Source organism: Pteropus medius, unplaced genomic scaffold (assembly GCF_902729225.1).
Source record: "Pteropus medius unplaced genomic scaffold, Ma_sr-lr_union100, whole genome shotgun sequence".
In the NCBI taxonomy this organism is placed as follows: Eukaryota; Metazoa; Chordata; class Mammalia; order Chiroptera; family Pteropodidae; genus Pteropus; species Pteropus medius.
The window spans coordinates 731,402-860,474 of NW_024349519.1; the positions used below are offsets into that span (position 1 = coordinate 731,402).

The window sequence follows — 129,073 nt, forward strand, 5'->3', positions numbered from 1 at the left end:
TGAGAACTTCGCAACTCCACCTGCACACCCAGTCTAAGTGTTGTCACTGACACACTCTTGGGCTGACAGTCCCTAAGCTGAGGGTCACATTTACTCTTCTCATCTTGGCTTGGCTCCTGACATGTCATGTAATTTTGGGTAAGTTACTTTTTGCTTTTATGGCTGTATAATGAAAAACACCACCTCTGTCCACACCTTCAGCCCCGTCCTCTCCCTAGCACTCAGCCCAAACAGAGCTGGCTGGCAACCAGAGCAGAACGTGGAGTGAGATGGGCCGCCATGGTGTAGGCCTGGAAGGAAAGGAGAGGAAATGGCTTGGATCTACAACCTCCCCATGTGGTCTTTGAATCTCTCCACTCTCACAGCAGCCTAGCAGAGGTTTTGAAGGGAAGTTCTGGAGGGAGAAAAGAACTTCCTTCTGTCTCTCCCATTCCCAGGTGCTGCCTCTCCTTGTTCTTCTCTCCTTGGCTTTACGTTCAGGGATGTCCTCACTTACTCAAGGTTCAGCCACTGTTCATATAGAATGACCATGGAGTGGCAAACCCCCAAATCCAGCCCAGTCCCTGGCAGCCACACTGCTCAACTCCATGAAGCCAGGGTTGAGTTGCAGGGTGGGAAGGGGCGAGGGAATCTCCTAAAACACAGTGCATGGTGCCCCGGGGCTGTGTAAGACCCTGGCAGAACCTCTCTCGGATACCAGGAGCCTCTAGCTGATCGCCTACAGGACATCTCCACCAAGATGCACAGGCACCGCAAACTCAACCTGACCCTGCCTAAAAACAAGTCAGCTCCTTCCTCTCTTTTAATAATGGCATCATTCTCCCAGGGACTTAGCCTCCAAGCCTCTATTCCTTCAGACTCCCCTTCTCCCTTTGTCCCAATTCCGGCCTCTTCCCAAGTCCTGTCAATTCTGCCCCAAGCTGTCTGCCTCTCTCCATATTTTCTGCCCCTGGATCATTCGTCTTATTTTTAAACTATCAGACATATGTGGAACACTTGTTATATGCTTGGCTCCATTCTAAGAGCTTTACCAATACAAGCTCACAGCCTTCATTTTACAGATGAGGAAACTGAGGCACAGAGAAGCGAAACATCTCACTAAGCGCCAGGATTTGAGCCCAGGCAGCCTGCTGCAGAGTCTGGATTGTGAGCCTCTGTCACAAGAACTATCACAAAATCTCTGCACTCATCCATGCATCTTCAATCCCTCCCACACATTTCTCTCAGGCTGGTCCTTCTTCCCTTATTGCTTAAGAAAACACTTTAATGACAAAAATTACTACAGCAGTTTGGTCTTTCCTAAGCAGGACTTTGAACATATTATTCCCTGCTCAAAAAACCTTGAAATTCCCCCCACCGCCCCATCTAGTACAAACAGAATAAAGCCCACCCTCCAATCCCTCACTCCCACTAGGAATTTACAAGTGTGAAGCCAATAAGCTCCCCTGGGGAACCCCTCACTTCCCCTCAGGCATTTCCCCTCTAGCTGTCCTGCCGCTCCTGCTCCCACCCCAGCATAGCACACAGTGAGCTCTGAATAATCCTTTCCTACTCGAAGAAAGGCTACACGTCTGATTCCTCTTTGAACCAGTAAAGTGTCTACCACAATGTGTCACACAAAAGGCAGGACACACATGATGAATGAATTGCAGTGCAATTGAGTTGCTTATGAGGGTGGAAATGAATTATTTCACTAAACATTTGTAGAACCGTTACAGCTAATACGGACAGCTAATACTGGGTGCTATCTTTACATATATTATCATTTAATATGCTCTGCAGTCTTACAAAATTGGTATTATCACTATTCCTCACTAGGAAACTGAGGCTCTGAGAGGGGAACTAACTTGTCCGGAGTTATAGAGCTTTTAAATAGAGAGGCTGAGATCAGAACCAAAGCTGCCTGACTCTGAAGTCTGTGCTCTGGACCACCACACCTTACTGCCTCCAGTGGCCAGAACAGTGTTAGACAAACCTTCCAATGTCCAAAGACCACATGATTGGGACATATCAGTGATGTCAAGGTAACAGAGTCCAACATCTGAGAAACATCACAGCATTGACATGTCAAAATGTCTGAGGAATATAAGGATCTTGTATAATGTACTTCAGTCATCCAAACATTTATCAAGCGCCTATTACATTGGTGCTAGACGCTATTTTAACCCATAGGTATAAAGCAATAACAACCTTGCCCTTCTCCCCCGCCAAAAAAACTCCACCTCCTGTCATGTAGCTGATATTCTAGTGGTGATGGGAGAGAGAGAGAAAGGGGGGAGGTGATGGCGGAACTAAACCAATAATATATGTCAAGGATAACAACTGCCATTAAAAAAAAATAAGGTGGATTAGGAAAAAGGTACTGTCCAATAAGTTGGTGGGGGATGGGGGGAGTATGGTGGTGGCCTTGCTACTTGTATGGGATCAGGAAGCCCTCTCCAATGATGTCCGAGCAGAGGCATGAAGTTAAGTGAGGGAATGAGCCTTGCAGCAATCTGTAGATATTCCAGGCAGAGGACACAGCAAGTGCAAAGGACCTGAGCTAAGAGCATGTTCGGTTCAGTCAAGGAACAGCCAAGAGACCTGTGCAGCTAAGGCAAAATGAATGGGGAGAGGAGCAGGTGAGATACACAAACACATGAAAATACTGAGGCTGACATAGAGTCAGGCTCTGTGTAACACCACATGTCTGGGTAGTAGTAATAGCTGGGATACATGGAGTGTTTCACATGCCTGCTACTCAGTGCTGCTGACCCAAAACCTGCTACAGACAGGCTCCCTTAGAGTCTAATGGGGAGACAAACAAAGAAATCCCACAGTGCTATGCGACAGGTGCTATGTCAGGATGCCATGAAACTACAGAAGAGAAGCATCTAATCTTGACTAGGAGCCAAGGAGGCTTCCTGGAGGAGGTGGCACTTGAGCTGTCAAACAGGAGAAGGAAAACATTCTAAAACACAGATATGGAGAGGGAGGGTCAGGCCAGAACCTGAAATGGCCAAGCAAAGCTCAAGGGGCAGTACTCAGGGGTGGGGGAGGGGGGCTGGAGAGTGCGGGAGCAGCTTGTGGGAAGAGGTTCCTCTCTGTCCCCTCTCTCCTTCTCCCAATCAGGAGAGGGGGGACAGAGAGGAATTCAGGTTGGTAAGGGCTGAGAAACACTCTGGAGAGGGAGGCCCAGGCTTAGGTGTGTGTGTGTGGAGAGAAGTTGGTGGTTATGGAGCGGGGCCAAAGGGCAAGTAGAGGCAGAATAAAGCCTTCAATACTTTACCTGTCTACCCAGGGCCCTTTCTCCCGCATCATTAGGTGGGTCTAGCTGGTTGTTGACAGGGAAGCAGATGGTAAGGGGCCACCCCCACCTGCACCAAGACTTGGCTTCTCATCCCACCCTATAAGGTTCAGATCCTTCTTTTAGGCAGCTCCCTGAGTCCTCACCATGGGGCAGCCCAGGACACTCTGGTAGGAGGTTCCTCAGGTAATAACAACTTGCATACTCAGAGTGTTTCATGGTCTTCACTGGGCATCCACTGCCATAACCTGTGTGTCTTACAGTCCGTCTGGGATGGAGAGAGCTCCGCTGTCATCCTCCTTTTCATAGGAGATGCTGCAGCTCAGAGAAGTTAAGGCTGTGCCAAAGTCCATGGGCCAGTGGGTGACTAAATTGGGACTCGAGCCCAGCTCTTGAGATTGCAAGCCCCACAGTAACACTGCAGCAACTGCGGAAAAATGGGCCTGGTGATGGCTGAGTCCCAAGGACAAGCCTGGGAAAAGAGATGGGGCAGGCTCTGGGATGGGGGGTCGGGGGAGATGGAGTCAGGGTGATGGAAGCTGAGAGTGGAGGCAGAAAGGGAGCAAAAAGAGGTGTTGGAGAAGACAAAAAAACCCTGGCAAAATGTCTCAGCAGGGTTATAAAAATCAGAAGCTGCATCTTCCTACACCCCCTTTCTATGACAAGGCAGTGAGGGGCCTCTTGCTCCCATTTCACAGGTGAGAAAATGGAGGCAAGGAGACGTGCCCACCTGGCTTGCCCAAAGGCCCATAGGAATTTAAGGCCCTGTTAGAAGCCGGGTAGGGTAGACAAGACATTGTCAGTGTTTGATGAAATGGAGATGATGAGAGGGAAAGGAGAGATGGAGACCAAAATCAGAGTCCCGTCCAAAGAGGGAGCGGAAAGGAGGCGGAGGCACAAATGAAGTCTGTCAGAGGCAGAGATGGTGGAGAGATGAGGCCCCGACACTCAGCTCCAGTTACAGGCAGGCAGCATCAGCTGGCCGGAGTGTCACGGAGTCCCCGCGCCTCCCGCCTGCGCGGACCCATCCACTTGGGCCGCTCTGCAGCGCGCCCTCCCTGTCCCGGGGGTGAGAGTGCGAGGGAAGAGGGGCGGGAGGAGGGGGACAGCGTACTGCCTCCTCCTCTCAGCTTGCGAATCCGCAGAGGCCTCCGGCTGCAGCCTCCGGGCCCGCCCCCGGTCCCCTCTCCCCCCCTCCCCGCCGGGATGGTACGTTCCGATCCGTCTGGCCCGGCTGCAGTGGATGTTGCTAGAATCCACGCGGAGGAAGAAAGAGACGCAGGCAGCCTGCGGTGACCCAAGCTGCCGCCCCTGCCTCAGGGACCCCTTCCCCGTGAGACGGCACCATGACCCAGGGAAAGGTACCGGCATCTCCCCCGCCTGCATCATCCTTCATCCTCCGGCTTCCTGGCTCCCTGTCATCCTAAGCAAGCCCTCTGGACCACTATAACCATCCTCCCCTGGCTCTTTGCAAAGGTCCTCTATGGTCCTTGCTGAAGTTAGAGGACCAAAAGGCCCATTTCAAAAAAGGGGCCAGGGCCTCCTCTTGCCCATCAGGCTCACCTCTCTTCCCCTGGCTCCCTTCCACCCTTGCTTTGACATCACAGGACCCTACACAGACAGCCAGCCCCGCTCAGGTATCCGTGTGTGTGTGTGTGTGTGTGTGTGTGTGTGTGTGTGTGTGTGTTCACCAGGGTGAGCCCTGAGGGGCAGTTCCTATTTAGCATCCCCCTCTAATCCAATCCCAACCCCAACCACATTAGCTCATCATTTGCACCCTCCACAGGAATACCCCCCACCAAACTCCCTGTCGTTATTCTACATCTAGATACATCCCCTGTGGTTGGGGGTTACTATGGCAACCCTGCATCAGGATGCTCTAATTTTTGTTTTGGTTTTGGCAGGGCATGGGACTGGCTGGGGCCAGATAAAACATCCTCTCTTTTTTTTCCAGTTCTAGGCCAGAAATGTAGGGGAGGGGCTGGGGCAGAGACTTGGCTGGCCTAGTAGGGTTATATAACAGCAACAGCCTGTAGAATTATACAACCACCAGGGCCTGGGGCAAAGGGGGAGGGTCTTCTGGCCTTCTGTTTGGGGGTGTTAAGGATTGGGCTGAGAAAACAGAAGAGGAACCTCCCCTACACTCCCCCTCTTTTCTCTGAGATGAGCATCAGAGCCAATGGCAGCCTTCCTTGGGCTCTCAGACCCTCCTCTCCCTGTTTTTAAGCTCATCAGGCCTCAAAATGATGTCATTGGGTGATACCACTACCTGCTATTAGACAGACCTCACTTGGGAATGCCGGGGGTGTGTATATGGGGGGAAAGACCCAGGAGTCTCTGGGGGATTGAGTGGCAGGGTGGGGGTGAGGAGGACTAGCTTTGAACAGGGCTGAAGTCAGAGGTAAGCATCCTTTTCCCAGGCACAAGCCCTGGGTCTGGGCTCAGAGGACCTTAGTTTTGCGGGGCTGAAATGGATGTTCCTGGGCATGACCCTTCTGGTCCGAGTGATGATGGAGGTTGGGGAGTGGGGAAGCAGATGATCCAGGGCCACATTCCTACAGGCTTGCGCTCCGAGCCCTTCCCCAAAGAGGCCTTGGGGGGTTAAAATGAGAGCTCCCCCCTCTCCTGATCCTCTCCCTCCACTCCCCACCTCCACCTCCACCATAAGTTCCCCGACAGCAGCTTTCTGTCTTGAGATGAATATATTGCCCCTGCCTCTTCTGCTCCCCATCCCTGTCACCAGTTTATTCACAGGCTTTCTTGTGATGGAAAAGATCCCCAGTTCAGTGGTCTTCAGGGCTGAATGAGAGCAGAGATCTGGTACTTGCCCAACTCTGGGGGCCTCAGCTAGATGCACCCTCAAAAGAAGGGACTATGAGGCCTTCCTCAGTTTAACACATTCTTTTTGGAACCAGACCTAACTCTCATTTTCTGAGGTCCGATCCTTTTGTTTCTCAGTTTTGATATCATCCCTCTACCTCAATCTTTCCCTCTCTGGCACCATAGTTCAGGCCCTCAAAGCTCATAGCCTCTCACCAAAGCTAAATGTGAACCTCGTAGGGGCAAGGGGCACATCTGGTGTAAATGAACTGGAGTTTTCAACCTGCCACAGGCAGCTTTCCCTCTGGGCCTCAGTTTCCTCATCTATAAAATGAAAGAAAAGACTGAATTAGATGCCTTCTGAGATCCCTTTCAAAACTGACATTCTGTGCTTCTGTTCTGATTTGGGGGAAAGACTGAGATTCCAATAAGACAAGGCCAAAGCAGGACCCTCAGCCCGGGCTTCTTGCCCTTCCTTTAGTCTTCAGTTCCTATTCCTCTTCCTTCCCCCCATCACCCATCTCCTCCCCACTTTCTGTTTCCCTGCTCTCTCATCCCCACTCTCCTTGTGTCACCTCTAGCCCAGCAGAAGGTGGCCAGTCCCGGTGAATGGTGCCTGGGCTCCGCAGCCCAATGGGCCACATGTAGCTCTGTGACCTTGGATAAGCCATTCTTCCTCTCTGATCCTCAGTTCTCGCCTTTTAAAACAGAGATCAAAATATACCTAGCAAGAAAGCAGGGAGAGTAAATGAGAGAACTTTTCATTCAATAATACTTTTGAGGGCCTACTATGTGCCAGGCCTTTCCTTGAACCCCAGGGAAGCAGTGGAATCATACAGACTCAGTTCCTGCCTCAGGAACAGTGACCACCGATGGGGGATCTCCTAAGAATTTTCTTCTTCCTCAGTTATCCCAGCTCGTATGTGCCCTTGGCCAGCCTTGACCCTCCTGGAGCTCAGTTCTCCCATCTATAAAATAGGGAGATTTCTCTCCCTCTGGGCACCCCCCAGCTTTACTGAGGTATAAGTGACAAATAGAAATTGTATAGATTTAAGATATAAAACTTGATGTTTTGATATACATATGCATTGTGAAATGATCATCACAATCAAGCTAGTTAGCATATCCATCACTTCACATAGTTCCCTCTTTTTTTGTGGCAAGAACACTTAAGACCTAATCCCCTCAGCAGATTTTAAGTACACAGTACACTATTGTTAACTATAGTCACCATGTTGTACGTTAGATCTCCAGAACTTTGTCATCTCGCATAACCGAAATTTTGTACCTTTTGAGCAACATCTTCTCATTTCCCCCGACCTCCCAAGCCCTGGCAACCACCATTCTACACTGTTTCTATGAGTTGACTATTTTAGATTCCACATATAAGCGAGATCATGCAGTTTTGGTCTTTTTGTGTCTGGCTTATTTCACTTAGCATAATGTCTTCCAGGTTCATCCATGTTGTCACAAATGGAAGGATTTCCTTCTTTTTAAAGGCTGAATAGTATTTCATTGTATACATATACCACAAAATAGGGAGATTCTTGTCTACATCCCTCACTCTCCAGGTGAGACAGTACCCATGGAACTTCCAAACTGGAAGGGCTGGTGAGGAGGGTTTGGAAGACGTTCTTTCCCTTGTGACCAACTCTCCCTGCCTCTACTTCACAGCTCTCCGTGGCTAACAAGGCCCCCGGGACCGAGGGGCAGCAGCAGGCAAATGGTGAGAAGAAGGAGGCACCAGCAGTGCCCTCGGCCCCACCCTCCTATGAGGAGGCCACCTCCGGAGAGGGGCTGAAGGCAGGGGCCTTCCCCCCAGCCCCTTCAGCTGTGCCTCTCCACCCCAGCTGGGCCTATGTGGACCCTAGTAAGTCTCTCAGCTCCCACAGACTGGAGCATCATGGGGAGTGGTAGAATCACATGGAAAACACGGGTAGGAAGTTCCCTAGAAATAGACGCATTGTGCAGTTGTTGTATGAGGCTCTGTTGTCAAAGGCTTGAGATTTGGAGGATTGTTCTGAGGGTAGGTCGAGGAGGACTCCGTGAAAAGGGAAACATGCAATGTCTGCAGTCAGAGTGCTTTTGAATGGGGATGAGGGGGTTTTTTCAAGTCACCAAGCTAGGACAAACAGAGGGAACAGACGCAGGGAGAAAAACTAGGGTCTAGTCTAGAAAGTCTCTTCTAAATGAAAGAAATGCAGAGAAGGGATGGGGAGAGGACAGAGTGGATGCAGGAAGGGGCAGTATAATACTGCAGCTGGCTACGAGCGGGGCTAGCTCCCTGTGCGTGGGGGTGTAGCATGTTTACATGTGAGCTGATATGAAACCTTAGTAGGGACACATCCCCTCGGAGGCCCCGGGGGTGTTGGGGGCCAGAAGCCTGAGAATCCACTTCACCCACCACTCTCCTCTCTTTCCTTCCCCAGACCATTGTGGGGGGCATGATGTGGGATGGTGTGTGGATGCCAGTATTCCTCACAATCAGGAATAATTCATAGACAGACTCACCCAGGCTGATGCCAGCTCCTTGCAGATCAAGGCTTGTAACTGGTGGGAACCCCGGTGAGGTTGAGCAGTCTATGAGAGCTTTGCCTCAGGGCTGAGAACATACAACTGTCCACAAGCTGTAAGGAAGGATCCCCTCTCAAATCTCCCTCAGCCTCTTCAGGCTCCTCAACAGCCTCTCAATCCCCCTCCCCCACCTTATCAACCCCACCCCCAGCAGAATTCTAGAAGTGGTCCTAGGGACAATGCTTCAGACAGAGCCTCTACTCACAAGGAGTAGCCACCATGGTCCGCACCACCCACTATAAAACCCTTCATTCCAGACCCAAGCAGACCTACTGGAAGGCCAATCAAGGTCTGGTGTTCATAGGAGCCCTTCTCTCTGCCCCAGACATCCACAGGGCTGCTTCCTCTCTCCTTTTCTCCCCTTTGGTGGGTTATGAGTTATCTTGGTAAAGAGACAGGGATGTGAGTGTTCAAGGCTGAAAGAATGATGTGTGCAGAGGCCCAGTGGCAAGAGGGCACATGGCTGAAAAAAATATAGTCAGGTTGGAGAAAAATAGGAGAGAGTAATGTGCAGTGGATCTAGAGGGCTCATGGGAGGCTGCAGAGGCTTTGTTAAAGAACTTGAACTTGAGTAAAAGGCAGTAAGGAGCTATTGAAGAGCTGGAAGCGGACCAGTGCCGTGGTCAGCTTTGAAAGCCCAAGATTGAGGAGCTGTTGCTGGAGTGGGGGGAGAGAGGGAAGATCATGTAGAACTGATGGGGACAATGGAAGAGAACAGAGTGGACGTGTGTGAGGCCTCAGGAATGCTCTGGATAAGGGGTGTAAGAGAGAGGGTGGTATAGTTTTCATCAGGCACACAGAACCATAGGCTTTCACTTTTATCTCATTTTGTCCCTATAAGGTGGGTATCACTGACCCATACCGGAGAGGAGACTCAGAGAAGACTGGTAATTTGCTCAAGGTTACACAGCTAGTCAGTATTAGAGGAAGAGCCACATATGGATCTGTTTGACTGTGGAGCTTATGCTCTTCTGAAAGTCTGAGTTCTGGGATCAACTCCCAAAACTTCAGCCCCACCCACACCCCATTTTTTGCCCTGTCCTAACTTGATTTCCCGGCTGGAGCACTCACAGGACCACCCATCCAAATGGTACCCAGTTCCCACCCAAAGGGTGTCAGAGCAAGGTAGGGTCAAGACCTTTGACCCTGGGATATGTTAGGTAGCCCTGGGAGCTTGTCTGTCCCTCTCTGATTCTCAGCCATAGGGAGTGTCCAGGAAGAGGGGTGGAGGACACAAGAAGAAAGGGTCACATTTGTATGGCAGAGCTTGGCCCCCAAGGAGCCTCAGCCAGGGTGAAGGGAAGGAGAAGGGAGATGACAGTTTATTCTCAGGACTCAGAACAGGGAAGGTGAGAAGCAAAGGGAGAGAGATTTGGGGATCTGGTGGGAGGTATGAGAATGTGGCTGGAGAGGAAGTCTTCAGCTGGTCCGGGAGGCCAGTTTGACAAAAGGCAGCTCTGAGTAGGTGGCCATTGGAGGCAGTATTTAAATATATGGGAGCCCTCATGACCCTCCCCTTGTCCACCCAGGCAGCAGCTCCAACTATGACAACGGTTTCCCTGGAGACCATGAGCTCTTCACCACCTTCAGTTGGGATGACCAGAAAGTTCGTCGAGTCTTCATCAGAAAGGTAACTGCCTCTCCCCAGTTCTCCAGGACTGGAGGCCTGGGTCAGGGGAACCTTTCAAAAAACTCTTGGCCCAACCCTCTGCCTGCAGAGGCCACCGTCTCCTCTTCTCTTGTGATGCCGGATGACAGTAGCTGTGGGGAAGTGCTTCCTTAGGTTTCACCCACTGCCCCTGCTACTCCTAATCACATAGTCTCTTCCCTCCCGATACTGTGGGGAACCTTTCCTACGGGCGTGGGCTCCGGAACATCTTTGCTCCCCTTTTACCTTGTCCTGGATTTGTTCTAATGACCCTCAAGGATAATGAGGGCACAGGATGCAGGTCTGGAGAGTAGATGGGGTCACTGGGAAGCTGAAGAGCTGAGCCTCCTTGGCCTCAAACAGGGCTCCCCAAGCTGAGTGAAACCCCCTCTCACCCCCAGGTTTATACCATCCTGCTGATCCAGCTGCTGGTGACCTTGGGTGTCGTGGCTCTCTTTACCTTCTGGTGAGTTGGCATTGTGGACCAGCACCTTGCAGGGTGGCTGTGGCCAGGCTGGGGTGGGAGGACCCAGAACCAGATGTCTCTTGAATGTTCCCCTGAAGAGATTTGTGTGGAGCAGTGGACCTCCTTGTGCCAGGAGAGAATCTTAGAACCTTTTATATGTACATGGAAGAGCCCTCCATCCAGAGCAGGGAGGACACGGTGCCCTCCGTGCCTGTAGGGGTCTGTGAGGCAGTCATTGCTCTCCAATCCTCCAGCCCCACACCCAGGCATCTTCGAGTCCCAGGCTGGGACAATGGCTGGGGCTCCCTAAGCCACCAGGAGGAGTACATGCCTCCTTTCTTCCTCTCAAGCCCTGTAAACTGTGGAGGGCAGTTGCAGATGTTGAACCAGAAATAGAGACAAAGGGTAAATTCTTATTCTTTCTCCCTCCTTTCTCTGCAGTGACCCTGTTAAAGACTATGTCCAGGCCAACCCAGGCTGGTACTGGGCATCCTAGTGAGTATACCCCAGGCTCCCAGGCCCCTTCCAGGGGGACATGGTGGGAAATATCTGCTGACAGAATGCAAACCCATGGCATCTCCACACCCCATAGGAACTGTTCTCACAAGAGCATGGCCAGAAGGGCTTTTCTGTGGTGTTTAGATCCTAGGGGGAAGGGAGGAGATGGGTGTGGGTTCTGGTGCCTGCCCAGGGAGGGAAGGGTGAGGTTGGGACCATGGCTGGAGAGACTCACACCTTGGCCCGAAAGGGAAGGAGGAGTGGGACACCTTGGTCCACACTAATAATAATGTTGCTACTCTTATTAATATCGTTGTTATTCATGCTTACTAATTGAATTATTAATTATAATAGCTACCACTTATAGAGTGCCTAATAAGGGCTGGGCATTGTTCTGTGTGCTTGATATATGGTATTGCATTTGTTCCTCAAGTCTACTGGGTGTGATTTCCACAGAAACTTGAGGCTCAGACAAGTTGACTAATGTGCCCAGGGTCACACAGTGGTGAAGCTGAGATTCAAACCCAGGATTCAGGTGGAAATTTATGCTCTCAATCCCTCTGCTTGGCAGACTCACTTCTTCCTGAGCCACTCCCCTCCTGGTTGAAACATGGCAGGTAACTTAAAAGAGGTTTGACAGTGTAGGTGATTCTAACTCTCCTACCTTGGCAATTAAGGAGTCATTCTGGATAATTCCAAGCCAGAAACATGCTGGACTCAGGGCAGAACTGCTCTCACCAAAGTCCCCTTTATCACCCGCTGCGAGGCTGTACTAGGGCTGCTGGGGAGGAGGATAGGTAGTGGGCAGCACAAGACAGCATATGAAAGAGTGGGGTTCAGAGGAGAGGAGAAGGGAAGATGTGAGCCTGGTAGACCGAGCCCTCAGTCTACACTGGGAGTGTGCTTCAAAGGATGGAGAGTGGAGTAACTTAAGCAAAAGCATGGCAGTGGGACTGCACATGGTACATTTGGTAACTTAGGGACTAGATTGTCAGAGGGCTGGAAGACTCACATAGGGCCATCCGGAACATCTCAGAGAACAGTGGGGCCTTATGGGGTAGAGGCTCAGAATGCTGGCCAATGGGCTTGCACCACTAGGGCACTCCCGGGCCTGTTACTGGAAAGGGATCTGGTGGGGGTATGGGCTTCAGCCCAAAGCCTGCAGGACCACCCTGAGCCCAGAACAGTCCCAGAGTAGGTATAGAGTTTATACAAGCCAGCCAGAGGCTCATGGGAAGAAGGCTTCTCCTGGCCTCTTGGGCTCCTCATAGGAGCAAAGGAGTGGAAGGGAGGTTCAGTTAAGTTGGAAGTCCCAGGGGAGGAGACACTCACACCCAGAGCCTTTCATAAGGCACAGGGCAGAGGGCCTGTCTGCAGAACAGACAGTAGGCATGAGTTTTGGAGAACTGAGAGACACTGTGTGGTAAAGCTAATGAGGCCCCAGGGACAGCTCACACAGCAGGTTGACATGGCTCCCAGCACGTCAGCACCACCTGGTAGCCTCGGGCGCCCTGAGAACTCTGGAATGGAGTCCCCAGGCCCCTCACCAGGCCTTCTGTGGGAAGGTCTGCAGGACGGCAAGCCCTGAGCAGATGGTGGCAGGAAGACAGCCCAGAAATGAGCAGGCTTGGAAGTGAGGCAGAGCCCACCCTGCTGAGGGCAGGCATGAGAATCTGGCCTCTAAATGGTGAACTTTATCAGCGTCCCTCCTAGACCTCTCCAGGTAGAAAACAGAGATGCTCTCCCTGGCTCAGGGGTGGGAGGCGGTAGAGAGAAATGGGAAGTGAGCATGGACCATGTGCTTTTTATGGGGTGTCACAAAGCCTTCAAGATGCTTGGGAATTCTGCCATCAAGAAGCTTTCCTTTTCTCCAGAAGAGCAGCCCTTGACTCTGCCCTGCCCCTTCTCTACCCCTCAACTCTGTCCACCCTGCCCCCTGAATCTGCCTCTGGGTCTGAGACCTGGTAGTCTCACCTCCTCCAACATATCAAGCCCCTAATAGTAATAAGAATAAAACAGCTTAAAAAAAAAAAAACAACAAAACTTTTTTTGTGTGAGGTGCTGTGCTAAGTGCTTTACAGATGTTTTTCATTTAATCCTTACAACAACCCTACCAGGCAGATACTATTATTATCCACATTTTACAGATGAGGCAGTTAAGGCTCAGTGAGAAGTTATTGCTTCTGAAACAGCATAGCCAGGATCTAAGCCCCCAGTCTTTCTGATTGCAAAGCTTGTGCGCCCCCTCCCCCACCCCATGGCCCAGGACTGGTCCTAGAGCAAGACATACGAATGGAGGACACTGAGTTTAGACGCTGGCCTCCACCTGAGCCACACTTCTCTGTCCTGACACTCTGTAAACAGCCCATGGCTCCAGTCCAGGCCCTGGGGCCCAGGCTCTGACTCAAAAGTCAATCTTTCTCTCACTACTGCTATGACTCATTCTCTGCCCCCTGGGATGGCAGCCTTCCAGCACCCCCAGCCCTCCCTCGGCTTTCTCGAGGCCCCAGTCTTCTCCCTCAATGGTCTCTTGCCTTATTGTCTGATTGCTCCCTCTGAGCCATGGCAATGGGAACTGTGGGCCTCCCTACAGTGGATTGGAGTAAGGGCTGTGGGGTGGAGGTAGGGGAACCAGGCAGAGGAGGAAAAGTGTGAGACCAGAGCTGGGGTGAGGAAAGTCAGAACCTCTCCAGGAAGCTGTCAGTCCTATTATAATAATAACAACTCCCATCCTCAAGTATTTATCCCCTGCCAGGCCCAGTGCTAAATGCTTGATGTGCATTCTTTCATTCAATTCTCACCACAGCCCAGTGAGTTGACACCAATATTCCTGTTTTCCAAAGCAGGGAACTGGGGCTCTGCAATTAAGTAACTTGTTCAAGGTCACATGATAGTAGTGGCAGAGCCGGGATGTGAATGCAAGTGTCAAGTTCCAGAGCTGCAGCATAACCCCCAGGTCATCAGTCCCTCTGCCCTTCCCCCAGATTGCTTGTCTTGAGGGTTGAGGAGCTATGGACCAGAGAGAAAAGGAGACTGGGCCTTTGCCGCAAGGAGGCTTCCAGTCTGCCTGGGGGGACAGGACCCACACTCAGGACACACATAGACAAGGTATTATCATTGTCGTTGTTGAAGTAACTGACTAACGACTCAAATGAGACCGAAAGAGAGCAGATGCTGGAGTGTTTCCTAACTGGGACAAGAGATTCTGCTGTTCCTCATGGAGCAGGACATTCAGCAGCCACGGCCCCAGTGTTAAGAATCCCTCAGTCACTGCGACAACAGTTCCACATCGTTCAAGAACCACTGAAGAATAGGAACGGGTAGAGATGGAGGGCTACTCCTCACCAAATCCAACAGGCTTGTCTCAACCCTACATTTCCTGTCCTTTTGCATTTCATCCAGAAATATTTAAAGATTACCTAAACAGTGCCAGGCCCTGGGTTAGAAGGTAGGAATACAAATGAGTAGGTCATAGACTGGCCCTCCCAGATGTTACACCTAGGGGTCAGATGAGCAGGCCCATGAGGGGTGGGAGTGCAGCTTCCATTGAGGTATGTTCATGGTACACGGAGGAAGTCCCTCTAACCCAGGCCTCGGGCGTCCTTTGCCAGTTAGCCCTTTCTAGCAGGAGCAGAGTGTGAGGGTACAGTTGGACAAAGGGTGATGAGAGGGGAGAAGGGAGAGTAGAGAGGTGAAGTGTGGTGAGGGATGGGCGGAAGAGGTAGGCGGGGGTGGATCATGCAAGGTATTGCCAGGTTTTTGAGAATTTTAAACAGGAGTCTCATGATCGGATCAGTCTGCAGCTTGGAGGGTGGAAGGCAGGACTGGAAGCAGGAGGACCAGAGAGAGAGAAGTGGCCCTATCTAAAGGGACGATAGTGGGAATGCAGAGAAGGAGACAGATCTGAGAGCTGCCTAGGTAGGAGGATCAACAGGTCCAGGTGATTAATTGGGCATGGCAGGGTGAAAGTCAAGGGTGATGCTGAGGCCTCTGGTTGGGTAACTTGGAGGGTACATGATGTCTTCTGCAATAAGGATGCAGGACCAGAGCAAGGAAGAAGGCGAGTTCGGGTCTAACCAGTTGAATCTGGCGTGTTTCTAAATTGTTTGATATTCAAGTCTTTGGTTGAGAAGGAAAATCAAATGAGAAATATGGGTGTGAGTCGTGAGTGTTTGCCTGATAAAGGGAGTCCTGTGGATGAGTGAGCCTACCAGAGAGAGCATGAAGGGAGATTCGCCCCACATGATCCTAAGCATAGAAGGAAGGAAGCATATTTAAAGATACTCTGAAGAAGATTGAAGAGTGGCCAGGGAGGTAGGAGGGGACCCAAGAGCATATCATCGTGGAACCAGGGAAACAATGAAGAGATCAGATATTGTTGAAAAGTCAGTTAAGATATGGAATGACAAGTGTCAGTTAGACTCAACAAGTCATATTGATGTGGCATCATATTGTATGTGAGTTTTTTCTTGGAAGTAATGAGATAAGGTCCAGGGAATCCACTTTAGATTGGGTGGTCAGCTGTCCTATGGCACCCAAATATTTCTAGAAGCAGGCTCATCCTGTTTCCCTTCCTCTCTTTTAGAATTGGATCACCACCCTGCCCATGGCTAAATTCTAGGATGACCGTAGCCTTACCCCAGCCCCAATCATCCTGCCTGGTTCCCTGTGGGAGTAGAGAGTGTGATGGGCAGGAGACTGGATGGAGAGGCCTCAGGGGGGACTAGCTGACTCACCATCCATGTGTCTTTCACAGTGCTGTATTCTTTGCGACCTACCTGACCCTGGCCTGCTGTTCTGGACCTAGGTATGATGATGGCTTGAGGAGCAACTTGTGGGAACATGAGCAAGATCTCGGGCATTCTGGTCCCAGTCCTGCCTACCACCAGTGTGCTGCGCACCCTTAAGAGGGCCCCACCCCTCTCTGGACTCCATCATGCAGGCCTGCCCCCTCCCTCCTTTACTTGACACTTCCGAGGTGGGAGGAGGGTGGACGTACAGATTGGGACACATGGAAATGTGGCTGAAGAAAGAGCCTCCAAGAAGCAGGGGTGGGGCTGGGCAGACCCACTCCCTGCAGCAATGACCCAGCCTGTAGCTGCTGGCACCCCACATACTCCTCTGAACCCTGTGGCTTCCCTTGCAGGAGGCATTTCCCCTGGAACCTGATTCTCCTGACCATCTTTGTAAGTGATCTGAGGTGGTTGGGGAGAGATGCCAAGTGGGGATTGAAGGAGGAGGGAAGGAGGATGAGCTTGCAGTGCCAGGAAGTCTAGGCTGGGGATGTCTAATGTGAAGTCACTGGTATAGACAGGGGTATTTTAATCCCACTTCTTCCACAAAGATGGCCACCTTCTCCAATGGGCTTAGTCTTCCCTCTCCCATTCCATCCACAGTAACTTTCCACTGTGATTTTGTTTTTAAGAGCTTTGTATGCAGCATCCTAGAGCTATGAATAATGAAAAGTGGCTAGGGGTGGGTGGTCTTAGAAAAAGGAGCAGAGCAGGGCTGCAAAAGGAAGAAAGGTGTAGCCTGCACAAAGCCTGTCGAGACGCTTCTTCGCCAGGCCCAAGTCCTGGAAATAAGTTTGTGTGTGTGAGCAAAACAGACGTAAAGTTGAAGGGTATATGCAAGGGGTGGAGACCTAGGCTGGTCTCTGAAGGTATCTGGGCTCTAAAGTCAGTTCTGGAGCATTCCTGTTTTACCTTTCAGACCCTGTCCATGGCCTACCTCACTGGGATGTTGTCCAGGTAAAGAGAACAGGTGGTAAAGGAAGGGGCCATAGGTCAGGCTTGGTGCCAGGGACTAGCCACACCCTGAGAAGAGCTGCCCCTAAAAATCATCACTCCTGGGAGCATTTGAATGGGGGAGGGGATTCAGGGAGGCAGGAAACATTGGCCTAGAGCCCTCTCCCCATACACTGTGCTGGACAGTGTCTTTAGGACCTGGCCTAGTCGGTGGGGTAGGGTGGGAGATGGAAGAGACCAAAGTGACTCCTGTCCGGCTGTAGCTTAAAATACCCCAGACTTGTGATCATGAAGTTCCCACCTCGGGCACCAGCACAAACCCCTCCCAACCCCACTCCCACTTCTCTAAGATCCTTCTAACAGGATTTCAAGGCTAACATGGTGGAAAGGGCAGGGCCCAAGAGAAAGGCCAGGGAAGCAGGGAGAGGAAGGGCCCTGGGAAAGGGTAGAGGGTTCCAGCAGAGAGAGTGGGCCTAGAAGGAAGACCAGGGGAGACCAGAAGTCCCGTTGGAAGCTGAGCCCTGGCCTGTGGTCCTGCAGTTACTACAACACCACATCTGTGCTGCTGTGCCTGGGCATCACCGCCCTCGTCTGCCTCTCTGTCACTGTCTTCAGCTTCCAGACCAAGGTCAGCTCTGGGACCTGTGGGCAGGGAGATGGGGTTAGGGGATCTAAGCTTAGAGCCCTGGCTGGTGAGAGGTAAAGGGGGTGAGTTGAGTGTGGGAAGGCCACTTGGGGGATTGGAGGGGAAAAGAACACTGGGTTCCAGGGCTGAGCACTAAATGTGGCTGCGGTAAAGGCCTCAGCCTGGTAGCTGACATCTGTCCCATCCTTGTAGTTTGACTTCACTTCCTGCCAGGGTGTGCTCTTTGTGCTGCTCATGACTCTCTTCTTCAGTGGACTTATCCTGGCCATCCTCCTGCCCTTCCAATATGTGAGTCTTGAGGGCTTCCAGGGGGCCCCATGGGGAGGGAGGGGGGCCTGCTGCCCCGAGGGTGCTGTTTCCTCCCACGCCCTCCAGGGAAGGCCCAGAGCCAAAGGCCCGCAGCCTGCCATCCTGTCCGGCCCCTCCTGGCACCTGCCCTGGTCTTGTTGGCAGTGTAAGCAAACCAACAAGGAGGCCTTTCTTGGCAGGCCCGGGCAGCTGCCTGCTTCACAAGCCACATCCGGCTTCACTTTTCTCGTCTTCTCCTCTCAAGGAGGAGGTGAGGCTGGGGGGTGGGGTATGCCACGGAGCATTTAAACGCCTGGCAAGGGAGGGAGCTGTGGAGCTCTGGAGCAATGTGGGGCCACCAGGCCCAGAGCGAGGGCCCTGAGGAAGGGCTTCCTGGAGCCCTTGGGGGATAAGCCAAGTTCAGAAGGCAGACTCTGGCCAGCCAAGCAGGTGAGGGTTGGGGCAGTGGTCCCTGAGCCTACCCCCACTCCACTGGAGCATCCATGGGGCCAGCCAAATCTCAGCTCTTTTACAAATGTCCAGCCTGCCCTGGGAAACCCACCCAGGACTGGTCAGGGCTCAGTGATCCATTCCAGGTGCTCAGGCCGCTGCAGATGGGGAAGGGGGCAGATTGAGGGCATCACAGGAGGGGCCTGAAGTTTAAATCCTGAGAACCCAAGAGATGAAGCTATTGGACCTCTGCTGGGGTCTCAGTGCTTATACCCACCCCGTGCTCCTTTTGGTGCATGGTTCCCACGGCCCCTTTTCTGCCAGGTTGGGAGCAGCAGTCCTTACCCCTCTTTCCCCCACCTGATCCTGCTGAGCCCTAGCCCCCAGGGCATTGGCTCCCAGTCCAGGACAGCAGGATTGATTCTGGCATTTCCTTGGCTCTTCCCTGGATCCTGTTGACGAAGGGAGGGGCCGGAGCTGGCCTGGGGCCCTCTGTGTATCTAGGATGGGGGTACAGGAAGGGGCCCCAGAGCTTCAAAGAACCCTTTATTGACCCAGCTCAGGCTGCTGGATGCCTATATTTCCAGGAATCCTCTGGGGGAAGGCCCTATAGAGGGCACAACTGGTGTGGTACCTCTTATAGGGTTTCCACACACAGCTGGGTGACCTTGAGACCTGGGGGAACCTGAGATTGGGCAGAGATGCTGTTCCAGCCTCTGCAGGCGATCTCATTATGCATAGCTAGCAAGGATTCTAGATAGCTCCCACCACACCCCTGAGTTCAAGTCCTTGTCTCCTTCACCTCAGCCCCTTACCTGCACAGGCAGAGCCTATGAATTCCCCACAGAGGAACAGACAGACCCAGTACAGGCCAGGCAGGAGAGAGCAGCCTCAGGCCAGACCCAGGTTGGGAGGATGACAGAGCCCAACAGGATGAGTTACTCTTGTGCTACCTGAGCCTGGGGCTGCATGTGGAGGAAACAAACACCAGGCATTTGGAGCACACCCCTGTCAGGCCCTCCATGCTCACTGTTCTTCTGGAGTTCCCCTACCCACGCTGAGCACACAGATAATCAAGAGTTGGGGGCAGTGTGGGGTGGCTGGAAGCAGATGCCCAGGGGACAGAGGGTGACCCAGGGGACAGAAGGTTCCACAACCTCCAGTCTGTGGACTGAGCCCTCCTCCTTGCCTTGCCACCCCATCTTGCCATCTCTAAGCCCATTTTGTGTCTGCCCCACAGGTGCCCTGGCTCCACGCAGTGTACGCCGTGCTAGGAGCAGGCGTGTTTACATTGGTGAGTGTAGCTCCCTGGGGGCCTTGCCTTCTCAGCCTCTGATCATCTCCCCAGGCCCCTCCACCATCTCTGCCTCCCTCATAGTCCTCCTCCCTGAGGGCCAGGTGGGGCTGGTGCTAGGGTCAGGGAATTCTCTCTGGTCTCCAAGACAGACCAGCCCATCTGGCAGAGGGGGAAGGAAGGTTGTAACATCAGAACTGAAGCTTAAGAAGCTGGGAAGACATACCCCTAGCTCCTGGCGAGAGCCAGTGCTGCTTGTGGGGGTGGGAGAATGAGGTGTCCTGACCACGTGGACTAAGTTAGTTGTGGCTCTACTAGGGGTAATCTGGGAAGGCTTCTTGGAGCAAGGATTCCATGTACCCTGTGAGGGAGAGGCACCTAGATGGAGCTTGTTCTTGGATGTTCCCACAAAACTGAGAGTGTTGATGACAATGATTGTGATTCTGATAATAATAGCTAATATTTATTGAGCACTTGCTCTCCCTCCCTGGCAAGCTCTCCATGTGCACTTCATCCTCACCATAACTCTACAAAATAGGTTCTATTGTTATCAAATGAAGATGAGGAACCTGAATTTCAGAAATGTTAAATAACTTGCCCAAGATTATCTAGCATCTTAGGAAGTGGTACGGCTCAATTAGGAACTGGACCGTCTGGCTTCAGAGCCCCATTCAGGGTCTGGGGCTAGGTGAGGAGGGGATTGGGGTGGCTGGAAGCAGATGCCCAGGGGACAGAAGGTAACCAAGGGCAGACATGTGCCTGGAGCAGCCCGACACAGACCCTTTGCTCAGATGGGCTCCAAACATGAATGTGATGGTGCTCCGGGATCCATCTAGGGATAAGCTCATGTTGGTGACATCTCTTTGGGGTGAAGGGATGGGGAGAATCCAAGGTAAAACTTACACTGCCAGCAGGAGCAGTGACCAGACTGTCCTCTCCCTCATTAGAATGTTCAGCTTAACTCAGTCTGGCCAGAGTTCTGGGCTTAGTCACAGGTTCCAGAGGCTTGTGGGTGACAAACTGGGGGAGCAGAGAAGGGAGAAATAGGGGATTAGACCTATGAGCAGAGGTTTGGAGGTTTTGGATGGAGATCAAGCCAGGAATGGAGGTGTGGTAGGTTCATTCGTTCATTCCCACCGGTCTTTATTGAGCACCGACTATGTGTGATGGGCTTTGCTGTGTCCCCAGGAAGCCATGGTCAATAAGAACACAGTGCATGGCACATAATGGCACCCAGTAAATATTTGCGGAATGAGTAAATGACCTCTAGGCTCAGAACTTGAGGGCTGGAAGAGACTAAAAAGGGTTCTAGTGAAACTCCAAGCCCCTCCTTTTACAGATGAGGAAACTGAACCCTAAACAAGTTAAGTGATTTGTCCCACATTTCCTGGCAATATAATGGCCTAGTAACTAAGTGTGGCCTTGGTCAAGACGAGGGTGACCAACTTATCTCAGTTTACCCAGAACTTTCCCAATTTTAGCACTGAAAGTCCCACTTCTTGGGGGACCCCTTAAATCTTTGGCAAACCGGGATGGTTGGTCACCCTTTGACACTAACTTCTCTCAGCTCCCGGACCAGCGCGCTTTCTTACAGGCAGTATGTGCTAAAGGCAAGTTTAGACTAGAAGGGTGGCATGGGAAATGTGCGAGGAGGAAAGAAAAAAGGAAGGTCACACTGGAGAAAGTGGGTCTGCAGGGGCCTCAGAAGGTAGCCAGAGTTTGCCAGGGACACATAGAAGAGGAGGGGTCAATGCAGGGCAGAGTGGGAGGAGGGCGAGCATGATGGATGGAGGGACCCAGAGTTCACACAGCTTCATGCAGATCAGGTCACAACAAGTGTATCAGCAACATGGGGAGGCTGTCTGTACATGTAAGGTTGGATGAATAGTAATCTGTTAAATTTGTTTAATAATCCCTTGTGTTATTAGGATAATAAAAATAATCCCAACCACCTGTTCCACTCTTTACATTTTACAAAGCAGTTTCACACCTATTACTTCATTGAATTTCCACCATAACCCAGGGAGGGAGGCAGCACTGATGTTATAAGACCTTCTTTCTACATATGAAGCCCTAGGTGTTAAGGGGCTGGCACAGAGTCCCACTGCCAGTCAGGGGCAGATCTAGGACAAGGCCCAGGTATTCTGGGTTCAGTCTGGTACCACTTCTAGCGCCCCTGCTTCCCCCTCAAAGAGGATAACTCCTACTGGCTTGAAGTTCGGGGAGGCAGAGATCTCTCCAGTAATTGAGCCCCCTCGTCTCTTGCATCATCAGTGTTGCCCTCTCTACTGAATTAGTCCCATCAGCGTAGAAACAGGCTATAACACGCACACGCGCGTGCACGCACACGCGCACACGCACACACATGCACGTGTGCATGCACACGCACGCACGCACATACACACATGCATACACGCACGCACGCGCACACACATGCACACACACACACGTCACTCACTCCCTACTCCTCACTCTGCTTTCTCTCCATAGCATTTCTTATCCTCTAACATACCAGATGTTTTTGTGATTTTTTTGTTTGTTTGTCTCCCTTTAGCAAAAGTTTAAGTTCCTCAAGAGCAGGAATGTTTTTGTCTGGCTGTTTATCGCTTCATCCCCAGTGCCTAGAACAGTGCTTGGCACACAGTGTGTGGAGTGAATGGATGCCTGAGAGGCACATCTGAGGTGCTGTCAGAGCGGGCAAAGAAGGCAGCTGCACAGTTGACTTAAGGGCTGCTGCCTCACAGGTCTTCTGTGAGTCACAGGGGAGGAGGAACCAGTGCCTAATTACCCATTAAGGTCTCATTAAGAGATCAACATACCTAAAGGCCCTGTTGGGCTCATCCTGCAGGTTATGTAAACAATGGTCAGGAGCATGTGTTGTGAATCTTCCAGTTCCATGCGTTTTCTTGAGTCAAAGGAGGGAGGACATTCCGCATGTCCCCTGGGTCCTATGGGGTAGGGGAGAGTTGAGGAGGGGGTCGCTGGACTCATTCCCCTCCCTCCCCTCAGTTTCAGGTGGACAGAGGCCCTCAGAGGCCCAGCCCCACACGAATTCACTCAGAAGGTCCTTGATCTCAATCTGACCCTGCTTCCAGCATCAGTTCTGTCCTGTGGAATCTGTGGTCACCTAGCTCCAATTCATTTCCAGAACCAGCATCCAGCACCGCTGGTCTCTCCATCTGCCCATCCTGGCATCTCCCACCCAGCCTTTGGGGACTTCTCAGCTCCCTGAGGGGCCCTCCCAGCACTGCAGCTAGAAGGATTACAAGATAGCACGCAGCACATCCCTGCCCTGCTCCCTGCTTCAAGGAGGATGTGTGAGAAAGAGGTAAAGAGAAGTGTCAGAGAAGATCCAGACCCCCAGTGAGAACCACACCCTAACTCTCACAAGCCTGGGCCTTGGAAGGGCTGTGAGAATCAAATGATTTTCTCTCTAGTAGATTGCAGCCTCTCCCCTGAAAGACTGTCTTCTCTGAGGGCAGGGCCACCCACTTGGATTAAGCTGAGATTGTGGGGTGGGGAACTCAGGCTTCTTAGGGCTGTGGTCCAGCCTTGAAGAACAGGCCCCTCCTAGGCCTCACCTCGTCTAGCCTTGGTACATTCTCAAGAGGCCTTAGGTTTTCTGCCTCACCCTACCCCATACCCACTGGACGCCAGACCCAAATGCCAGTGGAAGTGGGTGAGTCAGCCAAAAGGTACTAGCCCCATCCTCCTCTCCCCTCTAGTGTTCTCTCCTTAGGTGCTTTTTTGTAGACACTCATGGAAAGTCAGGCAGGGGAGCAGGAGGGCTGGGCTGCGCTGGGGTGATGGGGCAAGGTGGAGAGGCTGGGACAGAGCAAGAGGGCTGGAGCGAGAAGACAGAGAATGGGTGGGGCTGAGGGCTTGACCAGCAGGTTTCCCAGCTGTGGCTGAGCCTCCGTGCCCACATGACTTTGGGCAGGTTGCTCTACCTCAGAGTTAGTTCTTCTTGGGGGACACTCAAAAGCTATTGAGAGTTCCCCATTCACCTAAATCAGGAAGCCAAGCCCAGAGGCCTAGGGAAGGACTAGGCATAGCACTTTAGAAGTTAGTCGATAGGCCCAATGGGCACAGAGGCTGGGAGACCCGTTAGGAGGCCACAGCAGTGTCCTAAAGCCAGGGTAGGGTGGCAGGGAGAATGTGTGCGGTCAGTACTAATGCTTCAGGGCCTGATGGTGTTTGGACGAGTGAAGCTTCGATAGGAAATTGTTTTGTTTGTAGAGATGCTGGGCCTCCAACCACTGGACACACACAGGCACCTGGCCTCAGTCCCTGGAAGAAAAGGAAGGCCAAGACTGTGAGCTCTAAAAGCTGGCAGAAATCTCCCTACATTGAGGCCCAGAGAGAGCACACCCAGACACATACACGCATTACACACATGCCGGACATACGTACCACACACACACGCAAACACACACACGCACGCTCACGCAACGTTAGCCGCCAAGCTGGATGCAAGCCCCATTTCCCTAACTCTCAGCCCAGCATTCTTTTCACTCTATCTCACTGTCCATTTGACAGATGGGATAATAGGGACCCAGAGAGGCTATCCAGATTGACAAACCCCACAGCAAGAGGACCCAGAGAGACCTTCGCAACCTCTGTCACCCTGAGGCTAGGCTTTTAGCAGTTACTTCCATCCAGCACCAACAGGGACTCTGTGTCCCCCAGATATGACAGCATCGGAGAGATTCAGGAAGAAGACTTCATTCTGCCCCCTTACCGTCTCTCACCCTGCTTTTCTGGTGGGGGCCATGATATATGCCCTACCTTCTTCACAATCAGAGAAGCATTTTGAAAAGCAAAAATGGCTATACAAACCCAAGCCGGGGTATAATTTTATTTTAGATTTACCTATTTCTTTCAGAGTCTAGAGGCCCTGTTGCCTCAGCGGTTTATATGAGCCTGAAAGATCCTGTGAGAACCTTCTGTTCTGTCACCATCCTCTGCCACTAACACCTCACCTGAGGCGTCACCTGAACCCTCTGGAAGTGGAGTGAATTCCTTCAGGGCGGGAGGGAGGAAGAGTGGATTGACCGGTAATTGCTCCTGTAGGGGAAAGTACACTCAAAGGTGTCCCTCTCCCAGTCCTCACCGGGGCCTCACCTCAGTCTCACTTCCTGAGGTGCTAATCCCCAGGAACCAACGCCCTGCTCAAACCAAGCCCTAACAACACCCAGGCCCCGAGAAGGCGAAAGAAGCCTCCCCATCTCCAGCCCTGAAGGTAGGGGACTGAGGGACATGGTGATTCAGATGACCTTTAGGACACAAGGCAGAGGAGTATCTACACTGGCAGAGGCAGGGCAGGGAGGGGAGGAGCCCCTGCTCTCGTATGCAGGGTGGGGGTTCTCTAGAGCAGAGCCAGGAGGAGAGGCTGTCAGAAGACCAGGGGAGTGGATAGCTCTCCAGGTGACCACATACTCTCCACCCAAATGGCATTCAAAGCCTAGCTCATCTTTTTACTACTGTGACCTTGGGCAAGTTATTTGACCTCTCTGTGCTTCAGTTGCCTCATCTTTAAAACAGAGCTGATATTAACTCTCACAAGACTGTGGTAATGATTACATAAAATAATATACAAAAGGGAAAAAGAGGACAGCCGAGCACCCGAACGTGGTAGTTTCTCAACTCCTCATGCCCTTACTATAAATGTGAACCTTGTGATTCAGACAACAAAATTTTGGAGCAGGGTATCTGGGTTCAGATCTATCCTCTGCCGCATTTTAGCTGTGTGAACTGATCCAATCAGGTAACCTCTGTGTGCTTCTATTTTTTTTTTATCTGTAAAATGCAGATAATAATAGTACACACCTCATAGATCATTGTGACTTTAAATGAATTAATACATATAAAGCACTTAGGAAGTGCCTGGCACATCATCAGTGATCAGTAAGTATTACCTGTTAGTAATAATCAGTTGCCTAAAGTCAGAGGCAAGATTGGAACCCAGGTCTGTGTGACTCCCCAGTCCATGTTCTTGAGGACTATATTACACTCGTGCTCTGCCTTGTAGGACCACCCACAGGCTTCCTCACATACTTTTGCACACTGCTCCCCTTTTGTCTTGGACCAACCTTTTTGGCTCACATGCCTGCAAGACCCTATTCCTATAGTGGCCCCTCTGGTGGTGCACACCAGCACACAGAGCTATGTGCAGTTGTCTGTGACATTTAAATTTTTGACACCCAGATCAGTGAAGACAAGAGAAATATGTGACATTGGCTCCAGGCAACTAATAAACTCCACACCTCTCTACGCAACACCTCTCCTTCACCCCATCCTGCATCCCTACCTAGGGCACAAGGCTTAAGGCTGGTTGTCTTTTTCTAAAGAATCTCCAAAGCTCAGCCTCAGCCCTAGAAAGTGATGGCAGGACCAGGTGATTCCAGCACTCCCTGAATCCCCCAGGAAGCCTGTGGTGCTCTTGGCCATGAGCTCTATTCGGGCTTCTCTTCCTACCTCTTCCATCTGCCTGCACACACACACACACACACACACACACACACACACACACACACACTGGCCTAAAGTAATGTCACATGGTGGAAAGAGCAGGATCTGGGGTCGGAAGACTTGAGCTGTCCTCTTGGCTATGTGAAGTGGGCAGGTCACTTACACTCTCTGTGCTTCGATCTCCTCAGCTGTATGAAGGGGATGATAATGCAACACCTGTCACAGAGGTTTATGGCAAGAGTTCACACATTCTTCTTTTGTATAACTTTAACCCTTTTAAAATTTTCGAATTACATAATGTGTGAATACATTCGTTCATATATTTCGTTTTTTAAAATTTTACATACTATAGGTTGTCAAACATCGTTTTGACCATGTCCCTTACTACCTTCCCCAGTGGTAGCTGCTGTCATCAATCTCCTTCCAGACCTTTCGATATGCATTTTATAGATACTTGCTGTATAGGCTCCTATGAAATAGTTTTGTGAGGTTAACACAAAGAGGATCATCTGAAACAGATTTTTCTGCAACTTGCTTTTTTCTCATCATAGTATGTATCAGAGATGTTTCTGCCTCAGTACTGCTGCCCGCGGTTCATTTCAATATCCCCTAACTGAGAATGTGGGGTTGTTTTCAGTGTTTCACTGTTAGAACCAACGCTGCCATGGGTGGCCTTGGGTGTGCTGCTCTGTGCACTCGTGCTGGCATTTCTGTAGGACGCACACCGTCCACGTGTTATTTTTTTATGCTGATTCAACACATTGCAACCCTAGCTTTTTGTATTCAGTGCCTGTTTGTTAGTGACTCTGAGCTGGCCTTTCCATGGCATGGCTCCCCTAGAGCCTTGCAGCCTCACCTCTGGGAGGACAACAGACATAAGCCTAGGTCCTGGGCACAGCAGGGTCAAGCTGAGTGTGTATCCAGGGGGCCCTGGCCAGGTCCAACACTGGCCAAGAGGATGAACCAGGAAAGTTTGCTTTGGCTCCTCGGCCCTCTGTGAGTGCCCGCTCCTTCCCTGAAAGCCCTCTCTACCCCCCATCTCTATCAGAATGAGACAGGTGATCTGGTTCCAGCACTGGATAAATAATCATCAGCAAATCACTCACCTGCTCTGAGACTCCTTTCCTCATGTAAAATAGTAATAATAACGTCCACCGCCTAGGGCTGGTGAGATGAGATAAAGGATTAGTGTGTGAAAGGACTGTTCAGACATCAGTTAATAGCATACTAGTCCTACTCCTTCCCCTTATCCTATCTCATGTGCTCCTCCTGCAGGGTCTTATATTCAGCTGGCTACTAACTCCAGTGCCTGCCGTCCTTTTAGATGTTAGTGGCTAACCCAGTCTTTAGCTGTCAACTGAGATCTTAACTGCCAATTAGGATGTTAACTGTAACCAAGATATCTGCTCTCAACCAAGACATTAGTTAACAATGCTTACCATCACCCAGGGAGATTATCAGTAGGTAACTTTATCCTATAATGAATGCTTGCTCATAATCTAATCTCTGATAATGTCTTTTGCTCACATTAGACAGCCAGTTCTCTGAAAGCAAGTTCCTTAGAACATAGTAGATGCTCAATAAATATTTTTGGGTATACATTAATGAAAAGCTTTCAGTTGACTCACAGGCATGAGGTTGCAGCGATGGGCAGTACCAGGCAGTAGGATTGAATTTGGGGCAAGCTATCTCAGAGAACACCACACAGATAAGCATCCATGGCCATACGCCAAAGGCAGGGGCAGAAATCATTTCATTCCTCTTTTCTCCAAGAGAAGAGCCAGCTGGCTCCTCTAGGAGGCCTCCTGGGTGAATGCTTCTTGGGAGGGGCCATCCCCAAACCTAGTCAGGTCCAAAGCTTCCAGGTTGAGAGATTCATTTTCATTAGCTCACCCAGGAGTGACCAGGCTCTGGGAAACCAACCAGGCAAGCTACTGATTGATAAGCCAGATCAGCAATTTATTAACTTCTGCTGGCAGTTGACTGCAAAGTAGCTTGTAGCATTGGAGTTGGCCCCTCTCCTTGCTTGTTCTCTCTACAGAAGGAAAATTTATTTGAGAAACCAAATCAAAATCAAGAGCATATAATAGATTGAAATAATACTAAAGAATAATAGTTGATGCCTCATGTATGATGTCATATATTTACCCTCAAAATCACACCATGGTATGGCCATTACTACTGTCACATTTTGTAGATGAGGATATTGAGTTCAAGTGGGTGATGGCTACTGAGGAATGAAACCAGCACTCAAACCCAGGTGGTCCAGCTCTAGTCTGGTGTTCTCAGATGCCTGTCCCTCAGAGGCTGGCATACTCTGCACAGGGCCCCCTCAACCCTGGCTATGGCTCCCCATTTTTTGTCTGTTAAGGCCACACAGCTTCCCCAGTAACATTTCTGCCTCCTTGATTAACCGCAGGAGACACCAGAGGCTCAGCATCAGCATACACAGGTTCTCAAGAGGGCACCTCTTCTTCTGCAGATAATAACAATAAAACCACATTAATAGCTACCATTCATTAAGTGCTTACCATGTGTCAGGCGCCATGCCAGGCGCTTTGCACACATTATCTCCCTGTCACAACAACCTCAGGAGAAAAAAAACTCATCTCCCTTTTATAGATATGGACTTACAGGCTCAGAGAGACTAAATATCTTGCCCAGAGTCCCACCACTAGTGAGCAGCAGAGGTGAGCCTGGAATCCAGTCAGTCTGACTTTCAAGCCCACACTCATTATCACCCCCAAATCCCCACCTCTGAGGGTAATGTGCCTATATGTCCTACTTGCTGGAGTTGCTCCCTGTTGGAACCTCTGCCCCTCTGCCCCCTGTCACCAAAGGCAGGGATCCTCACAGGCTTCCACCGGGCCGTACCTAAAGCAACCCCAAGGAGCCTGGTAACTGGAGTCAGGGAGTCTGGTGTTTGGGGTGAAGAACAGAGAGCTGGGCCCCAGCCCCCAGCATACAGTGCAAGCTTCGAGGGCAGGCTCCAGCCCCCTCCTTCTGTCCTCTTCCCCACCTCTGCTCCTGCCACACTGAATTCCTCACTCATCACACCATGCCCCTCACCTCCAGGGTTCCCCTCAGCCTTGTCAGTCTAGCAAACTCCTACTCATCCTTCAGAGCCCAAGTGAAGTGTCACCTCTCTTGGGACACCTTCCTTCTGCCCAATCAGCCCTAATAATTATAGCATTTACTGGGTTTTATTGTAACCATCTCAGTGTCCCCCACTAAGTAGTAAGCCCCCAAAGCCGGCATTTGTGTTTCCTATTGTCTCTGAAGCCCTTAGCAAGTCACTGGTATCGGCTCTTGCCCCATACATATTTATCATATAATAAATGTTTCAGAGGAACCAAGGAACACAGGTCCACACACAGGTGACAAAAGAGCCAGGCACAGCCTAGTTAACAAGAATGTGAATTGATTTAAAGAATTCCAATCCCACGTGGATCAGTGGTTCATAACTGTGAGACACTAGTGGAACTTTTTGGCTTCTTTATCCCAGAAAAGTACACAATGCCTGTAAAATTTCATATGCTACTTCTGATGGGGTTCTGCTCCACACCCTGGACCCCAGAGAAAAGCCATGTGGGAGGAGTAGGAGTAGCTGGGAACGGTGGGAAGGCCTGGTAGGGGGCAGCAAGGTGGCAGAGGGGAGCCATCCCTAAGAGACTAACTGTTCATAGTCCAGCAGGCAGGGAAAGCACCCTGGGGAGAGCCTGTTCCTGGGCAGGAGGGACATAAACCCCAGGTGCTGCCTGTAAGTGGCATAGCAGAGTGGTTAAACATTGGGGGCTCTGGAGCAAGCCTGCTCGGGTTCAAATCCTGGTTTTGCCATTTCCTAGCTATGTAACCATGGGCAAGTACTAATATCTCGGGGCTGTGGTTTCCTGGGATAATAGTATCCATATTCCGTAGGGATAGCATTAGCACTAAGTGGACTAGTGTGTGTAAAGCACCTAATAAGTGCCTGTTCTTTGCTCACTAAGCATTCATTTATGTTCTAAATAAGAGAAGGGCCGTGATGGAATGGCAAGAAGACTAGGCCTCAGCTTGAAGGTCCTATGAGGTCCCCTTCTCCAGGAAGCCTTCCCTAACTCTCTGCTACTCTCATGTAAGTCAGGTCCCTTGTGATCAGCACCACAGGCTTTGGTTACACTCATCATACTAATGATTATTTCCCACTATTCTCGAAGCTCAATGAGGTAAGGGATCTTGTCTGTTTTGTTTCTTGCTGTATTCCTGTGCATGGCACATAATAGGTGCTCAGTTAATAGGTGTTAAATTCAAGGTAGAAGGTTTTGGGAAAGTTGCAGGTTCCAGGCTATCACAAGAGGGTCAACGAGCAGGCAGACAGCAGGTGTTGGTAACAAAATCTGGGGTGGGCCTTGGTGGGGACATTGGGCCCTCTTGGTCAGTGTCACAGTGACTGAACCTTCTGACTTCTCTTCTCTCTTCACCTTCCCTCAGTTCCTGGCATTTGACACCCAGTTGCTGATGGGTAACCGACGCCACTCACTGAGCCCCGAGGAGTATATTTTTGGAGCCCTCAACATTTACCTAGACATCATCTACATCTTCACCTTCTTCCTGCAGCTTTTTGGCACCAACCGGGAATGAGAAGCCCTTCCCATCCCACCCCCTTCCTTCAGAGAATGCTCCCTTGCTGGTCCTCTGACCCTCCCTGTGCTCCTGCAAGCCCAGATATAAACTAGCTGCCAGCCCAGCCTGTGGCCAGCCTGCTCACTCCCTCAGCCTAACCCTCATCCTTACCCTCTGCAGCTTGTATCTGTGCCATCGGGGCCCTGTGGAACCGAAGTCACATCACCCTTTGTGCTGCCCCTTTCGTCCAATTACAACTCCCAAAGTGGATCAGTCAAGGCTGGAAGTTCCCCTCTGTGTTTGAGGGTCCAAGGTCCCAGAGTCCCACCACTAGTGAGCAGCAGAGGTGAGCCTGGAATCCAGTCGGTCTGACTTGTCCAAAGGACAAGTGAGAGAAGATCAGCAGGATTTCAGATGTAGGAAAGAGACCCCAGGAAGCCTGGCTGAGGCCTGCTCCCCTACCAATATTCCTCCTAAGGCTGCCACAGCTGTGTGACCTTGGACACACTGTCCTGTGTCCAGTGTCCAGTCCTCCTCTCTCCTTCCAGGTCAGGCATTGACACTTTGTAAGGAAGTGGGTGGGGGATGCCTGGGAGATGAGGTGAGGGTGCTCTGCAGGAGTGGGGATAGGGGTGAACAGAATGGCTGTCCCAGGCTGCCCATCCTCTCTCAGCTCTGGGACCAGTGTCTTATTCTAGGGACTTGAGCTCTGAGACCAAGAACAACCAGAGAGGGGTAGGAAGCCAATGTCACCTGTAATTGCCTAGGTCATGACAGAGCACTGTTGGGGCAGGAGGCAGGAGGCCCTGCTCCTAAGTGGAGGCCTGTCCTGGTGCTCCTGGGAAGGTGGAAATAGCACAGCCAAGTGGGAGAACTGAGCTCTGTAGCACTGCCAGTTCATCCCAATCTGCATCCAACTGGGAGGCATGTGGGGTTGGCAGGACTGAGACCTACTCCTCTCACCCTCTCCTCTCGGCGCCCCCAGGATGCTCCCACAGGCCTGAGGCCGAGTGCTTGGACCCTAGAGTACTTGTGTTCTGAGGGAAGGAGGGTTAGTCTAACTGAGCCAGCCCCCTCTGAGGGAATCCTACCCTGCCCCCAGCCCTTCCCCAAGACCTTTCTGCACATCTTATTTCTTAAACCCTCCCCTACCTGATGCCATTTGCTGGCTTTTCCACAGCCAAGCCTCTAGAGGCCTCAGTTGGCAGTGCCTATGTCCTTTCCCCTAGCTTCTCTGGCCGCTCAGCACAGAATCACCAAGCCCCTTCCACTCCTTATCTCCTCATCTCTCTAATTTTGAAGCTATCCAGCCAGGGCCAGTCCCTCCAGCTGATCCCATGTGATGAGGCCAGGTCTCCTTATCAGCCTCTAGGCAGCTGAGATCTCAGGCAAGGAGTGCGTCAGCCACCCAGCCTCCTGCAGGCCTTGCTAGGGAGGGGACCAGGGGCCACACCTGGGCAGGCGTGCAGCCAGTGCAGCCAGCTTGTGATAGCAGCCAACTCCAGGCCAGTGGAAAGTTACTGGGTGGGGTCAGGGAGGTTCAGAGTGGATTCCTCTTCCTCCAGGGCCACTTCTCTTACCCTTGTGCTGAGGGACCTGTTTGCCCCTGGGGAGAGTGCCTAGGTATACTGTCAGTGTTCCCCACCCCTCCCTCCCTACCTTTCCTATTTGCAACTTTCAAGAAATATTGCAGAAGCATTTGAAGTTTTGTTCTGTCTTGGATATTTGAGGAGAAAAGGAACCAAGAAGTGATGGCAGGTGTTTGTGTGGGACATAAAAATGTGTGCTGTCCTAAATTAATCCATTTCACAATCCTACAAAGGTGATACTCTGTACATCCCCATGGCAGAGGGAGAAGCCAAGGTGATTAAGGGGCTTGGTAATGAGCCCAAGGTCATACAGCTAACAGACGTGGCGGGTCTGGAATGAGGCTGCATGGTGGTCAGGCCTTGGCACCTCTAGAGACTTGTCCTCAGTGCCACCTCCCCTCCCACTACCACCACCAGTTTTGCACTCTGTGGTTTCCACCTCCTGGGCACAAACTGGGAGACAGGATTCATGGTGTTAGGCAAGTGTTTCTTGCTGTCTGTGATTCACGTTTGCTGTCAGCAAGAAGGAAGACCATGGCCAGGGTGGCACAAGAGAGGCACCAGAACACTATTTCCGCTGACTTCTTTATCCAGTTTCTTTCTTAATCTCTGGCCCCAGTTCTGAGGGGTCAGAACTGCCCACATTCCTGCCATTCTCGGCCTGGGCCCTGGTCTTGCTTCTCAGAATCCACAATCCAAGTCTTTTTCTTCCTAGGACAGTGTATGCAGAAGCTGGGAATGAGAAGCTTCACAAAGGCTAAGCTCCAAAAGCTGGGGGGAAGAAGCAAGCTCTCAGCAACAACAACATGACGGGCAACCCAGGGCCATCACAAAGCAGAGTACAATGCAGAGTTTCCTACTCTGGGTCCTGACAGGAGTCCGGGGCACACTGAGCTGACAGTAGAGCCAGGGCCGAGGCCCCAGCATTCCACCTGCAGCCAGGTCCTGAGGAACACCTGGATAGATCTTAGAAGGAGGAAGGGGGGGGGGCAGGAATGTGGGATTACGAGAAACCTGAGAAACCTAAAATGGGCTGGTGTCACAAGCTGCAGAAGAGGAGGGGAGCCCGCTGGCCCCTCACATTTTTGGCAGAGGTGGGACTGGGCCCAGGAATGATTAGATTGGATTTCATAAAGCTTGAGACAGCCAGGAATCTGACCAAGTGTGATATAAGGTCAGAGATCTCTTGCTGAGGGGAAGAAAGACCAAGAAATCCTCTCCTGGGGATTGCAGATTGCGGATCAGGGAGCCAGGGAGAGACATGCAAATCCCCAGACTCCCACACCAGTTCCCAGGCACATGCTTGCCTCCTTCTGTATTGCCTGGGGAAGCCCCAAGAATCTTGGTTCTTCCATCCTCTGCTCTTCCTCCCACAGGAGTCAGGATCAGTCACCTTACTCCAAAAGGCTCCACCTCTTCCTTCCTGGCCCACCTGGAGACAAGTCCCAGGGCCAGTCAGCTCTCCTTCTGTACTGAGATTTCACACCAGCACTTTGCTGCCCCCTGGTGGCTGTATGAGGAAAAGCATGTCCTCCTTTGCGGCAGAGAAGCAGAGGGCCCTATGGCCAGGGTTGTGAGCAGGATCTGGCCACTGGCTTCAATTCCTGGCTCTTTTCAGACCTCCTCAGACCTCTTATCAACCTTGGGATTTCCCTTTAGTCCAACCGTTGTCACATCTTTTGGACACTGTTTCCCCATCTGCAGGAAAGCACCCATGCACCACCCACCCTGGAGCTTCCTCCCAGTGTCTGAAGACAGAGACACATCCTCAGACACAATGCTGTCCTTCCTGGGCCTCACCTTCCCTGCCCATGATGAGATAAGAATAAAAGTAATTATGACACCTGAGTTGCTTCCTTTGCGGGCCCTTTGTCACCTCAGATGGCTCAGGGAGTCTATGTGTAAAGTTTAACAGATTCAGGGGGAAAGATTCATACCAGAGCTGCTTCTCCCAGTGTAGCTAAGTGTGAATTAACTCTCCCAGTTTATGCAGAAAAAGGGATACTGATCCTCCTGTTGATATATACCCTTTGCAGAGGCTCTTGGGATCCCAGAGTTGGAAGGGATCCTAAAGAATTGGCACTTGTCACAGCCCTACTAGAGGCTCCTCCCAGAAGAGGCCCTTTCTACAGGAGCCTGTTCCTTTATGCACAGTTCCATTAGAAGCTTCTTCTTTATTTTGACCCCGAATCTGTTTCCCTAAAAGGAAAGCCTGTATCGTATCTGGAAGGATGCCCATGAGAAGCAGCTTGAAGTCACCTCTCCTTTGCAGCTTTTCTCAGTCTTTCCCCTAGGTGCCCTGGCCACTCCCACCTTGGAGCTTCCCTGCCCTGTACCACTCTAGCTGCACTTTAACCACTTCTGTCTCCTATAAAACTTCAGCTCCTTGAGGGCACGAACTATGCCTTATTCACCCTTGAAGTCACAGGACTTATGGCACATAGTCTCAATAAACAACTTTTGAATGAATTGAGGAGTGAATGAATGAATCTACTCCAACTCTTATTGTACCTAAGAGAGAACTAAGGAGGGGAAGGTGTGTGACTTGTCCAAGTTTATATGCAAGTTAGTAACTGGGAGTGGGATTAGAAGGTATGTGGGGTGATGATTTATATTACCAATTCCTTTGGGGAATGTGGGTCCAAGGGAGACACTTCGCCCTGGAGCAGTGGGAGACATTATCTTCACTTTTGACAAGGTTTTGGTATAAATTCAGCTGGAATAGGGAAAAGAGCAAAGCAATAGTTAGGGGACTCCAAAGAGAGAATAAGTAACATTTATTAAGCATCCATTATGTACAAAGAACTTCCGTAGACAGAGAGACAGGAGAGGGAGAAAACACCGACCGTATTGCAGGAAAGAAAACATACACAGCAACTCGAGACCACTTCCCTGAGAGTCCAGGGGGGCAGAGGGGGGAGCCAGTACCAAGGAGATGTGGCACAGTAAAAAAGAGGAAGCCTCTGGATCAAGGCCTGAGGTGTATGAAAGGCCGAGGAGCGTGAAGTGGCACAAATACTAGCAGTGAGATGGGCAGGGTTGGCCACACTCGCTCTCTCACCTCCCCCTGTTCCAACCAGCCCTTCAGCCTCGCTCTATCTGTCTTCCACCCATTCTGTCTTTATTAGTTTCCTAGGGCTGCCATAACAAACTACCACAAACTAGGTGGACCAAACCAACAGAAACAATTTATTCTCCCACAGTTGTGCAGGCAAGAAGCCTTAAATCAAGGCATCAGTATGGTTGGTTCCTTCTGGAGGCCCTGAAGGAGAATCTGTTCTATGCCTCTGTCTTATTTCCTAGTAGCTTCCAGCAATCCTCAGTGTTCCTTGGCTTGCAGCTGCCCTCCAATCTCTGCCTCCGTCTTCACATGGCCTTCTCCTCTGTGTCTGTCTGTCTTGAATGGCCCTTTCCTTTCTCTTATAAGGATACCTGTCACTGGACTTAGGGCCCATCGTAAATCCAGGATTGAGATCTTTCATTACATCTGCAAAGACCTTATTTCTCAAAAAGGTAACATTCACAGATACCAGGGATTAGGACTTGGACATCTCTTTTTGGGTCCACTGTTCAACCCACTACACCACCACTCCCTCTGGTGGCTATTTTGAGTAATGACCTCTGCACATATTTCCCCCACACACCCCTGTGGGTAGTCTTCACACCGAGGCTCTTCATTCCCATTCCAGAGCTCCCAAGTGTGACTGGAGAAATTCCAGAGTGGAGATGGCCTGACTCAACTCACATATGCCATCCTTTTTATGGCTGAATACTTACTATTCCAGTGTATGAATAAAGCACATTTTATTGATCCACTCATCAACTGATGGACATTTGCATTGTTTTCACTTTGGGCTATATGGATGATACTGCTGTAAAGATTTGTACACAAGGTTTTGTGTGGACATATGATTTCATTTATCTTGAGTATATACCAAGAAGTAGAATTGCTGGGTCATAGGTACCCATGTTTAACCTTTTGAGGTTACTGCCAAGTTGTTTTCCGAAGGAGGTGCACCATTTTACATTTCTACAAGCAATGTACGAGGCTTCCAATTTCTCTACATCCTCACCAATACTTGTTATTATCTGTCTTTTGTATTTTAGCCATCTTTGAGGGTGTTAAGTAGTATCTCATTGTGATTGTGATTTGCATTTCCCTCATATGGCTTCTTGCATGTCTGGAAATATCTTCATTCTGTCTACACTTAATCATTTGGCTGTGTAAAGAATGAAAAATTGGAAATCTTTCTTTTAGAATTTTCAAGGCATTGTTTCACTGCCTTCTAACTGCCAGTGTGGCTGTTGAGAAATACAGTGCCATTATGATTCTTGATCCTGTGTGTGAAATCTTTTGTTTTGAATATTTCTGGAAACATGTAGGATTTCCTCTTTGTCCTCAATGTTCTGAAATTTTACCATGTTGAGTCTTGTTATGAAATTAATTTTTAGCCATTATACCTGACATTTAATAAGCCCTTCAGTTCTGGGAATTTTTCTGGAATTATTTCTTAGAAAGTTCTTTGATTTCTTTGATAGTTATTTGATAAATACTTCGATAGTTCCTTCTGCTTTCTCTTTTTGTAAGTCCTATTTGACTATCAGACCTCCTAGGCTGGACTTTATTTTTTGTTTTTTATTTTCCATCTCTGCCATTTTTGCTTTTTCTGTTTGTCAACCAGAGTCAGTTTCCGTTACTTGCAACCAAGAACCCCGACTGATATAATAAAAATGATTTAATTCAGAAGGGAAAAGGAAGGTGGTTCTGAAAGTAAATTTAGGGATAGGCTGTTAATCATCTGCAGGTCCTATGGGATTTCAAAGGGGACAAGAAAATGGTTTGGGTTGTGGAGTGTAGGCTAGAAAGTCTTCCAAAAGATCTTCATATACATCACTCTCTCATCAGTAATTAGTGAAGATAGATTGTTGGCTTTATTAGTCCCTTGGGGTCTAAAATGTGTTTTGGGAATGAGAGGGAGGATGAGAAATATTTTTGTTTCCACTTTACTTTCCATTTGGGACTGAGAAAAAAAACAGTATGGGAACATGGAGAATCTGAAGACTATACCAGATTTAACAAATTGATGTACAGAAATCCACCTGCAGTCTTCAGGTCAATATTCCACAAATATTCACTCTCCTCCTTCCTGGACAGACACTTTGTTCTCTTCCAAATCCATCGCTTTTTCTTCCTGGATACATTACTAGGCTATATTCCCCACCCCTCTTGCATCCAGGTGGGCCATGGGACTGAGATCCGGACAATGAAATGTGTGTGGAAGTAGGGAATGCCTCTTCTAGACGTGGTCTTCAAATCACCCCTTGAAATTCTCCAAGTTCATGCCTCCCTCATCTGTAGCCAGATATAGAGGACTCACTGGAAGACTCCAGGGCACCAGGAAAAGGCAGAACTTCTAGATGAGTCCATGAATCTCTGAGAAGCAGAGGGCCCTTCTTCCTCCCCCACTGATCCATATGGGACTGTGACATGAGGAAGAAATAAACCTTTATTGTGGTAAGCCACTGAGATTTGGAGGTGGTCGTTCCAGCACTTAGCCTACCATGACTAATTTGACTCCATCTTTGGAGAAACTGCCTTTATCTCCTGAGTCTCAGTTTTCTCATCTGAAAATGAGAGGTTTAGAATTGGTGCTCTCTTGGTTGCCTTTTGGCTGTAACACTCCATTTATAAATGGTATGATTATTATTTCCAAGTGGTTTCAAACTCTGCAAGGACTAATTGCAGAATTTCTCTATTACAATAAAGAGTAAATTCTCTGTTTATAGATGGGTTGTGTTCCAAAAGTCCAGGTACAAGTCCCTGGTTGGAACATTGTTTTTGTGAGAAAACAGCTCCAACATTTTAAAATATACACAGATTCCTACTTAATGCTCAGTTCAGAGACCCCCTGAACCCCAACTAGAGGCGCTGAGTGAGGTGGATGATCAGAGACTGGGCAGAGGCTCTGGGACATGATTAGAGAGGGACAGGATGAGAGGGTAGGATGACTGAACCATGAGCCAGGATGTCAGCTGCACGAGGTTCTTTGGGAGGCCATAGAAGACATTATGTATATGAATTATTCCTACCTTGGATATTTCCAATTCTACATATATTTCTTCATTAAACAGTGCTTGTGTACATGTTCTGTGCAGGGGTGGATTTACCATGGAGCTAATGAAGGTCAAGCTTCAGGGTCCTCACACACACAGGACCCTTCCAAGGCCATAGAAATGTGTTCACAGGTATTTGTTTTGTAAAATTTGTAAAAGCAAGATATTTTAACTGCAGTTGGTTAAGACCGCTGCCTATTTACACTTCAACTTCTCCTTCTTCACATTTTCCCTTGTGTTTGATTGCCATAGACATCTAACTGGAATGGCTACAAACATTTTTAATCTAGGTAAAGGGAAGTTTAGGTAGGGGATACACTCTATCTGTGATCTAGTCACATGGTTAACAGTCATTACATGCAAATTGAGCTATGATCCACCACCCAGATAAAGGGATAGGTCCAGGAGTCTCTGCCTACCTTGCTGACTCACCTGGAATTATGATATGTAGGTGCAAAGCCAGAGTTCAAATCAAGATCTAAACTTTTCATGCTTTTTTCTCCAGACAGCTGCTGAAGATGGCAGAGGGACAGGTCCTGGTGTTCGATGGTTGAGGCCATCTCCTGGGCCACCTGGTGGCCATCGTGGCCAAGCAGGTACTACTGGGCCAGGAGACGGTGGCCGTGTGTCGTGAGGGCATCAATATTTCTGGCAATTTCTAGAGAAACAAGTTGAAGTACCTGGTCTTCCTCCTCAACCAGCTGAACGCCAACCCATCCTGGAGCACCTACCTCTTCTGAGCGCCCAGCCTCATCTTTTGGCGGACCACGCAAGGCATGCCGCCCCAAACCAGAACAAGCAGGGCCAGGCTGCCGTGGACTACCTGCCTCAAGGTGTTTGACGGAATCCTGCCATCCTATGACAAGAAAAAGTGAATGGTGGTTCTTGTTGCCCTCAATATTGTGCATTTGAAGCATACATGGAAGTTTTTCTACCTAGGGCGCCTAGCTTATGAGGTTGGCTGAAAGTACAGGCAGTTACAGCCACTCTGGAGAAGAGGAAGGCCAAGAACCCATTATCAGAAGTAAAAATAGCTCACAAGGCTACGGAAACAGGCTGAAAAGAATGTGGAAAAGGAAACTGATAGAAAGGTACACAGAGATCCTCAAGATCCATGGACTCCTGTTCTGAGCCTAATAAAACTGACAGTCAATTCCTAAAAAAAAAAAAAAAAAAAAAAAAAAAAAAAAAAACTAAACACTTCATCCAGCATTTGGTACCAGAAGTACGTGAGAGCGAGGAGAATTAAGTTTTAAAAATGTATGAAGCCAGAAACTAGTCTGAAGAAAATTTTTCCAGTTGTCAGCTGTGCAAAAATATAAGCTAAGAATTCTGTCCTTACATCAGTCAAAAGTTTTGTCCTGTTGGCAATATACTCGCTAACGGTATATATCATTATAAATGTACCATGCATTCCTTTCTCTTTTGATGGGAACTTTTCAAATTACAAGTTATCAGAATTCCAATCTTTTTACAATGTTTGATGATTGGACACAAATTGCTGATATCAACACAGATAATAAAAAAACTCATAATACACCATCTATAATGAGATTTTCAAAGACAAATCAGCTAGCAAATGTTGTCGATTTGAATAGTACATCTAAGATTGGTCCCTGCACAGGAAAATTTGAAATGCTCTGAATTCTTATAGCTCATAAATGAAATTTGATCAAGGTTTTCCCCCAATTTGATAACAAACCTAAGCATTTGCATGACATTGCCAATAACAAATTGTGAACCTGAACCTTTCCTAAATGATTAAATAACAAAAGACAGTTTTGATCTGCCATGCTAAGAAAAAACTGAATCATTTTTGTAGTTCTCTCTATAAAGTAGTATTATTAAATCATTGCCCTATGAAGAAGTACATGTGCAAAAATGTAAAGAAAAACTAATATTCAAGTGTGCCTGGAATTTATTTCATCAAACTATTATGGGGATTTCTTTGTGATATTTGTGGTATTATCAGCTTTAAAAATTTTATGATTTGTTGTGATTTATATTCTCATCATAAATAAATATTCACTTTCACATCTATCTTTACATTTCTAATTTTTTTCTTTAAAACATCCCCACTCCCACAATTGAATAAGCATCAGGCTCCACTAAACCTGGCCAACTGCAGTGCAGAGCATGCTCGTAGGTACTGCTACAACTATTTGAGGTGTTGGGGCTGGTTACTCAGATACCATGCCCAGGAGCTGAGTATTGTTAGGTTATTTGAATTGATCAGGCTATGGAAAACGGGCACAGGTTCAAAAAGTCAGAGTGGGTCAAACTAAAATGTTTTTTCATGGGCTCACCTCTGAGGCATTTTAGGTCCCCAGAAACATTACCAGGCCCACTGCTGTCTTTGCTTCTTGGGGATCCCAGGATCAGGAGGAGCCCTGCCTTTCACCATCTAGGTCTGATGTTTTGTTTGTTTTGTTTTTTCCACTGAACAGTGTTTCAAGTACTCAAAAACATTCTAATGTCCTTAATGAAATTAAACTCTTTACTGGCCAAAAAACAAACAAACAAACAAACAAACAAACAAACAAACAAAAAACATGCTGTTTAAACAAACAAAAAAAGTGTTTAGTAAAGCAAAATGATTCTAGCTCCTTGAAAATTAAGCGTTGTCAGATGTTTGTGCTAGCATCAACTAGTAACACAAATGGGTAAACTCAGTTCACCATAATCTGTCAAATCCTGAAAAGAGAAATGGTACCAGTGCTGCCTTTTTTCCCTTTTCTGGAAGGTGTGCAAAGTATTGTGGTTTACTCAACTCCACTGTGACTTTGGTCATTAACTTATGTCCCCAAATAGATCAGGCAGAGATGAAAGTATGAAGTTAAAACTGGGAGGAAAAGAGACAGGGCCTATTTTTCACCCTGATAGCACTGTCTACAGGGGTCATGCTTCAGTCTCTTAGAAGAAGTTAAGCAAATCTCTGGCCTCATGAAACAGGAGGCCCCTTTAAGATGACTGGCCAAGTAGGGAGAGGTCAGCACAGCACAACTCTGCTGACCCCTGGCTGAACCTGCTGGATATTCTGGCCCATCCTGGCTTCTGATTTGAACCTGCCACCTAGGCTGACCTCTCAGTTTCTATCCTTACCAGCTGTTTTTCCTATTGCTGGCTCAGCCCACATTCTGCCTAACTTCATTCCACCATGTCTGTTTCAGATTGGTTCCTTTCTCCCTTCCATTTTAGTTTTTGCAAAACTAAAGTAATAACTTGCAACCTCTATTGAGTTTGTGTGTGTGTGTGTGTGTTAAAAATACTTAACATGAGATCTGCCCACTTTACAGATTTTTAAATGTGCAATACAGCATTGTTAATACAGGCACAATGCTGTACAGATCTCTAAAATTTATTCATCTCGCATAACTGAAATTTATATCAATCGATTAGCAACTTCCTCTTTCTCTCTCCCCTAGCTCCTGGCAATTATCATTTTATTCTTTGATTCTATAAGTTTGACTATTTTAGGTAACCTATTTAAGTGGAATCATGCAGTATTTGTCCTTCCATGACTGGATTATTTCACTTAGCATAATATCCTCAAGGTTCATCCATGTTATCGCAAAAAAGAAGGATTTAAAAAAGGATTTCCTTCTTTTTTAAGATAACGTTTCATTGTATGTATATACCACATTTTAAAAAATCTATTCATTTGTCAATGGACATTTGTTTCCACACATATTGACAATTGTGAATAATGTTGCAGTGAATACAGGAGTACAGATATCTCTTCAAGATTCTGGTTTCAATTCTTTTGGATTAATACCCAGATAGGATTATGGGATCATATGGCAGTTCTATTTTTATTTTTTTGAGGAATCTCTATACTGTTTTCCACAGAGGCTGCATTTTACATTCACACCAATAATGTACAAGGGTTCCAATTCCTCCACATCCTTGCCAGCACTTGTTGTCCTGTTGTTTTTTTTAATAAGACCCATCCTATCAGGTGTCAGGAGTTATTTCATTGTGATTTTGATTTGCGTTTCCCTGACGATTAGTGACATTGATCATCTTTTTATATACCTATTGCCATTTGTATGTTTTCCTTTGGAGAAATGTCTATTCAAGTCTTTTGACCATTTTAAAATCAGGTTATTAGTTTTTTTACTGTTGAGTTATAAAAGTTCCTTATATATTTGGAAATTAATCCCTTATCAGAAATACGGTTTGCAAATATGTTCTCCCATTCTATAAATTGCCTTTTTACTCTCTCAATGATTCTCTTTGCTGTGCCCCACTTATTTTCGCTATTGTCGTCTGTTTTTGTTTTCGTATCAATGAAATCATTGCCAAGATCAAAGTCATGAAGTCTTTTGTTTTGTCTTTTTTTTCATGAAGTCTTGTTTTTTTTAAGAGTCATACAGTTTCGGTCTTATGTTTAATGTTTAAGTCTTTAATCCATTTTGAGCGTAATATAAGGGTCGACTTTCACATTTTGCATATGAATAGCCAGTTTTCCCAATAGCCATTGTTGATAGTGAGTTTTCATTCACCAAATATTTATTGAGCATCTTTGGCCCAGGCATTATGATGAGCATAGGGGATTCAAGGTCCAGAATAACATAATGGTTGCAAGCACACCCTCTGGGCCCAAACTGCATGGGTTCAAATCCTGGTACTATTATTTCTAACTGTGTAACCTTGGGCAAGTTTCTAACTTCGTTGTGCCCCAATATCCTTATCTACACAAAAGGGATAATTATAGTCCTTTCTCCACAAGTTTAGTGTGAGGATTAAACGAGTTAACACATGTAAAGGGCTTAGAAAAGTGTCTAGCACCTGGTAAGCATTCTTAAGTGCTGGCTAAGTTAAAGCATAGTCCTTGCCTTTCAAGAAGCTAACAGTCTACAGTTGCCCCATCCACCTGTCTCATCTGGCAGGGTAGGGCCATCTGGGTCTTTTGGTACCTCAAGTGATGAAAGACTCCTGACCACCCGTTTCTGAAATCATAGATGAGCCAGGTGCAAATTCCTGTGTCACAGTTTTACTGTGTGACCTGGGACAAGTAATTCTACCCTGGGTCTCCCTTTATACATTTGTTTAAAAAAAAAAAAGATCAAAATTGATTCTAAGATCCCAACAAACTCCATGTTCTGGGTAGTCTAAGTTGAAACTTGGGTAAGTCTCTTAACCTCTTGGTACTTGTTTCCTCATCTGTAAAATGGGATAATATTACTAACCACTTCCTAGGTTGTGATGAAGATTCTACAACTTAAGGAAAACGCCAGGTGTCAGCGCGGGTTCCGCGCGTCAGGCTTTTATACTCACTCGCCTCTGCCACTCAGCGCAGGCGCGCTGGCCCGGAGCCTCAGGTTCCTGACTTCCGGTTCCGCGGGGACCCAGAGGCCACACTGAGGCTAATGGCGGCGTCCGCAAAAGAGAATTTCGGGGTTGAGGAGGCCGCGTCGGAAGGGGAGCCGCGAGTTCTGGAACCCGGGGCCGCCCCGTTCGGAAATTTCCCTCATTATTCCCGCTTCCACCCTCCAGAGCAACGGCTCCGTCTCCTGCCCCCGGAGCTGCTTCGCCGGCTCTTCCCTCAGGGTCCCCAGACGAAGCCGATTCTGGGGCTCGACGTGGGGTGTAACTCCGGGGTGAGTGATGGGAGAGGGATCAGCGATCAGGCAGCCAAGCAGTTGGCTGCCTCCATGTGCACTGGGGTTCTGGCCTGGGCGTGGCATCACAGCTTTCCCAAAATGAGCTTAAAGGCATAGTATTCGCCAACCTCATGCTCCTGCTAACTGTCCTCCAGGGTCCTACCACCATCTCTCTTAGGAATCTTGGGGCGAAATCTTTCTTAACTGCATTCCGAATTCCCGCGTTCCCGCCTCCGCGTTCGCCGCCTCAGGGCCACACCCCGCGTGGGGAGGGCTGCCGTTTCTGGGTTTCTGGCGCTTGCCTCCTGTCCAACGTGGCTGGCGAGCTGACTGGGGAGAGGGGGCTTCCGGAGACCTACGTTTGGGAGTGTGGGGTTTGGGATTGGTTTACAGGAAGAGATGAGCCAGAGGTGACAGAAGCGTGCCTGGAATTAAGATTCGTGTGCCATGCAGTGCTGGACGGACCCTGTAGTCAAGTGGATATTTATTTAAAAAGCAATGAGTTGACGGAATACAGTGTGGAGGATCGAGAAGGAAAATACAGCATCCTGCTGAAGGAAGGCATTGCCACGTTTTCTTACTGCAAAGTATTCTTAGACGTATAATGGTTATCGTCAGACCACATGCAAAATAGCTAAATGTCTGACACCAAATTCTTCAAAAGTTAATACTCTTACTCCACCTCTGGAAGCGGGAGTGGGTGGGAAGAATTTTATAGTATTGCTGGTCTTGTGCCGAAGAGACTTCCGGTGGAGGGTTGAAGGCTATAGGGACACAGCTAATAAAGGGAGGAGGACATTTGGGTACAGAATCAAAGCCAGAATGAGCAGATAGGTGGGTGTCTGGGTGTCCCCTGCAAACATTTTCTCCATTTTGATGATATAGGAAATCAGGGGGAAAGCAATAGAAAAGTGAGATTGGGCTTAAGGTTTGGGATTTCATGGAAGGCACTAGGAAACCAAAGATTCTAAAGTTGACAGTAGTATATATACATATTAGAGGCAAGGGCATCGTTGCAGTTAACTAGGGCAGTGGTTCTCAAACCTGCTTGTATATTTAGGGAGCAAGTCTCTACTCCTGATCCTAAATCCTCCTTTTCCCCTATATAGTGGCAACTGCTTTTTATAATTTCTTGGGTATGCATGTGTATCCTATGTGTATACAAGCATTTATATATATGTAAATATCTCCCCTCTTTTAGTTCTATAAATAGTAGCACACTATTTTGTGCCTTTTCATTTAATAATTTCGAGATCACTCATGCTACATTCTTTTTCAGCAGCTTTGAAATATTTTATCGTATAGATATGCCATAATTTATGGGGTGCTTTGTTTAAATTTTAAAACTCCTAGACCCCCGCTCTAGACCTACTGAATCGGGATCTTGGGAGATTCAGCCTTTGAGTCTATATTTTCTTTTTTATGTTTCCAGGGACTCTAGGATTGGGGAATTCGTGATGAATAGGATGAAGAGATGTAGTAGAGGAGCGACTGATGTGACAAAATTACTGGTCAAACATAGGACATACTCAAGATTAGTTAGGAGGAGGGAGACAGCAAACAAGTAAATAGAGAGTTGGTAAAATTAAGCAGCTTAGTAGAGGACCTTCCTACTCCAAAAGTGTGGTCCTTAAACTACAGCATCGGCATGACTTGGAAGCTTATTAGAACTACAGACTTTCAGCCCTTGCCATAGATCTGCTAAATCAGCCTTTATTTTAACAAGATCCCTAGGTGATGTGTATGCCCATTAAAGAGTAAGAATCTAATGTAGAAGAGAACGTAATGTAGCCTAACTCTTGCTGTGATATTGGACAAGTAAGTCACTAGCCTCTGAACCATAATTTTTAAAATACAGTTTTGTTCTTGGTAAACTATGCCACACATAAAGAAAAGTACATAAAACATAAATCTATACTTTATGAATTATAAAGCAGACACCTTTATGACTACTGTTCAGATTAAGAATAAAACATTGTCAGCACTCCAGAAGTCCCCCATATGCTTTTTCCTGTTCGTAAACCCCCGTCTCTACCCAGAGGTAACAACTAGCTTGACTTTTATTATTACTGTTTCTTTGCTTTTCTTTATAGCTTACTATTTTTGTATCCCTAAACAATGAAGTTTAATTTTATCCATTTTGGAACTTCACATAAATGGAAGCTTGCTATGTATTTTCTTTTATGTCTTGCTCTTTTACTCAGCATTGTATATTTGTGAGAACCATCTATGTTGCTGCACTGAGCTGAATTCCTTCATTTTTAACTTAGTATTCCATCTTAATAAAAATATCACGTTATTCATGCTACTATTATGGGACATCTGGGTTGTTTCCAGCCACACCTCACCTGCACAAAAGGCATAAATATATTCTTCACAGGACTGTTGCATAGAGCAAATGAGGTAGTGAAAAGGAAAATGCCTTGAAAAAAAACTGTATAGAACAACACGAATGTGAGTTATTTATATGGTTATAGAAATCAAAGTTAGAAAAAGGAGATGGCAACTTTTGTAAGAGTCAAAAAAATGCTAAGATGGTGAAAATCACAAATCATCAAAGGAGGTCAGTAGTGACTTTTAGAAGTGATGAATGCAGAAGCAGAGTAAGTCTCAGAAGAGGGCAGTGAGCATAAGACAGATAGTAAAACTGAGGCTATAGAGTGAATGCTGGATGAGGACTTTTGAGAATCCACTTTCCCAACCAGAGGTCTGAGTAGCAGGTTTTTATAAGATGGTTCTTGCTCTATTCCTCACCTTATTGGTAAGAAACACTGGTTATACTCCTGGAACCCTTTGCTTTTCCCTGGAGTCCAAGATACCCAAAAAAGAAAAAGATAGCAAGTTTACCAGCATATTACTTAAGCTGAAAAATATTGCTCTAGGTTTCTTTCTTGCATCTCTTGGGCTATAACTTAAAACCATACAACCCAATTAGCCATCATAGTCTGAAAGTATAGAGATGATGCATTACAGCTTGTCACCCCTGGAGGGTGCTGACAGCCTGCTCTGGAAAACTTTCCAGGCAACCTCCCTAGGCTATACAGTTTTGGAGCCTCTTATCCTCTAAAGACAGGAATCAGTGGCAGTCTCAGTAAAAGATCAGAGGATAGGAGATAGGTTTCTCTTCCATTCACTGGTTGAAGGCTGCAATGACAAAGCTCTTTTGGATTCCTCTAGGATCTGAGTGTGGCTCTGTACAAACACTTCCTTTCCCTACGTGATGAGGAGACCTGTTCAGATGCCTCAAGAGAACTCCGTCTCCTCTGCTGCGACATAGATCCAGTCCTGGTGGAGCGAGCTGAAAAAGAATGCCCTTTTCCTGATGCCTTGACTTTTATAACCCTGGACTTCATGAATCAAAGGAGACGGAAGGCTCTCCTGGGCTCTTTCTTAAGTCAGTTTGGATGCTCAGTTTTTGACATTGGTTTCTGCATGTCAATAACCATGTGGATTCATCTGAACCATGGGGACCATGGCCTGTGGGAGTTCCTGGCTCACCTTTCCTCCCTCTGTCGCTACCTCCTTGTGGAGCCACAGCCCTGGAAGTGTTACCGGGCAGCTGCAAGGCGTCTCCGAAAGCTGGGTCTCCATGATTTTGACCACTTCCACTCCCTTGCCATCAGAGGTGATATGGCCAGTCAGATTGTGAAGATCTTGACCCAGGACCATGGCATGGAATTAGTGTGTTGCTTTGGCAACACCAGCTGGGACCGGAGCCTTCTGCTCTTCAGAGCAAGACAAACCACAGAGAGTCATCTGATCCCTGAATCACTGGTAGAAGAAGGGAAAGAAAGGAACAGGTTAAGATTCTGGAGATAGTGAGATGAGAGGACTAGAAGACTAGGAAAGAGATATTGAGAGGGTTTTACACTGAGAATTAAGTTCACTCTCCGTAACTCCTTAACAGTTAGGCTGGTTTAAAACCTTGCAGAAGCTTTTGGCAAAATGTCCAAGACATGCAACTGAAAGATCAGTATCTGTTCCCCATCGTTTGGAATGCTCCCAGAAGAAAATGCATCAGTGGAGTAATGAAGTGGGCTATCTGGATTGAGATGGCCCAGAGAAAGTTATCCTGTTTCTGGGATATGGAAGGGCCTCTTTTGCTGGTTATTTGTAAAGGCCAGGCTAGCCTTAGAATGTTTCAGTTCCCTAGGCCCCTTGAATCTGATCTGACTTTTTCAGGCTTCTGGACTTACTCTTGCTGCTTCTGTGCAAAACCTCACAATATAATCTGGAAAAAGAGTCACTGGCCTGGCTAAAGGAAAGGATTAGTAGGAAGAATAACTTTCCAGCCTGACCAGGCTCAGCACATCAGTTACAGATACTAGTCAAGATGCACGGGCTGGCATTTTAAAAATGTTTAAAATATTTAAATTATGAACCCAAAATCCAACTGGCACAAATGAAATGAATGAAGTGGGATTGTATATGATATATATAATTATATATAATAAACGTGACAAGTATGGTTGAGAATGCCCTGTGAATCTGGGGATGATAAGAAACCTCTGCTTTTACCCATTCTAACCAGGGAGGTTTCAGCTCAAGAAAAAACCTCACCCAAGCTCAGAACAGAAAACAAGCCAGCAAATAAAATTAATTTAGGACTTTTTTGTCAATCTCCTCTGCCAAAGCACACCATTATGGAGGTGGAGGGCACACACTAGTATGGGGGTAAGAATATGTACAGTGAGACATGCATAAAATGCAGTCTACAATTAGATGACTGCAGCATAAATGCTGTGGGATAAGCATTGAATTCTGTTGGGTTTTGATCTTTAAAACACCCGTGAGTTGATGGAAAGTTGAAAATGAAGAAAGATTTGTGTGGTGAAGAGAAGGTGGGAAAACAAAACATACTAGCTAAGAAGAGAGATTAGATTGATGAGCTTCAAAATCCCTATTTTCGAATTGAAGTTATAGAGGGAGCAAGGAACAAGAATCTGGAATACCAATTAGACGTTGGGCCTATTGTTAGAGAAGTTAGGTAAAAGCTCCTGCAAAGGAATTTGAACTTTATGCAAGAGAGAGCAGAGGCCACTACTGTCTGTAAATAATAGGATATTGGAACCCAAACCTTCATTTAGAAAAACCAGTTTTTCTGTTCTGTGCAGGCTAATTGTGTTAGTTGATGCCATTTCCAGTCTCAATTAGACTCCAGTACTACTTCTCAATCTTGCTGAATTGCTGCTCCTGATCGCTGTTATCCCAGTGACTCTTCCAGACTTTTACCCTTCTACTGGCTCTTGACTCTATCACTACTCCATTAATCTAAGCAGATGACCTAACCACCAACTTGTGCCATTCTTGTTTGCTGTGTCAGGAAGTCTTTTCTTGTCCTGAGTCTTGAACCTCTTCATCTTCCATCCTTTCACTTCTAAACTTACCCAGTGAGTTTTTACCCAAATAACCTCTCCCTAAGTTCTTAATCCCAACCCTTACTCCCTCTCCCAAATTATGCTTTATGGAGGATCTCTTTTGTGTCTCCTTGGCCTCATAGACTCCCTCCCATCCACCTATCAACATGCTCAATTCTCTTTCATCTTCAAAACCACCAACTTTTCCCGTGTCCTGTCTTCTCCTCAAGCTTATGCAATCTTTCCTCTTCACCACTAAACGTGAGCAATTCCTGTGAAAGACTAGACCCTACAGTGTCTGCTCCTTCACCTCTCATTCATCAGTAACCAGCTGAATGCCAAATCTATGGCTCTTTTCAGACTTCCTCCTGGGCGATGATGGCACCAGTCAACACTACTGACCCCTTCTTCCTTCTTGAACTCCTCCATCTCCCTTAGTTTCTCCACCATAGCACCTTCCCTTCATTCTCTTCCTATCTCTTAGTTTCTTACTACCCCTTAAGCAGTTGGTACAACTTTGCATAACAGCTACCTGGTGAGTCCTGGATTCATCTCCAGAAACAGTGATTCAGGTCAGGAATGAGGCATAGGAATCTGTTTAGTTTCATTTGTTTTTTTGTTTCTTGGGTATTTGTTTATTGTTGTTTTTTGTTCTTTGTTTTTTGCATTATTTATTGTCAAATATACATAACAAAATTTACCATTTTAACCATTTTTAAGTGCACAAGTCTATGGCATTAAATACATTCACAGTGAGGAAAGCATCCCACATGATTCTGATGCAAGCAGACACAGACCACAATTAGGGTTCCTTAGATTTCCATTCAGTACTCTTCTAAATATTTTTTCTGAATGAGTTCTTCCACTCCCATGCTTTTAACAACTACCTATATACCAGTAATCACCAAATATATTGGTAGCCCCACATCCACAGTTACAGATTAATATTTTCCCTGTTTTGCAGTTATATCCCCCTGGATATTTCTTAGACATGCAAATTCAACATATCCCCAAAGCAAACTCATTACCCTCATTCTAAATCTAATCCTGTCTCAGTGATGGCATCCTCCCATTGCTCCAGCTACAAATTTCAGTTGACTCTCCTCACTTATAACCCCACGTTGAAATAGTCACACAATCCAAATTCTACTAATAATATGTACTGCTAATAACATGATTCCAACCATGTGGCTGGCGCTTACCACGGATTTCTCTCATCTACTCTCCAACCTATTCTCTGCCCTTATGCCATTGTTCTTTTTCTCTTAAAAACCTTCAGTAGCCTAGAGTCTTGTGCTTTATCTAATGCCTATGTCGTTCAATATAGTAGGCACTTTATTTAAGTTTAAATAGAAGTAAATTTTAAAATTCAGCTCCTCATTCGTACTAGCCCCATTTTAAGTGTTCAGTAGCCATATGTGACTGACTAATGGTTACCTTACTGGACAGCACAAATATAGAACATTTCCATCATTGCCAAAAGTTTGTTGGACAGTGCCAGTCTTCAAGGCCTTGATCGTTGATGGTTGGGCAGCAGGTCAAGACTGAATATAAAAATCTGGAAGTCATATAGAGTGAGATTTAATGAGTAGTAAATTCCAAAAATAAATGCATATGATAGGAGGGGAGCAGGTTCTAGGTCTGAGGGCTGTTCATAGTTTTCGAAAGAGGGAAAAGAAAGAACTAAAAGAGGCCTGGTTAGAAATAGAAAAAAAAAAAGAAAAAATAATATAGTACCAGGCACTAGACAACATAACTTTTAATCCTTGAAACAGCCCTATGGGATAAATACTGTTATTATCCCCATTTTGTAAATATGGGACCTGAAACGCACAGGTTAAGTGATTTGCCCAAGGTCACACCTAGTAAGTGACAGAGCTGGGCTTTGAACCTAGGCAATATGGTTGTAGGATCTAGACTTTGACTCTTATGCCTTGAGAGGGCACAGAAATCAGGAGACTGAAGAGCCAGTGTAAAAGCGTGGGCTTTGGAGTTACTGTGCACCCTCTGGGAATAAGAGCTTCAGCCAGGCCATTCTTAGTTATCCCTGATGTTCTTAGAATTCCCCTCATGGAAGTCATACCGAATTCTAGGTCAAGGACCTAAGTAGTACCCCTGCTGCTGCTTATCAGTTAAACAGGCTTGGTCCTCATGCATATTTTGGAAAAGTAGTTGGCAGCCACATATAGCAGACATAGACCCTCTTAAGTCTCCCTCAGTCCTAACTACTCTCTCACTGTACTCTTGACTTGCCAGCAACCCTACCCTTCCCCTGAATTCCTGAAATTCCCATCTATCTACCTCTAGCTTTGACCCCTGAGTAGAACCTCTTAAAAGTAGGTTTCAATCTGTTTCATGTTCAGGAGACAGGGATTCCAAGGCCAATAGTCAGCTCCTTCTCAGCCCCCTGGGATTGAGTCTGATCTGGGAACAGTGCAGTGGGAAGAACATCAGGTATGAATCAATCTGCCAGGTATGAATCAATCATACTCATCGTATGGCCACCCTGTTCAAGCCATTTAACCTCTTTGAGCCTCAGTTGACTCATCTACACAACTAATATAACCAGCCCCTTTCCTATGCCCAACTGAGCTGAAGGATGTGAAGGTATTTTGCAGAATACAGAGTATTAAACAAAATCTGTAAACATGCCGCAGACAACTAGGCTTGTTAAAGACTTATGAGAAAAAGACCTCATCTCTGTAGAAAACATGCATCTTTAAATATTTGGGTTTTAGGATAAGGAAGTAATAAGGAGTTCAGCTTCAGCACTACAGAGTATTTTAAAAGAAGCAATGCTGGGAGGGAGTGATCGTTGCTATTGGAAATGAGGGCAGTTTATAATCATCTCAGAATGATCACAGGAGTTATAGATCTGAATTCACCTATTTCTCTGTAGATCTTAATTTAAGAACCCTTTGAAACCTTGTGACCCTGCTAGGGGTCTCTCCTACCACCATCCACCTAGACAGTGGGAAGAAAAGTATATGGGGCTGTGGCAGGCTGAGTAATGATTCACCAAGATGTCCACATCCCTAATCTCTGGGACTTGTGAATGCTACCTTATAGCAAAAGAGACTTTGTAGATGTGTACAAATGTGTAGATTAAGGATCTTGACTAAAGATCCTTAAAGATTTTGAGACAGGACTAACCTGGATTATCAGCCTTAATTGTAACCACAAGTGTCCTTATAAAGAGGGAGGCAAAGGGAGATTCGACCACAGTAGATGTAATGATAAGCAAGAGGTTGGAGTGATGTAAGGAAGGCCTTGAGCCAAGAAATGCAGGTGGCTTTTAGAAGTTAGAAAAGGCAGGGAAATGGACTCTCCCCTGAAGGAATGCAGCCCTGCCAACACCTTGATTTTAGACTTCTGACCTGCAGAACTGTTAAGAGAATAAATTTGTGCTGTTTTAAATCACTATGTTTGTGACGATGTGTTACACCAGAGACAGGAAACTAATACAGGGGCTACGACTACAATGAGATTAGGCTACAAGCCCATGGCACCTGTCCCTGATAACTCCTTGATGGCAAGAAATGGTCCTGTGCGGTAGGCAGGGGCTCCATCTAGTTAACCATTAAAAGCTTTGGGCAATGCTTCAGCATCTGAACCTGACCTATTCCTTACTAATAGTTCTATTGGCTGAGCAGTTATCTGACTTGTTTGGAAGGAACTGTTGCATTTCAAGTCTGCAGCAATTAGTTTCAAAGATGTATAAAGAGTGCTTATAAAGGTGAGACCCTGATACCAAGAAGGTAATGATTGCAATAATGACCAGTGAGAGCCCTTGGAGACAATATCTTTGGTTCCAAAAAAGGATCATCTTATTTATCCTCAAATCAACCTAATTTAGGAGCCAACACCAATTATGACTTCTTAAAGGACTCGAATAGGAAATTGCCCTGGATATACTTGTAACATTTTAAAAAAATATATAATACAATATGTACAAAAATTATTTCAACAGTCAGTATAAAAATTATTCATGAGATATATTACATTTTTTAAATATTGTCTTAAAAATGTGTGTATTTCACATTTATAGCTCTTCTCACTTCAAATGCTCATTAGCCACAAGGGGCTAATGCCTAAACTTTTATCACAAATCAAAAAGTATTTATCAAATTCCTTCCATATATCTAGCATGCTTTTAACTGCTGTGGAGGTAGGGAAAAGTAAATTAAACCACCCTGGACTTCCAAAGGTTAGATTTTATTCATTCAGTAAATATGTTAAAGTTGAAGAGAAAAGGAGAGGCTCTTCCAAGGTAGCATGCAATCCTGTGAGCTTCAGAAAAGGAAAACTTAGTGGGCTACAATAGGCATGGAAGACTTTCTGGAGAATATGAGATTTGAGCTGTCCCTGACAGGAAAAGAGCTTATGTAATGATGGACAAGAGGAAAAGGAGCATGTCCTATGAACCTGGATAAAAGAACCTGTTAGCAAAGGTACTCAGGAATGGGTGTTTTGTACTTTGACAACCGAACAGGACTGACTGTCTGGAATGGAAATGTCATTCTGAGCAGACATGAGAAATACCAATGGTCTTTGCCATTTAAGTAGCTCTTGGATGGACTATTTAAAAGTAAAAAGAAAACCATAAACATAGTAGAGGATAAAGGCAATTTTAAAATTTAGATACTTTCAAAGCATAAGAAAAAACCCAAAAACCATATCAGAAAAGAGCAATAAATTTGACTACAGAAAGCAAAGCAAAAAAAAATCCAGTAAAGTCACATGACAAACTATCAAGGAGGAAAACTATTTGCAATACATGTGACAAAGGGAAAATTTTATTATAATATAAACAACTTATCCAACTATTCAAAAAAGACATTCACAAAAAAATGATAATAGCAAATACCTGAAAACTTGTTTAATCTTAATCCTTATTAATTACATGCAAATAAAAATAACATTTCATCATTTAAAACAATATTGACAAATTTTTAAGACAGTGATGATGAGAATATGGGAAATAGGTATTCTTATTATCCTGTTAGTAGGAATGTAAATTAGCATGACCATTTTGAAAGGTAATTTGTCAATATTTTTCAAAATGTATACTGCATACACCCAGGAATCCCATTGCTAGGAATTTATCCCGTGGATATACTCACATAAGTATGCAAGGTTGTATGTACAGTGTTATCCATTACAGCTAGTTGATAAAAGTGAAAAGCCGGAAACCTAAATTCCCATCAGTAGGAAAAAATATAGTAAGCCATAAATGGATTACTATGCAATTGTTTTAAAGAACAAGATAGATCTACATATGTTAATATAGAACAGTTGCTAAGATATTTTAAGTGCAAGAAGGAAGGTGCAGCAGCACAATGGGAATGGTAAGATCCCATTTTTGTGCCATTTAAAAAGAATGTACAGAGACTAATAAAACGTCTAAAGGCAAAAAAAGAATAGCAGATAAGCATATTTACTCATATCAAAGAATCATCCAAAAGGTTGAAATGGCTCATTGCTGGGGGTGGGAAATGCAGCAAATAATTGCTTCTGTATTATTTGATTATTTAAGAATATGTACCTGTGCTTTTTAAAAATAATATTTTAAATATTTTTAAGTTAAATTAAGCAGAGTCTTTCTAAAATAACTCATCCACCATTGCCCCACCCATCTATCTAACTTTTCCCTCACAGCATAGCTGAAATTCTTGAAAGAATTTTAAACACTTCTTGTGTCCATCCCTTACCTTACACATCTTTCTCAACCCTTCAAAATCTGGTTTTGCTAGTCACCAATGACATGTGGCTAAGTCAGCAGGTATGTCTCAGCCTGATCCAACTTGTAATCAGCAATATCAGAACTATTTGGTCTTTATTTGGAAACCTCTTGGGCTCTGGTGACAGCACTAAGCCCGTTTTGTTTCTTCTCTGCAGACCCCTCTGTAATGTTGCTGTTCCTTGGGGTTCTGTTTCAGTCCCTCTTCTCTCCTTGCACAATCTCCCCCACTCTCTGGCTTTAGTTACCACCTATGTTCTGATGAGTCACAAATCTCAATCTCTAGTCCAGATCTTTTTCCTGAGCTTCAGAATTATTTATCCAACAGCATTATACATCAGTACTTCTCAACCATTTCCACATCATGGCACACATAGAAAATGATGGTGTTTTCATGGCAACCCAGCATAACCAAGATTGCTGTCTGTCAGAGGGAGCCTCTGCTGCCCTGAGAGTTGAGAAGGTCAGTATGCAGCACATTTGTAACTTCTTCCTGAGGCACAACAACAGTGGGATGTTCTTACCTCTGGGATAGACATTCCCACTTAGACATCTTCCAGGCATTTCAATGTCAACATGTTTCAAAGTGAGCATACCATTCCCCAAACCTGCTCTTCCTCCAGTGTTTTTTATTTCAGAGGTGGTCCTACTATTTGCAAGATAACTCAGTCCAGAGGTCTTGGCTTAGCTCTCTGTTTCCCTCCACTTCCAATCCTAAGACCTGCTGACTCTACTACTATTTTTGAAGTCATCTTCTCTCCATCACCATTATCACTTTCCTAGTTCAGAGCACATTTCTCATTTTTTCCCACAATTACTACAAAAACTTTGCATCTGGTGTCCTTGGCTTCTGTTCTCTCTATTTTCCACACTGCAAACACAGTGATCTTTCTAAAATGGAATTATGATTATGCCACCCCCCTGCTTAAAACCATTCAAAGGTTCTTTATTGCTCTTAGGATAAAGTATGATCTTCTACTGCTTACTTTTTCAATCTCATTGCTTATCATACCCCTAAAAGAATTCCATGTTAGTTCTCTAATACACAGTGCCTAGCATATAGTAAAGACTCAATAAGAATTTTCAATTGATGAAAATGAGGGAAAAGAACTTGGGCAGATCCATCATATCTGTGCCAGATAAGTTTCAAAGCATGCACTGGCAATGCCATCCTGACTCAAAGAATATAATTGCCCCATGTAGAATTAAGCAGCAATAGCAAAGCTATGTTCCTGTTAAGAAAATAGAATAAGCATTAGCCTTTCCTCAGCTCCTATCTTCCTCTTATTGAGCAGGAAAGACATCAAGAATACACTCAAGAGTCAATACAACCTGGAGAATAGACAGATTATTAAATGTTTTGAAAGGCCAGTTACCTGACCAATCTGATGTCGGGAATTCTAAACTGGGGTCAATTTATTAACTAATGTAACACAGTGGCCAAAGAGGTATCCTGCTAGACTGAGGAAAGAAGATGCTCCAACACTGAATGAATGACCGCATAGTATTGAAGCAGAGGACCCCAAAGTACTGATGTGAGCAGTGAGGGGTTGGTTCTCGGAGATGCCATCTACCAGTCACTCATTGGCACTGTATGCACACCACCAAACTGGTTTGTTTCCCACAGCTTGCAACAACCAGAGACCTAAGAAGCCTAGCTTGTTTTGTAACACAGGCAACTCAAGTAAAGAACAATACATGATCAGCGGTGTGTTATAGGTGAAAAACCAACTTTGGAACTTCTGTATAATTTTTAATAATTTAAGTGAATAATACCACTGAGGAATGAAAGTGTTTTAAGCTTCATCAAAGACAGAAAGTGATTGTGGAGCAACATTAACTATCCTTTTACCTCCTGTCAGTGAAGATGGTTTGTGAAGCATAAAGAATCTGCGAAACCTGAAAGCCTAAACTTTCAAGTGTGCAAGAGCCTTTAAGTAGGGCAGGTACAAGCGCAGATGCTCTGGCTGTGTAAAAGGAAAACATCTGAATGAAAAGTAAAAAATCATCCACATCTGTTTGCTTCCAAAAACTTAGTTATTTGGAAACATCCAAAAACAGTTAAAAATATCTGGCAGACTCTTAAGGTTTATTCACCCCACAGCTTTGGAATGCAACAGATACATGGAGTTTTATGGACTTAACAAGCCTTTTGAGGAAAGGATCATACCAATTTTTGTTGTAAAACCAAGAACTCATCCACCGATCCCTATTCAATAGATGTTGGGTGACTGAATAAGAATTAATTAATGCTGTGGGATTCCAAAGATGCCACTATCATCAAGAAATAAGGTGAGAGGAATTAAAACGTTCACAAAAATATTTGAACAAGAATGTTTATAGCAGCCTTATTCATAATAGCCCCAAACTAAAACTATCCAAATATCAATCGACTAGAGAGTAGATAAATAAATTGTGATGTAAATCATACAATGGAATATTACTCAGCAATAAAAAAGAATAGACTACACGTGGCTGGATCTCAAAAACATTACAAAGCTAGAGAATATAGATGCAAAAGAGCACATACTTTATGACTCCACTTATACAAATCCAAGAATAGACAAAACTACAGTGATAGAATTCAGGAAGTTGCAGGGAGAGGGTGGTGTTAGGTGCAGGGTAATCAACTATAAATGGGCGTGACAGAATTTTCTGGGGTGATGGTTCAGTATCTTGTTTTGGGGATTACATAGGTGTATATTATTGTTGAAATTCACCAAACAGAACACCTAAGATCTGCATATTTTACTGTAAGGATAAATTTAAAAAAGTATTTTTAAGCAAAAGCAAGAGAGCCATTGGGACTAATCATCATGACATCTTTTAGGCTCCAATAATAACATCCTTAGGCATTTGAAAAAGTCAAGCTACCCCTATGCTCAAGAACCCAAAATGACTTCTTTATCACCTGCCCTGTCAAATCCATATCCTGGTTCTGATTGCCATACTAAACCTCCCTCCATTAACTTCTCCCACTTCCCACCCTACTAATATGATTAGCTCACTGTCCCACACAGATAATTTGCTCTCCTCAGTCTCTTCATGTCCTTAATGCTGCCTGGATCCTACTCAAATTCTCTCTGCCCTCCAAATCTCATTTTAAATTAAGGATCCTCCTTCAGAGAGGAACTCTTAATTAATCCTAACCAGTCTGAGCACCCTATATTCTCTCATCTTTTATGTTCCTTTATTGGACTAATATGATGCTTTAATACATACTGCAACAGAAGCAATTTTAATAAAATGGATAGAGACTGTGGCTAGGGATCCCTTTGTATTTCCTTGCAGAACCCAGTCCAGAACCTGCATTTCCAGGCCAGTTAGTAAAATGCAAATTACGCAGATTATGCAGATTATACGGTATCCAGAGAAGGGCAAATCACCCAAGGTACAATGAGAATGGGATTCAAGGGATCTCTGAGGCTCTGTAGGGGCCTAGGTGGGCTGTTTGCTTTTCCTCTTTAAGCATGTGTTAGTTCAATAGGGAAGGAACTTGTCCCCAGTGAGATAGCAAGGGGCTGAGAACAAGGTCGTGTCTTTTCTGCCCAGCCTTCACTCTCCTAAACCAGTAAGGAAGCAGACCAGCACTGCTCTAAGAGGAGTGGAACCTGTTACCAGCTCCCAGTTTTGCATATTACTGGGAGGTCCCCATCCCAAAGGAAGAAAAGAGAGGCTTGAGCTTTTAAGGCCAAGGAGGCACTCAAGCCTCTTCCTATGTATTTACTCCTAACACGTATGCAGGAAGGCAAATTGCAAACACAACCACATATCCACGTGCACGCACAGCGCCACAGAAGCAGACGCTCATGCCTGTAGGTCCGCGTGCAACTAGTTTTCTGTACTATAAATGCCCCCCATTCTACCTCGGCTCGGCCCAGGCTGGCGTCTTGTACCCTGGCACTGGGTAGGTTTACCAGGCCCGACCCCGCCTAGGCTGGGAAGAGTGTTTCTCTATAAGGGGGAGGGGCGGTCCTTCCCTCCGGGGCGGAAGCGGCGCGCGCCGGCGGGACAGACTCTAGCTTTCGTCCTGGGAACATCTGGAGGAGCTGGGAGGAGCGCGCATCCAGGGTGAACGTGGATTGGCTGCGCGGAAGGCGGGGGGCGGGACCTGTGTGAGGGGCGGGGCTCCCTGGCCCCTTTAAAGCCTTGACATCAAGAGGCGGCCTCGACACCCCCCTTCTCTGCCCCTCGCTCCCGACCTGCCGCCATGGACCTGGCGCATCCGGCCTGCCCTGGCCCAGCTCAACACCTGATTTCGGTGAGTTCCGGGCCTACTTGAGATTTAAAGGGCGACGAGTGGGGGTGTTCTGTAAGCCTTGGGCTGGGGGTGAGGGGTGTGAAGGGTAAGGCTCTCGTGGCAGCCTTGGGTCGCACGGGGCGGCACGGCTTCCTGCGCGGATCTCGTTGCCTGCCCTTTCCTCCGCACTCTCCCGGGGTGGGGGGCCGGCTGCGACTCTGTCCCCTCCTGCCCCCCCGCGCCATCCTCGCGCACACTCCGTGGCCCCGGAAGGGAAACTTTCGGGAGAGGGGGGATGTTCCGGGGGCCGGTCTTCCTCCTTCTTTGAAAGCACTGACCTTGCCCCAGCTGCGCACCCCACCCGCATCCCACAGTCCGGGTGCCGCTTAGCGGTGCGGGGTTGTTGAGGTGGGGGAGTCTCTTCCCAAAGCGCAGGCGCGGAGACGAGCCCGGGGCTTCTCTTAGCACTCCTTGCAGTTCCCGTGGCCTGGGGCGTTAGGGCGTGGAGGATGTGGGGAGATTCGGAGAGAACAGGGTCTCCGAGAAAGACCCTTCGGTGGTTTTGAGGAGCTGCAGAAAGGAAGAGGGGAGCCCGGCGGGCTGAACACTAAAGAGAGGCTGAGTAAGGGAGAAGGGCCGGGGCAGCCCCTGCAGAAAAGACTGGATCCTGGCTGTGGTGCCAGAAGAATGCAGAGAATTTATCTGTGCCCGACACTCCTCAGGCCTAGCCCGACTAAGAAAGCGGCTGTCCGAACCCCAGCCATGCTTCTTACCCTGGGCCCAGGATAAAGATACAACCCTAGCACTACCCCAAGGGCCTGCAGGGCCCTCACCTCCCACAGGCCTGGTTTTCCACGTGTCTCAGCACTAGCCACTTAGCCTGTCCAGATGCTACTTCTTAAATGCTCGCTGAGGGTCTTAGTCTGACAGGTTCTTTGGCTGTTAAGGCAATTCCTCCTATTCCCTCCCTGCTCCTGCTCCCTCTCCCACACAGGTACTCCTGTCTAAGCACACTTGTCTGCCAGAGGTCGTGGTTGGAGGAGATGCCTAGAACAGGGATGGTCCTGAGGGACAGTAAAGAAGGGGTCAGTGTCTAACCATTCTATGGTCAATACTTTTGGGGAAAATGGACCTAGCCCAGTTTCCTTGTTGCAGACCTTCTCTTGCAAAACATTATGCCAACTTACTCTAAGACCCCTTGTCTGGCAAGAAAGGAGACACAAAATTCACTTTTCATATTGGTTCCCTGTCTCTCTAAGAACAACCGGGGTTATTACACTTCCTACCTCAGAAAAACACATGTATTTCTGTTTGGGGAAATAGTTAAGTTTGTTTCTAAAGTCTGTGGTCTGTACATGACATGGCTTGGGCTCTCCAACATCATTTTTCAGCCCAAGCCTTTGGGAGAGTGAGAACCTGGAGAGGCAGGTTGCCTGAGCTGCAGGGAAGAAGGCTCTTCCAAAGTAGGAAGGTGGAACCAGTGTGTATGAGGACCAAGCTATTGTAACTGTGGACTGAGTCAGAAGCTCTAGTTCCTGTGCTTCCTAGCTTGCTGTGTGACCTTGGCCAACACAGCTTGCCTCTCTAAGGCTGTTTCCCCCTGTCAACACAGCTTGCCTCTCTAAGGCTGTTTCCCCCTATCCGTAAAATTTAGGAGTTGGACTAGAAAGCACTAACATTGCTGAGGGCAGAAAGGCCCTTGGTACAGTGGCTCAGTTTGGAGAGGTAGGTTTTGGGTCATGTAGTTAGAAATCGCAATTATTTGGGAGTAGAACGTTGTGCGGAAGGGAGTAGATTCCCTTATCCTGCCTAAGAGTAACCATTGTCCTGCCCACCCCTGGTGCCTTGAGGTGTGAACTCCTGCCAGGATTTGGCCCACCTAGTGAGGTCTTTAGGCCCTGGTGAGACATCCTGGCGGGCCAGTCTTTGAGTTGGGCTTCTGGGGAGGGGTTGAGAGAGGAGGAGTCAGCCAGAGGCCAGCAGGGTAAGCAGATTCCCTGGAGACAGTTTGCAACTCAGCTGTTGGGACTTGTTTTAGGATCCGAGCCAGGGAGCACTGCACACTCATCCACACTCTTATAGGAAGAGGACAAGGAGGGCCCACTTCTGTTGCCCATCCCACCTCCTGGTCCTACTCACCTCACCTCTGCACTTACACCTCCATCTCCCAGACAAGGAGCTAAGGAGCCTCCCAGAACCCTGCCACACCAGCCCAGCGGCTGCAAGGAGAGGCAGCAGCCCCTTTACCACCTTTCCCAGCCTCCTTCTTGCGGTAGGTGGGTGGGTGGGGGCGTTAGGGCTTTCTCAGGAGTTAGGCTCTCCAGGTTGGGACTTGCTCTCCAGCCCAAGAGCCAAAGGCCTCACGTTATCCTTGTTTGTTTTTATCCTTGGTCTCCCAGGTGCTGAGGGAATTGTTGAAGGAGACAGGGTTAGGCTGTGGGATTGGTTGGATTGGTGGGGCATGTTCTCCCATATTGCTCTTCCCTCTGCTAGCACCCCCTTCTCCGAGCCCTGCTGCCCATGGGAGTGAATCTGCAGCAGGAGGTACTTACATTAGACCCAAGAAAACCTTTCTTATTGCTAGGAGCCCCTAGAAGGGAGAATGGAAGCTCCCAGGGAAGTCAGGTTTCCAGAAAATGGTTAATGGTGGAGTCCTTGTCAGAGTGAAGGATGCAGCTGTTGCTAGGCAGAGGCTGCTGTTCTCTCTTGGGGTGTGGCTCTGAGGCTGGCCAGCCAGAGGCCTCAGAAGCAGGAGGAGAAAGGACCCTTGTTTGGTAGCTGAAGTGGGGTCCCTGGGCCCCATCCTCCCTGGGTCACTAGAACTACATCTCTCAGAACAAATGCTGCTTCCCACTCCTGCTTCCCCTGCCTCCTCCCCCAAGTCACCACCACCGCCACCTTCTACTTTGACATCCTCACCCAAACCTGGCAGGCTCCTCCAGCCCCAGTCTAGCTGCACTAATGAACTGATTGGATTTTCTAAACTCAGAGTTTGGGGGTTTCTGATTGAACATGCAAATTTATGTAAATCAATCTGGGATTCACCACCACATCAAAACAACATAGAGTCATAGGCTGGAAGGAATCCTAGAGACAGGCTAGTCCAAATCCCTCGTGTTAAAAATGGGGAAACTGAAGTCCAGAAAGGAGAGTGATTCATACAATGATGAGTGTCAGGCAGTGCTCCTGACTGTGGTCAAGTGTTTTATGTGATGCTGTTCTGCTTTAATTTCTTATGAACAAGGAGGCCTGACTTAATTTAAAGCAAAGAGGGCAGTTCTTGAACCTGAGATTTTGAAGAGCCGGGCCCTCCAAGGGGCACAGTATTACCTCAGGGATACCCCACCCACCACCACCACCACCAAGGGCTCTGTTTAGCCTTCTAACATGGAGAAGTAAAATAATTTTAGATCCCTTAGAACAACACCTTTAATACTTTGTCCCCAGGTCCCACTGTGGAAGGTTGGAGGACACGGTCATTGGTTGCTGCCTGGCGTGGCCCTTATGGTTTCCCCAGAGCTGAGATTGTATACGTTCTAGCATCTCTCACAGTACCAGGCATATATAGGCTGTGGATAGATCTGCATAGGCAATGCCTTTACCTTTCCATCCTCATTTGAGTCTCTGCTGCTTCCCTCCATGGCCACTATGGGAACAGATCTTTGGTCTTCTATGTCTTATTGCCCACCCTCCCCTGCCTCTTGTGGGGAACAGGCCAGCTGGGTCTCTGCAGGTTTTTGCAGCATGACCAATCCAAAAAGGATTTGCTGTAGGAAGGATCTCATTATTTTAAGATCAGTGCCAAAGATGGAAGGGGGCTGTAAAGATGGACTCAGGTCCCCAGAAAGCAGTCTCCCCACTTGACGGGTTCTTGATCTGATCCACTTAACCCAGCTGCAAGATGTCCCCCACTCCCAATTCATGGACTATGCCTGTGGCATGGGGCTGTTTGGAGGGCTGAGCCCTCACTTACCCTGTGGTGTCTGCACGCATTGCAGAGATGGCGGAAATGCTCAAAGCAGCAGTCCGTCTGCTTTGGGAGAGTGGGTGTATGGGCTCAAGATCAAAGCTCAAAGCCCCTAGCTCCCCCAGCCAGGGCTACCACCAGGCCCTGCTGCAGCCTGAGGAGGGGTCTCGGGACTCACATCTGGGATCTTTCCTCACCTTCTCCCCAAACCCAGATCTGGCTGACTCTGGAAGGAGTGCCCTTGTCTTCAGTATCCTCCCCAAACACAGCAGATGTGGAGCCGGCTCCTTTTTTTCCTCACTCCCAGTGGCCCTGGCACCTGCATCCTTAGCTCTGTGTGAGGAGAATCCTTCTCTCTGGGCCTCAGTTTCCCAGTCTGTGCTGATAGATTAATAACACATCATCATTGGGGTGTGGCACCTGCTTGATAATTACCGTTTTACCAGCTCTGGGATTTACGTAGATGAAAGAGGCCTGAGGAGGCCAGGCTGTTATTAAGGTGAATTATCATTGCTAAAAATCCAGCAGCCTCCGAGAAGAGCCTGGTCAGGAAGAGCTCTGGGAGTTCTTCAATACTCAATAAGCTTTTTTTTTTTTCTTTAATGTATAGCTATTTTTAAAGGAAAGGCTAAAGAGGTCTGGCTGTCCATGCTGTGCCTGCACAGCTTGGGTATTGGGTGCTGCTTGGGACATTGGTCTACAGTTCTCACTCTTGTGGGGTTTGACATTGTCCCTCCCTGAAGACTCTCTGGGCAGGGGCTTTTCCTAGACAGGACTGTGAGGGGCCCTGGAATCCCTGGGGTTCTCAGCAGCTCTAGTACCCAGGGGCTGATTCAGTTCACCTCTAGCTAGCTTGATGTGAGGGCTCTTCTGTGAGAGGCTCTGTTGAGACACCCCCAGAACCTACCTGCAGCAGCTCCAGGTACATTGAGAGTTGCTTATCCCACCCTACCCCCACCTGCCCCAAACTCTCACCTTGCCCAACCTCCCACTTGTGCTTTTGCCCTTGGCCAGACCTTACCCCGCTTCCCAAGGATCTAGAATGAACCCAGCTCTTACCCAGGCAGAAATGGCCCTGAACAGCTTGTAAATAGTTTGATGTCACCATGCCATACCACAGTCAGGTTGGAAGGGCCTCTGTCCTAGCCCAGGGAGAAATTTCTGGAAGAAAGAGAGTGGAGACACTGGCATCCCTTGGCCAGAGTCCCCCACTTATCTGGCCAGACTTCCTCACCCCTCCCTTGTTCCAGGGGCCTGGTCCCTACTTACTAACGGGAAGAGAGTAGATGGCCCCATCTGGGAGGGGCTTTAGAAATCACCTGGTCACATGATTATTCCTTCTAACATTTTTTAAAGTTTTGTATTTTATTTATTCACTAGTTTTTATTACCTAGTCCAAAAGATGATACAAAGAGGCACACATTGAGAAATTTCACTCCCCTTCCACTCCCTTCTCCCTCCTTAGGTAATCACTTATTAGTTTCTTATATAATGCTCAAGAGTTTCTTTACACAAAAGTAAATACAAATATGTATTCATTTTTTTGCCTTTCCCAAAAGAAAGCATATAATGTATACTGTCTCCATCTGCCACCTTACTTAGTGGCAATATCTCAGTATGCATAGATTTCTTCTGGCAGCTCTATTGGTTTCTGATGTTTACCACCCACCGCAAGGTTCTCCGTCCACCCCAGGCCTTGAGCAGTATTCATTCATCTTCGTACATTGAATTTTATTCAGATGCCAGGGTTAGGCCGAAACCAGCTTCTGAGGAATTCTCAAGCTATAGTCAGCACATTCATCCATCCAGCACCAACTATGTGCTAGATGCTGTGCTAGACTCTAGGGGTAAAATGGTGATCCAAAAAGCCTACATTAAATAAAGAGTTATAGAATTACAACTATGATGAAGGCTGCAAAGAAAGGACATGTACTGTAAGAGCAAGTAATCAGAAGATCTGGTCCACCTGGGGTGGGGGGTGTGTGAAACAAGGTAGGAGTCTGGTGCTGGGACTGCAGGTATGGTACCATGTGACCCGGAAAGCTTGGCTTCTCAACTGTAGCAGCTTCTCTTCTCCCCACCTCGTCCAGTCTGTGCCCCTTGAGTTTTTTGTGTCCAAGACAAGACACCCGCTTCTCCACCGGATGGTGTTGATAATGCCCTGCCTCAGCTTTCTCTTTTCCCAGCTCTGGGCCTGCAGGCTTCTAAAGTTGGAGCCTTCCTTTCCACTGTAGACTGAGAGGAAGTTGGGGGGTGTTTGCTTCTTACTTCCTCTGTAGACAGCACAGAGGAAGTAAGAAGGCTACTTCCTGTCCTCACTTCCTGTCCCTGAGACTAGAAGAAGGCTAAAGCTCTTGGCTTTACATTCCCTTCCTCTCCCCAACCCCCACCACTTTCCTGGGAAGCCTTTGGGCCCGTAGGAGTAAAGCGACATCAAAGCCAATGGCTTCTCCCCAAAGGCCCTGCTGAGCTCCTCACCCTACCCCATGCAAGGAGACCTGCCTTTTCAACAGCAATTCCTTTCCAGTCATGATCTCATCCTTTTCTGCTATGCCCTGCAGGGAGAGAGGTATCAGAGAGCGCTCATCCTATTTTACAGATAGGAAAACTGAGTCTTAGAAGGTTTCTAGGTTTCACCTAGGGTCATGCAGTATGGCGGAGCCAGATCCAGAATCCAGGAAGTCTGCTCCCATTTGTGGGCATGAAGAAGAGCAGAGCCCAGTGGAAGACTGTGGGCGAACCAGAGCTACTTTCTCCTCCCAGAGCAGAGCTGGCAACTTAGGAGGTCACCTCTGGGCTCTGTCCAAATGGTGTCTGGATGCAGAAGATACTTGGCTGGCCAGAGCCTGTTCCTTTTGAAGAAAGATGCCAGGATATGAAGCTTGAGGAAGTGAGTACTGGGGGCTGAGCATGGGGGACTGGGGGACATATCCCCAGCACTCCTGGTCCTGCAGGTACAGCCTGAGAGCCAATAGGCTGTGCAGCCTTCCAGGCCCTTTTTCTCTTGGATCTGAGAGCAGATAATTGACATTCCAGTAGTCAGCTCTGCTGTTGCCTCTAAGAGCCTCTCTGTTTTGGGTCCTCCTATGGGACCCAGCTTCTGTCTCTGGTAATGCTCAGAGTGTAGAGAAAATGCTGGTTCTCTTACTCATTCAGGAGATGGGAGAGGAGTTGTAACTGGCATGGGCCAGAGCACCACAAAACACTCACCTTCAAATGCCCTTCAATCTAATTGCACTGAGTCATTCTGCTTCCATATACACCCAGAGATTTCTGCCTCCTTACCTTTCTATTTATGCCCTTCCTTCTGCCTGGAATGACCCCCTTCCCATTCCTTGTATCTAAACCCTCATTTCACTTGATGCCTCAAATTCTGAAAAACTCTTCCAGCTCCAACTTAAAGTTCTCCAAGACTATTCATGTGGAACTTCCTTCCCAGTACAGCTGTTTACCTGCATGGCTTACGCTCCCTACTGACTGAAAGCTCTAGAAAGTCTGAGCTGACTCGTCTCTGAACTGCCCCCTAGTACCCAGCATATGCCTCATACCAAGGCATCTATCCAGAAATACCTATAGAATGAATAAATTAGTCCCATTTGCCAGAGGGAGTCATTGAGGCTTAGGAATGGGTTGAGAGCTTGGGGAAGGTCATAGCAATGTCAGTGACAAATCTGAAATGTCCCTTGTTCACCCCTCAGTATGGTTTGTCATATGGACCCTTAGAGCCATTTAGGTGACGAGTATTTGGGGAATCTGATAAGCCCATTGTACATTTCCACCTATCCCTTCTTTCTGGTTCTTTTCTCTCTGGAATGAAAGAGATCACCAGGTTCGGGGCCTCATCGACAGGACAGTACACTGGCAGAGTACCGAAGAAGTACAGAAATGCAGGCAAAGCCCCTCCTCTGGGAGCCCTGCTTCTAACAGCATGGCAAATCAAATCCCCTCTTCTGCACAGTGGAGTACTAGAAAACAAGACACATTACAGTTTGAAATCACTGATCCTGCAGGAAGCACTTCAAGGAGAGAGATCAATGTGGGCTCTATCAGTTTCAGAATAATTGCTCTGGAGCCAGACCAGGGCAGGGCTTCCAGGGTCATGTTGAGGGCTGTGGTCTGTCCCCACTGCAGTAGGAGGTCATGGGAAGATTTGAAGCAGGAGGGACACAATCAGATTTACAGTTTTAGAAAGAAGATTGCTCTGGTAGAGCTCCTTGGAAAAGTGATTGTGGTAGGAAAAATACAAGGTAAGCCTGAAACATCTTATGGTGCCCAAAAGTAAGCAAATGTTAAAAAAAATAAATAAATGTTTTTAAACAGAGGCATGTTGAAAAGACATAGGAGCCAACCTGAAAGAATTCCCAATGGCCAAAGCTGGAATTTAAGCAATAAAATAAGTGATGATAATATTGGTTTATAATCCAAAGAATAAAATAAATATCCATGAGTCCATACTAATATAAATATATAATTAAGTAAATAAATGGGAGTGAAGGGACAGTTCTTCCTTACAGACAACTTCCAGTTAATAAATTGTACATGGAATGAGGGAATTTGAAAATTATCATTTGAACACGATAGTAATTGTTGCAAACAAGATCTATTGATGAATCCTAAAATTGAGGAAATTTTAAGCAGAGACAGGATATTTGCATGTTCACAAAGCATTGCCCCCCCAAAAAAAAATTTATTAATCACAAAAGGAAAAATACTAACTTTATGGTGGAGAAACCACCTAACCAAGTGATCAAGGATAACTTTGGTAATAATAAGCCATCTCAACATCACACATACCCCTGGACATAATGCACCAAGAAGGGCATATCACCTCTGGTATTTTTTCTAAAAATCCATAACTTCAATCTAATTGGAGAAAACATCAAAGAAATCCAGATTAGGGGACAGTCTCCAAAATACTGACCAGTTCCTTTCCAAAGTGTCAAGGTCATAAAAGACAAAGACTGGGAACTGTCACGAATTATAGGAGACTAAGGAGACATGGTGATTAAGTACCGTATGGGATCCTGGATTGGATCTTGGGATAGAACATCAGTGGAAAGGACACCAGTGGGCAAGAAAACTGGTAAGGTCCAAATAAAGTCTGTGGTTTTGTGTTTTAAAAATTGTTCTGCTAAAGATGTAGAACAGTGAGAACATGCTGATATGTCTATTTAAAATGTAAAATACACGTGTAGAAGTAGAGGTGGAAGACGTCAGGGGTAGAGGAGGAGCATAGTAGACAAGGGAAAAGTCGTCCAGGAGGAAGTGGTCACTATATAAAAAGTAAAAGGTAACCCACAAAATGGAAGAAAATATTTGCAAACCATCTGATAAGGGACTTGTGTTCAGAATATAGGAAGAATTCTCACAATTCAATAATAAAAAGACATATAACCCAATTTAAAAATGAGCAAAGGATCTGAATAGATATTTCCCAAGGGAATATATACAAATGGCCAATGAGCACATGAAAAAGATGCTCAACATCAGGGAAATAGAAACCAAAACCATAATAGATATCACATCACACTTTATATAATGATTAGACTTAGAAAATCAGATAATAACAAGCGGTGAAGATGTGAAGAAATTGGAACCCTCATACGCGGTGGGAAAGTAAAATGGTATCTACTTTGGAATACAATTTAACAGTTCCTCAAAAAGTTGAACCTAAAATTACCATACGACCCAGCAATTCTACTCCTAGGTACATAACCAAGAGAAATGAAATCCACACAGAAACTTGTACTTGAATGCTCATAACAGCATTATTAACAATAGCCAAAAAGTGGAAACAGCCCAAATGACTATTAACCAAATGATAAATGGATAAACAAATTGTGGCATATCTATACAATGGGATATCATTCGGCCATAAAAAGGAATGAAGAAAAAGAAGCCAGTCACAAAAGACCACGAGTTTAATGATTCCATTAATCTCAAATGTCCAGAATAAGGAACTCTATAGAGACAGAAAATAGGTTAGTGGTTGCCTAGGGTTGGGGGTGAGGGGTTGCTAACTAAAGTGTAATGAAAATATTCTAAAATTAACTGTGGTCATGATTGCATATATCTGTAGATATAAGCCACTGAATTGTACACTTCAAATGGATGAGTTGTATGAGATGTTAGCTATGTCTCAGAGCCTTAAAAAAAAAGTCCAGGAAGAAGTGGCCACCTCCAGGAGGAAGAGATACTTGTGCCTGAGAAGGCAATGAGGACTGAAGAATATTGTTTGTATTTAGCATCGTGGTCATTATGGCTGAAGTTGGACCAGGTTGAGAAAGAAGTGAGAAGGGAGGCTGGCATTTTTGTGGAGTTTGACTGTGAAAGACAGAAGAGGGCAGACTGGAGAAATATCAGTGGAAAATTATTTTTAAGATGAAAGACATCTGAGAGGTTTCAAAGGTGGAAGGGAAAAATTCCTTCAGGAGGGAGAGACTGAAGACATAAATGGGAAGGATCTGGGGCAGGAAGGACTGGCCTTGCCCGGGAAGAGAGCAGCCCCTCTGCTATAACAGGAGTTGATGAAGAGGTACAGAAGATTCTGATGGAGCCAGGAGGATAATGGCAGGAGATTTGAGGGGTTTTCCCTCTGCTGGCTTTAATCCTTCGGGGAGATATGGGGAGATGATAAGCCAGAAATCTGAGGAAAGAGAAGAGGGTTGTGAAGCAGTCATTTCAGAGAATTGAGAGAGCATCTCTCAACAGGAAGCCTTGTTAGGAGTGCCAGGCAGGACTGCCCATGTGGCTGAGATGGCTTTCCTTTGATAAGGAGAGACTGAGAAATAGTGTGAGCAAAAGCCTGGGGACAGGAGTGCGCGTCAATTCTTGTCCTTTCCCACCCCCAGCCTCTAGAGTCTGGAAAGGAGCAGTGACCTAGAACGCTCAAGTCAAAGAATCGTTTAGATATCAGGGATTCTTCTAGAACTGTGCTGTTTAGCATAGTAGCCACTCAGTGCATGTGACTATCAAACTTGAAAATTCAGTTTCTCAGTTGGACTAGCCACATTTCAGGTGCCTCAGTCGCCACGTGTGGTTAGTGGTTACCATATTGGACAGCACAATAAATATTTTCATCATCACAAAAAGTTATACTGGATAACACTGGTCTAGAAAAGTGATTCTCAAACCGTTTGGCCTGAGGACCCCTCTACACTCTTCAGAAAAAGAGCTTTGGTTTATATGGCTTATATACCTATTGACATTTACAGTCATATAAATTAAAACTGAGAGTTTTAAACATTTAATTCATTTAAAAAATAGTAAACCCATTACATGTTCATATTTTATGAAAAATAATTCTGTATCTTCCAAAAGAAATAGTGAAAAGAATGGCAGTGTTCTTCATTTTTGCAAATCTGTCATGTCTGACTTAATAGAAGGCACCTGGATTCTCATATCTGCTTCTGTGTTCAATCTGTTATGATATCACATGTCACGTAGTCTCTGGAAAATGCCACTATACACTCATGGGAGAATAATAATGAAAAGGGCATAATGTCTTAGTAGTATTATGAAAATAGTTTTGACTCTGTAGACTCCTTGAAAAGGCCTCAGGATCCCCGGGCTACACTTTGGAAACCATTATTCTAGAACAACCTCCACTTAGCATGATGGAACTTACCCCTGAGAGGCTGAGTGATTTGCCTAAAGTCACACAGCAAGTAAATTGCAGTGTTGGGACTAGACTCTAGGTCTTCTGCCTTCTTTTCTGAGGCTTTTTCCAGTACCCTAGGTTGACTGTGAAAAACAGAAGAGGGCAGACTGGAGAAATATCAGTGGAAAATTATTTTTAAGATGATAATAACAACCCTGCTGGACTTTGGGGAATGGGGCCTTGGCATCTTGGCTGCAAAACCCCTGGCATGTGGCCCTATAAATAAACCCATTGTGTCTGTGTCAGAGTCCCTTCCCTCTCCCCACCCCCAGCAGCTGCTCTTTTTGTTGTTGGCTTATGCTGTGGACAGGGAACATGAGGGATCCAGGGGGAGGAGAGAGAAGCCTTTCGGGCTCCTAACATGACTGCCCTTCCTCCTGCCTTGCCTGGAAGGGCAGGCGACTGATCCTACTGTCAGTTAAAAAAATCCACACCATAGTATGGAGATTCGTGGAGTGCCTGTGAAGAGGAAGTTGGAGGGGGGATGCAGGGTGTCCCTTCCCCAAGAACACATGCCTCTCAGGAGGACTATTGTATCTTGGGGCCAGTTCTCAGGAGGAGGGAAGGAAATTCTTGTCTGCCCTCTTTCCCTGAAAGGGGAGGAGACCAGTTGGAATTCTTAGGGCTAAAAGATGCTTTGGGCCAGGGATTATGGTGGTTACTTTCAGGCCAGGAGTGGGGCCTCTGTCTTTATATTTCTCTCCACACCCGAAGGCAGCTAGGGCTGATCTTGGCTGGGAAGGAGTGTTTGCTGTGGGTGCAGAAGTTGCTGTTTACAAATGGACTCCTGGGTGTGACTAGGATTCCAGAAGGCAGCTGGGGGCTGAGAAGGGAAAACGGTTGGTGTTATGGACGATTCTTTTATTAAAGGGAGCTTCTCCATCTCTGCCTTGCCGCAGCTGCCCACCCCTCCCCCACCTCCTGGTCCCTGGCTTCTCTCCCTAGAGGACTCTGGGGGGAACAGCTGGTGAGTGAGGGGCTCATCAGGGCCTAAAGGCCTGGCGGAGGGCCAAACTGGGGAGTATGGAAGGCAGGCCTGCTGCCATCTCTCTGGCCCCTCCCTCCCAGGCCTAGACTTGAGTTCAGCCTGTGCCCTGACAGGGGAGAGGGCGGAAGCTGCAGACCCCACTCCTTTGATCTGGCTGCCCGAAAAACCAGGATAGTCAGATCTCTTTTGAGGCCCTGGAAGCCCCTGTCCCCTCCTGGCTTTAAAGGGGCAGGGGGTGCTAGGGCCATACATGGCTGACTCGGCTCAAGAGATAGTGGTCATCTAGATTCACTCTTCAATTGGGCTGAACCAGCCACATCTCCAGGTTACCCAAGGACCCCCCACACACACACAAGGGCCTGTTCCCCACTTCCCTGTTTCCTGGCTGCCGCTCTTCCCCCAGGACTGGCTAGAAGGCTCTGCTCTTCCTCCTTTCCCTCCCTCCCTCTCAGCACTGAGGTCACCTCCCTCTGAATCAGGCCTTTGTGGGAGGCGGGGCTGCCCATTGGCAGTTCTGGCGAGAGAAGCCACTAGTGAGAGCTCTCACCCCCTGCAGCTTCATCCCTACCCAGTCCAGCTGGCATCATGTGTTCCAGACCCAACATCCAGGATGTGTGGTAGGACCATTGGAGGAATGTTTGAAATCAGGGCCATCCTGAACACCCAGGCCGGGGTTTTTCCAGACCCCAGGTCAGGCTGAGCACAGAAGCTGTGAGTAGGAGTTGTGGGCCTGGTGGGAGGAGTGGGGGTGCTTGGCCCTTTGGACAAGGAAACCCCAAGTGACACCCAGCAGGGACAGCCAGTAGGAACTGACCTGTGTTGGGTTTTTTTCTCATGAGATTTAGGCCCCAAACCCAGACTCCGAAGGGCCTAATTAGGCTCACATTGTGAGCTGGAGGTGGTAGTATCTTTCTGGATCTTAATATTCCCCAGAGGAGTGTAAAGATGCAGGAAGTTTTCTTTTCACCATAGAAATCTTGAACTCAAATTGAAAATCTTGAACTAGTCCAACTCACAGTGTGCACTCCTCCCCTCTGTCAAGTTCAAATGCAGACCTCTTCCCTGTGACTCTTCCTGCCCTCTGCTCGTGGCCCTGCAGACACAGAGAAGGCCCCTCATCCTGAGTTGGCCAGACCATCTCTGCCGAGAGCAGCAAACATCTTCCCAAAGTGAGGCTGAGTCACAGCCTGCCTGCAGCCAATATTTCTGGAGCCTCTCCTCGGCCCAGCTAGGGCATGGCAGAGCTATTGCTCTTGGGTGGCTTATCACTTGGAGGGTCTCCTCCAGGTCACAGTGCGGCTCAGGCGTCCCTGCACGGAGATTCACAGGGGCTCAGATTGAAGAGTGGCATGGTTGGTTCTGTGGGGTGTGTTGGGTCCCCACCCTCCTTAATACATAAAACCACACATACATACCCACAGCCAGTCCTCACATTCTGGGCCTCACGCCTAACCTGGATGCCTTTTTGTTTTTATTGTTTTAGGAAAAGATATCTCCTAAACCACCTTCACCCTTAGTTTGGCTTTTGTCGTTGTGTGAAGGACACAAAGACTTGGGCTCTTCCCAGGTTTATCTTTATTCTTTTCTGGCCCCTGGACACTGCCCTATTCATCCCACTCCCTTCTTTCACCCTCCCAACTTTTTCCTCACACTCCCCAGCACTCCCTTCCTTGCCCCAACCCCGCTATTCTCTGGGAGTTTCCACTGGGGAAATAAATTGCGAGGGAATTGGGAGAGGGCTAGTGATGCATGGGGGAAGGTCTCTCCTAGAGCAGGGGAGCCTCCGACTGGAGCAAGTGGATGAGGACCCAGAGATGAGTATTGTGGGGTGTGTGGCACAGGCCCAATGGTGGAGGTAACCCGAGGCCTTTTTTGGTTTAAACTCCTATTTGTGTATGTGAGGAGGAGGATATTTCCTGAATATTTTTCATTTTTTTCCAGGCCTGTCCATTTCTACTTTTTTCCGTCCATTTCTAAATATATTAAACATAACGTTGTGAGCAAACGAAGTTATACTTGATATATTTGTATGACGTTAAAATCACAAAGGACTTTAGATTGTAGTGGAGTGTTAAAAGTAAGTATTACACAGTTTTTCTTTTTCTAGTTTTTAGAAGCCCCCCCCCGTTATACACATATACACACACTCAGGAAGAAGTGTTCTCCCCTTTTGCGGTTACCTGCTTCTCTTTCTGGGGTATCAGACAGGGAAGAGTGAAGGCTGGGCTGGCCCTGGGGCTGGAGAGCTGGCAGGAAAGGGCTTGGAGAGGATGAGCCGCCTGAGGGCAGCGTGGATTGGGCAGCACTCTCAGGTCTTCGTGTGCCACTACAGCAGGGACCCTAGGGTGAGGGACTGGAGACTTGAGGTCTGCCTACCTGTGAACAGACCAGAAGGGGGAGATGTAGCAGCAGACTCCACGGCAGGACTTTGCACTGTGCTAATATGCAAAGCCTCCATTTACTGAGTTAATGCAAGATGCTCTACATACATTATCTCATTTCATCAACAACTCTTTAGGCTGTGTTGTCTTATTCTCATTTTATAGATGAGGAAACAGATCTTATAGAGTCAGGATTCTAACCCAGATATGTCTTAACTGCAGCGTTCCAGGAACCCTGGGACTGTACAGAGCTTACAGAATATAAAGAGCTTACAGTACAACTTGCGTGTGTACAGAGAGGCTGCATGGGGATGGGGCAAAATCCAGGCCTGTCCAGTGTGTTTTGTGAACCAGCCATATGGTTTGGGTGGTGTCCTTTGCCTCCAGAGCCTTTGTCCTTATCCAGGCTGGTGCCCCCACCACCCAAGTCCACCACTACCACAAGGTTGGTAGGAGAATCAGATGCAGTGGTACAGGAGAAAGTGCCAACACATAGGATACACTCAGTGTTTGTGAGTATAACTTCCTGTTCCTTGGTTTCCTCATCTCAAATATAAGTGTTGATAATAGCATTTACCTCCCTTTGTGGTGATGAGGATTAAAGAAAACGTATGTTGTGGAAAGGCTATAAAGCCCCACATGTTGCTATTCATTTCTGTCTGCTATCTGAGTGACTCCTGGCTGAGAGCTGGGACCTTTGCACTGGCTCTTCTGCCCAGAATGCTTTTTCCATGCCAAGATTTCATCTGGACTTCATTCAGGTCTCTGCTTAACTGTCACCTCTCAGTGCCTTATCAGGACCCAGCATATGTTCTTTGGTTTATCTGTTTATTATGTGCCTCCCCCAATAGAATGGAAGCTTCATAAAGGCAAGGCTTTTGCTGGCTTGTTCATCTCTGTGACACTAAACCTGGCGCATAGCACCTGGCACACAGAAGTCCAATAAATGCTTGTGGAATGCACGGCTGACATGGTCTCCCTCTTTTTCCACAGGCGAGGTGACCATTCTGGCTGCTAGAGTGAGTGTGACAGCCTGGCTGAGAGGGCAGAGACAGGTGAGGGGCTCTGGGGCCTGTGCATGCTGGTGATGGGGACTGGAGGAGGAGGGCTGGGGTGGAAGAGGCGCCCCCTGTATCTCTGGAGGATGGAAGAGAGAACATTTAGATACCTGATTGATAAGCTGCTGAGGGCTCTTTACTTCCTTGGTCCAAAAGTGCTAAGCTCCTTTTGTGGGGGTGTTGATGGGGCAGGGAGGCAAGTAATTGGTGGTTGACCAGGGGCCTCCACCCTTCTACATTAGGGAGGGTTTCCCGTCTACTGGAAATTTCCACAATATTTTGCAGAAGAAGGAAATGAGCACTTTCCTCTAGCAGAGAAATTGAAACTCAAATGGAAGATGGAGCCTGGTTGGGTATAGCCAGTAACCATGGCAACAATGTGGGGGGACGGTGAAGGGATCACATACACAGTATAGGTCAGAACTCTGGCTGAGTTGTGTTCAGGCAGTCACAGACTGGTCTGTTTACTCATCAGTCTGTCTTACATACTAGGTGTCATGCCAGGAAGTGTGAGCCTGGGCAGTAAAATGAATAGTGTTCCTGTCCTCATAGAAGTGACAGTCTGGGGGCGACAGTTACAGAGCCTGACTGGCCTTGGATTGGGAGCCCTGAAGAATGAATTGGAAGGAGCTGGCCAAGTGGAAAGTGGGGGAGGGTATTGAGACCCATGCAGAGGACCAGCATGCACCAAGAGGCTGGTCCTCTGGGCCTTAAGGAAGCAGGGAGCCTTGGAGGCATGCCAGCCACCTCCCAATGTCCCCAGGAGGATACATGTGCCAGTTGGAGGACAGTCTCAACGGAGAACTCGGGTTTCCCAGCTCCTGGACAGTGTCTATGGGACCTGTGATAGGGTTTATAAAATAATGGTCTTTGTTCTTAAGATGGGCAAAGTGTGTCCGTCCTGTGACCAGGAGAGTCTTAATCTGACCCTGAGTTGTTACAGTATTCATGGCACATCAGTCACACTGAGCTAAACTTCGAGAATACTGACAAGTTTTGTCTTTGTCCTCCTCCCCTACTCACTCCTCCCTGGGCCCTGGAGTAGCCTGCTGGGCCTTCTCTCACTTGTTCCCAGGACTTGATGTCAGAAGCCATGGACCAGCCGGCTGGGAGTCCTGGAAACCTGAGGCCCGGAGAGGGTGGTGATGGCAGCATGGAGCCAGGCACCTGCCAGGAGCTCCTGCACCGATTGCGGGAGCTGGAGGTGGGGCACGGGGCAGGGTGAGGGCAGCAGGGCTGTCCTTTCCTCTAGTTGTGATCAGACCTTCCCCTCTGCCCCTTGGCCAGGCTGGAGCAGGGATGACCATTTCTTAGCAGAGCTCCTCTGAGAGACCCTCTTTGCTCTTAGCTCTCCAGGCTAGGTACCAGTTCAGGGACAAGAAGCATGCACAGGGGCAGGGCTGTCCTAACCCCCAAATGTCTCCCTTTACCCTTCTCCCCCACTTTCATGCTTCTGCTGGCTCTAGGAAAGGAGTAGTCACAGAGGCCATAGGAAGAGGGTTTGGTTGACCCGACATCCAGGAGTTGAAGGCCAAGGATGTGTATCCTTAAACTAAAGCCCTTCATTACATTCTGAAGACCCTACCTTCCTCCCTCGCCCCAGAAAAATAAGATTACTCTTGGCACTCCTACCTTGGCACTGTGTCTCCCTAGCCCCTCCAGCCTCACTGACTGAGGTTGGGTTTTACAGAAAACCGGAACCTGAGCTCTGCCTTCTTGATGCCCTTGGTCTGTGTCTGCTGGCCTCCTCATGACAGAATCCTACAAGAGCCAAGAGCTAGACAGGGATGTAGTTAGTAGACTCTTTGCTTCCCCTTCTTCAAAAGGAATTTTCCCTGAGGGAAGAATGATCCCATAGCCTCCTTTCTGCCCTCTTCCTCCCTCCTGCAGGCAGAGAACTCAGCACTTGCCCAGGCCAATGAAAACCAGCGGGAGACCTATGAGCGCTGTCTGGACGAGGTCTGTGGGTTCTGCAGTGGAACCGAAGCTGGGAGGGCTAAGGGGTGGGGAATATGACTTGTCTGCTCCAGACAGAGGCTGAGTTAGCTGACAGCTCTGCCTTGGGGCTTTCTGTCCCCAGGTTGCCAACCACGTGGTGCAGGCACTGCTGAACCAAAAGGTAACCAGCCACAGGAAAAGATCTCACCCCAATCCCAGCCGCCCTCGGAGAAGCTCTGGGTACCACAGGGGAGGTCCTTCCTGGGGACCCCTGAGTCTGCTCAGCTAAGCCTTCGATAAGCTAGAGGAGGAGACTTGGTAGAAATGTCAAATAGGCCCAGCGATGTGCCCACCTTCCCCACCTCAGACAGATCTGTACTATTCTACCTGGAGGCAGAGCTGAGCTAGGTAAGGCCAGATCTCTGAGTTATGGTAACTTATCCTGGCCCCAGCTGGTTTCTCAAGGTTGTAATGGTCCTGAAAGCAATGTTGATGTTGTGAACATAAGGCGTTATCTAAATATTTACTCAAGTACTATGGGTAACTTCTTTATATATGGTCCCTTCTGACCCCCAGATCTTCCTCTGCCTTGTATGGGCCCTTCTTGGATGTGTGGTTTCTAAGAGGCAGAGGGTTGGCTCTAGGGATGGGGAAGGTACCAATGGGAATGGGATTTACCTCCTACCAGGGGTGGTTAACTTTAGAGAATTTACCATCCCCTGAAGATGCGATAGCCACAAACAGGCAGGCTCAGGTCCCTCTCAGGAGGAGGCTGCAGGAGAAGGGCATGCCCAGGAGAAGTGCCTGTTGCTCTGGTGAAGGGGACTGTGCTCATACTGCTTTCCCCCACCCCCACTCTCCACCCCATTACCCCATTGTCTCCTCATTTCACCTCCTTCTGTGTGGTGGTAGGACCTGCGGGAGGAGTGCATCAAGCTGAAGAAGAGGGTGTTTGACCTGGAACGGCAGAACCAGATGCTGAGTGCCCTGTTTCAGCAGAAACTCCAGCTCACAACAGGCTCCCTCCCTCAGGTGGGCACAAGCCGTTCTTCCCTCATCATATCTCAGATTCCTGCCTCCACAAGCCCCATCATCATCTCCACCCTTTTTTTTCCCCAAACACCTACAGAAGCAAGCTGTTAGCCATTCCCCTCCATTCTGGGGCCTGTCCATCCAGGGAAGGCCTGCCTAGTCTGATAGATATGAGCCTTAGATGGGGTAAAAAATCCCTAAGACCCCTTTAAGTGGGCTGTTCCTCACCTCACAGGTGCTCCCCACCCAGCTGAGTGGCATCCCTTTGTGATGACAAAGAAGGTTCTTGTTCTTACCCTGTGTGGGGAAATGGGTGGAGGCTGAAAATAAAATTATTTCATGCTCCCAAGGGACCCCTTTGGCCACTGCATTTCCTCTTCTTGGCCAGAGGTAGGGTGGGACTGGGTGGAAGGCACCCATTGCTTGGTGTCACAGAAAGGTCAGGAAAGGCACTTGACTGGATAACTGTGTGCGCATATTGCAATGCTCAGTCACGACTCTGGCCACAGACCCTGGTCCCTCCTTCTAGCCCTGACACCTGCCTTACCCAGGAGAAGCAGGAGGATACTAAGATGTCACTTGGGGTCACTCGATCGGGAAGCCTCAAGGGTGGAGTGAGACGTGGGGGTGAGAGGATCAGGAGCAACTCTAGGTACCTGAGCTAAACAGCAGGTTCTAAAGTCAGATGACATACACCTCACCTCACCCCACCCCTGACCTTGACAAGAAGAGAAATACTCTGTGTGTGTGTGTGTCTGTCTGTCTGTCTGTCTGTCTGTCTGTCTATCTGATGCAAACCAGGCAGCTCTTGGCCCCCAGACCCTAAGCAGAATGCCCTCTGCTCCTTAGGAAGCCTGACCCCTGGCAGAGGAAGCCTGTCATCACCATGGCCTTTCTGTAGCCACTGTCCACCAGGCTGGTGCAGAGCTGGGCGAATCAGCGGCAGGGACTACAGCTTCCCCAGCCCTGAGTCCTGCCCTGCTACAGAGTTCACCCTGGGATCCCCAGAGTCCTAAGCATACCGGCCAGTCTCACCCCGTCTATACTATTCTCAGTTACTGCTGATAAAAGAGGTGTCGGTCATCCTTAAATCATTTCTTTTTCACTTAAATGACTTCTGGGATTTGAATTTAGGATTTTTAAATGAATTTTGGGGTTTGGGACAATAGATTTATCTTCCCCAGAGGTGACATGACATAATAGAAAGAGCACGAACCTTGGCCTCAAATAAACTTGGGTTGGATCCCTAACTTAGCTAATTCTTAGCTGTATGACCTTGGGCAAATTATGTAACCTTATGAAGCACTGTTTCTTATAGATAGGGATAAAAATTCCTATATTGCAGGTTATTATGAGGATTAAATGAGATAATATGTAGTGTTTGGCCCATAGTAGTCAATGATTGGCAACTATTTACTATTATTAATGTTATTCTCAAGTTGTGCTTTGCCAAGATGAAAGCTCCATTGAGCAAATGCTAATTTAGCTCTTATTGTGAGCAGTACCTCTGCCACTACATATGGAACTGGACAGGGCTGTGGCCTGTGCAGAGCAAATGTAACCCCCAACGTCTGGGACTGTGCAAGCTACGGACAGCAGTCTGTGCAAAGCAGTAGTACAACAGTAGTACAAAGCAGAGCGCGACAGTGCTGTCCAAGAGCCAGAGGGGAGAAGAGGCCATTAGACACTGGCTGGGGGGGTTCCTTTAACGAGGTGACGTTTGGCCTGGGCCTTGATAGATGGGCGATTTAAAAAGAATGGAATATGCGGTGGAGAAAAGGGATTCCCTGGGGAAGGAACAGAGCAAGGAAGTCTATGGAGTAGCAGGCTCTTCAGCTGGGCTGGAATAAAGGGTGTGTGAAGGAACAATGAGTGAGACAGAGCTGGAGACACTGTCAGGGAAGAACCGGCAGGCCAGGCCCTGATTGCTGGCAGAGGAGTTCAGACTTGTCTCCTTAGGCAGTGGGCAGGCATAGGAGGCTTTCAGCACAAAGATGCTTTAGAAAAAAAAAAGAAAAAGGTGCTTTAAGCTGCCTTGTACACTGGATATCGAAAAGCTACCAAACCGGGTCAAGGAGACTAAAATGCTGAGCAGTGTCCAGGCTAGAAACATGAGGATCTGTGCTGAAGGAGTGGCTGCAGGTGGCCAGAGGGAAGGTAGAGAGATGCTGCAGAGACAGGATTTAAAAGATATGGAGAACGAGAGAAAGGGAAGTGTTAAAGTTGACTGTTATCTAGTTAAGATGCCTCAGCGAAGAAAGTATCATTCTCAGAAACTGAGAGAGAAGTGACTCATATTTAAATACTTCTTTTGTAATCCTCAGTGTAGAAGTTTCACATGAGACCCGTTAGGGGAGACAGAAGTGATAACTCCTGCCATCTTTTCTAGGACCCAGGAACAAAATGCCTCTTCTTTTAGTCTCAGCCTGTGATGCTGGGGTCACAGGCAGTCAGAACAGGAAGGACCCTCTCTGTATTCGGGGAGGAAGCCCCACAGAAAAGCAGAGTGATCCTGGAGGCACAGTGGCACCTGCATTAGGCCTGCCACTGCCCCTCTTTCTCCAAAGCCCCCTGACCGGTCTCACCTCCCTACCACCTGGCTATGCACTTCTTCAGTCTGCCAGTGCTGTGGTCTCCCGAGGCTCCTCTGACCAGGTAGTGGGGACAGTGGTAAAAGCGCACCTTGGGCCAGATGTCTCCGAAGGAGAAAACTTGGAAGGATATTTTCCTTTCCTTGGATGGGATGGCCTAGCTCGTGAGGGAGTAGGGACCTGGGACAGAGCACCTGTGCTAACTCTACCTCTTCCTGCAGATCCCATTTGCCCCTCTCCAGCCTCCTTCCGAGCCACCAGCCTCCCCCTCCCTGAGCTCCGCCGAGGGACCAGCCACCTCACTGCCTCTGGGGCGCTGTACTGGGCAGAGAGAGGTAGGAGGGCAGGGCACAGTGGTCTGTGGCCTCACTGAGCCTCTGTTGCTGTTTCTTGATGAGTCCCAGGGGAAGGGCTGCTTGCTTCCTGATGTACAGATTCTTGTCCAGGGCTGGGTGTGAGCCCTCAGTTTCACCTCATACCAAGAAAAACAGATTTCCACCCCCAACCACTGGCCAATGTGTTAGTACTGCAGTAAGAGTCATAGTTTACTCTGTGCCAGGCACTGTGCTGAAGACCTGGATCTCATCTATCTTATTTCATGAGGGTAAACATAATTACCATCACATTTTACAGATGGTACAATGAAGCTTAGAGATTAAATAAATTGCCCAAGGCCGTATAACTAGTTAAGTGGTAGATCTGGGACTTGAACCTACAGTCTGGCTCCAAAGCCCATGGAGTTAACCACTACATCATACTGGACTGGGCCCAAGCAGGGGCCTGGCCAAAGCCAGGAAGGGCTTGCGATGGAGTTACTCCCAAGCCCCTTCTCCTTAAGGATCAGGTCAGCAAGCCACTGTTGGACCCAAGAAGGCCTGGGCCCGGCCTGCAGTGACTGACTTAGGACTTGGCCACATCACATCCCTTTCTTGAGTGTTCTTTCTGGAGCCTAAAAATGGACAGGCTTCCCTCTCCTGACATAAGTATAGCTGTCAGAGTTGTAGGTGGTCAGCCCTGTAACCCAAACGGCAGTGAGAAGTGGTGGAGAAGTGGGATTGGGATAACCAGGAAGGGAGGTGGGGTGCCCACCCAACCCCAGTTATGCCTAGAGGAAGAGCGGGGCTAACCAGGACTCAGTGGCCCTTGAGGAAGCCAAACCATCATATCCCAGGAGCTATCAGTTTCTTCTGGGGACACAGACAAAACCAGGCCAGCTCTGTTCCTAACATACTCAGTTATGCCCAGCTCTGGTTCTGGGTCTGCACATGGTCTCCTCTTCATGCCATTTCTCCCCCAAGGTGTGTTGGGAGCAGCAGCTGCGTCCAGGAGGCCCAGGACCCCCGGCCGCTCCACCCCCAGTGTTGGATGCCCTGTCCCCATTCCTTCGAAAGAAAGCCCAGATCCTGGAGGTGCTGAGAGCCCTGGAAGAGACTGACCCCTTGCTTCTGTGCTCACCTGCTGCCCCCTGGCGGCCTCCATGCGAGGGTCCTGGCTCTCCAGAGCCCATCAATGGCGAGCTGTGTGGCCCACCCCAGGCAGAACCCTCACCCTGGGCCCCCTACCTGCTACTAGGCCCTAGTAGTCTGGGAGGCCTACTGCACTGGGAGCACCTTTTAGGGGGCCCAGGGGAGGAAGAGGGTTCTGGGCGGCTCTGGGGCCCTGCTAGGGGCTCCCCCCAAGCCCAGGGTACCAGCTCTGGCCCACCCTGTGCCCCAGGCAGCAGCAGCTCCTCCTCTTCTGATGAGGCAGGTGACCCCAATGAGGCACCCAGCCCCGACTCCCTGCTCGGGGCCCTAGCCCGAAAACAGTTGAACCTGGGTCAGCTCCTTGAGGACACAGAATCATACCTACAGGCCTTCCTGGCTGGGGCTGCAGGCCCACTCAACGGGGACCACCCAGGTCTTGGGCAGCCATCCTCTCCAGACCAGAGGCCCCCACAGCTGCCCAAGTCCAAAGGCCTCCCCAAGTCACCTTGGGGTGGGGGTATCCCAGAGGCTCACAGGCCAGGCTTTGGTGCTACCTCAGAGAGCCAGGGGCCCCTCCCCTTCCTCAGCATGTTTGTGGGTGCGGGGGATGCCTCCCTGGGCTCACGACCTGGCCACCCCCACTCTTCATCTCAGGTGAAAAGCAAGCTCCAAATTGGCCCCACTTCTCCCGGAGAAGCCCAGGGACCCCTTCTGCCCTCTCCAGCCAGAGGTCTCAAGTTCCTAAAGCTGCCTCCAGCCTCGGAAAAGGTCCCTAGCCCAGGAGGCCCCCAGCTCAGCCCCCAGTTCCCCCGAAACTCGCGAATCCCCTGCCGGAACAGTGGCTCCGATGGCAGCCCCTCCCCACTGCTGACCCGCAGGGGCCTGGGGGGAGGAGAGCTGTCCCCAGAAGGAGCCCAGGGCCTGCCCACCAGCCCTTCACCCTGCCCCACAACCCCAGACTCTACACAACTCCGACCTCCCCAGCCACCCTTGTCCACCTCCACACTGTCCCCAGGACCAGTGGTGTCTCCCTGCTTCGAGAACATCCTGGACCTTTCCCGGAGCACCTTTAGGGGGCCTTCCCCAGAGCCACCTCCATCCCCACTGCAGGTGCCCACCTACCCACAACTAACTCTAGAGGTGCCGCAGGCCCCTGAGGTCCTCAGAAGCCCCGGAGTTTCCCCTAGCCCTTGCCTCCCAGAATCCTGCCCCTATGGGAGTCCCCAGGAGAAGAGTTTGGACAAGGCAGGCTCAGAGTCTCCCCATCCTGGCCGCAGGACCCCAAGCAGCTCATCCAAGAAGCCCAGCCAGGGGGCAGGGCGGCGACCTGGGGATCCTGGCTATACACCTCTGAGGGACAGACTGGCAGCCCTGGGGAAACTGAAGACTGGCTCTGAAGGGTCCCAGGGCCCAGAGAAGAATGGGGTGCCAGTCAAGCCTGGCACCGAGAAGGCACGGGGAGCAGGAAAGTCAGGGGAGAGCACTGGAGACATGGCATCCCCCACCCCCAGGCCCCCTGAACAGTCAGAAGCCAAGGGTGCCCTGCGGGGGGCAGTGGCCTTGGGCACGAGCAGCCTGAAGCAGCAGGACCCTGGGCTCCTGGGGGACCCAGGGGCCAGAGTCTACTCCTCCCACTCCATGGGGGCCCGGGTGGACCTGGAACCTGTCTCACCAAGGAGTTGCCTCACCAAAGTGGAGCTGGCCAAGAGCCGGCTGGCAGGGGCCCTGTGTCCCCAGGTACCCCGCACCCCTGCCAAAGTGCCAACCTCAGCACCTAGCCTGGGCAAGCCCAATAAGAGTCCCCACGGCAGCCCGACCAAGCTACCTTCCAAGTCACCTACCAAGGCGGTGCCCCGACCTGTGGCCTCGCCAGCTACCAAGGAGCCCCCCAAGCCTGATAAGGGGAAGGGCCCACCTTGGGCAGACTGCGGCAGCACCACAGCTCAGCCCTCACCCTCAGCACCAGGACCCACTGACCCAAGCCAGGGGCCTGAGGGGCGTGCCCCACATTCGGCTATTGAGGAGAAGGTGATGAAGGGCATTGAGGAGAATGTGCTGCGGCTCCAGGGCCAGGAGCGGGCACCAGGCACTGAGGCCAAGCACCGCAACGCCAGCAGCATCGCCAGCTGGTTTGGCCTTAAGAAGAGCAAGCTGCCAGCACTGAACCGCCGCACAGAGGCCACCAAGAGCAAGGAAGGGGCCGGCGGGGGCTCCCCACTTCGGAAAGAGGTCAAGGTGGAAGCCCGGAAGCTGGAAGCCGAGAGCCTCAACATCTCCAAGCTGATGGCTAAGGCAGAAGACCTGCGTCGGGCTTTGGAGGAGGAGAAGGCCTACCTGAGCAGCAGGGCCCGGCCACGGGCTGGGGGACCAGCACCAGGGCCCAGTGCAGGGCTGGGGCAGGTCCAGGGCCAGCTGGCTGGTATGTACCAGGGCGCAGACACCTTCATGCAGCAGCTACTCAACAGGTGAGAGCCTAGGACAAGTTACCAGGTGATCGATAACGGGAGTACATACCAGGGACTGTGCTGGGACTGCCTGTCCTGGGAGCTTGGGCTTCACAGAGGTTAAAAGGGGTTGGGGGGGTCAAGAAAATGCCACCAAAGGATCTAGGGGTTAGTGGCTTGACTGAGGAAAGATGGATTTATGCCTTGCTCTCCACCTCTCGCTGTCTGACGTCAGACTTGTAAGACCCAGTTAATCATTTGGGGAGAGTGAACAGTCCACACTTTCCTGAATTGTCTCCTGTGTCTGATGAGGCAGCCTGTCTAAGTGCCTGCACATAGTAGTCAAGGGAATATTGGTTCCTAACCATGGCCTGATGAAGTTCTTCCTCTGGGGTTTTCCATCCTGTAGAACAAGGAGGATCCCCTTAGGCCTATCTTGCCCTTTGGCACCTGCTGCAGACCCAGCAATGGGAGCTGTGGTTTAGAGAAGGGGCTACCCCATCTTGGGTTTGCTCTGTCTGGACCAGATAAGGCAGAATGTCCACAGGAATTGGGCCACAGGTAGGGTGTGATTTGGACAGCAAGTATGCTCTAAAGTTTAGCTGGGGAAAGCAAGTGTGCCTTCTGTGGGCTAGAACGTGACCCGTTCTGCCGTCTACTTGCCAACACTATCAAATGATCTCTAGGTGTGACCCTGCATAGCTTCGATGAGTTCTCCCATCTTCCCTAACCCTGCTGTTCCTCTGTGATTTTCTCTAGAGTCTCTGACTGTTCTCAGTGTCAGGCGGGGTTGCTGGGGCCAACCACCAGGGATATGTCCCCTTCCCCAGGGGCAGAGGGTCGTGGGTTCCTCACTAGGCCCACACCTTTTGGAGGGAGCAAAGCCAGAACGACCTGGGCCTAGGCTTTCCTCACCCCTATCTGCAATGCTGCCTCTAGGGTAGATGGCAAGGAGCTGCCACCCAAGAGCTGGCGGGAACCCAAAACTGAGTATGGTGACTTCCAGCCAGTGTCCTCTGACCCCAAGAACCCCTGGTCAGCCTGTGGACCCCGAAATGGCTTGGTGGGCCCTCTTCAGGGCTGTGGAAAACCCTCTGGAAAGGTAGGTTCTTGGGATGGGGCCTGGGTGGAAGGCTGGCCCTGTGGCCCTGCTTGATCTCTTACCCCTGGAGGTCTCCACTCCTTGGGGCCTGGGAGCTGCCAGATGCACTCCCGGTCTCTGAGGGGTCTGGGGTGGGGAGAGAGCCTCCTGAGGGCTGGCAGGCTGCAGGCACTCCGATCCATACTCCAGGTTTCTTAATGGCAGTGTTTGGGAGGGCTTTGTGTTGGGGGAGGAATGGGCTCAGAGGTCTCCTGTTCCCCACACAGCTGAGCAGCGAGCCAGGGAGGCGGGAAGAGATGCCCTCGGAGGACAGCCTGGCTGAGCCAGTGCCTACTTCACACTTCACAGGTCAGCAGGGTCAAGGGCCAGGGATGGGACTTGATTCTCACCCGCTGCTCACTTTACTTCTTTCTTCCTGTCACTGCAGCAGTTGCCAGGCCCTGAGTGCCATTTTGGTGCCAAGCACCAGGTGGGCACTGGGGCTGCACAGAAATCCCTTCGTTCCCTAAAAGGGTACCTGTCCCCCGTTCCCCAAGCCTAGGGAAGGTGGGACAACTGGGCCTGTTGGGCCTGAAGGGCCCCTGACCAGGGGTAGAGCCTGAGCTGGGGCAGGAAGCTGGAAAGAGGAGACAATTGCAGCTTCACATTTGTGACTTACCCTCCCCTCCCCAGCCTGCAGCTCCTTGACTCGAACCCTGGACAGTGGCATTGGGACCTTTCCGCCCCCAGACCATGGCAGTAGTGGCACCCCCAGCAAGAATCCTCCCAAGACCAAGTCTTGGCTGGACCCCCCACCCGGAGTTCCCAGTTGACCCCCACCCCTCACCAAAGTCCCCCGCCGTGCCCACACGTTGGAGCGTGAGGTGCCAGGCATAGAAGAACTGCTGGTGAGCGGGCGGCACCCCAGCATGCCAGCCTTCCCTGCACTGCTCACTGCTGCTCCTAGCCACCGGGGCCATCAGACCTGTCCTGATGGTGAGTGTCCAGGCAGGTGGGTGGGCCGTCCGCAGAGCTTCACCCACCACTACCTACCTTCCCCTTGTCACCACATAGATCCCTGTGAAGACCCAGGCCCTCCCCCTCCTGTCCAGCTGGCCAAGAACTGGACTTTCCCCAACTCAAAGGCAGCTGGTGGCTCTGCCGACCCTTTCCTGTGCCCATCCCGACAATTGGAGGGGCTGCCCAGGACTCCCATGGTGAGCATGGCCAAAGGGGAGAGGGGATGGGACTGGAGGGCAAGGTGAATGAAGGGGAGACCAGTATGCTCTCAAGTCTCCAGTCAGGTACAGTCCTGTAAGGGAGGAGGATTGAGAGGACACAGCCCCTTGGATGCCCCTCTAGGCCGCCCACCCACCTCCCTCAGTCCCCTTTTGAGGAGAGGGTTTCTCTCCTTCCCCAGAACCCTGGTGGGACCTGCTCAGTCATGCCTCCAGCCTACTTCCTCTGAGTGCCCCACCTCAGTGGGCCCCATCTGCGGAGCTCACATCCCAAGGGCAGAGCCCCATCTGGGGCAGAGCCCAATGCCTTTCAGACTGAAAGCGAGAGGAGCTTCTCCCTGAGCTGTTTTTCCTTTTCCAGGACCTGCCCGTGGACCGGAAACGGAACCTGGAGCCGAGCCGCCCAGCCCCTACGCCCCAGGGCCCAGCATTTGGGGGTAGCCGCACCCCCAGCACATCAGACATGGGCGAGGAAGGCAGAGTGGCCAGCGGAGGTCCCCCAGGGCTGGAAACCTCAGAGTCTCTCAGCGACTCACTCTATGACTCACTCTCCTCCTGTGGGAGTCAGGGTTGAGGGGCTGCGCCATGGCCCGCCTCTGGAGCTGGGGACCATAGACTGGACTGGCTTCCCTCAGGCCCCGCCCCTGGGGGTCAGTGGGGCTCCTCCCTGAAGGGACCAAGGAGACAAATGGATAAAAAAGTGGAGGGAGTCCCTGCACACCCCACTGCCCACCGCTGCTGTGGAGGAGATGACCGCTCTCAGCTCAGGGAGAGGCCCCACCTGTGGTCCCTCCTCTCACCCAGAGTAAGGCTCTTCCTCCAAGGGACTGGGTTTCCGGGCTGCTGTGTCCCAGCCCGAGCTCCTACTTCAGGCTGAGCCATCTTGTGGTGCTGGGCGTCCTGCCCGCCAGCTGTGCCATCTCCACCCAACCTGGCTGCTCCCTGCCCCAGGCCCCCACGGGGCCAGCCCGGGGGCCCTGTTCTGGTGGAGTTTGGGGGCGAGGGGCCAAGTTGCCTTCTCTCTCTGTCTGCCCTGGTCCTCCCTGCTGTCTGGATGGTGCTGCCCCACCCCCATGTCTTTGGGGTACATTTGTCTTTTTTTGTTTTTTTATATTAATGCTCCAGGCCCGGTCCCTACCACCACCACGCCCCAGTCCCCGCACTGCGGTTAACTTATCTGTTGTGATAAATATGGCTGCTCTGCTTCCAGCCTCTGCTTCTGCAGTATCCCTAATAAAATGTGGAGGCCCCTCCCTGCCCCTGACTCGGCTTGTTCTGTGAGAGGACTCAGGTGGACAGGTGGATGGAGACTGGGCACCTGGGTGCGAGTGAGACTCTGTCCCAGGCACCCTTATGAGGCAGCCCCGCTACCAGAGGAGCTGGCTAGAGTCACCTAGAAGGTAACTAAGGATTGAGGAATTGGGGCCTGCTTAGGCCCAGAATGGTGCCTAGGTTGGGGAGATTCTCTTGACCCACGGCTTGGACAGGGCAGAAAGCGGGGCTGCCCTGTGCGTGCGGATGGTGGCCGTGGACATGCACTTAAAACCCCCGTACGTACCAGGTGGGGTGGGACCTGAAAACTGAGCTTCAGAGGCTGGAGGGTAGGCATATTTGAGTGTATAGCCTGTTGCCATGAAGCGAGGCACAACTGAGTCTCAAACTGTTGCTACTTTCTGATTTCTACTCAGAACTTGAGCTTTCCCTGGATCTTCTTGCCCCAATTTCTACCTCGTTTCAACCAGACATTCCCATGGCTCTCAGAGTCTCATTTTAGGATGGGGAGGCCAGGAATGGAGCTGTGTGGAAGGGTCTGGACTTCCACGTTTCAGATGCTTCACATGGCATGAGAAGACCAGGGGGTGGTTTAGGCCCTCCAGCCTTTGGATTTCCTTTTGGGCATGCAGCTGGGCAGTGAGCTGAAGGTGAAGCAGGTGGCAGCCAGCTCATCTCATTGGCTCGCTGAATTGGGCCTAGGAAGGCCCCCTTCCTGCCCGTGTTGCAAGGTGGGGGATGACTTGTCTGGAGCTCACACCAGACATAGCCTACACTTGCCGCCTCCCCATGGCGTACAGTCTGGAAGCCACCTGAGCAGCATGCATGCTTGGCACCCCAAGCACTGTGGCTGGGACTCTGGACAGTTCATTGTGGGCGTGAGGACCCTGTAGTAGACACATGATCTGTGTCGACACCACAGGCTTGCTGAGCCGAGGTCAGGGAGTAGTGCTGGGCCCTGTCACAACTTATTTATACCGTCGGACTCTCTTATGCTCTGAGTAGTCTAAAGATGGTTGGGGGTGAGAAGGGTGTCAGCACCTCCCTTTATACTAGCTCCTTCCAACAGTGTCTCCAGCTCCCCAAAGCTCCAGAAAGTGGGGGCGGGGGGAACCCTCCCATTAAAATAAAACACCCACCATGCTGCCAGCCTCCTGATCCCTAACTTCTACCATAGCCCTGCTGGGGGAAGCGCCATCATCCTCATTTCACAGATGAAGATATTGAGTCTTGAAAACATTCAATGGCTTCCCAGGGCTGAGAAGTGATGGAGAGAGTAGTTCCTTTCTGGGTGTGTAGCTTTGCTTTCTTCTGCCTGGACTTCTCTTCTCTTCCCCTTTTAGCCTGCGGATCACCCCTGATGGGCAGGGGTGAGAGCACTGGACTGGAAGTCAAGAGTCAGCCACACAGTCTGGTTTTATGGGGAAAGTTGCATTTCTTCTCCAGGCCTTGGTTTTCCTTACCTATGGAGTATTAGAAGATTGGGCGAGACCAGCTGTTCCCATCAGCCAGACTTTCTCCTTAGCTCTCTGCTTCTGTTCCTAGCCCCTCCCCCACCCTGGCCTCTCTCTCTCGTTTCCCTTAGTTGATGTCATCATGAAAGAAATGAACGAGACTTAGAAAAGGGTCAAGTCAGATGTCGATTTTCTTTAAGTGTCAAGATCCCATTTTCTTCCATCTTTTACTTTCAGGTTTCTCTCCCACCATCCCTTCTGCTTTGATGGTCTTAAGTATGGTATCATCAAGTTACAAATCTCTTTAAAAAAAGCCTCTTGCCAGGTGGGCTCGAAGAAGTCTATATCCTTCTACTAACTTACTATTTCTTGGTTTTTCAAGCCCTTTTCTCTGTTTGTACCTGATAGATTGCCTCATTTTCTTGTTAGAACAGAATTGTTTGCCTGCAGGATATTTACCATATTTCTTTTCTGGGAAGGAGCTTGGCATGGTGGGTTTGACTTTGGACTTCACTTCTTAAAAGCTAAGACCAAAGGGTCTATCTGTTTATGTCACCAGGGTCTGGTCAGTCTGCTACCAGGCTCTGTTCTCCAGTGTCTGAGAATGCAAGGTGGTACCTTGGTCCATGGGGCGGTATGGGCTGACTGGGGAAATGTCTGTCAGTCACCACAGCAAGGTAGCATTAACTACACCTGGCACGTGGAGCCAGCCCTTTCCTGCTAACTGTTCCAAGGTGAGCAGCTCTTGTTCCTAAATCTTCTCCCACCCCCATTATGCTGCTAAGGGTGATGGGCTCAGGTGAGCCACCCCACAGCTCACATAACTGTGTGCACCCTCTACACAGACCGAATAGTCCATCTGAAGTAATTCTGACTCACACAGGTGAGTCAGACACTCCTGAGAAACCAATTTCTTCTTGTACTTTAAGGAACGGTTTTGCTAAAAGACCACTAGATCCTCACTATGACAGAACATTTTATATCTGAGTTTGCAATGTCTGCTTGCAGGATTAAAGTGGCCTCATTGCTTTCTCCATGAACAATGGGTCAATATTTGCCTCAACATTCAGTATGACCCTTTCTGTTGGAGTTCTTGAACAAAAGAAGCCAGAGCTGCCAGACCCCCCTTAACCCTGCCGAATGGCATCAAGGCATCAGCAAAAGACTATGAAAAGATTTCAGGTTCCACCTCACTGCTCGCCCCGCCTTTTGTAGGAATATCTGAAAATCTTAGCTGAGGTATTCTCTGGGTTGCCAGTGGTTATTTTCTTCTTTACCCTTTTATAGATTTTCTACAGAGTATGTTTTCTTTTATAAAAAAAAAAAAGTTTAAAAAAAGAAATAATCATGGTTTACAGAAAACTCTAGGTATAAACCCCATTCTATAATCCTGTGTGAGTTAATTCTAGCATATAAATAAATTTTTTAAAGACATGCAAAATTGAAGTAAATACAGTTGAGCATTTGTGTGATACTGGGGTGGGGAAGAACTCATGCAAATTATAAAAGTGCATGTTCATAGTTTCTTAAAAAGGTAATTGAAATTGAATAGAATGTTATCCAAGGAAGAGGAAGAGTATTTTATACTTCAACTCCCATTCTCGCTCCCCAGACATAATTCGAGTTGATTGGTAAACCTTTCAAATCATTTTTTAAATACACATGGCTTGTTCAGACTGACTTTTTATTAGACTTTGAGGTTATCCTACAGTTACTGATCTGCTTCTTGTAGCACTGACTATGTCTTGAAGCTTTTCCCAAAGCCCATGAAGCTCCATTCTCATGTCTTTGAGTGTATAGATGTTCCATGTTTTTGCCATTACAAGCAGTGCTGCAGTGAAAATTGCATATGTGTCTTTGGCCGCTTGTGTATCTCCATAGATAAAATTCTATAAATGGAATTGCTGGGTCATACGATATGCTTAATTTAAATGTTTTATAGACATTAACAAATTGCACTTCAACAATGTATAAGAAGGACTACCTTCCACATCACTGAATATTATCAAACTTTTTGTTCTTAGCTAATTTGGTAGGAGTAAGTGATCATGTAGTTTGTAGCCCAGTGTAGTGACTTTGGTATTTACTCAAAGTGATAAGAGTGATAAGAATAAACTGTAGAAGACAAGTATGGAAGCAAACCAGTAAGGAGGCCTCTTGGGTAACTCTAGTGAGAGATGGCGGCGACTTGTTCTGGGGTGGAGGCTCTATAGGCGACAAGATTTGCTGATGTAGTGGATGTGAGGAGGAGTCAAGGACAACTCCAAGGTGTTTGGAGCAACTGGTAGGAAGAAGTTGCCATTAACTGATATGAGGAAGACCGTGGATAGAGCAAACTTGGGGGAGGGAAGATCAGGAGTTAAATGTTGGACATGATAACTTGAGATATCTATTTGACAATATCCAATGGCAAATGTGGAGTAAGCAGCTGGTTATAGAAGTCCAGAGTTTAGAAAAGAAGCCTGGGCTGGAGATAATAAAGCATAGTAAGTCATTAGCATATGGGTGTTATTTAAAGCCAGGGGACTGGATGAAGTCAGTAAGGGAGTAAGAAGAGGAAAACTGTGAGTCCTAAACCCTGGGATACTCCATTTCTTTAGGGGCAGAGGAAACGAAGAAGAAACAGCGCAGGAGACCAAAAAGATGGTACCGAGAGACTGTGAGGAATATAAGCGAAGGGAATATTTCAGGAAAGATTAATCAGAGTCGAATTCTGCTGATGTGTCTGCCAAGATGAGGATTGACAACTGCCTTTTGGATTTAGCAACATGGAGATCATTGGTGACATTAACAAGAGCAGTGATGGAAATGAAAGCTGTTTGGAGTGGTTCAAGAAAAAATGGGAAAAGAAGAATTGGAATACAGACAACTCTTCTAAGGAATAAGGGAGAAGAGAGCAGGAGAGGGGAGTGGGGTCAATAAATTAGATTTTTAATATTTTAAGTCCTATTTTCGAATCTCAAACTTACATAAATGTTTCAAGTATAATATAAATAATTTTCTCCTAAACTATTTGAGAGTAAGTTGCCAACTTGATACTCCATCACCCCAATACTTCAGTGTTTATTTCCTACAAATAAGAGCATTTTCATGTACCCCAATACGATCATCAAAATCAGGAATCTGCAGACCATATTCAATTTTCACCAGTTGTACAAATAATGTCCCTTAGCTGATTCAAAAATCACACATTGCATTTTGTTGTCATATTTCTTTAGTCTCCTTCAATCGGGAATAATTCTTCGATCTATCCTTGACTTCTATGACCTTGACACTTTTAAACTTTACAGGCCATGATTTCTATTTGACTCATTACTAAGGACGTTCATTTTCATTTCTTAAATTGGTGTTTGCTAGGCTTCTCTATTATACATTTACTATTCTTCCCTTTATAATTAACAAAAACATTGTGAGGAGGTATTTTGAAACTATGTAAATATTTCATTTTCATCAAACTATTTATTATACACTTATTTATGTCAGTATGGACTCATGGTTTCCTATTTTAGTCAACGGTTTATAATCCACTACTACCATTATTTACTTTGATGCTCAAATTCTCCACGATTTGGCCAGTAGGAGTTCCTTCAAGCTGGCTTCTGTCTTTCTGACAAATCCTTATCATTCTTTGAGGACGTACTTTCTGGCATAATGTAACATGCCTGAGATTCATCTTGGACTTTCCCCAACCCAGCCCTGGAATCAGCTAAAGACATCCTGGTTTCTTTTAGTGGGAAATTATATTTAGAAACCAGAATCTGGGCATCAGGTATGCTCATTACTATTGGGGAATTGCTGCTCCCAGGCCCTAAAAGAGGGTTTCTTAAAGATAAAAGAAATTAAAGCATTTTTTTACATTTATGGAAATGATACAATAGAGAAAATGTGGGGATGCAGGAGGAAGAAGAGAGAATTTGGGGGCTCTCATGCACAAGTGGCCTTAAGCAGCATCTATGGGTACAGGAAGGAGGAAGGCATGAGACAGGTAATTGGGGGTCTGTGGTAGTATCTACCTATAGAATTATTCTTCTGATTGCTTTTATTTTCTCAAGGAAATAATCAAGGTCATCAGATAAAAGAAAGGATGGGAGACAGAGGTATTGGAGTTTTGAGAAGAGAGGAGATAGTATGAGAGTCATCTGGCAGCTCAAAAGGATAACTAGACAGGGAATCTGGTAGGATTACCACACAGCATGAAGGGTCCACTTGAGGTGATTAAAAATTTAAAAAGTGGGACGTATTAACATGAATATATTGGGAATTTTTCTCCTGCCATGTTAGGTGCTGAATAGGCAACAAGTTGGTTGAGCCAGGGCTGCCAATTTACCAAATGAATGAAATAAAGGATAGGGAGAGGCAAGGGAAATTGAAGGTGTACGCAAGGAAGTGGTTCTATCACTTGGCTATGGGCTTTACACTGGATAAATAAAAAAGAGAATAGAGGACAGAGTCATGAGAACGGAGAATCAATAGGTTGTAGGTCCTGGTAGGCACAAAGGAATTTTGGAGACAGAGTACTAGTGGGAATGAGCAGGAAAGATGTTGGGAAGAAATGAGGTGGTGGTCAGAGGTTGGGATGCATGCAACTGAGATTATGGGTGGTGTTATGGGTCGAATTGTGTCCCCTCTCCCCAAAAAGAGTTGAAGTCCTCACCCCAGGACCTCAGGATGTGACCTTATTTGGAAAGAGGGTCTGTACAGAAGTAGCCAAGTTAAAATGGGTCATTTGGGTGGGTACTAATCCAATACGATTGGTGTCCTTATAAAAGTAGAAAATTGGACCAGGACAGACATGCACACCGGGAGAACGCCATGTAAAGATGAAGACAGATATCGGAGTGATGCATCTACAACCCAAGGAATGCCAAGGATTGCTAGCGAACCACTGGAAGTTAGAGGAAAGGCCTGGAACAGATTATCCTTCACAGCCCTCAGAAGGAGCCAACCCCGCCAACCCCTCGATCTTAGACTTCTAACTTCCCAAACTGTGAGACAATAAATTTGTTGTTTAAGCCACGCAGTCTGTCGTACTTTGTTAAGGCAGCCTTGGGACACTAATACAGAGGGGTTCCAGTTATCCATAATGACAAGGACCAGAGAATGCCATGGAAGTGAGTGGCTCAGATAAGATATAAGACAGAGCGAGGCAAGGTGAGGTTATTGGAGGAGAAGAGATCATGGAACTGAGAGGCCAGGGTATTGAAAGGATTATCAGTATGGATATTGAATCTCCAAGAATTAGAACAAAATTAGTATCAGAGGGAGTGATAGAGAGGCAGGAGACAAACTCTTCAAGAAACTAGAGTAAGTAGCCAGGGGCTAATAAATAAGAGGAAAAGAGAGGCAGAGTGGGTGGTATAGTCTGTTGACATGAGACTCAAAGCTGAGGGACTTTAGGGAAGAACAGTCTGTAAGTAGCACTGAAGAGCAAGGAGGGTGCCCACACACTTCTGGTAGGAACCATCCAGACCCCACACACTCCCTGGCACATGGGCAGAGGGAGAGAAAGCAGCGTTCACCTGAACAGGCTGCAGGGAGAGCAGCGTCCTTAGGGAAAGCTGAGAGGGCAAAGGGACATTCAAAGAAGCTACATCCACAGAGACTTTGCTGATGAAGAGCTGTGAGCTCTAGGGCCCAGCGGAAGGGTTTCAAGAGATGAGAACAGAGTAAGGAATGTGCTGAGGATCAGAGTGGTCATCACACAACCATGGGAACAGCTACAAAAGATGGGGGCCATGTTTACCAATTTGCTACAAAGGGGCTCTTTTCACTTTACCCTTTTGTAGTTTTTGAATTTCGTACAACGTGGATGGAGAAAGTGGTGAAGATGTGCAATGGTCACTGTAGATAGAGGAGAGGGACCGGGCTAAGCACAAATCAAGGATTTTCAAAGGAGCCTGGAGCCCAGTGGAAACAAAAGAGCAGGAATGTCCAGTGGCACCAATCTGCAAGACAGTGGGATTTTTGTGGTTGCTGTTTCTTTTCTTAGAAGGATATAGAGGTCTGGTTCTAAAACTAGAGAAGAAAGATTGGGGATTAGTGCTAGGGTGGCGAGTGAGGTCATATACCCTAGGCTCCAGCTCGAGCAAAAATAATAATGATAATTCTATATAAGAGCAAACACACGTACAGCATGTACAGTGTGCCAGGCACTGTTCTAAGTGCTTAAATATATTAACTCAGTTAATCCTCACCACAGTCTTTTTAGGTTAACTATTACTGTGCTCCTCATTTTAATATGAGCGAGTAAGACTCAGATTGCTCAAGTAAATTGTCCATGATAAAGCTTGTCTGTGGAAGAGCTGTGATTCAAACCCAGGCAGTTCAGCTCCAGAGTCTGCATTCAAAATCACAACAAAGGAGAGGTGATGCTGGGAGAGTATTGAAAGGAGCAGGATAAAGTAGGTCTGTGTTTGGGGTAAGGGGCTCGGCTGGGCTTTCAGTGCAACCAAAGTGCAGGTGAGAAGGAGACAGAGGACGTGAGAGATGGAAAGATGTGGGTTGCGGTCTGAAAGTAGAAGTCTAGACTTTTGTATCAGATGCAGCTGGCTGAAATGAGGTGGAGGTGAAAGTCACTGGAGAGGTGAAGATCAGGGAGCAGGGGAGCTGAGTGGTGCAGGACCACTTGTCCCAATGTGACAAGGACATGGAGGAAGAGGACGACTGGAGACAGGTCCCTGATAAATGCCGTGAATGTTTCCTGCAAGAGAGTGAGTAGAAAAGGCTGAGTCTGGGCAGAGGGCAACTGGGGCCTAAGACTCCAGAAGCCATTAAGAAATCGGGTTTCAGCAGTTGACTCGTGTAGAAGCCAACAGGGTAGCACTAGGGGCCTTTTCTAAGGCAGGAGCATCCAAAGAATTATTTAAAAATCGCATATTAAAGTTTGCCACACATATTCTTTGTTTGCGATTTTTTACACTCAAAAAAAGAAAAATTTCGTACAGACAGTTGGAAAAATAGATTGCCACCAGGTGGTGCGATGGCGGCAGCTCCCTTCCGAGAGGTTTGCAGGCCTGAACTGCCACCTTGTGGTAAGAAGGGGAAATACAGGGTGCCTTCCCTTCACCGTTTGAGACCCACGCTCGGAATTCCTGGCTACCATCTCCGTACACCTACATGCGTTGCACGAAGTACAGAGAATATGAATATGTGGACTTAGACAGACAGGAACTCTTTCTCGTTCATATCCGTTTTCCCAGGAACCAACCCTCCCAATCCGGCCTCCCAGCTTGGCATTGTGGTGGGCGCTGTTCCTACAGCCAATCCCAAGGTAGGCAAGGTTGACGAGAGAGCAGGAGGGACTCTGGGCTGGGTTTACCTCTCTCCCTGACCCTCTGAAGCCAGGACACGTCAGGACACGACCTTCCTCCCTGCCCCAGGCCTCCCCTTTCATCCCTTCAGTTCCCCACGCTGTTGCTTATGCAACATACATTCGTTGTGGACCTAGTAGGTATGAAGCACTAAGCTAGATAAATACCCAATAATGCAATTGCTGGGTTTATGGTTAATATGTTTAATTTTATAAGAAACTGCCAAATTGTTTTTTCGGGTTATACCATTATTATCTCACCACTGACAATGTATGAGGGATCTGGTTGCTCCACATTCTCATTAGTACTTGGTGTTATCACTAAAAATTTTTTTAGCCATTCTAGTAGGTGTATAGTGGTTTTGCTCTCACTTTAATTTGCATTTGCCTAGTATCTAATGATGTTTAACATCTTTTCATGTGCTTATTTGCCATTTGTATATCCTCCGGTGCAGTGTCTGTTCAAGGAGTTGACTACTCACTTTTGTGGTTTTAAAATGTTCCAAATCATCTACTTCTTTCCCATTCCCTCCAGCTTCAGAGTCCTATGCAAAAGCCTCCTAGCATCTGCATGGAAGTCCCCCACGATTGTATTCTCGACATGTCCAAAGCCAGAACTACCATCCAACTCCCAATCCTGGACCTCCCCAATGGAAGAACTAACATTTAGAGGTTTAACTAAACACTATTCTAAGTGCTTTATATATTTTCATTGACTTAAACCTCACAATAACCCTATGAGGTAAGTACTGTTTTTACCTCCACATTGCACATGGGCAAATGAGGCACAGAAAGGTTGAGTAATTTGCTCAAGTTTACACAGCTGTTAAGTGGCTGGTAGGAACCATCCAGACTTCTGAGAGACACCCACCCTTGAGTCTTCTGCCTTATTTCCTCACATCTATTCAATCACTAAAGCTTGGACATTTTACCTTCTGAATATATTACTCTGTTGTCTTTCCTCCTATCCTTACAACTACTGCTCTATTTCAGACTGTCTTTTCTTTTGCCTGGACCAGGGTAAGTATACCCTCCTCCCACCTTTTTTTACTGTCTATTATAGAAAATTTCAACCATACAAAAAAGTAGAGAGAATAGGACAATGAATAGTCTATTGTCTAGCTACAACCAATATAGACTCATGACCATTCACTTCGCCTATACCCTCCACTCTGTTGCCACCCAACTGTATTATTTTGAAGCAAATCTCAGCATATTATTTATTGCATTTATAAATATTTCAGTATGCATCTCTAAAAGATAACTTTTAAAGAACAATCAACGATAATATTATTAGCATTATTTCTTTAAATCATCAACTAGTCAGTGTCGGTACTATTTATTGTTGTGTAATTTGGCAGTTTAAAACAATTAACATTTACTGTTGCTCAGAGTTTCTGTGGGTCAGGAATTCGGGAGTAGATTAACTAGGCAGTACTGGCTCAGAGTCTCCTGAGATTGCAGTCATCTGAAAGCTTGACTGGTACTGGATCTTCCTACCAGGTGGCTCATTTTATACTGGCTGGCAAGTCAGTGCTGGCTGTTGGGGGCATACGGAGCTCAGGTCCTCTCTGTAGGGCCTCTCCACAGGGCAGCTTCAAGGACCTCAGAACCTGTGCCTGGTTTCCCCAAGAACAAGTAAACCAAGGAGCCAAGGAAGAAGTTGCAATGTCCTTTTTATGAATAGCATAGCTTCCTAAGTCACTCACACTTCTGCAGTAATCCTTCAGTCATATATGCCAGCCTGCTTCAATGTAAGAGGATATGAATACTGTGAGGTCAGGATCCTTGGGGACCGTGCTGAAGAATGGTTACCACAGATCAAATCCCAAAATCTCTCTCTCTCTCCTTCCTCTCTCTCGCTTTACGGTTTATTTTAATCAGGATTCAAACAAGGTCTATATCATTACATTTATTACATTTTCTTGATATGGCTCATATGCTTTAATTTCTGGGCTCCCTTCTCTCTTTTGGTTTTGTTCTTATTTCTTTGCCCCTCCCTTTTTTTTTTTTTCAGTAACCATGTTGTTTGTCCTTAATTTTTCTGGATTTTGCTGTTTGCATCCTGTGATGTCATTTAACATTGTCCTTTGATTCCTGTGTTTCCTGTAAACTGGTACTTAAATATAGAATTCACAACTTCACTGGTAGTGTTTATTTCCATTAGCATCCTCCAAAGGTGATATTATAAAAATATCATTATAAATTTTAAAATATTTGATTTCAATCCATTGCACTTGTAATTATCAGTACTGAAACAATCCCATCTCTGGCCAGTAGGAGCCTCTTTAGATTAGCCCCCGAGTCTTTGTAAATTATACTAGTCAGCTTTGATAGCTTCTTTGCTTTCTGCAATAATTGTTTCAGGTTCATCCTATATATTTCCTGTGCAGACCTTTATGTACCATTTCTCCAAGGAGCTGCGGCTCCTTTTAGTGGGTAAATGAGACCACAATTTGGGCATTAAGAGTGTGATTGTCTTTCAACTGGCTCCTTTCTCCCAGGCTATTCTCCAAGTCACCTGAGATGTGAAGATGCAGATATGACCACTCACTTGCTCCTTTCAGTGCTGTTACCCTCAGGACAATGCCAGCTCCTTACCCTAGTTCAAGCCTGCGGGTCTTCTAGGCATGAAATGAGCTGCTGTGTTAACCTCTTCTGTTTAATTTGTAATTTGTGGACTCATTGGTGGGGAAGACTGAAAGGGAGTTCATGCTCCTGCTCTGGTTATAAAGATTGGGAGTGGGGAGATTTCGCCCAAACTGCCTCACAGCTTCCCCCTCCACCCCAGCTGTAGCCTAGCCAGAATGAAGGTACGGATGGAAAGATGACACCGATCCAGGGGGCACTAACCTTAGCGATGCCTACACTGGGCAACAGTGAGGGCTGAGGATCTAGAGACAGCACACCTGGGTTCTCCTTAGATCTGCTGCCGCCTGCTGGCATGACCTTGTAAGTTACTGATCATGTGTAGTAAATACACCACCTTCTCAGGCTATTTAGACTATTAAAACCTGAAAAGCACTTTACACAGTGCCTGATATATTGTGAGCTCTATGTTGTGCCTTGTGTCTACCCCCCAACTAAAATAGAAGGCAGCACAAGGATAAAATTGGGCTTTAAAGAGCCTTTGAGACTGACTTTTTTTGAAGTCAGCAAGAGAAAAGATGCTTTAGGTACACTTTCCAAGTAAAGAAAAGAAGTGGCTATCCTTAGCTGGGACAAGAGTATGTAGAGTCCAAAGAAGTCAACTGGAGTAACCTGGATGAACCAGTCAAGTCCTAAGAAGCTCTGTGGCTACAACAAACATGTCAACCAGAGGGCAAACGTCCAAAATGGAATAACCTGATTGTAATGCAAACTTTGGTTTATGTCATATATAAACTACGAGGACAAGCATTTTTATGCTTTTCACTGATGATTCCTAGTACTTGGAATAGTGTGGCCATAATGGTGACTAATAGTACTTGCAGCAAGTTGGTTATGCCTTTTTATTATGCATCCTCAAATTCCAAAGCTTGGCTGCCCACTGAACCAACTGCACATGCTACCACAAAACACCTACAATATAGGCTGGGGAAGGGGAGGACTGGAAAAGGGCCTGGGTTATGTATTGGACAGAGAAAATCCCCAACCTGTGTGGCAAGCTGGCCTACAGAAAGAGCACCTAAGTGGTTGTAGTGGTGGGGTCCTTGTTTCTATTCACACCTAGAGCAGAAATTCTTGTCCCACTCCCAGCCCCACTATCTGACTAGTAAGTCAGACGGTACCCAAGCCCCATGTTCAGCTATGGCCTTGAATTTAACATACACTAACGCCAGAAAAGGTTAATGAATTTTATTTTTTACAAATTAAGACTATGTAGATTTCATATATTTCTTAATCAAAAACACCTTTGTCTTCACATTATGAGTTAGAGAATGCAGCCTGAGCTGAAAACCAAGGAACTAGAAAAGAAAGTGAAAATTACAGTGATTACTCTATTAAAAACTTGTTAGACATTTTCTTTAAAAGTAGTTTTTTGTATCTTGTCATTCTTGGCACTGTTTCTAAAGAAAAACTCCTTTATCCCAAGCAAGAAAAGCACAAGAGATGAAATCTGGCTTCAAGTGATGTAATTCAGATTCTCAGGCCTAGCAGAGAATCAACAAATTTATGGAGTTGCTATTTGGGGTTTAATGGGAAGAAAGTCCCTTTAGTAAGTTCTCAAGCCAGAGGCTGGAGGCAGCAGGTAAATCAGAGGGCAGTATCCTCTGTGGAAGCAAGCCATTCTGGGTGGCATGCCACTCCAGGAAGAGAGTCTGGGAACAAATCACTTCGTGGAATGGCACAGTGATGTGGTGCACTGCAGACCAGTAGCCACTGGGTCAAATCAGTGTACTAGGTAACTGTGTACTGAGTGTGAACAGGGAGAGCCAAAATGGTGTCCTTCTGGAAATGAGCTTTCGATGGCTCAGTTCCCCTTACACGGAAGCCCTGTGAGTAGCCAGAGGCACACTGCTCCCAAGGCCTGCCCATCTGTGCTACCTGACTGTGGCAACCCACAGAGAAGGAGCTGGTAATCCCCATTAGTACTGCCCTCTGCCACTTAAAACCACAAAGCTGCAGGGAATCAGGTGTCTTGCAGGTCACCTGGGCTCTGCTAGGAAGGCTGCAGATTTATGGAAACAAGTGAACAGCCAAAAACTAAAGTGCATGTGTAAGATGAACACTTATCTCCTGCCCTGAATCTCTGGCTTGACACTACCTATTATCAGGTGAGACATTACCAGGATGGAATATAAGAAAAATGCACCAAAGGACTGTTATGAATGCTGCCTCCTAAGTCATCACAGCCTCATTCTGTTGATCTGAACAAAGGACCCCTCAGTAGAGGGATTTTGTCCCAAACAACTCCTTATCTAGGTTTGTCTGGTAGGATCAGTTACGATTACCCCCAGAGGCTCAACCATTCCTCCTTCCCTGTTCTTCCTCTCCTGGGACCTTTAATCATAGCCACCAGGTAGAGGCCACTCAGTAACTAAGGTGATAACCAAAAAACAAAACAAAACAAAAGACCAGGGGAAATTTGAGAATTCTCTGCTCTACCTTGCCATACATAATCAGCTTTTTTATCAATGCCTGACAGGAATTAGTTTTCCCTTTGGGCTGAAATCCTCCACCCCAGGAATGGAAAGCAGTCAGATTCCCTGAGGGTTAGATAAGGGATAGGAAAGGGAACACACACAAATCCACATTCCTCGTGATGGCAAGGCAGAAAGGTGTGTTTGCCAGACAGCAGCGACTTGGGCAGCTCAGAGGAAGCAAAGCATCCACCAGAAGAGGCTCTTCATTTTCTTTGTAGGAGCTGACAGAAGCTCAGATATAATGAGCGCAAGTAACAATGCGACCAGCGAACTTCTTTCCAATGGAAAAGACACTGCCCAGTCCCACAGGAACTGTGCACCAACCAAACAGTGCCGAAGAAGGAAGGGCCGAGGAGGCTCTACCCAACAGTTCATATTCACTTGGTACAGCACAGCTGGGAAGCAGACTCCTGGAGTTGGCTCCCTTTGCGGGTCTCACTCATTATGGTGGACTGGCTGCCTGAGCAGAAGAGGCTAGGGATGGGGATGGCAGAAAAAGGGGTGGGGAAGAACCCCAGGAATATGAAGCCAAACTCCAAACTATATCTTGCTAATTAGTTTTTTTGATCAAAAAATTCAAAATAGAGAAAACCACAAAGTACAAAAGCTTTTCTGATGCTTTTCATTATCACAGAACACGCCACCTGTAATGTGTGCAAAGAGGAAATAAGGGGGTGAAGGAAGAGGAAGCCAAATTGGGAAAGGCAGGATGGTCGTTTCACTTCTTCTCTTTTTTCTTGTCCTGGAAATGGGAGAAAAATTACTCAATTAATTTTTGCTATCTGACATTCAAAATAAAACTCCAGTGAGCCAATACCTGTCTGCTTCTGGTTAGGGACTGGAAGGGATCAAGATGACACAAAGGAATGAGAAATGCTCCCTGAGGGCAGCAGGAACTGAATCTTAACAATCTTCCACTGGTGGTGCTGACAGACTTGACAAGAATAAAGTTTAAGCAGCTGTTCCCACTCCCACGCCAAGAGTACCTAGGCGGGCTACCTGATCACTCTTGGCTACTCACAACCATCACAGCTCAGATCCCAACCAGTGAAGGCTGCAGATAGGCCATCTACCCTAAAAGAACTAAAAGAGAGGTCAAGGCTGACTTTCCATTAGGCCTGAGAAGGAAGCATAAATCCTGGGCATAAACCAACATTCAGAAATAATCTAGTCCAATGGAACTCTTCATTCAATCTTGGGTGGAAGCCCAGTGTATTAAAGAAATGAAAGTTGAGTTGCTTTGACTGACACTGGGGCATCCGCTTGGTGAGAACCATTGATCCTATCTAGTCATCAGCTTCGACCACCACTGCACTGTCTCTTGTTCCATAATGTCTGTAAGAAAAGCTCGTGGTTTCATTTGTTCCCCTCCTGCTGAAGTAGACTATGTTTGACACTCACTAACTGTATAGAGAATGCTTCTTTGGAAAAAATTAAGACCAACAATGGATAAAATTGGTCCACTTTTGAAATATATTTACAAAAGCTGGTTGCCAATATTCTACAAATCGTCTAGAATATCTTTTTCTGAGTCATGACTATCTTTATAGCCTTGAATTCTTCTTATAGTAGATTGTTTCTTGCTGTCGCTGAACTCTTTTGCCTTTGATACTAATCTTAGGGATTAGTTTTTTTTTAAAAAAAAAAAAGAATTGTTTTCACTTGTTCCTTTGTCTCCATCAGCTAAAGACTTCTGGCTTACTTCTTCTCAAGTGGCCTGCCTTATAGTAACCCTGAACCTACACAGGGTATAAACAAGTTTTCAGATTTGAAGTATACACAGGTGCTGAGCTCAGGAGCAGCCATTCTCTCATCTCTGGATGGGTGGTGGGCTGACTGACCTTCTCATTCATAGCCAGGATCATCATGAGTTTTCTGAAGAGAGTAACAAAATCTAAGAAGAGGTCAATGCAGTGCCTGAAAGAGAACCAGATTACAAATTGCACTTCCTACTTTCCTTTATCTATAAACCCACAAAGATGCAAAACATAAAAACTCCACCCCATGAGTCAGCTTCTCCAACATTCCACCACCAACTAAGGAAGTATAAAACTCTGGTGTCTGAGATCGTTTCAACACAATGAAGCCATGTAGCACAGAGAAAAGAAACATTGACTTTAGACTCTATAGAGGCCCAACTCTGAACCCTGAACTACCACTAACTTTGAGAATCAAAACATGAAAAATTATATACAATTAAAAAATTATATGTGCTAAAATATACAAAAGTAGAATAAAAGGTGGAAAATCCCTTTCTCTCTCTTCTGCCTAGAGGTAACCACTATTAAAAGTATGTGTATATAAATACATATTATTAATTTTTAAAAATCTGATGTCTTTCAGGAACTGAGGGAAAGTATGCTATTTGGTGCATAGTTCCAAAACCATGGGTATCCTGCCACATACGCCTCTGAAGCTTGCCCATTTAAGTTCAGCCTATGCCATCTGCTCCACTCTTATCCCTACCAATGTGGACAAAAAGGTGGATGGATCAGGCAAAGGATGGTCCCCAGAATTCAGAAAAAAGCTGTGGAATTGAGCAGTGTGCCACACCCTTCATTCTCATTAAAGACCAGTATTCACACTCACCAGATATAATCCTTATCTCCATTTTCAGCCTTTTCGATAATGAGTTGAGTATCAAAAAGGACAAAGCCACACATGACCAACAGCCCCAAATATAGGTTTGCCTAACAAAAGAATGAGATGAGGTTACGTTATGGTAGACACCATAGGGAAAAAAGCCATACTTCCTTCTGGCTCTTGGCCACTTGAAAGTACATCAAATGCTAACACCACTGACACATTAACATTCTTGGGAACTGAGCCTATGGTGAAGACCACATTACTTCCCTTGGCACAATTTTGCATTTACTTTTTAGGTCACTGGAAGAGCTTCAATCATTTTTAATAAGCTGCCGCTGCTGGACTGGCCTTAGAAAAATGATCTCTGAGCAAACCGTCTTCTCCTTAGCAACGTCTAACTCGTTTAATCTGAACTTTCACTGACAGCAGAAGGCTCCAAGAGCACTGCCCAACAAAGGTGAGCATTATGGAGGATTCTTGGTCTATCTTGCTTTAGGGTTAAGCAAGAAAAAGAAGTGAGAGGCAAATGGCCACTAGAAAATTATATGCAAAGTCTTACCTGGAAAAGCCAAATGGATCCAAAGAAAAGATTCCCCAGGGAAGACAAGAGCATCAGGCTCATGGCTGACATCAAGATACCTATAAGAAAGAACAAAAAGCTGTCTTGAGAGAAGCCCAAGTAGAGCAATACCATTAAGGCCATTCCTATGTTCCCCGCAAAATGAAGGCTTTCTATTTCAAATCAAGAATAACAAGGCAGAAGTTAAAAATTCAGGGAAATAGCCCTCGTGAAAATCCTGGCTAGAGACTCTCTCTCCGTTTCCAGTTCATACTTACCTCCCAGAAAGAGGTAGCTACGGCGCCTGGCATAGAGAGCACTCAGGGTGAAGCAGGTGAAGATCATTGCTGTGCCCATGAAGGCAGTGGGAAGGATGCTATTAAGATAAAGACCATCAGATTGAGGGCTATAAGAATACAGTCTGTATTTAGTAGGTACATTCATAAAAATAGGAAAACAAGACACGTCTACAATAGTTACCTGGGGTTGATGGCAATGCACAGCTCCAAAGCAGGGCCCAGACCAACACCTAGAAAACAAAAACCCCAGAACACAATGTTTCCATCAATTCTTGAAGAGGACCCTCATCCAAAAGCTGATCATTAATAGCATTAGCCCTATCTAATGGGGCTAATTAGCCCTATCTAATTTTTTTTTTAGATAGGAGCTTAGCCCTGTCTAAGCTCTATCTAAAAAAAAAAACCATGAGGACTAAAGTAATTAAATCTCTTCTATTCTCCTTGTTTTCAAGAAACATAAATAAATAACTCATTATAAACAGAGCTGCAAAACTGTCCTCTTAGCTGAAAATCATGGATGACCCAAGGGGGAATAGAGATCAGAAAAAATGAAACAGGCATGTCAAACATCTGTTTGCAAAACCCTGGAGAGGAGGGATGTGAGCCTGTAACGTGGGCCAGGTCAGGAATTAGATTAGAATTAAAGGATTAAGAGTAAAGCAGAGCCTTGTGGCCAGCAACCTTGCAGTCATGCAGGACTGACCCCTTTTGTAGCAAAAAAGGCCAGACCAGTTCTGCACATGAACACTTGCCAATAGGAGGGCATAGCAGCAACCTGTTCTGGCTCTAACATTTCGTCTACTTTGGATACTCTTTTCTCCTGATTATTCCACCCCTTAATGCCTTCAAAAACTAGCTTTCCCCGATCTGAAAAATCTTAATCTGTAAATCTTTGCCTTTCTATAATTTCTTCAACATGGTATAGATTAGACTCACTCAGAATGAGTTGTACTAACTCAAATATTGCTTTGCAAGTATTTTTATTATGTAGTTTTAGTCCTGTTTCCCTTAATGATAATTCTAGAAGTACCGTGCTTTTAATTATTTTCTTGAGAATCAGCAAAGTGCCCTGTGTGATAGATCTCAATGTATGGCTTTAGCTAACTGTAAGATTCAGAACAGATGCCCCTATGATAGTTGCCAGTGTTGAGTCCAACGAAGTCAGATTCTTGGGCCTCGTTTAGTCCCACGTCTACCATTAACAAGTAACACTATTTAAGCTCGTGATTCAAGTACACAGTGCTTATTTTTTAATACAAAAGTAGAAGTCGGTCACTAGTTACAAAGAGCTTACCCTCTGGATAAGGAAGCAAGATGTACCTACATGACATAAGAAAGCAATACAAGGCAAATACTTTCAAATATAAGGGTAGATAGTAAGTATACAAGTTGGGGTGAATCAGAATAAATATAAATCTTGGGCCTTCGCCTGAAAAAATACTAAACAGCCCTTACCACAAGTTAGACCAATCCCTTAACATACCTGTAAGGAAAGCAAATCCAGCAAGAAGTCCCAGTCTTTTTTGCTCAGTTTCATGGCTATGAGGTGTTGCCATCAGCCAAATCATCAACCCCAGGGAGCCCAGGGCAGAGAGCAGGCCAGCCTGTAAAATCCAGAGTCTGTAATTAAATACTTGAAAGTACTGAATTTATTTTGAAGGAGACCTTATTAGATTCAAATATTCATCTTCCCAAATTTACCTCTAACTGGGAGCAGTGGAAAAGGCAGTGGGGGCTGAAGAGAGAAACTAGAAGCCTTGAAAGACAAGGTTAGGATCATGGTTAATGCGAGAGGCTCTTCTGGCCTAGAGAGTCCATAGACTACAACTATCCAAGTCAAACTATGAGTCTTGACCAAGAAATAGGAAAGAAGAAGCAATGTGACATGTGCTTGAAGCACATTCCCATCTGTAGAACACACACATACACACAAATACATATACACACGCAGAGGGGAAAAAAAACAGAGAGAGTGCTATAGACTAAATGTCTATGTCCCTCCAAAAATTCATGTTTAAATCCTAACCCCCAAATGATGGTATTTAGAGGTAGGGTCTTTGAAGGTGATTAGGTCCTAAGGGTGGAGCCTTCTTGAAGTGCTCTTATAAAAGGCAATTCAGAGAGCTCCCTTGTCCCTTCCACCATGTGAGGACACAGCCAGAAAATGGCCACTCATGAACCAGGAAGTGGACCCTTACCATACAACAAATCTGCCAGCGCTTTGATCTTGGACTTCCTAGCTTTGAAACTATGAGAACTCTGTTGTTTAAGCCACCTAATCTATGATATTTTGTGATAGCAGCCTGAATGAACTGAGACAGAGGGCAAGTACCAAAATGTTAACAGTATGTAGTTATTTCTAAGTGATGGGATTATGGAGTTTTATATTTACTTCTTATCATTAGTCTTTAATCTGAATTCTACAATGAACATGCCTTCATTTTAGCAGGAAAAAAATTCTTTTTGAAAAGTCATCAGAAAAAAGAGAAATCTTTAAGGATGTATATACATGCTGAAGTTCCTTCTTTCCTTTAAAGATAGAGTCAATTCTTGTTTTTCATAATAGTTACGTTCTATAAAGTCACTATAAACAATGAATTCATGAATACTGAACAATTGCTCCTGGGGGAAATAAAAGGTTAGATTCTTGTGAGCTTCTGGTCACAACATTTTCATCAACTGATCAATAGATAACTTTGTTTTGTGTGTGTTTTCTGTTTAAAGACACTCTGATATCTATTATGTATTCATTAACATTGAGCTCACAGTCAACAGCATTATAATTCATGCCAGAACAAAGCTTATTTAACACACATATTTTCTCCATAAGCCACGTCACAGTCTTCTCTCACTTAGGAACACTAAAGGCACTTTAGCACAATGCTTGGGGGCCATTTTAAACTGTAGAATTACCAACAAAAAGCACGAAAATACAAAATGTCCCACTAAACAAACTCTGAAAGGGACACTTGTTTACAGTTTGAGAACCTGAATTAAGGCAGTGTGTCGCCTTGTTCAACTCCAGCTGGAACATGGGACAGGCAACTCAAATTTTTTGCTGCTCCACATGACTGCAAATGTCTACAAAAGTATTGATTTTAGGGTTACAAATAAACTTTAGTGAGTAGGTAGGGATATTCATAAATATGGAATCCATAAATGAGGGTAACTTTATTTTACATTATTTAAAAGGGCCGCTCTTGCCTAAAAGGTAGAATATGTTTTAGTCTAAACTCAAGGGATCAAAGTCTTATCCTTTGAGTATTGAAAGTAACTTTTCACACAACCTCTGGCAGGAGATGCCTAAGCACAGGAATAGTTCACAGCAGTGCCAATGCTAATGCAACACACCCCTGTACTTACACTAAAGTGGACACTCTAAAAAGGATAAGCCTTGGCTAGTGAGAACTTCAAACTTATTGGTTATTCCTCAACCGTCCCTTCTATTTCTGCTGACCAAACAAACTCTCCCTCAACACAGGAAAACTGTGTTATTGAAAGGTTTCACCCAACCATGCAGATAAAATGGGACAAATCCTTAAAGATTTCAACCTTGCCTGTCCTGGTAATTAATCATACAATCAGTGTTTTGCATCCAAGTATTCCACAGTCATTCAGACCAAAAAAAAAAAAAAAAAAAAGAGGAGAAATGGAGGAAAAGATAAAAAGGCAACTGTGCAGAAGAACCCCAGCATGTATGTCATGCTTCTACTCAGTAGAGGGTCTTATATGTAAGGAACACACTAGTGTCAGAGTTAAGACATTCTGTATCTAGACACTTCAGTATCTAGACAGGGCAGCGTTACCAGAAAATTTAAATGGCTCTACATGTCCTGATTTAATGGCTGGCTTTGGCTGAGTTCAGATCCCGGACTACCGAAAAAGATTAAGGACAGTCAGAGGCTTGTACTACCCTGATGAGCTAGTTTCTTCCAATTACAATTTGTACAATAGTAACTAGGAGAGAAAACTGCTCTTACCTGAATGAAATGAGTGACCACATGGACATAAGCCCCTGCAGCTGCCACAAACATACAAAGGGCAAAGCTGGCATAGACCTTCTTCAGGTGTTGCTGTGTCGAGGGGGTTCTAGGAAAGAATGTTAATAACAGCCATCACTTTAGGACCAATCCAATCTCATCTCTTCTCTCTCTTCTCCTTTCCAGGAAATATATAAAAATCATATTAAATTAAAAAAATAAATGTTTTGAAAATAGGTTAACAGAGATTGCTGGGGAAGAGCCAAAAGCCCCAAATTATGAAGAATCAGTATCAAAACTAGAATATCTATGTGGCTTTCCAATGACTACACAGCAGCCCTTAGAATCTTAGTGCTTTTGTCATATATTTGGGATTCTAGTACAGTTAATAAACCAGAGAAAAGAAGCCAGATATGAAAGGAAAAGCAATAAGAAACTGTAGTCAAGGTCAAAACACTTACATGTGGGAAAATTTTAAAAGCGCATCAAAGTTGATCTTCCGATCAAATACGTTCATGATGCCAGAGTCTGTGGGACACAGCCTCCACTCTGTAGAATAAAGGATAAAAGGAAGAAAGGTTATTTTAAAGACACAAATAAATACAGAATAACATAAATTATATAAAAATTGCTATAAGTTAAGACAAATGAAAGCTATTTAAAATCACAACCATTTTTATTTTTGTATATTTCCTTCTAGAATACATTTGCAATCATAATCAACCATATTAAAGGGGACAGAGGAAAAAGCCCATTTTCTCCCCAAACTATTTCATCACAACCATTTGATTTCTATTCTTTCGGAAGGTAATTTACACCTTTAAAAGACAGTTTGTTTCTTTGAGAAATTCTCAATTAGCAACCTTGTTAAAGAAACCCAGTCACTGAAACAGAAAGCAATTTTATATTGTTTCAAGATGCTACAGAATTCCTTCAGCAAAGGCACAGAACCTCAAATATTAAAAAAGAAAGAAAGAGAGAGAGAAAGAGAGAAAGAAAGAGAGAAAGAGAGAGAGAGAGAGAAAAAGAAAAACTATATAGCTGGGTCTGGCACTAGGACTTGCATTCTAAATATATATGTGTAGAAGCTTTCTACCTAATGTACTTTAGAACTGAACTAAAGGGGATTCAGTTTTAAAAAGAGGAAGGTTCCTACTTCCATCAAAAAGGAATTTGTGCAAAAAGGATTTTTTTAACACAATTTTAGAACCTGTCCTACAAAAGTTGGTACAGTACAAAGAATTCCTGCATATCCTTTACCCAGACTAAATATTGCTATTTCACCATATTTGCTTTATTTTCTTTCTATATATAGCAATATATACTTAATATTTTTTCTAGCCTGCAGACACAATGCCCCTTTTCCTCTAAATACTTTAGTGTCTATATCCTGAAAACAATGATAAAATCAGGAAATTAATACTGATACAATCTGATCTATAGACCTTATTCAGATTTTGCCAACTGTCCCAATATGTCAGAAAGGGGATTTTTAAACTGAATTATACCCAGGTAACACTACATCAATACCATAAAGTCAGGCAGGCTATTAAGTTTTGCTCCCTCCCCTATCTCAAATGCAATCCTAAATATGCTTAATCTACAGAACTAAAAATCTAATCAAGAGCTTTTATCTTTCCTACAAATAAACTTCCAGATTCTTATCAGACCCATAATGCCCATCCATTTCAAATTTACCCAAAAAGGTGGGGAGGAAAAGGACTGAAACACAAAAGGAAAGTTTTTTTGGAAGACAGGCCAATTATTCCCGCCCATTCTAATCAGCACCTAGCCCAATATTCAGCAAAATTCATCTGAGCCATAAAAGTTATAATCCCAAAACTGATTTCCTGAGAAATTCTGGCCCAGTGGAAAGATGACATTCTTAGAGTTCAAAAGCACACTATCACGTGTTTCCTGAGGGTCTCTCTCACAAACAAAACAAAATGGCTGGTGTGCTTTCTCTGTTTTCCACGTTCCTTTCTCACCGTCCCTACTCACCTCAATTCTTTTGTTAGTTCTGTTCTTAAGGATGGATACAGGGATAAGTTGGAGAACCTACTAAAGCTGCTGCTCTCATCTCTAAGTCACGGGACTCTGGGTCCTCTTGATCTAGATGGTGCAATTATTGCAGGCAGTTGCACTGCCAACCACAGCCTTCCATAACCATGATGACTATGTCCTCTAGAGAGCACACTTACAGCATGGCAGAATCCAGCACCTGGAAAGTGTCTTTGTTTAAGGCTTCCATTAACACTCCTAATGACGTCCCTAGACAGAACTTGCAACAGTACTGAAGCAACCTTCAGAGCCGAGTTTCTCAGTAGTAGTCACAACGACGCTAAAGTACCTCTTGCTTCCAATTTCAAGAGTTGAAAAAAAGGACGAGGGTAAATCCTCAAATATCCAGGGGATTGTTAGTTGGAAAGGGGCAACACTCTGTAACCAGACCCCACTGAGTGGAAACTTAGGAGGGAGAATGGCAGAAACGCCATTCTCTGTTCACTCTCATATTTCCCAAGGGGTACCAACTGCCTTTCTGGGACTCTCTTACAACTGCAAATGGAAAACCCAAAACCATCAAAGGTTGTGAGGGTAAGGAGGGAGGTGGCAAATAGGAATTTCTCCATGATTCAGTAATGGCTTATGATTTAAAATGATAAATAAATAAAATAAGTTTTCCAATATCACTACCTATTCTAACATCTAAGTGAAATATATAACTACCAAATTTTGTAGATGTGAAGATACACAGCAATTTTAATAATAGCTTTATGGGGGGGAAAGAAATGCAATAAAGTATACATTTAATATGACATGTCTAATTACATAATTTCAGAAACGTTAAAATGTAAGGGGAAAATAGTTAAGTCTTAAAACCAATGAAATATGATAACCTGTTCTAGGTCTGTTCTAAATAGACAAAAACTAAGGTGCAGATAAGGAATGAATTAAAGTATTTAAAACCATTAACCAAACAACTCAGCTAACATTCCAGAGGTTCCCCACAGTTAAATAAAAATCCTTTTTTTTTTTTTTTTTTTATGTGCATTAGTCTATGGCCATGCCACCCTAAACAAGCCCAATCCCTTCTGATTTCAGAAACTAAGCAGGGTCGGGCCTGGTTAGAACTTGGATGGGAGACCACCTAGGAAGATCGAGTGCTGTAGGTGTAAAACAAAACAAAACAAAACAAAACAAAAAAACAGTGCATTAAAATGGTAAGTTTTATGTTATGCATATTTTACCACAATAAAGAAAAAAAGTATATTACAGGTTACTCAAAAATTCTTCAGTATAGTAGTCCCAACACACTATTACAAAATAAGCCCATTACAAAATCAATACCAGCATTGGTCTTATCTGGAACCCCAACTCACAGAAATCTAGAAACTGGATCCTCTTTCTCATTCCCCAGTTCTATACTAAACTCGAAAACAAGGAGGTGGGATTATTTACATAGAATGCAATGTGGACAGTGCCTCCTGAACTCATGGGAAATTTGCCTGCACTGCATTTGTAAATGACAAGTAAATGTTCAGGCGTTAAGCATAACCAAATTCCTTTAATTTGGTCCAGAGCCTCATTTTATACCTTCTTCCTTAGGAGAGCAGAAATCCATAAACTCATCAGAATCTGTTAAAATCTGTCATGCATATACTGCTAAAGCTTTCTTGGAAGTGTCACCATTCTGTGGTTCTCCCAGTCCAGAGCCACTCAAAAACAACAAAATTTACTTTGTTTTACACCTACAGCACTCTTAGCTTTACTAAGAAAGAAAAATTTGTTTTGTTTTACACCTACAGCACTCTTAGCTTTACTAAGAAAGAAAAATTTAAGTAAAAACACTGTTTTGTGGTAGGTATTTTGTGGTCTGTTTTACTTGGGGAGGGAAGAGCAGCAGAGGCAGACAGGAGATAAATATTCTTATCAATGAACATCTATGTCTTATGTTTTGTTAAATCACTTATTTTGTCGTGGGTATCTTTCTTACCCTTGTCCTAAAATGAAAGATAATCAAGGGCCAAGCCTTAAATTAAAAAAAAAACAACAACAAAAAAACAATTTTCTGCGATCTTATTCCAACACCTATTAAGTACAATGCAAATGAAACATGGCCAAATGGCCAAAAGCAATGCAAAATAAAAATGATCATGCATTTATTATGTATTAAATTTTTTTCTTCCCTTTGAAAAATAAAAGCCTGCTAAAGGCTGGAGCCTGGATAGAAGCTGCCTCACTATATATGATTTAACATTAACCCAGCAAGTCAAAGCAGCACTGCTCACACATTTAAACATTTTGTTTGTGAGTTATGGTTCTTTAATCCTTCTGTAGTAATTTGACCTTCTTGAACTCTGTTTCCACACACTCAGAAGAGGCCAAATTGATACTTAAAAGAGAAGAAAAATCCCATGTGGTTAAATAAAAAAGAGGGTTGTTTATTATTTTCAAATTTTTATTGATTAGTTTTTATTGATTAGTTTTCATGCTCTGTATAACCATGTCCCTAGCATAGTGCTTAAGAGCATGACCTGCTGTTACATTTGAAACCTGGCCATTATTTTCTTAGCTGTATTACATGCAGCAGTTTCTGGCATGTAATCTCACTGTACTTCAGTTTCCTCATTTGTAAGAGTAATATATAATATTACCTACTTCACTGGTTTGAGAACTAAGTGAGATAATACAAATAAACTGCTTAGAATAGCGCTTCATACATAAGACTGGCTCAATATGTTAACCACTGTTGTCACTAGTGTAAATATCCATTATTTGCATGTCCTCAGTGTACACTTCATCTATTGATAGTCTAGTTTAGAAGACACTTATCATAGGCCTAATTTACATATGCCCTGGAAATTAATCTTTAAAAAATTATTAAATCATTAACTTACAGCTAGCTATATTCTGAAGGTTAAATATTTACCTAAATGAGAAAGTAAATTTAAATGGGGGTGGGTAGAAGTCTAAGAAAATTATACATTAGAATTTAGAGGAACGTGATAAATTTTATTACTGGTAAAATGACTTTTCTTTAAACGGCATGTCTCTCTTCTGGCACTGTATACTCCACCTCCAGTCTCACAGGGCCACAGGCCTTTTGAGACAGCCTAATAACCATTAAGTGATAATCTGATGTGGTAGGGCTTTTGATGAAATAAACGGTCATTAGCTTGATGCTTTCCTTGCTACCCATAGGAAGTACGTCTATTTAGTTTTAAGAAATTTCATTTCAACTAGGGCAGGGCTTTGATTGTCCTAGATCTGGACCCTACATGTCTCTGCTCCCCACCTCTCTTACTTGGGCCAAATTCCCTGGATTAGCTAACACTGAATCCTGTCTCTTTTAGGGACTGGACTGCCTCAGAAACAAACCAGTACCTGGAGTTGGAATGTCTACTGCCTTCAATAAATTACTTTTTGTACCAAACTTTGACAATGTTGAATCTCCCTTTCTATAACTACAACTGTTTGACAGACACTGAATCATAAGAAGGCCCCAATGTCCTAAATACATAATCATCTTCCAGTATAAACCGGCAATCCCTCCCCAGTAACACCATATTTAGCCCAAATGAGAGCCAGCACAGATTAAGACAAACAGCACACCTACTCAATCCTCATCCTTGAAGGTCTTTTTTCAAGTGTTTTGGATTCCAGTTAATTGTGCCCAAACTTCCTCACACGACTGTAAGCACCTTCAGAGCGGATTGATTGCATGATTCCGCTTACTATCTCCCAAACTTAAGCATAACCAGAAGTCTCCAGAGCAAATCCAGACCCCATTATCTGATCTAGAATATTTATAACCTCAAATCAACATCCCCCAGCTGGCTCAGAGGGGAACCTACCTTGAGGAGTCACTCAAGTGGCCCTAAATACCAACCTCTACAGTTTCTCATTCCTTGGTTTTAATATTGTCTTTGGAAAACAAAAATGTGTATAAAAACGACTGTATGATATCTGGTTAGAAACTCTGGGGAAACAACACAGTTGAGTGGAAGACACTTCTACCAGCTTCTACAGTGAAGTCAACGTAGCAAAGGAAAATTTAGAAGATTGAGTATCAAGAGAATATTCAGTGTTTTCCCAGAGGAGAATAATACTCTTGGGTAGTTTATGAAATAAAGTGAAACTCTTTAAGCCAGCAGTAGTTACTTTCTATAATAATACCACTGACTACATTTATATAAAATTTTTACAACTTTCAAAATGCTTTTATATACATAACCCCCCTTTGATCTTCACATCAATCTACGAAGAAAGGGTAAGAATGATTAGTCTCACTTTAAAGATTAAAAAGGAAGTTCAAAAAGGCACAGTAATAGTGGCACAAGTATTGGATTTGGAGTCACAAGTTCTGCCATCTTCTACCACGTTACTCTACGTAAATCATTTTACCTATGGTCATCTACACTTTCTCATCTGTAAGATAATTATCTGGCTCTACCAAGCTTATTGAATGCCAATAAGAAAATCTGTGTGAAATCATTGTAAAGTGCTAAAAGGACCTTAGTACTGACCAATAAGAGAGTCAAAATAAATAGCAGAGCCAGAACCAGGTTAGGGGATCTTTTGACCTTCAAAATCTGGTACTCTTTCTATTCTTACACCCTAGAGTAGAAAAGCAAGTTTTCTTTAAGCTGATTCCGGCCACAAGTAAAGAGAAATCTTTTTTTCTTTTTTTAAATTAACATATGCTGATTCTATCACACTGTTCTGTTTTTTTAGCATTTTCACAATAAGCGTGAACTATATCGATAACAGGAAAAAATACAGAAATGCCGACTGTCTGGATTAATTTTATCTTTCTTATTCTTTAGGAGACTAAGACTTCAGTCAGATCAACAGGAGATAAGGGAAGAGGGTACTAAATTATGTTTCCACAAGATGAATAATGTAAGAAGGAAACTCTGAATCTAAATTACAGATTGCATTTCTCAAGGATTCAACCATTCTGTCCCCACTGGAGAAAAATGGCAGAGAATCTAATGTAAACATATTACTGAAGTCAGAACAAAAAAATATCATATCAAGAGGAATAAGAAAACATCAAAGAGAGCAAATCTAATAATTACGGAAAGAAGTGTTCCCAGAAGCCATAAGAAATGTGGTTGTGTAACTGGAATAATCTTTCTTGAACTGAATTCTTAAACTACGCATTGATAAAATAGAAACAAATATCAATAAGTAACTAGAAAACCCCATTCTCCATTAACCTTTAACCTTAAAATCTTTGTGTTTCAGGCACAGTCAGATCTTCTACTGGATTACACATTCACAAATCAACTATTGCTAGAACAGAGTCTCAAGTTCGGAGAGGTTTTTGTAATTGTTTGATCAATAAAAGGCTGATGCGGTGGGCAATGCAACCTAGGCAGGTATGGGGTAAAAATTCCACTTAATACACAGAATACCACAGCCTACTTATTACCACAGCTCCAAGAAAAAAACGCCAACCCTACCTTTCCTGATTGGACTTTGAGAAAGACGCCCACAAGCTCAGGACCTAACGAAGCCAAGCCACCTCACCTGTCCGAAGGTAACCAATCAGACCAAAGCGGGGCTGCCTTGTGGTGCTGGGAAGCCAGGCCAAGCCCCGGTCTCTTCCCACCTCCTGCCTCTCCTTTTGGCTTCCACGTAACTAAGGAGCCTCGCGTGTCACAGAGGAATGTGACATCATCCGCCCCGCCGTGACAGAGCAGCCTGCCCGACAAGGCGCTTTCTCAAGACCCGGCCCCTGCCGCTCACCCAAAGGTGCCCGGCCAGAGCAGCTTGTAGCAGAGTGGCGACCGGTCGGGTGGGGCGAGGGTGACCAGAAACCCGTGAGGTTTCGCTTTCACCCTCAGAAGGGGTGGGGGACGTTCCCTGAATTCCAGAGGTCGAGGTTGGGCCTGGGCCCGTAGGAAAAGGAGGAACGCAGACTAGGAGGAAAGAGGAAAGGGAGGCTAAGAACTGGCCTTCGCTGACGCTCCCACGTAGAATGGGCGCCTCGACGCCCCCCAAAACCCAGTGGACTTGCACCCGCCCCTCCCCCACTCTAGTTCAGTTGCGCACGCGCAGTACTAGTTCCTGTCCTCCCCTCCCCGCCCAGCTTTCTGGAGTCCCGTCGCAGAGCAGGGCCTGTTCCCACTGGATGCAATCTGTCCGAAAATGGAGACTACTCTCATTAGTGTTCGGACAATAACTGCTAACCCAATCCTTCCCTTCGTCACTCCCGGCTTGCGCAGTCATTGCTTCAGACGTACCTTCTTACCCGCCTCTCAAGAGCCCACACAGCTCTCCCAACACCGGATATGTTTCTGACTCTCCCAGCGTCTGCTCGGGACTCTACCCTGCGTCCGCCCCTCCAGGAAAGCTCCGCCCTCAAGTTCCGCTTAAGACCAGTCCTCATTGGTCGTTGGCTACAAGTCTTCCGTTCCATTGGCTGTACTTATACAAACTTCGGCGGCTTCTTTCAGAGCCATTCGAAAATGCCTTTGTCGATCAAGATCTCAGCCACCAACCGGCGTCGTAGACAAGGTCTCCACCTTCTCCGATAGTAAGAACGGGTCGCTGTTCAAAGTCGCCTCTAGTGGAGAAAATGAAGAGGGGCAGGCCCCACCCAAGACACATGGCAAGGAATGGAACCCTCACGACGCGTGATGGGACAACGCTGTAAAGTCCAGAGAGTCTAATTTTAGGCTTGTTATGGAATGTTAAGGGGAAAAGGGATTCAGAAAACACATGGAAAGCGCTCTCATAGGGGCCAATTTGCCGTGAATCTAGAGGAGCTTAAGCTTCAGAGCATCTTTGAATCCACGGACCTAATAAAATGGTGGTTATTTTAAGTATGCCACCAAATTTGCGGTGGCATAGATAACTGGAACACTGTTCTTTCTACAAATCAATAAGAAAAAGACAAAAGTCAACATAAAATGTGCAAAGAGTATAAACAGACAATTCACGTAAGAGAAAACTCAATTGCCCAGTAAGTATTCTCACTAGTAATTAGAAAAATGCAAATTGAAACAATGGTATACCATTTCACCCAAGATTGACAAAACCAAAAAGTCTGACAACTCTAGTATTGGTGAGGAAGTGGAAAAATAGGAAATTATGCCCTATTGGTGTAATGGAAAATTAGCATAAACACTTGGAGAGCAATTCAACAAGATCTAGCAAAGTTGAAATGAACATACCCTCATAACTTCGAGGTATGTATTTTAATGAATATGCATGAAGATACATAGCTAAGGCCGCTCATTGCAGCATTTTTTAACAATAAAAAATTTAAAACATGGTGTGTTCATACCATGCTCTCTCAACAGGGTCGATATCACCTGAAAGGGGTAAAAACTGGTTCTTAGAGGCACCAAAAACCTTAAATGTGGTTTGGCAGTGACCCTGCAATATTTAATCCTATCCAACAAAACTCTTATTCCTTAGTATTTAATTTCTCTTGTTGAAAGAAATTAAAATTAAATGTGATTCATTTAAATTAAATTTTCTTCAGGGAGATAATAAAAGAAAGGTTGAGAAACAGATTTATACAATGAAAAACCATACAGCTGCTACAAGAAATTTATTAGACTTATATGTATCAACATGGATGCATCTTGAACACAATGTGAATGAAAACATTACATATTGTTAAATGCAATATGGTACAATTATGTAAATATAAAATAACACCCAGAACAATAATGTATATTATATATATAGCAAAAGTTTTTTAAAATTTGGACAGTATAAACATTAAATTCATGATAATACATAACTCTGAGGAGGATGGGAGATGAATGAGAGGGAAAGGAAGCTTCAACATACTTATAACGTCCTGTTTGTATGAAAAATTATCTGAAGCAAAAGTTATGAAATCTTAACGTATAATTTTAAGCAATGGGCACTTGGGGTTATTCTCAGTGCTCTTCTGTTTTTTTTTTCCCCCCCAAACTTTTCAAATGGAAACAAAACGAAAATTTAAATATTACAGAAATTCTTATTTGTTTTAGTTATGTGCAAGGCGCATCTGTTTTGAGTGGGTCTATATTGATGAAATTCAGTTTAGGAATATTGAACCTGAACAGGTGAAGCAGGCAGGGTTTGCTTATAAAACAAATATATTTTTTAAAACTCTTCTTGCCTCCTGGTTCTAAAGGTGTTCGAGTTTACTTGGCCCAGAAACACTCTGCTCTCAGGACCCTGTAGACCTTTCTTCTTTCTCCTCTCCTCTCTCTAATCCAGGAGAAGTAAATTCTTCTTAGTTTGGTAAAGGTCCTTCTTTTTTATCTGGCCAAGACACTATGCCCTTGAATACTTTGCCAAGGAAGCAAAATGCTTGGCAGGCATTATTGGTTCACTGACCCTATCCTACTTGCCATATTTACCCCCACCCCCATGGGAGCCAATAAGCACAATGCCAAGCAACAGCTTGATAAGGGAAAACAGAAAGAGAAAAAACAAAGGGGGAGTCTTAAATATGACTTAAGGCATCCAACCACAGCTGCCATATTGGGCGGCTATGTGATAGGCACTGTACTCTAGATCCTTTTACAATGTTTTGAAATTTAAACCCACAAGATTCCTAAACTACACTTTGTCTCGCCCCCTCCCTTGCTTTTTTATTTGTCCACATCACTGTCTATCTACCCTTAGGTTTCTATTTTACCCACTAAAGTCAAGCTAAATTACATACATATAAGCTGCCTCCCAGGAGGGGCTGGAACTTGGTTTTCAGAAAGAATACAAAAAAAATTTTAGTGGCTCAAGGAGACTGTTCTTATATAAAACAGAGGCCCAGGGAAATAGATATCATCCAGTCAACCCTGAAAATCCTCGGTGTGTATACATCCAACCTAAAGTTAGGGGACCACATATAGGGTGACTAACCATTCATTTACCTGGATCTAAGAGTTTATCAGGATGTGAGACTTTCATTGCTAAAACCCAGACAGGCAACCCAGGATGATTGCCAGCCCTAAATAACCTAAACCTGAGACAGAGCGAAGGCTGTAGGGTGGAGCCCTAAGCAGGGAAGAGGGCAGAAGCGAAAGCTAAGTGACCTCCTCCCACAGAAATGAATTTGAAGGAAAATTCTGTTGGGTTTCAATGATTTCAAAGAGCATAGATGCAGCTAATGACCAAAATACAAAACTAAAAGACCTTAGAAAGATCACTTAAGCTTTGTAACTTATTCATATTTATAATTTGTTATCCTTTGTGTATTATTAATGAGCAGAAGTAAGACCCTTATGATTCTAGGTTGTTTTAATTTTCTTCTTTTTACTTTCTATACTTTTTGCTTTCTATAATTCTAGTTAACATGTATTGTGTACTGCTTCTTATATGCTAGACAGTGTTTAAGATGCTTTATATGTATTAACTGATTTGATTTTTGCAATCTCTCTGGGAGGCAGGAACAATTGCTACATTTAAGATGAGGAAACTAGGCTCAAACAGTTTGCCCAAAGTCACAGAGCTTGAATTTGAGCTTCGGGTTTGTTCTTTTGAAGCCCATACTCTTAATTATTAAGCTGTACTGCTTCTCATTATAAAATTGGCATGTACTGTGAATGTAATTTTGTAAAGTTGCATGTGTGTTTTTAATAATATCTTTGAAAGAAAATGGCAGTTGTACTTGATTTTAAGGGCTAAGGGAAGTAAGAGGATGGTGGGAAGGAAAGTGGGAAGAAGAAAGGAGGTGGGGCACAACTTAGGAATGACTTAGGTCTCTTTTCTAAACTTAACTGTAGGGAGGCCATTGAGGTTCCCCAACAAGTGGGGATAAACATGGCTTCTCTGAGGTTATTTCTTCTGTATCTAACACCTTTCTTTTCCTGCTTTTATAACCCCAATCTCTCCTTCTGATTTCAAATGTACTCACCTTATTCTGCCCAGTAGTTTTGAGAACAAGCAGCTAACAGGAATGAAACATAATAAAATCCACACCATCACCTATAAATGTATGTATTTAACATTCTGTTTAAGATTCAGGAGGAACCTTTTCACTTCCCAGATCTTATTTGCGTGTTCATTGATATCTGAAGGAAAGGAAGAAAGAAAATTGAGCTTTCTTTTTCCAATCACGGTATTACGGGTTTTTATTACTGAAGACTAGCAGAAGAAAAAAAAATATATAGCTTGCAATATATTTTTAATATCAACCCAGCCCCTTTTAACTTTTCAGAGTGCAGTAATAATAACAACAAAAGTATTAGAAAAATGTTTTACTCTTTTCAAAGTAATTTTCCATCTGTTATTTCACTTTGTCTGCATAACAACTCAGTAGAGACAGTAATGCAGATATTATTAATCCCATTTTACAGACGAGAAACCTGAAACTCAACTAGATTAAGTTACTTTCCCTAAAGAGCTATCACTGATATTTCATTCTGGGAAGTTATTAGTTCTTTCCACATCATTGTGAAACTTCAGTCTGAATTTCAGATCAATTACTTCAGTATTTCCCAGCATTTTAAAGTCTGCACTCTTCTATCATCATTTCCAAGCCTCAAACACTTCATCTGCTCTCTTTGATCCTGCCTCTGACATGTAGAGTAGGTAGAAAAGGCACTTGTATAACTTTTGCTTACTGCATTGACTCCCTGTATCACTATTCACAACTGATGATCCAAATCTTTTCCTCTTTAAAACTTGGATATACCTTTTCTCCCTTGTCTTACTTTGATGGTTTTAAAATAGGTCCACAAATTCTTTGAGACTCTTTCCTTCTAGAGTTGGAGCCTAATTCTCCTCCCCTTAAGGGTGAGCTGGACTTAATGATTTGCTTCTAATAAGTGGAATAAAATAGAAGTAATGAAGACTAGTGAGACTAGTTCAGAAAAAAACACCGCAGCTTCTTCTCTGCTTTCTCTCTCAGATCACTCATGGCTAGCTCCCATGTAAGGAGGACACTCAAGCAGCCTTGTGGAAAGGCCCAGGTGTTAAGGAGCTGAGGCGTTTTGCCAATAACTAGCAAAGAACAGAAGCATCCTGCCAACAGCCATGTGAGTGAGACATCTTAAAAGTAATCAAGGCTTCAGATGACTGGAACCCCAGCCAATAGCTTTATTGCACCCTAATAAGAGACCTTGAGCCAGAAGCACCGAACTAAGCTTCTCCCAGATTCCTGACTCTCAGAAACTGTAAGATAATAAATGTTTTTGTTGCTACTGCTGCTACTGTTGTTGTTTTAAACTTCAAAGTTTTGGGGTAATTTGTTAGGCAGAAATATATAAGGAATACCCTTATTCAGTTTTCATTCATGGTTCCTGCTGATAATGTGACAAAGCTTGAAAGACTCACAACTTGAATACATTAGGGTGCTAACCATTGAAGTAAAAAGGGAAACTAAATTACAAGGAGATTCCATGGAAGAACCAGGCATGTGACTGGATTAGCAGTTTAAAACAATCATTCTAGCTGCTTTGTGTCAAATGGATTGTAGGAGAACAAGAGTGGCATCTGAGAAAAGTGTTGGGACTAGAATCGCAACTTGTGAAGATGAAACAAAGTAAATAGATACTCTTCCTATATAGGGAAGTTTGTGTTCTTGTGTATAAGGAGGACTGGGGGCGGGAAAACAGCCTGACTTCTGTCTGAAATCACTTTCTTTGAGGTACCAATGACTTCTAATTGCTAAATCCAAAAATCCAATGGCCTTTTCTAATCCTTCTCCTCCTCGAAATTACTACTTCCTTTGGCTTTGTTGGCACAATACTACCTGGCTCTCCTTCACCCTCTCAGACTGTTCCATCTCTGCTTTTCCTTCTGATTCCTCCATATCTATCAATAGCAATATAGTCTCTTTTTTACTCAGAGTTAAAACTTAAGAGTTATTCTCAACTCTTCTCTCTCTCTTTCCTTTCTTAAACATGTATTTGTCAAGTCCCTAATATGCGCCAGATTCTATGATAAATATTAGAGACGCATTTGGGCAAATAGTCATGGCCTCAGCTTTATGGAGTTTTTACCGAGTGAGGAGGAACAGGTGACAAACAATCACATAAGCGAATATATACAAGGTGTATAGGGTTTCTTTCTCCCCCAGTCCAAATGTCTCTGCTTTACTTTAATTTTTGAATAATTTTACTTAGGTATAATTGACATATAATAAACTGTACATATTTAAAGTGTACAGTTTCATGAGTTTGATATGAAACCATCATCATAATCAAGATAATGAATATACCCATTATCCCCTCAAACTTCCTCATACTCCTTTGTAGTCTCTTTTGCCTTCACCTTCCATATCCCTAGACAAACTCGGACTTGCTTTCCATCACTATAGATTAGTCTGAATTTTCTAGAATTTTATATAAGTGGAACGATACAATATGTACTCTTTTTTTGTTGTTTGTCTTATTTACTCAGCATAAATTTGAGATTCATCCATTGTTGTAGTATCATGGTTTATTCCTTTTTATTTCTGAGAAGTACCCCATTGTATGGATTATCATAATTTGTTTATCCATTCACCTGGTGATGAACTTTGAGATCATTTCCAATTTTTTGTTAATATAAATAAAGTGCTAAGAACATTTGTGTACAAGTCCTTGTGCCCATATGTTTCCTTTTCTTTAGGGTAGATTTCTAGGAGTAGAATGACTCGTATGGTAGGTGTATGTTTAACATTTTAAGAAAATGCCAAACTGTTTTCCAAAGTGGCTGTACCTTTACACTTCCACCAGCAGTATCTGAGAGATCCAGTTTCTCCATATCCTCACCAATACCCAGATCAGACTTTTAAATTTTAGTGTGTAATGGTATCTCACAGTAGTTTTAATTTGCATTTCCCTAGTGACTAATAACATTGAATATGTTTTCATGTGTTTATTTATCATTCATATATCTTTTTTTGGTGAACTATCTGTTCAAATCTTTTGCCCATTTTTTAATTGGGTTACTTGTTTTCTTACTGATTTTTGAGTGTTATTTATATGTCTGGGTATAAGTCCTTTGTCAGATATATGATTTGCAATATATTTTCCTAGTTTGTGGCTCGTTTTTAGTTCTCTTAACAATACCTTTCAAAGAGCATTGATTTTTCATTTCGATGAAGTCCAATATATCAATTTGTTCTTTTAAGGAGTGTACTTTTGGAATCGTAGCTAAGAACCTTTGCCCTACCCAGGTCACAGAAAAGGGCAAACTATAGCTTGAAGGAGTAGACTAAAAGGACCAAGATCAAAGACTAAACCAGCTACCAGGGCACTAGGCAAGGGAGGTGAGGGAGGAGGAAGAGACCCAGTTTCAGACAATAAGACATTGGGTGAATTTCAGACGAGCAGAGTGGCAGATGTGGTTAATTAGCATTCAGCATGTATTCCCATCTCCTTTTAGCATGCTTTCCTATACTGCAGAGGCTGAAAAGCTAAGGATTATATTTCTTAGAATATCTTGTAGCCAGTCAGATGTACTCAGGTGAGATTTAGAAGGCAGAAGTGAGACAAAGGCCATTGTACTGCTACTTTGGCTATTTCTCCTGGCAAGCAATGTGATGAAGATGTGATATGTTTTCACAGCAGTGATCCAGTGATGTTTCTAGCTTTGCAAATATTGAGAAATGGTTGCATCAGAGTGTAGCAACAGCAGTGTCCTGATAAGTTTCCAGATCCCTGGCCCAGAGTTGCCACTTGTTCTTAAACCTAGTCATCAGGAAAGACCTCCAGTAGGTTACCCTCCCTGACTGTGACAGAGGTAGCAGCTTCCCTGGCAGAGCACTTCTCTCCCATCTGGAGGTCATTCCTGGAGTTTCAGCCAGAGGAGGCCCTTCTAGACTTTCCAAATGATTTTATTAGCACCTTTGTCCTTGTATCTTTAAACTGCTTGGATGGATTTTGTTTCCTGCATTGAGCCCTGAGGGTAAGAGCAGTCAGATTGTATCTGGGAGGAAAAATAAAGAATTAAAGGACTCCCATGGTGTGAGAAGAATGTGACAATACATGAAGTCATTCATTAGTTCAATGATCATGTAACAGACATGAAGTGGGTGCAATTGTGAGATACTTGGAATATCTACCTGCCCTGAAGGAGTTTAGAGTCTGATGATTTCATGGTATGATGACAGAGATAGGTTGGGGCTCAATGTGCTCACGGACATGTTCTCAATCAAACTTGGAGAAGACATGAAAGAGGAAACCTGTAAGCTTGGTTTTAATGGATGAGTAGGAATTAGTCAGCAAAGAAGAAGGGGAAGAACATTCTATCTGTAATAGGATAAATTATTAAGAAAAACTTTTAAGTATCTGTGTTCACAATTCTCCCTCACATTTTCCCAGAAAAGAGGAGGTGCATTTCTAAAGACCTTAGGAGAGGAGGCTAGGGATAATGTAGGAGCTTCCTGGCTGGGGAGGACGCAGGTGGAGGTGGGAGTTAGAAAGTCTTTCGAATAAGGAGGTGGAAGCAGTTGACCTATGAGAGATTCTGGGCTCCCTTTTAGACTAAGGGTAAGGCATCCTTAAGCTGGCCTCAACTTTTCAGTCTTCTTTATTCCCTCACTTCTCTCAAAAGAATCAGAATGGCATAAGATTCTGAGGCCAAAGCCAGGGTCACCACTTACTAGCATTTGCCCTTGGATGTATTATTTAACTTCTTTCAGTCTTTACTGATCTATGCAATGAGAATAATTATAATATCTCCCTCCTACAGTGTTGTAAAGGTCAAATCAGATAATAGATATGAAAAAATTATAAACTATAAAGCACTCTAAAAATATTAGTCACTGGTATCTAATAGGTAACTAAGTCTTGTTGATTCTATCTCAGATATGTCTCTGGTGTAGTCTAAATTGTGTCCTTCCCAAATTCATATGTTGAAACCTTAACCCACAATGTGACTGCATTTGGTAATAGGGCATTTAAGGAGATAATTAAGGTTCAAGGAGCTCATAAGAGTGGAGCCCTAATCTGATAAGACTGATATCCTTATGAGAAGAAGATGAGACACTAGGAAGAGACACGTGGCTATGCCATAGAAGAGCACAGCAAGAAGGCAGCCATCTACAAGCCAGGAAGAAAGGTCTCACCAGAAACCAGCCCTGTTGGCACCTTGATCTTAGACTTCTTGCCTCCAGGACTGCAAGAAAATTAATTTCTGTTGTTTAAGACACCCAGTTTGTGATATTTTATTATGGCAGCACTAGCAGACTAATGTAATCATTCCTCCACACTTTACTTCTCTTCATCCCCGTGCCCTGATTCGATTCAGGCCTTTATCTTCTCCATATCATCTCTGCAGACATTTCTATATTCGCAAATGCTGCTAAAGGAATCTTTCCAAAGAGCATAGTTAAAACTGTCTATGACACAACTGTTTACAGCATAAAGAGCAAACTTCTCAGCTGAGCACGAGACTCCTCTTGAACTTGATTCAACCTGCCTTTCTAGCTTTGTCTCCTGCCCTTCCACTATATACCCTATGCTTCAGCCTTATTGAAATTCTTGGTGTTGCTCAAACATCCCATGCTCTTTCACAGTTCTCCATTTTTGCCTATACTGTTCCTCCTACCTGAAATACCTTTCCCCCTTCCTAATCACCCCTCAGTCCATCACACTGTCTCACTTTTTCCTCTGACATATCTATTCATCTTTCAACCCCGGCTCAAGTGTCATCTACTATTTGAAGCCTTCCCTTACAGCCATCCTCAGTTCTCTCGGCAGCACTTTGTATACCCCTTTATTATAACACTTATAATGTTTTGTAAACATTATTTTAAGAGTCTTTCCTATGAGATGTGAGCACTCGTAGGAAAGATGTCTATTCATCAGTGAATCTTTCTTTGTATTTGAAACAAAGGAGGTACTGGATACGTATGTCTTAAAAAACAAACATAAATCCCACAGCCCAGACAAGACATACCAAAAAATAAAAATAAACAACAAAAGGCAGTAGAAGAACTGCGAGTTTTGAATCTGGGTATCCATTATGCACCTAGCACAATGTCCTGCATGTAGACTCTCAGTAAATGTTAAATTAAGTTCTAAATAAGAAGAGAAAATAATAGTCGTGATCATTTAAATCTGAGAGAATTCCAGGATGGGTTTTAAAAGCTGGTATCTGTCAATATAACATCAGTGATCTCATCTGCTGTCTTCAAACTCAGCCCACACTCTTCCTCTTCCTCCTCTCCACCTTGCCTTTTCTGATCTAGACTATAAGCTCTTTTGAAGTCAGGGGGTCTTTATTCATCTTTGTATCTTGTATTCTTTACCTACTGGTATCCAGCCAAATGCTTTGAACATGACAGGCATCCAATATGTGTTTGTTGCATTTTGTTAAAAACTAAAGATTATGCTGAGCATGGGTAGGCTCAAAAATAGACCATATAGAAGAAAGCAGAAATCCAGATCAAGGACACAGCAGAAGTGTATTTGTTTCCTAGTGCTACACTAAGAAATTACCACAAACTCGATGGCTTAAAACAACACATTTATTAGCTTATAGTTCTAGAGCTTAGTACCCTGAAAATGGGTCTTACAGAGCTAAAATTAAGGTATAAGCAGGGCTGTGTTTCCTCTAGAAACTCTAGGGGAGAATCTGTTTTCTTGCCTTTTCCAGTTTCTAGAGGATGCTTGTGGCCCTGCCTCATTCTGCCCTCTGCTTCTGTTGTCACATCTTCTCTTATTCTGACTCTTCTGCCTCCTTCTTATAAGGGGACCCTTGGGATTACATTGAGCTCACCCAGATGATCCAGGATAATATTCCCATCTCAAGATCGTCAGCTTAATCACATCTGCAAGTCCTTTCTGCCATGTAAAATAACATATTCACGGGTTCTGGGGATTAAGACAAGGGCATTTTGCGGAGCCATTATTCTGTCTACTCCAAGGAGCAAATCTGAAGACATAAGAATGCACAACTAATGTTTGGAGATGGACCTTTCCAGCTGGAGCAAAGTGTTCATGAAATATTAGAGCTGGGTAAGATAGGGAAAGGAGAATTAAAGAGGCACTGGGGTTTGGAGATGATACAGACCGTTGAATACCACATTAAATTTGGGCTTTATCCTGTATAAAATACGAAAACTTTGAAGGCGAGTGAGTGGAGAGTTAAGAATTAAAGCAGTAATGTATCAGACTGGTGGTTCAAAAGAAACAAAAAATAAAAGATTTGGGACCAAGAGCCCACACAAGGTGGATACACTGTTGTTTACTGTCTTATCGAATCTCTTCTTTCTGCTAGATGTTCCTTGAGCATCCACAATAAAGACAGAGGAATTATTT

At 46.0% G+C, this 129,073-nt stretch overlaps 4 protein-coding genes and 1 pseudogene across 4 annotated transcripts; 4 read left to right on the forward strand and 1 right to left on the reverse strand.

Annotated features, from left to right (window-relative positions):
* Window positions 1-4,519: 4,519 nt before the first annotated feature.
* Window positions 4,520-30,909, forward strand: FAIM2 (Fas apoptotic inhibitory molecule 2). The gene is made up of 12 exons (XM_039882089.1): window positions 4,520-4,647; window positions 7,781-7,976; window positions 10,210-10,310; window positions 10,730-10,794; window positions 11,236-11,289; window positions 16,049-16,099; window positions 16,439-16,478; window positions 17,005-17,042; window positions 17,580-17,667; window positions 17,878-17,973; window positions 19,664-19,717; window positions 30,659-30,909. The coding sequence occupies exons 1-12, from the start codon at window positions 4,633-4,635 to the stop codon at window positions 30,806-30,808; spliced, it is 948 nt and encodes a 315-aa protein (XP_039738023.1). The 5' UTR covers window positions 4,520-4,632; the 3' UTR covers window positions 30,809-30,909.
* Window positions 30,910-38,993: 8,084 nt separating this feature from the next.
* Window positions 38,994-39,624, forward strand: LOC120618581 (60S ribosomal protein L13a-like; annotated as a pseudogene).
* Window positions 39,625-43,812: 4,188 nt separating this feature from the next.
* On the forward strand, window positions 43,813-54,385 carry BCDIN3D (BCDIN3 domain containing RNA methyltransferase). Its single transcript, XM_039882091.1, has 2 exons — window positions 43,813-44,096; window positions 47,277-54,385. The coding sequence occupies exons 1-2, from the start codon at window positions 43,866-43,868 to the stop codon at window positions 47,916-47,918; spliced, it is 873 nt and encodes a 290-aa protein (XP_039738025.1). The 5' UTR covers window positions 43,813-43,865; the 3' UTR covers window positions 47,919-54,385.
* A 4,919-nt stretch (window positions 54,386-59,304) lies between these two features.
* NCKAP5L (NCK associated protein 5 like) lies at window positions 59,305-88,544 on the forward strand. Its single transcript, XM_039882090.1, has 13 exons — window positions 59,305-59,457; window positions 75,426-75,487; window positions 76,536-76,694; window positions 77,381-77,449; window positions 77,571-77,609; window positions 78,341-78,460; window positions 81,273-81,386; window positions 82,350-84,982; window positions 85,901-86,063; window positions 86,330-86,411; window positions 86,736-87,038; window positions 87,117-87,259; window positions 87,642-88,544. Exons 3-11 carry the CDS (start codon window positions 76,572-76,574, stop codon window positions 86,873-86,875), a joined length of 3,483 nt encoding a protein of 1,160 aa, XP_039738024.1. The 5' UTR covers window positions 59,305-59,457; window positions 75,426-75,487; window positions 76,536-76,571; the 3' UTR covers window positions 86,876-87,038; window positions 87,117-87,259; window positions 87,642-88,544.
* A 12,593-nt stretch (window positions 88,545-101,137) lies between these two features.
* TMBIM6 (transmembrane BAX inhibitor motif containing 6) lies at window positions 101,138-118,152 on the reverse strand. Its single transcript, XM_039882092.1, has 10 exons — window positions 118,118-118,152; window positions 110,327-110,414; window positions 109,866-109,974; window positions 107,369-107,489; window positions 106,067-106,115; window positions 105,865-105,962; window positions 105,587-105,666; window positions 105,031-105,131; window positions 104,283-104,358; window positions 101,138-103,183 (listed from the first exon to the last, which is right to left on the reverse strand). Exons 2-10 carry the CDS (start codon window positions 110,380-110,382, stop codon window positions 103,160-103,162), a joined length of 714 nt encoding a protein of 237 aa, XP_039738026.1. The 5' UTR covers window positions 110,383-110,414; window positions 118,118-118,152; the 3' UTR covers window positions 101,138-103,159.
* Window positions 118,153-129,073: the final 10,921 nt, after the last annotated feature.

What these genes read in the sequence shown, in the direction of transcription:
- FAIM2 (XM_039882089.1), top strand. An exon ending in GTGGCTCTCTTTACCTTCTG is followed by an intron (nt 10,795 to 11,235) that starts GTGAGTTGGCAT and finishes CTTTCTCTGCAG; the next exon opens with TGACCCTGTTAAAGACTATG. An exon ending in GCCTGCTGTTCTGGACCTAG is followed by an intron (nt 16,100 to 16,438) that starts GTATGATGATGG and finishes CTTCCCTTGCAG; the next exon opens with GAGGCATTTCCCCTGGAACC.
- BCDIN3D (XM_039882091.1), top strand. Translation starts at nt 43,866, where the DNA reads ATGGCGGCGTCCGCAAAAGAGAATTTCGGGGTTGAGGAGGCCGCGTCG. An exon ending in ACGTGGGGTGTAACTCCGGG is followed by an intron (nt 44,097 to 47,276) that starts GTGAGTGATGGG and finishes GGATTCCTCTAG; the next exon opens with GATCTGAGTGTGGCTCTGTA.
- TMBIM6 (XM_039882092.1), bottom strand. Translation starts at nt 110,382, where the DNA reads ATGAACGTATTTGATCGGAAGATCAACTTTGATGCGCTTTTAAAATTT. An exon ending in GATCCATTTGGCTTTTCCAG is followed by an intron (nt 105,132 to 105,586) that starts GTAAGACTTTGC and finishes TTCTTTTGTTAG; the next exon opens with GCAAACCTATATTTGGGGCT. An exon ending in TCCTGGCTATGAATGAGAAG is followed by an intron (nt 103,184 to 104,282) that starts GTCAGTCAGCCC and finishes TCCCATTTCCAG; the next exon opens with GACAAGAAAAAAGAGAAGAA.
- NCKAP5L (XM_039882090.1), top strand. Translation starts at nt 76,572, where the DNA reads ATGTCAGAAGCCATGGACCAGCCGGCTGGGAGTCCTGGAAACCTGAGG. An exon ending in ACCGATTGCGGGAGCTGGAG is followed by an intron (nt 76,695 to 77,380) that starts GTGGGGCACGGG and finishes TCCCTCCTGCAG; the next exon opens with GCAGAGAACTCAGCACTTGC. An exon ending in ATGAGCGCTGTCTGGACGAG is followed by an intron (nt 77,450 to 77,570) that starts GTCTGTGGGTTC and finishes TTCTGTCCCCAG; the next exon opens with GTTGCCAACCACGTGGTGCA.